This window comes from Squalius cephalus (assembly GCF_949319135.1).
Source record: "Squalius cephalus genome assembly, chromosome: 2".
Lineage (NCBI taxonomy): Eukaryota > Metazoa > Chordata > Actinopteri > Cypriniformes > Leuciscidae > Squalius > Squalius cephalus.
The window spans coordinates 28,875,136-28,997,031 of NC_137123.1; the positions used below are offsets into that span (position 1 = coordinate 28,875,136).

The following is a 121,896-nucleotide window of genomic DNA, read 5'->3' on the forward strand; positions in this document are numbered from 1 at the left end:
ACTGTGAGCTTGTACGTTTAGAGTTTAGAGGGCGGCCTTGCAGGATTATATGCATTTGAAGTTTAAGTGGCCGAGCAAAGATAGTAGTTCACGTTTAGGACAGTTTAAAATGTCTGGGAAGGTGAGACCAGAACTATCCTTTGATTTCTCCTCGTGCAGCGCAGCCTGGAAATTAACTGTATCCAAATTAATGGCCAGAATTCAATGGATGTGGCTAGATCCATGGTTTATCCTGGGCGATTGGAATCCAAAGCTCAGCGGAAACCATGCGGGGCTGACTCTGAGAGATCGATTGCTAAATTATTTTTATTTATTTTGAGTGAATACATGAGAAGCCTAAACTATTTATAACCTGATATTCACCTCTGACGCATCAATTTGATACTGTAGTCGTTGTTTGATGTTGGATGATCATCAAACAGCAAAGTACAATCTGATTTAGATGATCGTTTGTTCCTTTATCTGTTGCTGGTTCATTTATTTAGTTAAGTTCAAAAGAGACTCACTTATGGTGAAAGACAAAGAGCTTTTCATAGAATTTGCACCTTGAATTTATCCAATTGTGTTTGACAATCACTGAGGATTACTAAACTTTGCCGTGGAAACACTGATTTTTTAATCTTCATCATTTCTATGTTTATGAGTCACATAACCTGCCGATTTTGTTCGTTCTGAATCAGATTTTTTACCAATAGTGAAGTTTAATTACTTCAAAAATAAAAATACATCTCAGCTATAACTTTAAAGCTACACTGTGTCATTTTTTAAAGTTGATTCTTAGCAAAAAATCACTTTGTTCTTTCAAAATGATATGTGCCCATTAATGTGTAATTACTTCTACCAACTAATCAAGTATTCTCGTAAGCATAGAATCTGCCATTTAGAATACATACGAGCGAGTCGCTCGAATGGCGGCAGCCATGTTGCGCCTCCATCTTGAAAATACATTAGCCACAGAGGGACATACCTGGAAATTCAAGCTTCGCCTTTCGCGTTTTTACACTCAGTGGCACCGTGACGAATGCGAGGGGGAGATTACTCGCGACTGCCGGCAGATTTGAAATAATACGGCCACCGTAGGAGTTAAAACGCCCCTGGAATGGGAAGGGCTAGAAAGTAATTTTCAGTTGGTAGTCATAAACAATTTCACCGCTAGATGGGAGAAAATCCTACACAGTGTAGCTTTAAGTTCTAAGCGATTTTTTGTAGATAAATTGCAGAACAGAGTTAACGATAGGTTCTTAATTATTCTGTGTGCGAGTGCGACTATGCGTGCAATCTGCACGTAATGAGCGAGCGTGTGAATTTAAGCCACAATTAAGGAAGCATGGCGTTAATGACGGCAACTAATGTGTACAGAAACCATTTAAAACGCGTAAGCTATTGTCCATTTCTCTGTGGCAGGAATCATTGAATGGTCCGGTTTAGAGAAATACGCAGAATTAGACCGCGGATGGATATACTCGTGTTTAATTAGCTTTGATTATCTGAATGTGCTCCACAGGTGTTTAATTAGGTTTAATTATCTGAACGTGCTCCTCCCGAACTTTGTTAATAAAACATAATTTGATGGGCATGTTCATTTTGAAAGTTATGTTATTTGCATACTATTTCTGATATTTTATAATATTTACTTGGATATTTTCTCATTGTAGCCAAAATCTTCAAGATCTATTTAACACCAGCACAGAGAGTTGAGTAGGCCTTCTGCTTAATGCAAAATCATCTGGAGGTTATATACCAATTCTGTGAATGATGACATTTTAGTGCTGGCGCAACAAACTTTGAGTTGAAGACAAATTCTATAAATAAGACCATGTGGGTGAGAAGAATATCACACGTAAAGTGCCACTGAGATAATATAATGTTAAAATACTCCTTCTCTTTATGGATTTCTAACAGCTGGGCAGTAATTGAGGTCACAGTACAGTAACTGATTTTATTTAAATAGAAAGACCAGGGGTCTTGTGCAAAGTTTCTTCATTTAAAAGTTTACATAAATACAAAAAAATGTTCTTTGGCGACATTCAAAATGATCTAATTATAATTATCAAAATTAAATAAAACAAAGATTATTATATATTTTACAAGGAATAAAAAAAAAAAATCAAAAACTTTCAAATTTTCACATTTAATTAAATGTGTTACTTGCTATTTCTTTGTAATTAATTGTGAAATTTTCAAGCAATTTCTGAGAGAAAACTGTTTCTACACCAATGTTTTTTCAGTGACACAGCCTACCCATTTTACAAATTACAGCCATGAGTGTTATTCTACTGCAGATTGTCAAGAAATAATAGGAAAAAAAAGAAACAACTCACTTTAGATCAATAGATAAAAAAAGAACTGTAAGTGTGAGTAATGATGTTCTGACATGATGCTTTCATTGCACAATTTTCTCATGAATCTTTTGTTGTTGGTTCCATGATAGAGCCTTTAATTGACAAATTGAACATTTGAACTCCACAAATTACTTTTGAGGCTAGAAACAAAGCTCACAGGAATTACAAAGTTGTAAACCATATATATTGACCTTGGTGAAAGAGGATTCAGCATTATTGTTGTTTCCCTGTGCACACCAATATTACATATAAAAAGAATCAAAACAGGAGGATGGGGGAAGGGTCACGACCAAAGAGTCAAATAATAGAGTGGTCTCTGAGGAACCTGTAGGTAAACACTCGAAACATGCATCGCATTGATCGCAGCATGATGCATAGTGTGAGATTTACAGACTGGACTGTATATTACTGCTATAATAGCCATGGGCTAAAGCAACACACCCCTCTGAGTGCTGACTGTACTAAATCACTCAACTCTTTGAATTAAACCACACATCATCCATTGTTCACTTGAATACTTCTTTTCATGTCAAAGATGTGATGCTTTTTTACCTTCTATTAATTTATTCACAAATACATTAAAAATGAAAGGACTTGAAAATACCTTTTTATGATGACATATTACATGCAACAAACAAACAAAAAATTACATCATAGAGAGGGCCCCAGCAGACCGTGTCTCAAGTTCAATAATTCTCATAAAATATCACATAACATTTTACCAGGCAAGGTTAGTTCAGGTTGTAAAATGCCATATCATGTTTTCAATACGGTACGCCTATAAGTGTTTATATTCAGACTATCTTAGACAGGGCGGGCCGACAACCTCTGCGGAGAAGCCCAGTAGGTTACCTGCGTGACTCATCATATACAGAAACAGAGAAAAGTAGCTACAATGCAGTTTTGTTTAATAACCGCTAGAGCGCAAAAAATTACATTGTGTACCTATGAAATAGTAGTGTGGTATGTTTGAAATTTTTGAAACGTTTAAATATGCATTACACAGATATAATAGTTATACTGTTGAACAAAATTTCACTGTTTTTATTTGCGGAGCCAATAAGTAACTTAAGGATCCGTATTTTAACAAAGAGACCCGACTCAACAGACCTCAATCCCCCATGTTCTCCACTAATTAAAAGCTCATAATAGGTCAAACAAAGCATGTGAAATCGGAGTACGGTCAGACATGCTTCAAGGCACTAACCAGCATCCACTTACTGGGAAGTACTGGATATAAGCCAGCCTCAAGGGCCAACTGTTTTCTTCAGTCTTCTATAGAGATGGAATGTGGAAATTATGCTCATTTTAGGGTGCCATCTGTATTCAATTCTTACCCATTTATACTGATGCCAAATAAATGGAAAAAAAAATCATAAATGGCCTTGGAGTTATAATTTCACTTGCTGCACTACCACTCTACCACTCTTTTTCCATGTAAAAATATTTTCTGGGTGATTATTAATTCAGACTGCCATGTCTGGGTGTTTACTCACCTCCATGTGCTTTGAATTGACTTCACCAATTGGTGGGACCACTAGGGGGAAACACTCACAGTTGTATTTACTCGAAGTAGGGCTGTCATATGAGATCATATTATCGTGGCCAAAAGAATTCATGATAACGCTATATTGCAATATCTAGATATTTTTAATAAATAATGCTATCAGCCATTGCATTCAAAACGAACAATTACCCGTAATGGCAACTAGTTTGAAATAACTTCGTTCTGTAAACTGATGTGGCTTCTTATCACGGAATGAGGCAGAACTTATATTATTTTATAGTATTCTATTCAGTGATTCAGTGACTGTTGCAATGGTGTGTTCATTCTCTTCATGTTTAATCAGTCTCTATTTGCATTTTAGGCAGCTACAGTTAATCTGAATGTCTCTGTCCATATTAGGAATTTCCTGAAACAGCATGGGTGCTTCTCATTTCTTATATGTGCATCCTTGTTTCCTTTCCTCAGTTCCAGCTCCGCCCTCGTAGGATGCGAGGAAAGAAAATGAGGACAGAGGAATCAAAGGAAATCTTATTTGTTCATTGGAATATTCTTGATCTCTGTTGAAGATTGGTTATTTAAGAAAAAAAAAAAGAAAAAAAAAATGCAAAATGCCCTGTTTAAATATGTGAGATATAAAGTTTATTGAAACTGCTAAGGTAAAGCATAAATTAAAATTATTGTGACAGATGTGAAGGGGAGGAGAATTTATACGTGGGCCAGGTTTCTCGAAAAGAAAGACTTCCACAAAGGATACACCTGTGCATCCTCACTCAATGCTCCTCTGGAAGCTTCTTCACTCCTCGTTCCTCGCGGTGCAGTCAGAGAATTAAAATGTCCTTCAAGATGGCTTTCTTTGATTGGTGACAGGTGTCACAGACTGGAGGACAGTGGAGCAAGGAACAAGGAAGGATCAATGGACTACTTGCACCACCGAATTCTGTGACCCTAGTAGGCACTGTATTAAGATAATCCCAATCCTAATCCTAATCCTAACCCTACCATCACTACCAGGATCACAGAATTCGGTGGGTCACAGAATTCGGCACAACACCTGTAAAAGCCAGCGTTCAACGCACCTACATACATGAGAACGCAGATTATTACTACATTTTATGGCTGTCAATTGATTAAAACAATGAATCATGTTCTCTGCAATAACATACATTTTTTTGAACCTGCTGAAATGTTCCTATAAATATATTTGTCTAAAACTGTGCATTTTGAATAAAAAAATAAATATATTTCCCCACTAACCTGCAGCAGTCCAGTGCTTGTCTTCTCATTAACAGTGTTTTTCTCTTGCTGATCATATTTCATGCCTGTTGAGTTTTCATTTTTAAATGAATTTGACTGATAAAAAAGGATTGCTTATGTGCGCTGGTTCTCTTATTCCAGTCTTTTAGAATATTTGAATGAATGAATGTGCATTACGTGCCCTAAATAAATTTAACAATGTTAAATATTTAATTCATCTTAAACGCACATAGCATGGAGGAGAATGACAGTCACCTACTTTGAATATTAATTAAGAATTTTGGGCATAAACATGTAAATTGTATACAGTAAAATGATTGACATTGAAAAATGACACAATAGTAATTATAATATTTACAGTAATACAAATAAATAAAGGTTTAAATTCATTAGGTCTCACACACTTCAGCATCGCGGTCACTAGTTTAGACGAACACTGGCAACGTGTGGTGAAATAATCGCGTATGTTTAACTGCCACCAGATCATCTTGGGTTGGGTTGGATTCTGTTGAGTTTGGAAAATTCCTCACACAGTAATCATCAGAATATCTCTTCTCCTGTCTTTGAAAATGTCCAGATTTTTAAATCTTTTTGCGGACACTCATTTTAGGTGGAGTTTAGTCAACTAGGTGACTACAGCACATTGAAAATGTGTCTGAGTTGTACTATTTCAAAACGGAAGTGCGTCACGATGCTCAGTGCAAGTAGTCAATTTGAGAATTGAGAAGCACCCCATTAGTTTTATTACTCCTATCCCAGACAGCAACATTGGCCCAGATCCGGCCCACATGTGGTACGCGTGGAATCCACATGTACCAGATATGGCCCGGATCTGGGCCAATGTTGCTGTCTAGGATGAGTCTCACTTGTGGACTTTCTGTGGGAGGGCGCCCACCGGTGTCAAGTATGAATAAAACATAAATTACATGTAAGAGTTTAGCTTTCCATAATGCTCACATCACACAATTTTGGGTAAAAATAGAAGAAGAAAAGAAATACTGCTCTCTAAAGATATTTGAAGTAAACATATGATAATCCACAAGTTTTTATCCAAATGAGCTGGGCTAAAAAGCCTGATGGATGTAAATATATTTACATCCATATATAAATATATTACTGCCACCTACTGTACTTGGGATGTCAACCAGACACTGGCGCAGGATTATTTACGTGTCTTATTATCAAATGTGTATTCATTTTTAAATATCACGATTATCGTCAATACCGGTATCGCGACATCCCTAACTCAAAGAAGATGAAAATGCCAATAAAAACTCCAACTCCGACTGCAATGATAAAAGTGGAAACAACAAAAATACATATGCCAGGAGGTTGAGTATAAAAAATTATTAAAATCTGTGCTGCCCCCTGCAGTCATAGCGCATGTGTCGAACAGGCAAAGGCAGTCGAAAAATTAATTATAACCTAGGTTTAAGATTTTCTTGAAATATGTGACCACCAGTTGCTATATATGAAATAATCTTTGTGTGAAAAAAAGAAAGAAAAAAAAGAACTGCATGGTCTATTTTTATAAATTTCGTGTTCAAATAATTTTAATTACCAAGACATCTGGGCACAATTGGATTAAATGTTATGTAATATGTTTCTAAGTACACATTCAGATTTAGTGCATGAAGTATATAGTGAGGAATTTTTTTGTTGTTGTTGTTGTTTTTTTTTTTTTTGCTAGTCCATTAGAGAAACAGCATTCATTATATCTATTAACAATGATTTGTAGGTCCACTTTAGCCAATCAAGCCCTCCTTTTTCTTTTTAAAATGGTCCAAACCTGTCACTGCATCTTTCATAAGCAATGGCAGGAAATAATATTTCCGATCAGGAGAAAAAAATGCCTGCCAAAGGTCAGAATTATCTGGAGTGTTGCCTAAAACAGCACCAAACAAACCAGAATGATCTTTTAATGCCCAAACACCCATCTGGTTACTTCCTACATTGAACCAATGGCCTCTGCGTGTTAAGGGTCACATTTTTATTCTCTTAGTTCTCATTTACAAGAATCATTACAATATAGTAGATGAAAAAGTGCTGTTATTATATTCCCAACATGGGAGAAAGATTTGCTCCATTGATGAACATTTCCTGCTGACTGACCTTTAACTGGGTTCACCAGAGCCTCGAAAGCTTTAAGCTGCTTTCACATGTCACGTGACTACTGTGTGTACACATTGTCCAGGCTTTCCTTTGACAACAACAACAGGGTTATTAAACCGTCTTCCTGTGAGGCTCTTAATCCTGTCATTTATCTCAGGTGCTGGTTAGTGCAAGATCAGTAACCTCAGCTGGACTTACACAATACAGCCGACTGACCTACATTTTAGGAACAATAGGGTGTGGTGCTAATCAGTTCATTTATATATTACCACATGAAGCACACTTTTTTGGTTACTTGACAATCAAGTTTTATTGCGTAGATTGTGTAAATTCATTCTAAATAAATTTGATCCTGAACTGAAAACTGTCACTGTGACACCTGTCTTGGACTTCGTTTTGCCTTCTGTGTTTGTGCACCATGTGTTTTCTTGTTATATTTTCACCTGTTACCTGTCATCATCCTCATCAGTCATCATCACTCACCGTGTGCACCTGTTGTCACTTAGTCTCCTCATTTGTCTGTGTATATAGTCTCCCTAGTTTCAGTTCTCCTTTGTGAGTTCTACGTCTTTACTGCTTATTATGTTTGGTAAGTGTCTTGTTCATAAGTAATAAATAGAGTTTAATTGTTATCCGTCGTCTTCCTGAACATGCCTCACGCAGCCCAAGCGTGACAAAAATAGGCTATTTTGCTAAATCAAATATTTAGTTCTCAAATTGAATGCTTTAAATTTGAAATTATAATGAAACAGCATGATCACAGAGCCATTCGACATCCAGTCATATTTTTGTGACATTAAATACTGGCCAATTTTCTAATTATCAGAAAGAGTTTTATTTAACAACTATGCTTGCTTTCACACACCCAAACATTTAATTCAGTGGCAGAACCTTCCAGTACTGACAAAGGCAAAAGACAGACACAGAATAATAATAATAATAATAAAAAAATGTAAATTTAAAACTGTAATTTACATACACAAAAAACAAAGCAAATATAAATGCAAACAAATACAAAACACCATCATGGTACAGGCATGACACTTAAATAATGCAATAAACATTAGTTTCACAACATAAGATAAGACATAAAAACCTAATGTACATGACTGATAAGGAAAAAAAACTAAGAAACATTATTAAAATTAAAAATAATTCAAATTAAAAATGTGAAGTGTCACATAGGGATTTGTGAGAATGTCGTTTAGATTTTTTCACTGTAAGTTGATTTTTTCTTTTAACTTCCAAAATGGTGCATTTAACAGTATTTTACTGTAAAATTACACAGAATGTAAGGCTAGATCTATTACAATTTTTCTCCGTTTATAGTTTGGGAACTGTAAACCAATAAACAGATTTTTACTGTTTTAGAGTTAAAATAATTTTTTACTGTAAAAATAAAATAAAATAAAACATTTAAAAATGCAAATAAAAGTACAGAGAGGCACAGACACAAGATTATCTCTCTGAAAGAAATGGTACACTTGTAAATAAACAGTAACTAGGAGAGTCTGGGAAAATCTGTCTGCTGTGAATAAATCTGCAATAAAACAATCACTCACATATCAAGATTCATTTACCGTGACCATTGCTTTGTGTGCAGCACTAAAACAATATTCTGAATATTGAATGAGGCATGAATGAAAGGCTGATGATTGACTCATTTGAAGTCATCTGTTTTCCTTTGTAAGAAATTATGTGTTGCCCTTTGGGAATAGAAGAGGCAAGGCATTTTATTTGGGTTTCCAGGTAATTATTGGAATTCTACATTTACAAGTCACTTAAGAATGGTTGTTGCCTGAGGCTTTGATGTTACTTTTTAATGTTATTATAATAATGATTTAAAATAATAATTTTCAAGAAAATGAATAGCTTGTTGACACACAAGACAAAACAGAGACAGAGAAAAATAAAAGAAAAAAGTCCACTGCATATAAATCAAATCAAGATCTCAAATCGAGACCTGTTCATAGCATCCCAAGATGCTGGATCCTCAGACTCCTCATAGTCTGTAAACAGTCATTTTATAACACATCTACCAAAATAGTAAAAACAAGAAGAAATCCTCCCATGCCTCTTTAAGCCTATTATACAGTTTCACAGTCTTATTAACCTCACTGCTGCTCATTACTCTTGCATCTGTTGCTGTGTCTGCAACAGACATAATACATTGCTCATCCACATAGTCCTTTTTTTAAAGTAAAACGCTTAAGATTACAGGGTGAGCGTTTACTCTATTCACACCAGTTCTTAGTGTTTTTGTGTTTTGAGGGGGAGGAAAAATTCAAACATTTACATTTAACAAATTAAACTAAAACTTTTACAAACTACATTAAAGGCAATTTTTATTCGTTCTCAGAGTAAAACAGGAATATAGTAAAAAATGACAGGTACAGTATCCATTATATTTTGTTAGCAGTAGGGATGCACGATGTATCGGCCCCTATATTGGCCGATATATGTTCTGTTTTAATGTTATCGGCTTAATAAAAAAATGTGGTCGGTATATTAAAGCCGATAAATAATGGATTATTTCCTTCAGCTGAGACACTTCAGAAGCGCACTGTTCGCCATGATGGTTTTGAATCACTTGAAATATGATTGGAATCACTTCAAAAAAGGAAAATACAGTTAAGTGCAACATGCAGCGCAAGTCTAACATATAAGCTACATAAAATTATAATGAGAACATCATTATAATTGTGGGCTTGGGAAATGGTGAGACTTTTGTTTTTGTAATCAGCCTCTCAAAAATGATCTACAAATTTGGATTTAGATTTATTGGCCAATATATTGGTTATCGGCTTTCAAATTTAGCTCCTATATCTTGAAAGGGCCCATCATATACAGCTGCCTGCGATTGAGATATGCATTTGTCAAACAGTGCTATTATTTTTAACTGAAATTAATCCTAAAACTATTAAACATTTTTGTTAACTGAAATAAAGCTGAAATAAAATAAAAGCAAATCATTAGATGAAAAACCTAAACTAGAAACAATTAAAATTTAGAAATGTTGCTTCGGAAACTTCTAATTACTTAAACTGAAATGAAATAATGAATTAATATTTATTAAGTTAAATAGACATTTTAAAATTTAAACAATACTAGACAATAGTAGTTATACCAACAACTGAAAATGCTATTCAAAATATCAATTTATACTATATACTATATATTTTAAGTATTTCAAATACTAAAATAACACTTTTATGTTATAGCAGACATATCATAAACGTTGGAAAACTGGCAAAGTATGAAACTGTAATTTTTTTAAGGAAAGTTGTCACTTGTACAGTACAAAGAAAACTTAAATGGCAATAAACAGTTTTAAAAAGCATGTACATTACTGCCCATTATTGATTTATCAGAAAGATGTTTTCTATGAAAAGAAAGAGCCATCATTAACGTTAGAGAGGGGTTTAATGAAAGAAAAATATATCTGTAGTCTGTTGATGTCTGTCTGTCAATAATTATGTATCTATCTGTCTGTCTATACACCAGCAAAAAAGAGACAAAAATAAGAACTGCAAACTGACCTTTCATGTAGTAGACTGACCATTTCACCAGATCCAACACCACATTATTATTGTTCAAGACTAAAATGGGCTGTTGCCATGGTGTCCCACGAGCCACCGTGGAGTCAACTGGTGGGTGGATGGTGGTTCCTTGTTCCTGAAATAGCTGCTTAATTGTTTAAACAGATAACTGGTGATCTGGCGCTGTGCCACGAGCATGCCTCTCGGGTGCCCACCTGGGACGTGTGGACGGCACAAACAGTCTACACTGCTGGGAGTGAATGAGTACATCAGCTAAAACGGCACATCTTCCATTCTGCCATTCACTGGGCCAGCACGTGTTAATTGCCTTCTTTTCAGTCAGGTTGTGAGTTCATTTTAAATGGAATTAATGCTAATAAGAGGTTCAAATTAAGGGGGTTTGTGCTGGTGGGATATAATTTTTCATTTGAGCTCTTAGAAGATCAGATAATGGTGATGGTGAAAGGTTGGTTTTGTACTTGTGCTTGCTTTAAAGTGACTGCAATTGTCTTTTGGAAGGAGCAGGTCTGGTGCAGGGGGAGACTAGGGATAGAGGGGTAAAATGAGCCATGAATTAGTCACTGCATTGAATTGTGAATTATGATAAAATAGACACAAAAAGTGATTTCACGTGCTTATTGCGACGTCATCACTTTCCCTTGGCAAGAGAATCCAAACTATGGCAATTTCACTAAGTTAATACTTTAAATGGCAGACAGGGACAGCAAAGAAGTAAGACATGTTTGCATATGTTATATGTTGCTGATAAAATATCTTTGGATTCATTCGAATTCAAAGATGCCCTTGACTTATCTAACATAACTTTCAATGATTAAAGAACAAATACCATGTTCCGTCATGAAACTCTAGATGGCGCAGGCCGATGGGTCCTTACATTGTTAAAGCGTAACTCTCGCCTTTTTGTTAATCTACCTGAGGCAAACTTTCGTTTAAAAGCATAATTAGAATGGAAACGGCACTTTTAAGTTTGACCGTATTTTTGTTTTCGGTCAAATTGCCTTTTGAATGGGAGTGCTAAGGGTACGACTATGATAGCATCAAAACCGCTATTTTTAAAACACTAAGAAGGCTCGACACAACATGAAACTGTGCTCGAAGTATCACCAGGGGCTCTACACATGAACTCGAGGATTGAGAACATTGTTTGTGTACACAGAGTTTACTAAAAAGAACGATTTTGAACAACTCACTGTACTGTAGCTGTTGTTGTTTCCGTCCGCCGGCATTTTGTCAGTCAAAAATAGTCGATCTCCGAATGTGAATGAACTGACTCTGAATTTTAGTATTGTTTCTTATATGAGGATCCTTTTAGAAATACAAGATCAATATTGATTTTCACTAACGACAAAACAAATTATCGGTGAATTTATATGGAACTAAGCTTTAGGAGCTTTCCATCTTTACTCTCCTCCTGGTTGCATTCGGAGTTCGACTATTTCTGACTAAAATCTCTCAGGTTAGAGACTCTCCAGACTCCCCTACTAGTTTGCTGTTAAATTATATGCTAAAGCTAGCCGGCACGTTTATGGGATTGGTTACAAGGTAGTTTGTGACGTCAGAAACACTAGCAATTTCCACCTCCACCTTCCCCAGGTCCAACCGTATACTGTAGATCTGTTATGGCCAATTTTACATAGGCTATTTGTGCAACAGCAGCAGCATGTCTTACTTGCTCACAACAGCATGTCTGTTTATGTAGGCAGTAGCAAGCTCTTTATTTGCTCTGAAGCGGCAGCAATATCAGAAGCAGCATAGCAGATCTATTCCGCCAAGACCAAATGCATTAACCCTTAAATGCATGAATGTTTCGACCAATCATTATTACATAGTTGGGCCTTTAGCGACCCGGATCTATAGCTAACACGGATGGATCTCTACCTGTCACGATTATATAAAACTCTGCAGATATTGGAGTAACAATTGTTTAAGAATAAAATAAAGCATATTTTGTTAACTTTTGGAGCTTGTAAGCGTTCCGTTTGAGCAGATGTTTTATCATCACTGTCCTCGTCAGAGCTCATTTTTCAGTACATTCAGCATTCAGTATCAGACATTGCTACCTTGTGGAACAAAGGTGAACTGCACTTATTCAGTCATCAAAGATTAAATTATTGTTCTGCAGAAAAAAATATAATTGCACTGTTACACACCTTGGGTAGTGAGTGACCCTGTAGAAGTTTTACAAAAAATGAATGGGAAAACAGGCACTCTTTTATAATTGTATAATGTTTTTTTCTTGTTGTATTGTTTATAATGATTGAGGAATACTAGGAAGGTTGATGTCTAACTTTAAAAAATGATGAGGAGGAGGGTAGTGAATGGCGTCCCGGGTCACTAAAGACCCGAGGTATGCGTTTACAGGTTAACATTATCAAAGCCATTACCATGCTAAACTCTTCCGAGAGTTGTCATGATAGAACTTAATGCAGCGTAACATACAGTAACTCAAGAATATGGAATTTTCTTCTGTAGCATTTATACAAGAGCTAGCAATAAAATATCTGTATCAATAAAATGGTTCTGTTCACAGCCTCACTACCTACATAGGCATCATGCCAAAGAGCTGTTCACACAAAGAAAGATAACTGTACCCATAAATTAATAATTGTTCTAAGACTGTGAGAAAAGAGAAGTCCACCACACAACTACCGTATAACGGAAATTACACAGACAATATTGTTGGAAATTGGAATCGCTTTCATAATGTTTTTTTTCTTCAGCTGAAACCATTGACAGCTAATGAATTCATCCGATTTTAAAGAGCTTGAGCATTTAAAGTGGCAGACGACATCTGTTGCATGCGCTTATAATGAACAGACTGTCATTGTGCATTAGTATGTGGATGCTAATAAAAGTAATCGCTATATCTTTATAGTTAATGTTCTTAGTGTGACCGGGCCTTAACTATTGTGGAACCTATACCATTTGGGGTTGGTTTATTTATGTTTTTGAAAGGAAACATTTTGTGCTCATCATTTATATGATCAAAACAGTAATATTGTGAAATATTATTACAATTTAAAATACGTTTTTTTAAAATACGTTTTTTTCCTGTAAAGACAAATCTGAATGATCAGTATCTGAATGTCTTCAGTGTCACATGATCCTTCAGAAATCATTCTAATTTGGTGCTCAAGAAATATGTTATTATCAATGTTGAAAACAGTTTTGCTTCTAAATATTTTTGTGTAAACTGTGACTGTATTTTGTGCTCAGGATTCTTTCAAAATAACAGCATTTACATTAAATAGAAATCTTGTGTTACATTATAAATGTATTGACTATTAATTTAGTTAATTCTGTTAATTAATTGAATGCATTCTGAATAAAATATTAATTTCTTTACAAACAAAACCTTACTATTTTGCACGGTAGTGTTTATAGGCAGGATATTTTGTGGCATGCTATGATTTGACTTGCAACAGAGTTAGACATTAGCATGCTCCTATGCTAACAGCGCTAGTAAACATTAAAAATCAACATACACATAGGGTGACCACCATCAAACAAACCAAATGTGGGATGATTATAAGTTTGTGTGGGACATGTTACCAACACTAAAACATAACCTGTTATATAATGTCTATCTAACTTAATAAAAACATTTGTATTCTGCCTCTCAGCTGCTAAAAGTTATTTGTTCTTTAGTCCCTTCCAGAAAACACCATTACATCACAATGTAACATAATGTTTACATGTCATTTAAATTCAACATCACTGAGCCCAAAGGCAGCAGGCATCATGCAGATAACTATTTTTGAAACAGTTCTGACCAAGTCCAACTAAAATCCAACAAAATAAACAATGAACATATAAAATATAAAACAACATGAAATTAGATCATTGAGCAGGCAACAAGTTCATAAATTCTGTTCAATTTAAATTCTGTCAGGACAACGCTATCTCACGACCAATTCGTACGAATTCGTACGAGTGATAAAAAAGTGGCTAATTTGTACGAATTCGTACGACCTCACTCGTACGGATTTGTACGATTTGTCTAAACCCACGTGATGGGTAGGTTTAGGGGCGGGGTCAGGGGTAGGTCATTCGTATGAATTCATACGAATTGGGCAATTCGTAAAATATGTACGATTTAGCAAAAATCGTACGAATTCGTACGAGTGAGGTCGTATGAATTCGTACGAATTAGCCACCTCGTAGAATTCGTACGAATTGCCGTGAGACCAGGCTGGTCAGGACCACTACCGTCAAATACGATTGACAGTTAGCATACAGTTTGGGTTGGCGGTATGGTTCCGTTCTGGGCGAGAACTCCAATAAGCAGCAATAACCCCCCTTGGGGTAAACAGAACAGAACCAACATGAATGTTTGCAAATACATTTAATTCAAGATTTTAAAGTACAACATAATTCGAGAATTTATTCTGATTCAAAGGGGAATCAGAATGCCAAATCCTGACTGACGAGAGGAGGAGCTGGGGATGGAGGAGGGTAATTAGCTCCTGAGAAACGCGATAGCTGCTGATAATACTGAAGGAGCTTATATATGTATACGGTGATATGCGTCGTATTCCTATAGGTAAATGTGGATCAGCTGAGAGTCAGCTGATGCGAGCTTGACTAACGTGACCTACCAGAACTAACGCTACGCTTGATTTTTAATTGACCGAATTATCCATTTGTTTTCTGACAGGGAACACATGGAACGAATCACCGGTCCACATTTTGATTGACAGCCGTCACAACCACAACCTACTAGTGACCGTGCTTACCTCTTTCTTTTCAACCATTGGATAGGATTTAAAAAATGGCTGTTGTTGTATTTGTACTTCTGACGAAGCACTGTTAAATATAGGTGAAAAACTACGCCGCAAAAAGAATAAATAAAATGCTTTCTTAAAAAGGCAAAAGAACGCATGCACGTTTTCTTAATATGATAATTAAAAACCAATAGACTGATGAAAATGCGGGACATTTTCTCAATATGCGACGTGCGGGACAAGGGTTGAAAATGCACCTTTTTAATTACACTGAAGTACTTTTTATCAATACTAAATAGTTTTTTTTTTTTTTTTTTGCCATACTGGATTGACTTTTTAGACTGAACTTATCGCAATGCATTCTGGGAGTGTTGGAAAGCATTCAGGCTGTGTTTGAAAGCTAAGGCCCTGTCCCAAATGGAACCCTAAGCTCTCACGGTCTTCCTCTGAGTCCGCACTTTCGTGACGTAATGCCACTTTGACTGTCGGGAAGAAGTCTGCTGCGGAGTCAGCATCAGCGCGGGCTCGGCAAAAGTGCGCATTAAGGGCGCAAATCGACCTCGCGAGCACCCTTCTGAGACCTAAAAATGACAAATGGGACACAATGCGGTCTCACGGACTTAACGGACACGCGCACGTGGCAGCCATTGTAAGTCCACAAGACCGAAAGTGCACATGAAGTGTGCCATTTGGGACAGGGCCTTAGACAGCTGACTTGTTGCCTTGCTGCCCTTATCAGGTAATGACTTTGCAGGCAGAGTTTGCACAGGTACCTCACAAAACTGATTTCAAACAGGCTTCTGATGCAACATTATGGTTTAATGATCTACAACAAAATAGAGAGAGTGTTGGTGATAACTAAGCAAATTTTTTATTAGCTTACCACAATAGTAATTTATCACTAGAAATGACATCAAAAGTGGAAAAAGTTGGTCAAAAATGTACATTTACACAAACTGACCAACCGCAACTTTAAATTTATTCAATATTTATTTTTTAGCTCCACTGTCATGGAATCGAATGCACAGGATTGTAGGATATCATAGGCAGTGAAGGATATATCTGTATGCCTTCAAAAATCAATCAGATGAAGGTATCTCAGTAGACAGGATGGTACATGATCATTGGATTTTCGACATGCCTTGTTGCCGTATCCTTCCTACGGAGACAGCTTTTCTTTTCGCTTTCGGACGCAGTCTATATATGTTTCCTTTATGTGCCATTTAAACTATTAGCCTATGTTAAAAACAACTTCATAGCCTGTCAATCTCAGTTTGGTACACAACAGTAACAAATGTGCAGGCAAACCCATCATGTCATCTGGAGGGGGTTAACGGTGAACCTAAATATCCGGTACCAGAGCACCTTTTGATGAAGCGCATCACTCAGAGCCAGTGGATGACCTCTCCACTGTGGCCCACTGGCCCATGAAGGATGTGTCACCACAAACAACAAATTGTGATTTAATGCTTTTAATTTCCAATTCTCTGCTCTCCAGTCAATGGCTTTAGTCCCTCTTGTCTCACACAGCGAAGTTTATAAAGAGATTGCTGCAGGAAATTAAACCAGTTTTTTTTTTTTTTTTTTTTTTTTTGTAGTTGAGCATGTGCTGTTGGATTTTAAAGACAAACATTGATGGTTGGTCGAGTGAAATGTCTGTGTTATTGGCTGATTTTGAGACAAAACCCTTTCTGTTTAGATCAGGGATGTCCAATCCTGCTCCTGGAGGGTCACTGTCCTGCAGAGTTTAGCTCCAACCCCAATTAAACACCTGAACCAGATAATCAAGGTCTTACTAGGCATTCTAGAAACTTCCAGGTAGGGGTGTTGAGGCAGGCTAGAGCTAAACTCTGCAGGACAGTGGCCCTGCAGGACTGAGTTTGGACACCCCTGGTTTAGATGAACCAAGGGGTCAAAACTGGTTATCATGACCTTGTTAGCCCCTGCTGGTAGATGCTGTAGCTACACCCCCTGGTTCTAACAATCGAAAACAATTCAAAATTAGGCATAACTCATTTTATTATTAATTTTGTATATATATATTTTTAATACATTGAAATTATTAGGAATGTTGAATGCAGGGTAGGCAATTTGTTTCAGAAGCATTTTTGTTATGCTGGTTGAAAGTCTCTTTACATCCTGGTAGCAATTGGTCTAAATGTATTTATATGTATATACATGTATTGTATACATATATATATATATATCGTCTGTGGAAGGTGTAGGACCATAAAATATTCGTCCAAACATGTCATTCGGTCCTACTGTAATTTGGAAGAGATTGAAAGCAGGGATGTTATACTCAGAGCAGTTCTTGATTTGAATTTATGCGTTTCAATGGCAACACTATCAACGCCAAAATGGATCCGCAGCAGTCAGGTGGTACAAACCAGTGCTCTTTAAGTTGTTTATGTTCATTATTATTGTAATGTTATGTGCTTTGAGACATGAGGTAGTTTATTGCTGTCTCTCGTCACGTGGCACTTTGCAGACTCTGCTGTGTGCGCCGTTGTGTTCATGTGTTTTGAAGAAGGCATGGCTCTGGAGATGCTCTGAAGGGAGGGTGGGATCTCATGCTTTCAAAGCTAACTTGTTATTGCTGGCCACTCCAAAAATTTAAAAGCATATCTTTTTAGTATTAAAGACTCCTTGAGATGGAGTTCAATATGTATCCAGGTGTGCAACTAACAAATGTTAAATATTAATGTTGCCATTATGAACAAATATTAATATTTTTGAAAAAAGTATCTTATGCTCACCAATACTACATTTATTTGATAAAAATACAGTAAAAACATTAATGTGAATTACTGTTATAATTGAAAATACCTTTTTTTGTTGTTGTTTTAATGTTTTCAAATGAAGCTAATATATTCCTGTAATGGTAAAGCAGATTTTTCAGCAGTCATTACTCACACAGTCTATAGTGTTCATTATTATTAATGTTGAAAATGTCTGTGCTGCTTAATATTTTTGTAGAAACCTTGATGCATATTTTTTTTTTTTCAGGATTATTTGACGACAGTTCAAAAGAACAGCATTTATTTGCAATAGATTTTTTCTGTAACAATGTAAGTATTTACAGTCTTTTGTCATATTAAAGTTTTGATCACTTTAATATGTTCATATACATATATATAATTCTTACATTTTGCATGGTAGTGTTTTAAAAAGAAAAAGTATAAATGCCAAGAGATTTAATTTACTAGACAACATTGGAAACTATATTTGGATATTATTTTACTTATTTACATGGTAAGAAATATATAAATACAATTAAAAAAAGAGTTTGAAATGCATTTAGGTTGCAAGGGATTAACTTCGAAATTAAAGGGAGAAAAGAAGCATGCAATAACAGAGGAATTTAGTTGTGCAAAATAAAATAGTGTTTACTAATTAAGCCTAACCTACTTTTATATGCTTTCATATTTAAATAGTCAAGAGATTCATCTCTCCATATGCTTACATAATATGTTAGAAGCTTTCCTTAGCACCCTTAATTCAGCTAATATTCCTAGTAGATAACAACGGAAAAACTACAGACACTCAGACTTATAGGATGAGCAAGAAAATCTAAAACTCATATAAAGTTGAACAAAAAGTTTAGTTCGGTCTTTATATAACTTGTAGGCAGTGGAGTCGTGTGGGAACTGTGTGAGAGAAGCCTGCTTACTGTAAGGCCTCACATCGAACAGAAGGTGCCGTCTCACACTCCAGGCCATTCACACACGCTCTTTACAGTGAGGAGTGAAATATTAACAGCTCTCCCCCTCTGTAAGTAATCTAATGTGGCTGCTGGGCCACAAGGTAAGGTTCAGGGTGCGTCTGGAGAGACTGCTGTGGTGATAAACCTCATTTACATATTTGAAGGAGAAAACTAATTACACAGTTGTATAAAACTACATAATTACCATCCTCGATACAAGATGAATTATTGTAGTTACCATTTTAACTTTAATACATACTTATGGGCACTGTTTATCCTTGTGTCTGACATTGCAACGTGATCTCATGAGTATTCGAGTGTATTTTTACGTAAATTGTAGTTCTTCATTTCCTTTAACATTTAATAGCGCTTTTTACAATACACATGGTTTCAAAGCAGCTTTACAGAAAGTGTCAACATTACAATCTGATCTGTTATCAGAGATAGATTATGCATTTCAGAAATGTGCATATACTAATCACACAGTTAACTAAAAATGTATTACTTTTAACAATGTAATAATTTAAGGCAGAAATAATGAGCTCATTGAAATAATGAACACTTGTTTATTAACAAATGATTGAGAGAAAATTGTGGAGTTTCAAAAGTTATCAATTTTTATTTGTTCGCTGAAATCCAAGTTAAAATCTTTAGAATCCATACAATTGTGAGGAAAATATCCAAATTCAGGCCTGCGATCTTCATCTCCATTCTCAAAAATGACCGTAAACGTCAAATCCTGCACTCGTATGAATTAAAAAATTGCCGCCTTAAGAAGCATTACAAATTTTTTTTCCGTTGAAAATTGCTTTGGGACATGTGGTGTAGCCTATCGGTTGAAAAAACAAACAAAAAAACATGAGATGGAAGGAAAAACAAGCCAATGCTGTTGCGTTCTCTCCCCCCGAGAAACTTTACATTGCTTCGAAGAGCAAAGGTTTCTTGGGTAAAACATTTGCGAGAGAACACAAAAGCATTGACAGATATTTCAGATATCTCAAAAAATTGTCCTTCACCATGTCCCTTTAGGGGCTCTGTCCATTACATTGTATTTTGTATTATCTATAAGATAGTTGTGTTTAGGTTTGGGGTAGAGTATGGATAGGGATCTAAAAAAAATGGTCTATAAAATAGGAAAATGGCAATTATACAAATATTTATATAATATAAAATGTTTGTAAATATTTTATGCTTTTTAGCTGTAAAAATGTAATAATGTTTACGTTTTAAAGGTGACATATTATGAGAATACAAGATGTAATAGAAATCGATGGTGTCCCCAGAATGTGTCTGTGAAATTTCAGCTCAAAATACCCACCATATAATTTATTAGGCCTATAGCTTGTCAAATTTCCCCCCCTTTGGGTGTGAGCAAAAACAGGCTGTTTTTGTGTGTGTCCCTTTAAATGCAAATGAGCTGCTGCTCTCTGGCCCTGTTCAGAAGACGACGATCCTTTTTATGAGCTTCGGATACAATAACAAAACACGTGAATCTCAGTCATCCAAAATTTCCGAAATGACCAGTAGTGGAGTGCAGCCTTACGGAGAGACTCAGGAAGAGGTTACAACTTTTAGACTGCACCTGGATGTTTCTGAATGGTTAGTGGATACATTTATGTAGTTGTTGTGGAGTTACATAGATTCATTTCATCGACTTGCATGTATGTTTAACTTTTACACAAGTTGACAGTTCTCTGAGGTCTTTTTAAGACAACTGTGGCATTTCTTGGTCAAATAGCCAACGACAGAACAGTTTGCATGCTTTGCTCAAACTTTTGCCATTGCGTTAGAACTGGTTACACTGTTGTCCCTTGCGAAAACTAAATGTGAGGAAACATGGGTGGAAATGTGCATATTAAAGCAACATTAAGGAACTTTTCCTCTTCGGTTGCCCTACAGGTTGGAAGCGGAATTGTCCATTACCGCTGTTGTAAATAATTTCGCCGCCCGCAGCCTACCTTCGCACGCACGCTCGCTGTTTATCCAGCACCGGCTTTGAATGAACGATGTCCACAGACAAGGTAGAGTATGTTGCATGATTTCATGAAAGCATGACGTATTGCGACATCAGAAACAAAGAAAAACTAAATAATGACTATCGTAACGCTTGACGTAAAGCAAGTCAAATTTGTAGTTTTCTTATGTCTCATTCGAAGTACAGAAACGCGACCCGGTTTGGCAAACTTGCATAGCGCGGTTATAGCAGATATAGGGCTGCAAAGTGAATCCATAAGTGCCTTTCACCCTGTTACGACTTGATGAACCACTGAAACCATTTTGGAAACATTATTTTAAGGTAAAAAATGTTACTTAGTGTTGCTTTAAGGGGCGGTAATATTATAATAAGATCCCCTTGCTACGTCAGAAGGGGAGCGAAATCTGATCGGCTTATTTCTTGACATGCTTGCAGAGAAAGTCTTATCAAAACAAAGTTACTGGGTTGTCACTTTTCACGTTTTCTGGGTAGATGCACCGGTGACCCGATTATAGCACTTGAACATGGAAAAGGTCCGATTTTCATGATATGTTCCCTTTAAATGTTGCCAAAATGTCAATATTGTAAGTTTCAGCAACAATCCAAATGTTACGTATTAATGCCTATGTTTTAACAATGTGACCAGGCTGTACTTTTTATGTATAATGAAGTATAATTCAAGTGCAAGAACACTGTCAAATGGTTTAAACAAACAGGACATCATTTGTGTCCTGCAATCTGGCTAGCATGGATCTTTTCACATTAAAATATATATATTTTTTATTTAAGGGTAATGCTAATTTGATGAATTCAATGCACACAAACAAATAATAATAATAATAATAATAATAATAATACAAAATACCAACAATCCAAAAAAGGAAAATGGAAGGAGATGAACATGGTTGCCAGACAAATTTACACCTTGGCCACATATCACGATATCTTCAATCAAACAGAGTCCATAGACACTCAAGGACTGCAGCCAAGACTGCCACTATCCCAGATGGAGACTACTGTTATGAATAATGAGTAAAGGAAAGATGGGCTTCAGATTGCTGTTTTAAAACTTTTAAGTAAGTCACTGATTAGCACAACTCATCTTTAATGTAATATACAGGGTACAGTTCTACCTGAAGTACGAATTTGGAAACTGTGCATGGGATGTGAAAGCAAAGAGCATAGAAAGTTGAAATAGAAATCATGGTAGCCCATTAGATATATTTATTAGGTCAAACATGAATAAGTAAATGATTTAAAAGCTCAGTAAAGCCCTGAATGGTGTTATTTACAACAAGATCATAGGAAGATGGACTGTGGAAACATTTAGACTAAAGACATTTAGTAGAATTTACAAAAGGGTAGAAAGGATGGAAAAATTTGAAAAGGAGAGTGTCTAGTTTTGTGCTAGAGCCGCATGCATTTCCTCATGAAAATGAAAATGGTTTAAAACATGACAGCACTAGCGGCGAGGCTCTGGGAGAGTCTGGGTTGTCCTAGATTTACCAAATCTGACCTAGAATAGGCGTCCTCGTCTGCTCCTGGTGCATGCTTTCTGTGCAGATTGTTGTTTGTCTAGCCATCAAGCAGATCAAATCAGAATCTGTGTTCATTTAAGTGTATTATATGTCATTGTTTGTTTTCAACTATCTGCAGTATCCTTAGAAAACAGGATTTATGCTTTAGAACATAAAACAATGTTTATTTTACTCTATGTATTTTATTTTATTCTCATCTCACACATCATGGACGTTTTCTATATAATGTCTTTCTAAAAAAAAAAACATGTGATACATCTCAACGTGCAAGCAATCTGGAAACAAAATGGCTAAAAAAAAAACAAAAAAAACTCATACAGCCATATTATCTTTGCAAGCACATTTTGTAATTTATAATTAGCAATATCATCAAACCAATAATATAATTGTCGCGTTTTAGTCCAAAGATGATGAAGATGGGCAAAGGGGTTTAAATTTTTTTAATTTTACTGTTTTGACAAAGTTCTTTGTGTTTATTAAAGTCCGCGTGAACCGGAAGTTGCAAACGACTTTTCTCCAGTGTTGTGACGTATTTCCCAGTGAAACGGAATATTGAACAGAGGGCAGGGTTTTACTCTAGCGCTCCTCCTCTCCATCTCTGCTCATAACAGACTAACGGTTTGAGGGGAGTGGTTAAGCGTTGCCCAAACCAATTCCTCAAACCTACGTCATCAGAGAAGGTCCTCCAATGCAGAGGGGAGGGGCATTTTCAGATTTTGATTAAAGATTACGAAGCCAAAAAAATTTTTTGTGTGGATTGACTTGCATGGATGAATTGTTCACCACAAAACGATCAATTTAGGCAAACAAAGTAAATATGGTCAATTTTGATTTCATGTGGACTTTAAGGAGCGGTAATATTATAATAAGGTCTCACCCCAAAACGTCACATACTGACGCGTCTTGACCAAACGGCAATATACGACGAAAAGGGTACCCCTAAAACGTCCATATGAGACGAAGACATAAGCGCACCAGCAGCGCCTCTTAGCGGTACCCTAACGCATACCTAAACCTACCCATAACCCGAATAGTCACATACGGACGTTTTAGGGGTACCCTTTTCGTCGTATATTGCCGTTTGGTCAAGACGCGTCAGTATGTGACGTTTGGGGGTGAGACTGTGTTGCTTCCTACGTCAGAAGGGGAGCGAAATCTGATCGGCTTATTTTTTGACATGCTTACCAAAACAAAGTTACTGGGTTGTCACTTTTCACGTTTTCTGGGTTGGTAGATGCACTGGGGACCCGATTATAACACTTTAACATGGAAAAAGTCTGATTTCCATGATATGTCCCCTTTAAATCATTTTAGAATGTTACACAGACATAATCAAATTCAAATTCCCATTTAGTAGTAAAACTTTATCCCTCGATTTTAAAAATAGTCATGCACTTTTCAGAAAGGCTTAAAGTATATTATCAAGATCTGTTTTCAAATTAATAATTAAATAAAACTCTAATCCAAACTTACTGTCTTTTTTACTTTTTTATATATAGTATATATATTATATACAAGACAGGGACAGTCAATAAATATAAGACAGGGACAGTGCTCATTGATCAACAGAAACAAGACTGTAAATGAGCTGGAGTTATAGCCATAAAGGCCTGGACAGTCCTTAAAAGGCAACCTAAGCTTAAAAAAAACTATATTTATCACAAATATAACACTTAAAATAGAATACAATCAAGGGAAAAAACAGGATAAAGATAAACAAAACAAATATAAAAATAAAGATGACAGACAAATACCACTCCTCACACATAATTGATTGTTGACAACAGTGTAGCAAATTAGCTCTATGAAATATTAATAATCAATAATAACTGGTTATAATTGATTATGAATATTTGGATCAGTTAATATAATTAACTTACTGTCGTAAATTAACATTACAATCAATTAGCCTGTTTGTCCCGTGAACACTCAGGATTAATTGTTTATTAACTCTAAGAAATGTACATTTCCGGGGCATGGGAAATGTCTTTCTTAATTTACAGTACTACTAAGAGCAGTAGCAAAAATCTAAATGATTAGTGACTCCAGTTATGAGCTTGAGACACAGACAACTTTACGTGTGACATGAACAAGATTTTATTAACTAGTCTAAACACTTAAACTAGTCTAACATACACACACATACATGCATACAGTTTACCAAGGGAAAGAGAGCTGAAGCAGAATACAGGAAAGCAAGAAGTTATAGCATTGTTTGAAATTCAGCAGATCAACAGCCTTGAGCAAACCATCAGTTTAGTTCTAACACGCCCTTCTTTAAAAGGGGTAAGGATACTTAACGTATCAAATAATGAGACTAAGTTTGATACTTGCATATCTCGCCCATTTGATTAAACTGTCCTGATGCAATTTGTTGAGGCTCCAGTTGATCTTTGCTGATGTGGTCTTGATGAGAGAGAACCAGTGGTAGTCAGAGTATCTTTGGTGAATGGAAAGACAAGGCCACAGCCTGGCACAAGCTTGGAGGGTCCTTAGAAGCTTCTAGTTTAGCATCATCTTCACGTCCAGATCTCAGGAAGGGACTAAGAGAGAGAGCTAAGAGCTGATCAGTGACTTTAAAGCGTGAAGATGGCACAACCTCTGGAGCTGTGTGAGCCAATGAGAAGATTTCCCTTTGGAGGGAAATTTTACGACCCTTTGAACATGCAATTTGATTGGATGCTTAACACAAGAATCTTTAAGATGCTTATAATACTAATGCGTCACAAAGTTAGCAAAATGTAATGTAGATTCACAAATCGGAGACGAAGATTGGATTTTTTAGAGACCAAACATGCCACACATATGATTTTGGTTAACCATAATATTGCAAAGTCTGAAACATTAACCTAATAGAGTTTACAAGAATACAAAAGCCACACCACATAAAAGAAAATCATGAGATGGGAAAATTAGATACATGTTTACACATTCCTCAAGTGGTTATATATAGAATATATAGGATTACAGGGTTTATTTCTCCTCCTCTGCCAGAATTTAAGTGAGATTCACAGCTTCCTGGACATTCCTTTCGATCGTAAAATTCTTATCAGTTTCAGTGTGTGTCCTGTAGCAAGACACTGCGTTCTGCCAGTGTGTTTTTGGGGGAAGTTTCACAGGCATTTGTTGGGAGAGTGAGTTTGCTGGATTATTCATTAAATAAATGAATAGTTTGTGTGTGTCTGATTGGTCCAGACGCTACAACAGTATACAGACGATAAGAATTTCTCTCATCTGGCAAAGAGTTACATTCTTTCAAAGCCGTTATAAAGAAAGTGGAGTGGCTAAGTACTTTTACGAACTGGAACAATAAAGTCCCCTCTCATTCCTCTTCTGCCCTGAGTATTACTTCTTTGTAGTATTATTTACAATAATTTGCTTATTTAATTCAATTGTCACAACTCTATATTATAAAAATTCTATATTTATTTAAAATCAAACAAGTATTATTTAATCATGACAAGTACCTTATTGAGTCATTATCACAATAAGAAGTCTACTTAACAAACAAAGTAAACACGCATCCATCTGTGAGATCTGCACAATAATTTCCAACAGGGCATTCTCACTGATAGAAAACAGGTGAGAAAGGTGCTAATAATTCATCACAAACTCTTTTATCAAATCTGAAATGGCCTTGTGGGCTGGATAAAATTCCGATGAGTCTGGTGTCACCCACTTTGACACATTGAATGGCATGTTATGCAACGCTGGCTGCTAATTGCAAGTGACACTTTGGAAAATGTTTCCCGTGAAATGATTCACTCATCAGCTTTAAATATTTGGCAGACTGTCTTTGTAATCCATACCAAGCGATAAAATGAAAAGTCTTTCTAACTGTTATGAACAGTTGCTGTCTGGATTAGTAGAAATACATCTTTGTCTTTTGTCTGTCTAAAACCATATACTACTTCATCCTGGAAATGCTTGGTTGCATTTTGATATACCTGTATCTCAGTAAGATTTGATGTTCGGAGATCCTATACTTCACAGATTAACAAATTTGTCAGTATCATGGTTTAAAAAAAAATTAATAATGATCCAAGATGGTGTGTCATCAAAGGCAGCATAGCCAGTGAATACAGGAACCTGCGTTCACATCTTTGTGCCAAGAGATCTGGCTGACAAGGTCTTAAATGGCTCTAAATCCTAACACTGTGACCATTGCTTTCCTAATTGCTTTGACATGTAGTCTTTGTTTAATGAGAACTAAATCCCGGGGCAAATCATGTTTACATGTCGAGAAGGGGGAGATCTTTTTTCAATGTCTAAAATAAGCAGTTTATCTCCTGGAAAGGCATCAAAGAGTCAATTGCTCTTATTACATGCAGCAGAATAAAGATGAAAAGAAATTTGTTTCCCATAGAGATCTTTCTATTTTTATATGGAATAAACAGTTTGTTGTTATGTATTGCTGTTTGCAAATTAGTATAGGTGATTTTTTTTTTTTACAAATGTTTATTAGATTTTGATCATAAATGATAAAGTGGGAATTGTTACTTTAGGGGCTCAAAGGTTGAAGGTGATACACTCTAAAAACTGCTGGGTTGTGTTAACCCAATTTTGGGTCAAATATGGACTAACCCAACGTTGGGTTAAAAAATGCAATTTAAAAATGGACAAATTGCATTGGTTACATAAAAAATGTAAACCAACGGCTGGGTTTCTCCATTTTTAAATTGAATTTTTAACCCAACGTTGGGTTAGTCCATATTTGACCCAACATTGGGTTAACACAACCCAGCATTTTTTAGAGTGTACCATTTTTAAAAAGCTAAAGAGCAATAGAATTTGTAGTCTAGAATTCCTAGCCTGGCTTCTTATGGAAATTTTGAAGTATTATAAAAATATAACAAACAATCAATACAACACCAGACAAGGTCGTGCTGTGAGTTGACAGATTAGCCAGGTATACTCTGACATTGAAAACAGACGGTGCTGCCAACCAAATAAAGCACTGATTAATTAAAGCTATCATTGCCTAAGGAACATTATGTCTCAGTTGGCACAAAGACCCAAACAACTTATTGGAAAATTGCAGGTTTCTGCCTCTCCAGCTAAACACTGATCTGCACGAATGCTTCATCTAAATGACATCTTGCAATAAAATAAATAAATAAATAACTCCTGCATGTCTTGTTAGATGACAAAGCAGTTAGACAGTCAAACATTGTCAAAAACAATTAGGTTTGATGTCTGATTCACTCTGTGTATTTCAGAAAACATTATGTCAGGTAAGGAGCGCAAAGACAGCACACACACACACACACACACACACACACACACACACACACACACACACACACACACACACACACACACACAAAATCTGTCATATTCCATCTGTGGCTTCATTTTAGCTGATTGCTAAGTCTCAACTCATACTTTTATATTAACAGTAATGTTTCAGTTTGAGAAGTGAGGGGGCGCATTATAAACCTTATTAGCATTGCTTATACATATTATTAGGTTATGTAACTTTGCCTAGTACTTGTAACTGATTTGCTGAAAAGCAGGTGAGCCTGGCACATTAGGATTAGCGCTTACCGATCGACACACAACTGGTTGACAGAGGCTTCTGCTGGGGCTTAAAACAGTCATTTAAAGTTAATCAAAAAAATAATAATTCTGTCATCATTTATGTGCCTTCATGTTGTTCCAAACCTGTATGACTTTCTTTTTTCTGTGAAACATAAAATACTATATTTTGATAATTTTGGTTACTATTGACTTCCATTGAATGGAAAAAAGAAAAAACAGTGACATTTCTCAAAAAATATTTTATGTTGACAGAATTTTCAGTTTTGGGTGAACTGTCCCTTTAAACATCTGTCTTATGTATGCATTATTATTTTTATACTGCAGAGAACCAAAACAACGCTGTTAAAATATAACAGTTAAGGGATAGTTCACCCAAAAATTTAAAATTACCCCATGATTTACTCACCCTCAAGCCATCCTAGGTGTACATGACATTCTTCTTTCAGACGAATACAATCAGAGTTATATTAAAAAATAGCTTATAGTCCTATAGTCCTAAAATAGTCCTAGCTAATCCAAGCTTTATAATGGGAGTAAATGGTTGAAGAAAATTTGAAGCCCAAAAAAGTACATCCATCCATGATAAAAATACTCCACACGGCTCCGGGGGGATAACAATGTCCTTCTGAAGCAAAGCCATGGGTTTTTGTAAGAAAAAAAACCCCATATTTATAACTTTATAATCTAAAATAACTAGCTTCCGCCAGACGACCGTACGCATACTACACAAGTCGACTTGCGCCACAAGAGTAACCCATGACGTGTGTATGACTTACGATGTAGAAGTATAGTACGCTTAGGCGCCTCTTGCGGTTTAAACAAATAGGGCTGTGCAACAAACTGAAGCTCCTCTTCAAATTATATAGAAATCCTCCGACATTTCTCTTAAAGATTACTAATTTGTGACCAGTGTTTTGTTTTGCTCTTTCCTCTGAGCTTCCGCGTTAGTCATTATGTTGTGCATCGGGTCAAGGGTTAGTCTTTTATCGTAAATTGATGCGTCTGTCGGAAGCTAGTGATTATAGTTTCTAAAGTTTTAAATATGGGTATTTTCCTTACACAAACGCATGGCTTCACTTCAGAATGCCTTTATTAACCCCCTGGAGGCATATGGATTACTTTTATAATGGTTAAAAATAGTTAAAGAGATATAACGTAGAAGATAAAACGAAATAATTAAAGGTATAGGCAAACACTACGTAGAGAATCAGTCACACAGACAGTCAGAAAGAGAATGAAAGAAAAAGAGATAGAGAGAAAAAGAGACTGCTTTAATCCTCTCAATCCTCTCTCCCTCTCTTCTGCTTTAACATTACATCACACTCTCACTGACCCACTTTGTCTCGCAGTCTGATCACCACTGGCGGGCTCTGCATGGTTCAGCTGGGGTCAATAGCCCACTAAAGCCGCCCACACTAATCGCGTTAGTTTTAAGTTTCCGTTTTAAAGGTGTGTTTGGATGAGCTTGTCGCTGTGTGGGTGGATATTGGTTAGTGTATGTAGTGTTGTGCTGGATGAATGAGAGTATCAAGAAGAGAAAGTTACACACATGGATGTTTGTGTGGCTACATCTGGCAGTCCTGATCCAACATGGCATCTGTATTCTCAAATGCACAGAAAAAAAAAAGTGTTAAATTAGCAGGAGTCCTCGCTTTTCTACCATCATTGTGACTACATTTCACCTAGTGGTGAAAACAACAAGCTACAAATCCTCAAATACATATTTAGCTTGTAACAAAATCCTCATCACAAGTGTTTGATTCCCAGGGAATGCATGAACTAATAAAATGCAATGCAATAGACACTTTGGGAAATGCCTCTGGCATGACGATGTCTAAAGTACGTGTATCAAACGCGCCTGTGCCTTAATGCAATGCAATTCGGTTTTGAATAGGTGCATACATTAAAATGTAGGACACCAAGCCAATGTGACCATATTAAAGCAATACCACACTTCTATGATCTTCCTTTATTCTAAAAGATGTCCTAGTATTTTAGAACTAGCAATGACAGCTTGAGCCTTTCTGAGATCTTGGAATAATGGTTTGGTCATATTCAACAAATGTTCATGGGCAATATCAAGTCATTTCAAGAGATTTGAAAGATTTCCCAGCGCAGATTTCAAATCAGGTTCAGTTGGTCGATCCAATTTGCCATGTTGACCAACAGAAAACTGCTTGGTGTGACAGTAACTTCTGTGTGTGCTGTGTTTTATACGTAGCTACAATATTGACAATAGACGATTGACCCTTTCTACCTTCAAGATTTCCCATTTTTCTTTTTTTACATACAGTAGGCTATTTAAATCACAAGACAGAAAGCATACCAACATCATAAGGCACATTTACCAAAGAATAAATAAATAATGAGCAAGTTTTGAAAAGAAATGAAAAATATTCATGTAAAAATGCAAATCAGGACAGCACTAAAAAAGTAAATATTTTGACATGGAAGAGCATAAGTTTTCCAACTATTCGTATTTGAAAACTTGCAATAATTTCACAAAACATGCAGGTATAAATTAGTTTAAATTTTGTCCATTACACATGTGTGAATATGATATTTAAATTACAGACAAAAAAAACAGACAAAATTAACAAAACATATCAGGTTACTCATGTAACCATGGTTCCCTCAGAAGGGGAACTCGCACTGCATCTGAAAACACTTTGGGAAATGCCTCTGGCATGATGATGTCTGAAGTACGTGTATCAAACGTGACAATGACATTGGCCTGCAACAGCCTGTGACGTCACTCTAGTGCGACTGTGAATATAAAAGGACACCTGGAGTACATGTCATCAGCATTTTGACTGAAGCCCGAAACATGGCAGAGAGACGTAGTGTCTTGTTTCCCTTATTATGGTACCATGGTTACATACGTAACATGAGACGCTCCCTTTCGGGAACTCACACTAGCTATGACAAGCACAAAAAAGGCTCAATGGAACTAGATGCTGGAGACCAATCCCTCTCTCAGGTCAACACGGAACTGTCAGTGACACTATTCTCCATGCTCCATGCCCTATGCAAGGAAGAAACTTATTTGTTGCATAAATCACTCCTTATCGGGGAAAGCAAACAGTGCCCACCCCAAGGGCAGAGCTAGAGGTCTGGTAATGCCAGTCTCCATGACGGGCATTAACTTTAAAGGAGAACTCCGGTCAATTTTACATCATTTTTATTCATATCTTTCACATCTTCTGCAGTCAGATTCACCCGCGTTCACTCCGAAGGAATCACTCACATGACCTGTGCACTTGTAATGACACATCAAGGATGTTAAGAGGCTAAAAGCAGGTTTAAAACTTGCCCCATTGAAGTCAACAGGGTGCAAATTTTAAAAAGAGGATAACACGGTGTAGGCAACACCGATTTTTGTCGTTGTTCTCTGTATTGACAGCACTCCAAATGTACAAAAAAATGAGCTCAATGTTAAAATTGACCGGAGTTCTCCTTTAAGGGAATACTGGCAAAGATACTTTTTTTTTTTTTTTTAAACATGCTCAACACTGCCTGACTCAAAGTCAGCATCTCTTGGCCAATATTCTAAAATAGAGCCAGAGATGGGTAGCCTGGCAAGCCAGACCTACATAAAGATGTTAGGTCTGGCAACTCACCATTGGCACGGCTCAATCCGAGGGGCGGGATAAACGGTTTTTCAAATTCCCTCTGCACGCAATAGGATAGCTCTCACTCTCGCTACAACCAACCAGAGCGTTTTCCCACCAGCGGAGTTAGTTGATAGATTAAACTTTTGCTGTATCTGGTCGGCAAAACTACGAACACATCTTCCTTTTTTAAGAATGACTTAAGTGCCGTTCTTTGTTCTTTTCTCGAAGAAAAGCTTAACTCCAAGTCCTCCAGAGTCGCAGCCAAAGCCGATTCGAAAGACCGCTCTTCGCCAGCAGCAGCAGCCATTCTTTGTTTTCAAGTAGCAGGGAACATCGTCGCAACTCTGTCGTCATTATGTTAAGTCCGCCCCGCCTACTCTATACACGATGTGATTGGCCTGACTAGAGTTTGGTTTTTCCAGCTCGAAAGTCAACGGAGAGTTGCTAGACTACACTGGCTGCAAAATAAATTTTGCTGCCGCTATGGTGCGTCTAGATTTCTAGGCTAAGAGACGGGTCTAATCAAAGACAATTTACCATGTGGTCTCATAGAGGGCCGGACGCTTGATGTCACTGTCTAACTAGAACTCTGTGAGTGGAGGCCTCAGCAGAATGACTCTGTATAGCGAGAGGAGGCCAACCACACTCAACTTCAAAGACAGTTTACAAAGGCAGCCTCACAGAGGGCAGAAGACTAATGTCACTGTGTAACTAAAGCTCAGCTGAGTGGAGGCTTAAGTAGAACCACTCTCTATAGTGAGAGGAGGCCAACCACACTTCGGAGACAGTTTACAAATGCGGCCTGACAGAGGGCAGAACACTTGGTGTCACTGTCTAAGTGCTCATGTGAGCAGAGGCCTCAGCAGAATGACTCTACAAAGCGAGAGGAGGCCAACCAAACTCAACCTTAAAGACAGTTAATCAAGGCGGCCTCACAGAGGGCAGAACACCTAATGTCACTGTCTAATTAGAGCTAAGGTGAGCAGAGGCCTCAGCAGAACATCTCTCCAAAGGAAAGGAAGCCAGCCAAACTCAACCCTTAAGAACAGTTTATTAAGGAGGCCTCACAGAGGGCTGAACATTTGATGTCGCTATCTAGCTGGTGCCAAAGTGATCGGAGGCCTCAGCAGAATGACTGTCTATAGCGAGAGAAGGCCAGCCATACTCAACCTAAAAGACAGTTTACCAGGTGGCCTCATAGAGGACCGAACACTTGATGTCACTGTCTAACTAGAGCTCAGGTGAGCGGAGGCCTCAACAGAATGACTCTCTATAGAAAGAGGAGGCCAACCACACTCAACTTCAAAGACAGTTTACCAAGGTGGCCTCACAGAGGGTCGAACACTTGATGTCACTGTCTAACTGGAGCTCAGGTGAGCGGAGGACTCAGCAGAATGGTTCTCCAAAGCGAGAGGAGGCCAACCAAACTTGACCTTAAAGACAGTTTATCAAAGCGACCTCACAGAGGGCTGATCACTTGATGTCACTGCTTAACTTGAGATCAGGTAAGCGGAGGCCTCAGCAGAAATACTTTCAAAAGTGAGAAGAGGGCTGAACATTTGATGTCGCTGTCTAGCTGGAGCTCAGGTGAGTAAAGGCCTCAGCAGACTGATTCTCTATAGTGGGAGAGCCGAACAGCTCAGAGGGCGAGACTGGTGCATCGAGAAGAAACTGTTTCTCTTTAAATTTTCAAAATTGATCCACAGATGCCTCTCCGTGGCCACCATAGCACAACCAATCGCGGCAGCAGTCTGTTTGGTGGCTTAGAGAGAGAGATATATGGTATAGTGCAGCTCAGTCACCACTTCAGGAGACAGACCCTGGCCTTTAAGCAGGTCGGCCTTGTAGGTCTGCAACACTGCCACTGTGTGCAGAGCCCCATCGGCCTGACCCGCAGCCACATACGCCCTGCCATCCAGCTTTGATGTCATCTTTAATTTTTTTGATGGCAGGGTTGGAGTCTTCAACATTAATGTACCTCCCACTGAAAGATAGTTCGCAAACTTATCCTCAATGGGAGACATCGATGCATATCTGTGCTCGCACAATCCCTCCACATTCTCGTAATTTGCGTGGTGAAAGAGATGAACGTGAGCTGAATATGGTTTCTTCCAGGACCTCTCCACCTCGGAGTGGAGGTCCGGCAGAAACGGAAGACTCGCTGGAACTGAGCGGTTATGGCCAGCCAAGAAACACTCGTCTAGTCTACCGGCGAGTGGTCTGTGGCTTCTCGTGCTTCCAAGGAAGATCTAATCTCTGCGACAAGCGGGCCATAACCTCTAACAGTTCATTGTATGCAGAGCAGGCAGGCTGAGAGGGCTCCAGTAATTTGTCTTCGCCCTCAACAGCCACATCCTGCTCTTCCAAGCTCAAAGCCAACAGAGCACTATCTGCTGGATTGGATGATTCAAGGGAAAAAATGTCCTCATCCAGCAGAGCACTTGCATCAGTGGCAGAGGACTGAGAATGAGACTTACCTTGCTTGAAATCCTCAGCCAGCTTGACCTGTGAGCCAACAGGATCTCAGTCTCTTCTGTGCCTCAGCTGCAGCAGGTCCTGAACCACCGGGTGCGGCCGTCCGTCCTAAATCCCTCAAGAAAAGGGACAGGTGCTGTGTGTATCATCCGGTGTCAGAAAACGTGGACACGGGGGAAACACACTTCCCTGAAGTGCTTGTCAGAGGAGGATTCCAAAGTAAATCGCCTTCACACGCTTCAAAACAAACGGTTACCTAAAGACAAAAAGCTGATGCAAGTACTCGCAGGCCAAGGTCATTGTCGCATTTAAAACACGTACTTTAAACATCGTCATGCTGGAGGCATTCCCCAAAGTGTCTTTGAACGCAGTGCAAGTTCCCATCCGAAAGGGAATTACCATTTGTTGTTAACATTTTTCACACAAGATAAGAAAATAAAATTGTGAGATATAAACCAATTCTGATTGCAATTCTGACTTTTTTTTGCTTGCAATTCAAGATATTCAAGATATTTATTGTCATGTGCACAGTAAAAACACCACGGTTTGATCACACAATGAAATTCTTACTTTGCACGTCAACATTACACAAAATATACTTTATAAATACAGACAAAAAAAAAATACAAAAAAGTGAAAATATGCATTGTGCAACAATCAAAGTATCAGTGACGATAATGGGAAGTTAGTGTGTTGTTGTTTAGGAATCTAATGGCTTGTTTAATTGCAAGTTTCTCACAATTTTGACTTTTTCTCAGTGAAATATAAACTCACAATTAAAAAAGGTAATTGCATCTTTCTAACTCACAATTCTGACTTTTTTGCTCGCAATTACAAGTTTATATCTCGCAATTCTGACTTTTTTCTTATAATTCTGAGTTCTGAGGAAAAATTGGCAAGTGTATGTCTAGCCATGACAAAATTCTTCTCTCAAATGAGAGGTTATAACTTGCAATTCTACTTGCAATACTGCTGGAACACTGCTCGGCCAATCAGAATCTAGAACAGCAACTAATGGCTGTACAAAGATCTATAAGCTTTCCTAATGGGTCAATGCAGAGACATATGCAAAATCTTGATGATCACGCGTTTTTTGTCATCCGAATGAAATGCTACCCTGGCATCTGGAACTGGTGAGGCTGCACAGAATGTGTGCTAGGAGACACGTAGCATATTAATTTGTAATCTATTTGACACAATTTCGTCAAACATCACATTATTCTATGATAAAAGGCAGACGCTGTAATGCGCTGATGTGGAGTCAGGCCATCGCTCATATTTAGTGTTCCTACTGAATATGCATCAGAGCCGTTAATGGGATAAACACATTATTCAATACAAGTGGCTGCATGGTGTACCTAAGGTTCTTTATGTATGTAAACTGTGTGTTCATGAACATACTACTTTCACCCGTTTATGGGCTTGGGTACTTTCTTTTTTTCTCCCTTTTTGTGACCTTTGATGAAAAGGCAGAGAGACAATTGCATTTATGCTTTGTGTGCAAGAGTGTGCTAAAGTGATACTAAAAGTCTGCCTTTGGTCTTGGCCTGAGCCTCTAAATAATGAGAGTAAATCTTGGTGTTTAAAGATTGTGTGGCAAGGAAGTGGAGGTCAGATATGTGGGAGAAGAGACAAAAACAGAGAGAGAAACCTGTTGCTGATATTTGCATACTTGGTCTATCATGTTGAAGTTGTATTTGGTTTTCATCCCTTTTAATTTGTTGTTTTTAAACATATACAAATATTAAAAATACAGTTTATTTTCCAGAAATAAACATCAAAATGATATAGTGCAACCACTGAATGCCATTAAATTGAGAAAGACAAAGTACTTGTTACTCACAGAATGCCAGCATCAACTTGATGCATAATGTTTTCAGGTATAGTGATAATATTGTAATTGAATGATAATTAAAAATCAACTTGACACTGCAAAGCAAATAAATGATAGAAAAATCTTTTGTTTTGTTTTTTGTGAAAAAAGTTTGATGGTTTCTATATCTCTTGGCTCAATTTTAAAGAACCTTTTATACCAAAAAGGTTCTATATAGGAGAAATGTCTTAAATCGTCTAGCTGGTTTAGCTCCATCCCTAATCAAACCTGGTCAAAGTCTTCAGGATCATTTGAAAAATCACAGGCCAGATGAGCTGAAGCAGTTTGGAAATAACCTTTGCAGGACAGAGGTGCAGGGTTGAAGACCTAGTCTAAAATGATTGCATAATACTTTTACGTTTAACAGGTTATTATTACCTGTTTATTTCATAATTAAAATTAAAGGTACAATATGTATCAAAATATCCAAAAACCACTTGCACAGTGTTATATATTTCTTTCCATTGTGTACTTACATTATCCTAAATGTTTCCAAGAATTTGTAAATTCAGAGAAATTCACAATTTTAAAAAGTGCCCGTCCCTGTTCACTTGTCGCCTGTCAATGACGCAATATCCGTGTTATCCCTGGTTTCCGCTTGTACTGCCATAGTAACCATGGCGACAGACATGGACAACTGCATAGTGCCTAACGTCTAGCGGCATGCTGTTGTTGTTTCGTTCAAACTTTATGGACCATGGCAAGCAGACTTTGGGACAAAAGGAGAACTAAAATGAGGATCAATATCAGCGTGGCGTTTTCGAGATGCCGAGAGCTTCACGTCCACGACTAACTTGGACTTGACAGAGCTTCACGAGTCACGACTTGGCGCTCTTGTACTTTACTAGACAGGTGAGCAAATGTACAAAAACAAATCAATGTTATATTGCTCAACATGATGAAATGTTAGTCTCAAGCCTGCTAGTCTCATATAGGCAACAAACTAACACATAGAATAACATAATAACTTTCAACATACTCAAATGCTGTTTAGTATGATAGTGTAACTTTAGAACAAATGAAATAGCGCTGCATTACCTCACAAGTTTAATTAGTCTAATAAACTGACCTGTGTGAGTAGTAATTCAGCACTTGCATGTAGTTCGGTAGAATTAAATGTCCTTATTCCTTTATACATGTGGGACTCACGTGTGGTGCTGATATCTGTCTCTTATTAGCAATTGCGCCCTGCTTCATACCACAGTCATGTTAAAAACATTGATGTATTCACTCATCCATAAACATTATTAGATCCATCGGCATGACGACAAGTTCCATAATTCCGCTTATCACTGCGTCATCAACCTACGCCTTTGTTATTGTAAGAGGTTAGCGACGAAAAAAAATTACATATTGTAGCTTTACAACAAAATTAATTAATTAAAACTAAATACACAAAATGATCCAATGATAGGAACCTCTAAATGCTTCTATATATGAAGCTCCTGAAAGAACCCTTTAAGGTTCTATATAGAAAATATATACATATAGAAAACATATACATATATATATATATATATATATATATATATATATATATATATATATATATATATACACATATATAATGTAATCAGATTCCAAAAATTAACTACTAGTAATTAGATTGTATTACATTTTTAAATATTTGTAATCAGACTACAGTTACTTTTTATTTATTACATGATTACATGTTATTCTCACAATGGCTGTAAATTATGCATAATTCATTAAGTCTCCCTACTACATTTTTTTTAAAATCTTTTTTATTCCTTTCTAAATAAAATAGACTTCTAATTAGAAGGTCTTTTAGGTTTGTGGAATTGCAAACACAGACCAGCCACTTGTCACTGGGGAACTAAGGAGAAACCATGACAACCATGAATGACTAGAACTCAGACAAATGGTGAAAATAAAAACTAAGACTAGAAATTAAACAAGACAGTGAAACAGAAAATGACTGTGACATAAAAGAAAAGAAAAGCACATCCTCATGCTGTAACTATAGTCCAAACTGAGGAGGGTGGAAGGGAGGGAGGGCTCTCTGGAGGACGAGGAGCGTGCAGAGGAAGACACCAACGAGACGATGACCAGGGAGAAGACTATGATGAAAAGTCAAGTCAAGGCAGAGCTGATGACTGGGAAGCCCCAGCCTCTGTGCAGCAGAGTGGAACCACTGGAGGAGCCGAGGGGCTGAAGGGAGACAGCGGGGACAAGGCCGAGGAACTGTATGGCTTTGCCAGTGGAGGAGGGAGAGGGAGGCTGGGCGGGACCATTCACAACGAAGGAGACTTGGTGCTGGATGATGAAGAAGACTTGGAGCTGTGCTTAACCAGTAACGACTTGGAGCTCATCCAGCACATCACATAATACTTCCTCATCCAGTATTAAATCAGTCAAACTCCAGCTTGGTTTACGCACCACAGCTTTGGGAGTGTAGGCAGGGCTCCAATTCATTACATTGAACTCCACTAAAATGCCATCAACGACGGACGCTGATGCCGGCTCACACCTGGACAGACTCTGCTTTGGGCTAGGGCTCTGGGATGAAATTAGCCTCTGGCGATTGCTCTTGCTAAGTTTTTATGGTGTGCTCTGGCTCTTCCATGGCATGGCTGATGGCTGGGTGGGCTCTGGGTCTGGAGTGGAGTGGCGATGCAGATGGTGAACAGTGAATCGCACTGCACCAGCACCCACTCCACATATTCTGCGAATCTCCTTTGAGGACCATCCACGGGCAGGCGTGCCTTCGACCACTTGCTAAATACGGTGTGATAGAAAACACATAGAGAGTGGTCGGGTTGTGGGTGAGGCACGCCAGGTTGAGAAAATCTCTTGTGTGATCTTCGAGGGAGCGATCCCCCAGTTTCAGCACGAGGAAGCGGACTGCGGGAATATCCATTTTCGCAGTAAAAAGTCTTGTGTTCTGTCAGGGGTTGCGTGTGGTTAAATCCAAGTTGAGAGATGCATTACGTAGAATGAACGACAATAACATGAATGACTAGAACTCAGACAAATAGTGACAAAAAAACAGACACTGCCCACTGTACGATTTATAATAGTCCTTTACAACTGTTGCTTGTCAGACTGTATGAACAACATGATCCCCGCTGTAAGCCATGTCACACTGTGGGATCTACCCACTTCTATATATTTGTACATCAGCTGAAGTTGTTGTTGAATTATAAAAGGAACATTGTGGCAACCCTATTATTTTGATCATGACTGAATGCTTTCATTATAAGAAAATCTTAGTAGTAATAAGAAATGTATTCAATATAATATTTAGCTGATAATTTACTGCTTTTTTGTTACTCTACACATCTGTGAATCAGAAAATAAGCCAATACTCACTTTACAAGTATTTGCCCTATGATCAAACCAAACAGATCTGACAGTTTGACTTGATAACAGATGGACAATATGAATTACAGGTGACTAATAATCACTCTCCAGAAAAAATCTATGAGCTGCTGGTTCTAGAAAACTCAGCTCAGCTCTCAGCTTTTTAAAACAAGTGCTTGACCATGTAAGATTACAAGTTAAGCACTGCAGGAGGTTTGGTAACATTATAGCCTCAAAGGTCACAAATCTCTGCTTGACAGAAATCGTCTCCGCTACTGATTTAGAGGAAATAAGAAGGATGAAGCCAGAGTTTATTCAACATAATCAGATAAACACAAGGCCATGCAATTGAGGCTAGTGTGTAATTGTCATATATTGACAGGAATAAGAAGGACTGTAATTATACACATATTTTGCTGTAACTGTATATTACATACTACAGGTATTGAATATAAGTGAAATGATCACCCCTTTATCAGTATTACATAAGCACGGGGTTATTAAAGACCATTTCAATGTCACCAAATTCTAACAAAATCACAAAAACTGCACCACCTTGTGGTAGGTCTTTTTAAAAGGAGCCTTTATATTAAATCAATGCTTGGTAGAAATGAGGACCTATACAAATATTATTTTATATTCATGTACTGCTTAATTAGTTCAGACATTCATTTTGGTTCCAGGCCTGTTAAAAAGTTAGTGACTGCACATTAAGCAGATTAGATGGTCATTCCTATGCGATCATCTCAAGCCTGAAATTCACAAACACCACTTCCAAAGGACAGTCTCTAGGACTTTATCCAGTAGTTTTCAAGTGCTTTCAAGATCAGAGGACTTAACCTGCCTAAAAAGAATATGAAATGTACCTATTTTTCTGTTTATTTACATTTTTTAAAAACCTGAAAATTGCATAACTTTAACTGACCACTGGAGGATGACATGAGAGTAGGGGACCAAAACATTATTTCTTGCATACACATCCAATAATTTGTCATTTAATGCTTGATGTCCCAATACTTAGTCAATATCCAATGGTCCATATCTACAGAAGACAACATTTATAATTGCACTTATCTGCTCTTCTCCTCTAAATCTGTACACAAACAGTTTTTCCCCCTTAATTCTGCAAAATGAAAAAATGAATAAATATATATATAAAATAAGTCTGGGATTGCAGTAGCCTACATGGATTAATTAGATTATAATGATGATTAAATGAAATACCACTGAATAACATTTAGCAAGTAAGGTCATGCACTTAAATGTTTGCACATCATCCATTTGTCCTAGATGTACAGTTTAGCGCCTGCGCAATCAAACTACCTTGCCCTACTTCTGGACCAAGAGCCGTATATACCTGAGCGCATTCATCGCCCCCTCCTACTCGAGCTCTCATTGCAGTAGGAGGGTCCATGTGCACACAATGACGTCGCTACGCAAGTCTGTCTGAGTCCTCCGCTGTTTGTATTAGTCTTCAGTTGGGCGCCTTCAACAATCTAGTAGCAATGTGCACGTAAACAGAAAACTGTCGACAGGACGTTTCGGTGAAGTCGCTGTCGACCGTTGTACGCGTACAGTGCGCTGTCGTTAAGGATCTCGCGTCATGCGCGCGGCAGTGTGCGATGCGTTCAGCTGTCACAACTGAAACTAGTATGCAAGCAGTCGCAACACTGGGAATACTTCTAAACACAACTTAACGGCACTGTTTAGTGTCATTTTCTCCGTTTTGTCCATCGGATTACTAGTGGCCAGCAGTAAAGATAACTGTCAAAATTGGATGTCATAACTACGGTAAGATGTCTTAATATTATTATTATCTCACTGAAGAACAAACTGTATGAACTACTGCAAATGCAGACGCGTTCAAAAAAACTTGTCTAAAACTTGATGTTTAACTTGACAGTGCATTTCCACTTTAAAGCGATGAAAAGAAACATGCCATAAATAAACAAATAGGCCTATAATTACAACTGCATAGTAACAATGATACAGTTATCAATGTATCCTACACAAACATCCTTTGCATCAGATCGTTTGACGTTTTCTCGGCTAAACTAGATAAATCCACAACCGACTGGATTTATGCAAGTGTATACTTTTCATCAGTATCGTTTATGCTAACGCATATCAAATATCAAATCAAGCCAATATAAAATATGGTATAGCTTGTTATATCAAAGCTTAACATGATCTCTTTCGTTCCGTCGACAAGTTCTTAATGGGATATATTAGCGTATATGATTTATTTCGCGTAACGTTAACACCATCTTATTTACTGTACTTGAGCTAAAGTACAGTGCAGAGTTGAGCGAAACTGAAGTCAGACAGATGGGGCACAATAATTACCAGTGATGTTCTGGCTGGTTAGACAGTGAGAACAGCGGCGAGTAAGATGTATTCTTGTGAAAATGCATGCAAACATTCCTACTTATTTAAGCATGCTTGATTCACGTGACGTCATGTGATGAATAAACTGCATCGCAACGATATTTAGTCAGGAGTTATTTTGCAAAAGAATCAACTGCGTCACACGCATCATTCTGGAGGTCGCTAGCTTTGCAATGCAGCATGAATTATCACGCGTCTGAACTAACGCGTAAAGTTTTTATAGGCTAAACATAGAGCAAAGTTATTCATTTAAATTCTACAAAGAATGTCGCAGCAGTTTTGTGGCTACAAAGCTTATAAATAAAAGACTGACAGAGCGACGGGACCAATCCGTGAGTGGCGTGATAAACTCTTGGCGACAGTGTGTCTGCTTCTGTCCAATGGTTGCGCGCTTAAGCACGGTATCGTGGGAAGAAAGACGATAGGGGGGAAAAAACAAAACATAAACAAAGAACTACGTCAAACGTTTAAAGCAACATTGTCGTTGCCATTTGACTTTGCTTTTAAAAGTGCGATGCCTGAACTTACTGCATCTCGCTAGAGAAGAGCTAGGCTACTTATGACTGACTTGGTATGGATGGTGAAATAAGTCTGTAGGCCTGAATGACAGTTTAAACTCACAGCGGTCGGCTTTGCTTTCTCCTCTTGGTGCCTGTTGCAACAGGATGGGAAATTAACTTTTTTTGCTGAAATGTATCAGCCACTCTGTTTTTGTGCGCGCCATTGTTTTTTTTTTTTTTTTTTGGGAACATGAATAAATACACAATGCATTGAATCCTGACAGCTGTTGTCGTTTGTTTTCAGATTCAAACCAGTTCTTTTTGCATTCACTCCGTCTCTGCATTGCAAGTCTCAGTCCACTATTGCTTTTTTGGAGGCATGATTAGGATGCCAGCACCAGGACGAATTACTTAAGGGGGCATTTGGAATTGCAGAAGGTGCAAACATTTGTCTTTTCACTAACTAAATGTAACACTGCTAAAATGTACTTGTGTTGTATCGTTAACATCTGAAGGGCAAAAGGAGTCTCTTTGTTTGTAAAACATAGGCTACCAAATGTATAAATATAATACCATTCTACTTGTCTAGACATAAAATACAAAACAATAATAATATAAATAATATTAAAATCCAGAAACAAAGAATTCAAGATTCTATATTAAACTATAAATACTGTAGAAAAGATGGCTATTACCAGTAATGAGACTGCCTGAGAGTACACATGGCCGTGAACACTGTGAATAAGTGGTAGAAGTCTCAGGTTCAAATCCAGAGTAAGCATAAATACAGCAATGTCAGTGGATGTATATGGGGGGGTGTAGTAACATTTTTATTAACTTGACCTGATCTGTATGATATTATCATCCCTCCTACATGTTTTGTCTTTTAGCAGGTAAAGTACCTTTTTATGGTGCAGACAAATAGTAGCTGAAGTTAGAGGGGGCGGCAAAGTAAAGCACAGGGAATTGCTGAGAAAAAGTTACCTGATAGGTCACAATTCATATTCAATGAGAGGGGTGAGTGGATCCCATGAAACTACCTCGAATGAAGAGCGTTGCATCTGATGTCTGCGGAGGCAGTGCCAGGATCCAGCACTGCTAAAAGAGTTTCATAGTTAATTTACAGATTTACTAATTTAGTGGATTCACACAGCGTGGTGGTGAAAACATAGTAAAGCACATGGGAAATCTAAAATAAATTTGTCAAATAGAAAACATTTCAGGTTGGGGGTTGTGGTTGGGGTTGACCGTGGGTTGACAAGAGACAGCACGGCCCCCGCATTTAGGAAGAAGAGGTCAATTGCACAAAGCAGCAAAAAGTGGCCCATTTAAATCTGAGGATAGAAATTGGTCATGAAAAACAGTATATATATATATCTAAAAAAAATAATGACTGTATTAGGTGAAAAAAATAATATGATTAGGAAATGTACCATTTGACATTTTAAAAGCCAAGTGAATCCTATAAATAAATTATACATTTCTTTGTAATCACAAAATGCTAATATTTATTTATTAAAATAGGATGTCTATAATGCATTTTCCAAAAAATATTCAAACTAAACCAGTAATGATTATGTGTGCTATTTGGTTTGACAGTCTAACTAATGAGATTTCTTTGTACTAATCAAAACAGTGCCATTTTGACTGCAATGTCTAAATGTCTCTAATTTATTGGCCCATTAGGTTTATCAAATGATCCAGGTATGGAGACTAAAAGATACCAAAGTTACTCCGAAGGGGCAACTCCAGAAAACAAATGGGCACAGATGCCAAACACCATGGAGTATTGCTGTTCTGCAGAAGAGAGCTTGACAAACAGTGATGTGCTCATGGATATTGTAAACTCGAGCAATGCCCCTAATGTGCCGTCTGTGTGCAAGGACAACAACTTTAAGACTACCGAGACAACAGTGCTAAGAGTTAACCAGAATCAACCATTACCGTTTCCCTCCTTCAACAACTCCTTCCACAACCGCAAGTCAGAAACAGATTCAAAGGAGCTCTCCAAAACGGTTGCTGAGTCTATGGGCTTGTACATGAACGCTGCCAGGGAGGCAGATTTTGGCTTTTCCCAACATGGTACTGTGGGTGGGCAGGGTAGCCCAGGGAAACTGTATCCTCTTTGTGGGAAAGCAATTGAAGACAGCCAGCCCAGAACAACTGGGAGCCCAAAGATGAAAGCTCCCTCAGCTTCATTTCCACCTGGGTCCCAACAACCCAATGGTAGCCCTCAGGAGTGTGCTGTGGTCTCTGCCTCAGTGCCCTCTGGAATGGCCTCCGTTCTTTCTTGCAGCACTGATGGGTCTTGCCCCATGTCTAGTCCTACAGGACACAACATGGTGTCGTCCACTACCAGCCCCACCTACTTTGATTCTGATTGTCCGTCGCTGGCTTCTGCCAGCACCAACTTGACCCAAGGTCACCACACCAGCCCCAACACCTGTAGCCCTGTAAAATCCAGCATGGTGGGGTCACCTCCACTGGCTAGTCCACTCAGTGTTATGAAGTCTCCGGTTTCCAGCCCTCGTAGTATAGGTAGTGTGAGGTCACCACTTTCCTGTAACACCAACATGAGATCATCCGTCTCAAGTCCAACAACAAATGGAGGCAATACCTGTAACATTAGACCATCCATCTCCAGTCCGCCCACTGTTGGCAGCATGACCATGTCCAGTCCCAGGAACTCATCAAGGGGGTTCTCTGTCTCTAGCCCTCCCAGTGGATTGGGCCTAGTGCAAAATGACGTCAACAGCCCTGAGAGCCGGGAGCATGACTTCAAGGGATTCGAGTTTCCGAAGGTAGAGAACGTGGATGGGGAAATATTTAACATCGGATTGGATGCTATGGGAGTGGCCAAATACATAAAAAATGAACCTGGCACTGATTACAGGAGCATGTGCCTAGGCAGCAGCAAGAGTGCTATGCCACACTCTCCATTCGTGACTCACATTAAGACAGAGCCAAACAGAGAGGTGACTTGTTCGAACCTCCATTTTGTTGAGCCGCAGCACTCTCTGGGCTGCTTTCCATCTGCAGAGACCACATACTTGTCTTTGAGGGATAATATTGACGAATATAGTCTTTCTGGGATCTTGGGACCTCCTGTTTCTTCTCTGAATGGCAACTATGAACCTGGTGTGTTTCCTAACAATGGCCTGCCCAAGGGGATTAAACAGGAAACCAATGATGGCAGCTATTACCAAGAGAATAATAATGTGCCCACGTCGGCTATTGTTGGCGTTAATTCAGGTGGACATTCATTTCATTACCAGATCGGAGCGCAAGGAACAATGTCGTTTTCACGCCACAATTTGAGAGACCAGACGAACCCCTTGTTGAATCTAATTTCTCCAGTTACTGGATTAATGGAGACGTGGAAAACTCGCCCAGGGTTGTCACAGGGGCCTCTCTCTGCCAGGGGGGATGGCTATCCAGGCCCAGTCTGCCTTACTGAAAACATGGAAAGGTAAGACACCAGCAGGGAGTTTTTATTAGTGTTATGCAACAAGATGTTGAGGCAGTGCTTTAAAATTTTTGTCTTGTATTTTCTTGTTCTCGAAAACATTAGTTTAATCCTATCCCAAAAAAGTACCAAAGTAAAAGAAAAACATGAAACCATTTGAGAATTTAGCAAAAGTTGCAGTCTCTTTGAGACAATTTGCTAAAATTAGGCTAATTCAATGACATTTATCTGGGAGCTAACAATCAATATTACCTGACAGACAAATGGCTTGCATTTGAAACATCCTCTTTTTTCTAATGGCTTGCCACTTGTGTGATGCACTAAGTCTTCACTTAAAATTGAAGCTGATCTCAACCCAACATTACAAGGCATGTGTTCTACTAAGATCCACCATAGAAGGGAAGCAAAGTTTCCTTCTTATCAGGCTTTTTTCTGTTATTGTGAACATAAACATAAGTTATTGTGTTGTTATCAGAAGGCCCTGGCAGATATTGTGCAATGAAATATATCTTGTTATTGAGTCCAGTCATTATGCAGCAGCATCATACATAATTAATAGTAGGTCAAGTACCTTTCTCTCAAAAACAATGATAAACAAGCAGTTTTTATGAAAGGCTCTTAAACAAACAATGGGAGATATCGAAGAAGACAGAAAGTTGCTTAATTAATGATTTGAGACAAGGAACTGATTGATTTTAAGCCAGTGCTTAATGCTCAATAAAAAATAAAGCAAATAAAGCTAAACTGGATATGTAGCGTACAATGACTGATAGGGCAAAACTATGAAACTGAGATTGTGACTATTGCCATTGAATCAACCGCAACAGGCCGTGGAAAATACTCGCCAGTTACTGAAGTCATAAATGTTTGCTTACCAGACTTTATATTATCTGGTTGCATAATTTCTTTAACAAGCTTGCAAAGTGCAGGAAGCCCTAAACAGTTCTAATCTATAAAGCATATCCCATCTGACAGGCAAAACTTTTATAAGAGTCAGATGTTTGCTGAGTTAACTGAGTGATGCATTAAACCCCCTTTTCAGAATGTGTTCATTTGATGCTATTCTGAGACGAGGCAATTACAGCTAGCCGAGCTCTAGCAGTATAGCTAATGATTTTCACCCCATCCCAGATGTCCTCTGAAACAGTCAGCCAAGCACTCATTCAAAATCTTTTTTTTTTAAACCACGCTAATGATATCAGGAAATATGTAACGCTAAGTTGGCTAATGAGATACAGTAAATGTCAGTTGTCTATAAGTTTGTAGCTTTCTGTCATGTATCTTTCAGCTAAAGAGCTTTCGTTTTAAGTCTAACTTCCATAATTCATTTAAACAGGTCATTTTATAAAAGTCTGTTTACTTAAGAGTGCAGATTCAAGCTGAGCTCACCACTGTTGCACCATCTATTATGGAGCAGTCCCTTCTGACTGGCTACTAGGCTGCAGTGAATTATTTAAGTTTATGATTTACATAGCATACTGTCTTAGTGCTATTTAATTGTTAATGTATGTGTACAGGTCTTTTTTTTAGATATGAGGTTACGGGAGGTGTGGTCAAGAAAATAGATTTTTTTTTGGTAACGTTAAAATAAAGTTCAGTTAGTACATTAGGTAAGATGAACTAGAAAGAAAACCGTTTTAAAGCATTTATTAATCTAAGCTAATATTAATTAATAAATTTGTTAATTCATGTTAATTTATGTTACTTTCACAATACATTATTTTAATTTAAAACATTTAATTAATACAACTTTAAATGTAAATATTAACATGAACAAAGATTAATAAATGCTGTAAAAGTATTCTCCATTGTTATATTCTTGATAGCATAAGTAATGATGAAATAAGCATCAGCATTAAGTGTAAATGGAACAGGAATTTACATAAAAACAAACAAACAAAAAACAGGGAGGACTTTGTCTCCTCATTTCAGGACACCACTGCACGCCACTGATCAAGAGAAACCCATTTTTATTTTTTACCCAAAACCTTTACATATATTGCCTTTGAGTATAGCAACATTTCGAAATTTTCTCAATTTTTCTGCTGCCTCAATGGTTCCGTGCTGTCACCAAGTTTAAATCTATAACTACTGTAACACACCGAACAAACCATGAGTGATTGACAGAGGTGAGAGGCACTGATCTAAAACCTTCTTTTTCCATTTGTAACTGAAAGGTTAATATTCAGGTTCTAGGGGGATGTCAGTCAGGTAAGAGAAAAAAGGACTACAAATATAGATAACTAGGTATGAAAGATACAATGATACAGCGGTTTACTTTGAAGGCAACCTATATAGAGGGAGTCACATCACTGCTGACAGGATCAAAGTCACCCTCATCCTAATGAGATCCAGCTTAGCCAGAATGTCAGAGTAGATGACAGTCAGAGGTGGGATGGCTCACTGCCACGCTGGCCCCAGCTGGCCCTCAACATCATGCATTACGCCTGGTCAGTCAATATGTCTGTTTTTTTCTCTCTTTCTCTCCGTTTTACTTTTATATTCTTTTAGTCGTTCTCTAATGCTTCTTTCTGTGGATCTGTTTTTTTGTCGCCTCCTTCATAAGCCATTAGGTTCATCATAGGAGCCTTATGGAACTCACACAGATCTTTGATATCCACATTAACTATAATCCATTATTGAATCAATTACACGTTAAAAGATTCAAAAATATGTGTATATATATATAATCAACCAGAAGGGCTGAAAGAGAAAAGCAAGTGGGGAGAGAGAAATTTTTGGTGCCTTCAAGCTGTGCATGGTAGTGTAAGGGAAATCTCTTCATGCCTTTGTTTTTCTTATTCCTACACTGTAAAAAGTGCTGCCAAAACGACAACCTGCAGTGATATGTTCGTTACAACTTTTTGAACCACTCGGAATTGAATTATTGATATTGACAATCTAGCTGAAACTGACATCCCATCAAATAAAGTAGAAATAACAATTATTGATGAGTAAAATATTATAATGATGAAAACAACTACATTGTAGCTACGGCTGGTAGCTGGACGCAACCAGTGGAATGCATTTTATTAAATAATGAATGAAAGAATAAGCCGTTTGTTGTTTGAATACAATAAGGGAAATTGACAGTGAGAATTAATAGAGAGGAATGGAAATCCCCTTTAACCAAAATAATGCAATTGAGTGATGCAGCATAGCATAGGGCAGCAGGTCACACCACTAGCAATGACATATTCAGTGAATTTCAAGCTACACTTACACACACACACACACATAAAATATATAAATATATGCATTTAATAAATCAATATATGAATAATATAAAAAATATATTAATAAACAAAATTAACAAATTATATGTTCACCATGTGTGCAATTAATTATTATTATTTTTAAATGTATTTTTACTCTACAAAACTTGCTCTAGCTTATTTAGGGCATTTTGAGTGCAGAAATGCATCCATGCAGTTTTATTTCCAGCTGCAGACAAGCTGCAATTAGTTTGAAGCACAGAGACTCTATACCATATTGCGTAGTCATTCAAATAAAAGAAACACAACTAAAACTTATCAAATAATACATTGTCCATACATTGACCAGAAATAGGCTTCTATGTATTGAAAGAGCATGGTAAAAAAAAATCCTTTATACAGCAGAATTTCATATGGCCGGACTGAGTATGCCAGATGAGGTATGTTAAGGAAGCAGCAGTACAGGAGGAAGAGAGGTCTTTGGTCTGGAGTTGGGCCAACTCTTAATGTTCCTCCAGCAGATGAAAGGGCACATCCCTGTGAGAGCACTAATGAGCTCTTAATTGTATGTTCTTCTACAAAATTAATGGCCAGCATAGATTTGATAAATTTGGACGTGGCTGGATACTAATAAACCAATTAAATCCCAACCTCACAAAAGCTGCCCCTCTGCACGATGGGCTGCTGACAGGGGCAACACCTCTGTTCATTTGTGACGGTAAGCAGGAATAGAAAGAGGTGGGAAATGGAAGTGGGGAGTTTGGGGAGTATGGACAGTTTCCTCTGAGTCCTGCGCCTGAGAGAACAGCGTTGGAAACTATGTGATGCTTATTTGGGAGTAACAAATGCCTGTGGAGATGAACACTGCTTTGCAGTTCTACCCGTCTATTCAATCCCAAACCTTAAAAACGTGTCAAGTCATTACATGTTCCTCTGACTCCTAAGAAATACCACTTCAGCATCCTGTTTACTTTAATAAAAAGACTTTCAACTTTTAAAAAGGTGTAGTTCACCTTACATATTGGGATAGTTCACCCAAAAATTCAAATTCTGTGATCAACATTATGACGTTCCAAAACTGTTTGACTTTCTTTCTTCTGAGGAACATGAAGAGAAATGTCCATACAACATAAGTCTGTTTGGTTACCAACATTCTTCAAAATATATTTTTGTGTTAGGCTGAAGAAAGAAATGTAATCAGGTTTGGATTGACCTGGGTGAACTATCCCTTTAAGCATGCTATAGGGTTAATTTTAGCCTAATATCATAACAGTGGGTAAATAAAACAAATCCAGCAATGACAAAAAACAAATGCATTCACTGATACAGAAAGTGTTCGGATCTCTGCTTTGCCTGGATTTAGAGTATGATGTTTACAGACAGGTTTTATTTTATTATATCCATCAATATTATATATTTCAAATCAAATATTAGTCTCAAAGTTTGAAGTATTTTAAAAATGTAATACAAACAAGTTATGAATAATTTTTTTGCCTTCTTGCTTCTGCTTTTCTAAACAATGATAGTGTATCACAATTGATGGTGACATGTAGAAAATTAAGAGTTTGCTCTCCAATTACTTGAATTGATTTCCATTAGAATGTTGGCAATGGCGAACTAACAGTTGGGATGTTGAAAAGGCAAATTAAATTCTCTTGAACACACAAGGTTTCTTTGCACTCTATTAAAAGTGCAGCTACTGTATGCTTGGGATTCTGGGTCTGTAATGGCTGTCCTCATTTGAACTTCTTCCTTAAACAGCATTTGTTGGGCCAGATTTCTTCAAGGTAGCCGTACCTTCCCATATTACAACAGTACCAATTCTTCATTCTGATTAAAATCTCTATTATTTACTAGCATGTGGCCAAGCAACACTATAAATAATACAGCAAACCGTAAATCATCTGTATCTTTCATCCTAATTATTATTATGTGTGTATATAAGCATCTATAAATTATTGTGTAAACATTTTTTGTGAGGTTAGGGATATTAAGGCAGATGGGCCATTATATTCAGAATGACTTAAAGGAGAACTCCGGTCAATTTTAACATTGAGCTCATTTTTTTGTACATTTGGAGTGCTGTCAATACAGAGAACAACGACAAAAAACGGTGTTGCCTACACCGAGTTATTCTATTTTTAAAATTTGCACCCTGTTGACTTCAATAGGGCAAGTAGTAAGCCTGCTTTTTAGCCTCTTAACATCCTTTAAGTGTCATTACAAGTGCACAGAAAATGTGAGTGATTCCTTCCGAGTGAACACGGGTGGATCTGACTGCAGTAGATGTTAGAGATATTAATAAAAATGAAGTTAATTCAGCCAGCGCTCATACCTTTGTTTACATCCTGTTTTCGGTGGAACGCCATAGTAATCGATTGTCGAGTTCACGCGCGTGATCATTGGTAACTAAACCTATGCGCGTGAACTCGACAATCGATTACTATGGCCTTCCACCGAAAACAGGATGTAAACAAAGGTATGAGCGCTGGCTGAATTAACTTCGTTTTTATTAATATCTCTAACATCTACTGCAGTCAGATCCACCCGTGTTCACTCGGAAGGAATCACTCACATTTTCTGTGCACTTGTAATGACACTTAAAGGATGTTAAGAGGCTAAAAAGCAGGCTTACTACTTGCCCTATTGAAGTCAACAGGGTGCAAATTTTAAAAATAGAATAACTCGGTGTAGGCAACACCGATTTTTGTCGTTGTTCTCTGTATTGACAGCACTCCAAATGTACAAAAAAATGAGCTCAATGTTAAAATTGACCGGAGTTCTCCTTTAATTGAATATGTGCATTAAAGGTGCAGTGTGTGATTTCTAGTGGCATCTAGTGGTGAGGTTACAAATTGCAACCATCAAAAGTTACGGTGGCCGACAGGAAAATACGTCTTCTGAGACAGCAGAGAGTAGCCAGTTAAGCAATGAGGTTTCTTTACAAAGATAAATTAAGAAATGATGTTTACTTTATTATTCAGTAAAACGATATGTTATTGCGAATATTATTGTTACTTGTTCATCATTGTGTCAGTGTTTTATTTGCTGACTTTAGCTAGCTTCTTTGCACGAAGAACAACATAGTGGCGAAACGCGTTTGTCCATTTAGGGCCACTGTAGAAACATGTCGGCGCATTTCAATGTAAGGGGACCCGCGGTGTATGTAGATAGAAATGGCTCATTCTAAGGTAATAAAAACATAACGGTTCGTTAAGTAAGGTCTTTATACACCACTTAAAACATAGTTGTGTATATTATATTGCATTTCTCTCTACAGATTACATAATGCACCTTTAAGTAAATTCTGTAATATACATATGAATCTTTAGTTAATAAAAAATATGATCTGAGTTAAGAATTTATACACGATTGTTCCTCACAAGGATTCAGGGGAGAGTACAAACAAAATCTTTCAAGCAGAGACCCATCACAAACAATCCAAAGTGTTATTTGAATGCATTCTTTGATTCATTTGAATCAATAGCGCTGCAAAGGCAGGTCATGTGACCTCTAATACTTCTCACGGAGCGTCACAGCGCTGCTGTTTTCTGCTGTTAGCTGTGCATGACTGCACAAACAAAAGAGTAACTTGATCATTCACGTCAAATTGTAGGTTGCTTAAGTGTTGTGGGAAAGCTTAGCACTGTCAAAAGTTTGTGGATGGAAACAGGTGAATCAGGCATATAGATCAGATTGTTTGGCAAATTCGCCAGCCATTGATCAAAAAGCACTTTAATTTGTTAATTCTTCAGCCTGAGCTGTTGACAAAATAGGTCAAGCTCAGTTAAAAAGGCGAGAGCAGGAGAGCAATGACACTGTCTAGATGCATTTTACCACACTACACTCGCATAGACTGACCACACCTTTAGTATGCTTGATAAATCTTTCAAAACGGTCAACACTGTGGCATCAGACGTGACCTAGAAAGCAAACTCAGATCCCCCACCTCCCTCTGAACGCATTTGTGGGAAACAAACACAAGCTCCGTTAAGCTTTGTTGGGTCTTGAGTTGCACCCAGAAAATGAAAAGCCTTTTTGACGTGACTGGGCTGTAAGGCACTGGTTCCACAAATAAACGTTGCATGCCCTGGAGACAGCCAGTGACACACAGAACCAGCAGGTAAAAAGACACGGGGAGGTGTCAAGTGGCACTTTATAGAAAAGACACTATATCAAGTGAACACATCCACAGTGCAGTCTCAAATACAAGAGTAAACCTCAGCAGGAAGTTCAGTGGCTTCTATTACAGGAAAAGAAAAATGGTATGTGGGGTTAAATCAGCACCGTGTGAATATTTACAGGTGTTAAGCACAGCCTTATGGAAGCCTAGTCCCTTATTTTGGTTTTTAAGCCCCAGGTAAACTTCATTTTCTGTGTTTCACTCTCCCACACACGGCTGAAGTATAGGCTACTTTGGTCTTCACGCTTAAGCGAGGATTCGCGTACAGTGTGCGTAACAAAAATTTTGTTTTGTTTTGTTCAGGTCACACGTGTATTGAATTTGTTTAGCACTAATCAGTTATTTTACAAGGTGGCAACACTGGCCCTTGCAGGCTGTTGTTTCACAGTAGAAACGAAATTAAAGAGACAGAAGAACAACAACAACAACAAAATACCGGAGACTGCAACAACAAGATATGCCTGCATTGAGAAACTCTTGTGTGTGGGAGTAATGAGATAGCCGAAACTTTAGTTTAAAATAATACTATAAAATATATTTTTATCGGTCATGACTTCTGGAGAAAAATAGCACAGACACTGCTGGACAAAGATGAAACTTTCTAGAGCGCATGTTTCGACCGCCTGCGTTCGCGCACGCCATCAAATGGAGTATATTTTGAAAGGCTAGGCGCTAAACAGTAAAAACTGCATTAAACCCAATTACTTTTGGGTTTACAGTAAAACAAAAACGTAACTGGAACTTTATATGTCACAACTGCAATTTTACTTCTTGTACTGTAGCTGCAACAGTGTGAATTAATATCTCACTCTTGCAACTTTCTCTCATTTGCGGCTTTATTTCTCATTATGTAAGTAGCAATTACAAAATTATTTCTCATTTCTCATAAATTGCAACTTTATTTTTCACAGTTGGACTATTTCTAATTTTAAACAATTGTGATGATTTCTTTTAATGTAACTGTTTCGCAATTGAAAACGTATTTCTCATGATAACGACGATTTGATTTCACACAATTGCAGCTCACTGTATTCCACTATTGCACAGTTCACTATCTTATTGTACACTATTTTTTTTTTTTTGCTCTGAGGCAGAAAACTACTTCTGTGCATTTTAGAATATCATGTGAAAAGGAGTCAGGTAATAATCTATATTTTTATAACAAATCTATATGGAGAGTGAACTAAGGTGAATCATGTGATTGTACGGGGTGTGAAGTTTGCCTCAATATCTCAATAGCGACTTCTGTCCATAGCAATAGTTCTACCAGAAAGACTCGGGAGACAATAATGGAACAAAGCATACATTTATTGACAGCCCAGCAAGCAATTATTTATAAAGTTCTTTGGCGTAGGCCACGTCCGTAGTGCATAATCCGAGGGTAGCGGATCTGCATTTCCTGCTTGAAGACGAAGGCAGGGGCGCAGCCGACCCCCCGGAAGGTATAGACCTGGTATAGACCATCCTGGTGGTGGTGGGGAGGGTGGAGGTGATCGTTGCATCAGCATCTGTGAACTCAAACATGTGTAAGTACCGATCTTTTATACAGCAAGTATAAGGACATGATTGGATAGATGTGAAGGTAATAAGTGACGTAGTAATTAAGTCTCCCTGGCAGAGCTTATGCTGAAGCTTCATTTTTGAATATAACCACCTGTATGTTGAACCTCATACTCATGAGTGTATTCAGAGCCTGTGGCTATGTTGTGTTGTTTCTGAACACCTGATACGCAGCTTTGAGGCTGCCCGGGGCTGAGTATGCCGAACCCCCACATTTCACCACACTGTATTCGGGCAAGTTCACATTCTGTTTACTGCCAGCCTTTGTTTCTACTGTCATCAGTAATTTAGGGACAAGCGCTCTCTCTTTTGTGTGAGATTTGTATTTGCCTAATCAGAGAGAGAGAAACGTGTGGAGGTTTGTTTTGTCTTAAGGAAATTAAGCAGCCAGTCTCTCGTAACATTGCAAACTGGAATGTTCTAGATATAAATTCCTTGTTTGAAGAAAGAAAAGTAAGAGGATTGGAGAGCAATGCAGGAAAAAAAAGAGACCACAGTTTGTGATTTAAAAAATCTGCATGTCATTACAGCAGTTCAAAACTCCTGACCTGTCAGGGAGGGAAAGTATGTCTTTTCTGGTAATACCCTTGCTGTGGACTACATGTTCATCATGAAATGGAGTATTAATTATTGTGTTAAAATAAAAGTATATTTAATAAGCATTTAAAGAGATAGTTCACTCAAAAATGAATAACCTGTAATAATTTACTCACTGCCACATTGTTTCAGATATGTAAAAAAAAATTCTGCGGAACATGAAAAAAGGTATTTTGATGGAAATCAGTGGGGCTCAAGTCAAATCACCTTTATTTTTATAACTCTTTATACAATACTGATGGTTTCAAAGCAGCTTTACAGAAAATTATACAACAGCTGTTTCCATCCAAAGTTGTGAATTTAACTTATGTGCAAAATTGGAATATCGCACAAAACATTTGCGAATAAAGCACCATTTCCATTCAGTGCGTGAGCCAAAGAGAACAAAATCGTCATTTCCTGACAAACTGGCGCTAAATATCACTAAGAAAAATGGAAGTTGCAGCAGTAGGAAAAGCCATTGTATAATATAATTTCGTATATAATAAATTACTTGTGCTTCAGAGCACGCAGTTGAAATGTTATCTTATAAAGTTATCTTGCTTTCGAAGGCAGATGCCTGCTGTTTGGGAACGCAGTAAGACAGTTCTGGGACTGGGAGGTAATTATACTGAACCATTTTGATGACAGACTTTGCTCAGGCATTTCAGAACAACCAAAACAGCATTTCAGATGCTGTGCAACAAGATCGGTCCGCTAGTTGGACTAGTTATGCTGTCCTATCGCAAAGTCACATTTCTTTTTTGATGCACATCGAGGAATTTATTTAGTAAATGTGTTTCCATCATAAATTATGCGCATGTTTTTTTATTGGATAAAAAGTTTATCTGACTCAGTTGAGGGCATACGTTTTTTTAATGCGCATTTTGGCGTTTCCATCCACTGTTTTTTTTTTATGCAATATCCCAAAATATGCATAAAAATAGGTGGGTGGAAACATATTTGATGCAAATACAGTTCATTTCGGCTGTACAGCAGTTATAAAAGAAAATAGTGTCACTTGCTGGGTTTCCATCCAAATATGAAGCAAATCTTTTCAAAGTTTGCAAAAAACAAATAAAAAAAACACATGTGAATTAGATGCATTTCCATCAAGTTGTTCGAGCGGACGATAGTGGTTATTAGTAACCGACCAACAGTAAATGAAACACCATCTGCAGAAACAGCCGATTAGTCATGTGGGTTTAATATTCGCTCAAGTCAAAAACCACCTCAAGTGAGCGTAAAAACTTTTTTTGAGAATGAAGGAATTTTTTCCCTGAAATTTGCCATTTCCATCACTCGTTTCTGATGCGATGCTTCAAAATGCACATAAAATCAGTGCAGTCAAATCAATAATTTTGTTGAATATTAAGTGTCCCAAAAACTACATTGGGACCTATTAACTTTTATTGTATTGACAAATATATATATATATCATAAAGGTTTCGAACAACAGTAAATGCTGACAGAATATTAATTTCCGGGTGAACTATCCTTTAAAGGTAAATGATTTTAAATGAGATTAAAGTAATTTCAGAAAAACACTGTTGAATGTGGATCATACCAAGAGCCACAACACACTTGTAGCCAATCAGCAGTAGGGGGCGTGTCCACTCGTGATGTGGGAGGAGAGAAAGTGAGCAAGAGAGAGATTTGAAGAAAGAGAGATGGCAGAGAGACATTACAAAAGAGAAAAGCTCAGAGGAATATCTGAAATAAAAATAAGAGTTATGATCAGCCACAAGCTTTAGGACCCGCGTTAATAGACTAGAAAGCTTTCCAGCGCTGGAGAGACCTAAGCGGGAAGGCCTGAAAATGGACGCCGAGGTTGAGTTGTTTCTGATCCATACGGTAGAAACACTGGTTTTGCTAAGTTTCACAAAACCAATATATGCTGTTGTTGTAATGTTAGCTATTGTAACAGGTCAGTTTTGAGTGACATTGTTTGTCTGGAGCCGGTGTGCAGCTGGCGACCAACACCAAACTCTTGCTTGTGTATACTCTTGTGTCCGGTATGTTAATATTTTTTATTCTTCCTTGTCATTTGTTCGCCATCTTCGCTTTATTTTTCACGAAGCATTATTTTACTATGATAAAGAGACATTCACTCTTGCATTGTCTGTTTATTCATTTTGGGGGCGGAGCAATGAAGGGAGGGGTGTGGTTGTTTGGGTTGATTTCAAATATCAACAGTGTTTCTCAGAAATCCCTTACTGCACCTGTAATAAATGCTTGATGCATCACTGATTTTGCAGTTACTACAGTCACAAAAATATGAGAAAAATACAATTATTGTGAGGAATAATATATCACAGCGTACCATCTACTATTTAAAAAAGGATATCACTGCATCAGAAATTATTAATGCTTGTAATGGGGAAGTTTTCACTACCCAGACTGCAGTAATGACCTAGATTTCCTACTTTGTTCTGTAGAGCAATAGCAAGGCCAGTGGTGCAACTGTTGGGTCAAATCCCCACCAGTGTTCATCAGCCGAACGATAAACGATTGGGCGGTTGAGGACAAAAAGTGCTGCTTTTATGGCAATTCACAGTCCAGCCTCCCCATTAACCCACTTTATTGATGTCACAAGTCATCTGAATAAGGCTTTTTGTATTCCCACAGCCAGTGTGTTCTACTCTCCTGCACTTTGTTGCAAAGCCGTGTTTGGCAAAGCTAAAGTCTTTTGAGAAGTAGAAGGAGCTCTGTCCGAGTTGTTATTGACATGTTTCACATGCCTCAAGTGCTTCCTCCATTCCGATACCTAAAAAGTATGCGCCATGTTTTGGGAATGTGTGTCAGGGTGGTTTATGAGCACACCATTCTTAATGTCTGTTTGCCAGTAAACAGGGAAGAATGGTTGAGCTGGATCCGCCTTTAATGTACAGTACAGTAGAGACTCCAACATATCCATCCATCCATCACAAAGATGTCCATAGATATAAAACAATCCTTGTTGAGTGACAACAATTTGCCAAAGTATAGGGATAGATCACAAAAAAAAAAAAAAAAAAAGTTATTTTTCATTCCAAACCTACAGGTATTTGATTTTTTTCTTCTGTGGAGCACAAAAGTTTTTAGAAAAATACATGGGTGTCAGAAGGAGAAAAAAATGTGGGTGGGTCATCCTCCAGAATTGTTTTACTGGAGTAGATTAGGGGTGTTCCCGAAAGCCAAATACCTTATCTAAAATCTTTATGCAATAATGAGTGAAGTGAATGAGTGAGAGTAAAAATGAAATGAGCGCAAATCTGTCTATGCGTGCATCTCTCAGAAATCAGAGCTTGGCAAGAGTAATATAAACTGTTATTCAAGTTATAACAGTTAACTAAATCACTGTCAATCAGTGACTTGAATCTATAGGCTACTACATCATATGCATGTTCTACGATATGATTTTGTATATTATTGTATTTAAATGATTTAAGCATTGTACAATATGATACTCGAATGAATGGAATAAGCACAGCATGATCACAAATCAAACAAATCAAGCGTGTTAATTGCCGTCTCTGCGTGTCTCCGTCTCTCAGCAACCAAACCAGCTCTAATAGCCTATAATCAACTAAGATTCATATACATTAATAAACCATCCCGCTTTCTAAGTAAAAGAGTGTGGTATTTGTCCCACCCCTCCTCCACTGTGATTGGATGGCTGGGTAAAAAAGTGACAGTGATAAGCGCTGCGTATTACCCAAAGTTGAACATTCTTGGCGACCGGAAAAATTAGTTTAAAAACGCAGCACTCCCATTGAAAATAATTGGAAAAATATGCTAGCCTTGGGGAAAAACTCTTTGGTGGATACTCGGCCTTAGTGAAAAAACGACAAAAAGCATAAAGGTATATGATAAGCATATGAATCTTGTGCTATATTTCAAGTCTTTTGAAGACATACAATATGATAGCTTTGTGTGAGGAAGAGACTGAAATGTACGTTTTTATTCACTGACAGTCTTGCAAGATAACTGAGTTGAAGAATCAGATCAGTCTGATTCATTAATGAATCATTCAGACCGGCTTTGTGAATTGGATCTATTTTTCGTTGAAAAGATTAGACTCAAAAGAATGATATTAAAGGGATAGTTCACCCAAAAATGAAAATTCTGTCATCATTTACTCACCCTCAAGTTATTCCAAACCTGTATGAGTTTCTTTGTTCTGCTGAACACAAAGGAAGATATTTGGAAGAATGTTTTAATCAAACAGATCTCGGGTCCCCATTGACTTCCATAGTAGGAAAAAATATATACTATGGTAGTCAATGGGGACCGAGATCTGTTTGGTTACAAACATTCTTCCAAATATCTTCCTTTGTGTTCAGCAGAACAAAGAAACTCATACAGGTTTGGACTAACTTGAGGGTGAGTAAACAATGATAGAATTTTCATTTTTGGGTGAACTATCCCTTTAATCGATCAGACATTAAAATTTCTCTTATTAGCTTTCATTAACTTACCAAAAATAGCTGGATGGAGGGCAAATGTCAAAATTTTCAGTAAATTATTTAAATTCTGGTTTGTTTATCACGCAAAACTACTATACTGCTTCAGAAGACTTTGAATCATGAGTCATATAAACTATTTGTATGATACTTTTATGGCGCTTTTTGAGCTTGATAAGCCCAGTCCTGACCCATTTTCATTATATTGAAAAGAGTTGCCTAGAAATATATATTTAAATTCCCCTTGTGTAGAAGAAAGCTATATAGGCAATGCAAGTAAATAATGACAGATTTTTTTTTTTGACAAACTATTATTTTAATTAGTCTATATAAAGTAAAAACTAAAGTACTTCATGCACCTTGCCAAATGAACAAGCTCTCTTTTATCCAGACGCTCGTAAACTATATTTCATGCACATGACACAAGAACAGTTAAATGAAGCTGAGTAATATTGCATCTCATTCAGTCTTTTGGCACATTTCAATATTTCAAAACCACTGGGATTCACAGTTGCAGGTTAATTCTCAAACAGACTCAGCTGTGCACTCTTTTATGTTAGATCATCAGATAATATCCCATTTGTCTCTGCAAACCTCAGCTAGACAAACACAATCACATCCAGCATCTTCATGTTTTCTCTGTGGTGCTATAATGTTTATTAGATTTCTTTTTGTGGTTGTATTAGACATGCACTAATCAAATTTGTGCATCATCAGTGGGACACAAAGCTGCATTTCATTTTTTTTAATTGGGAAGGTGCAAAAAAGGAGCAAAGCACTGTTGTGAATTACACTTTTTATCCCACTGAGTTGGAGCAGCTGAGGTCTTAGGATCTATGACCCTGTTTGTTACTGTAAAGAAGAAAAACAGAGACTCTTTATCTTCCTTGAATATGGCATCATAAAATGTGATGCAGTATTAAGACTAAAGGTAAAAAAAAAAAAAAGAAAGTCACCTTACTAGCATGGGAGCTAAGAGCAGACATGCTGGGTCTAATCAAGTGCCTCTATATTTGCACCTGAGGCTGTTTTTAATGACTTTAACTAACTTCCTTTGTAATGAGCAAGGAAAACAGACCATCGGCAATGACACACAGGCCTGAGAAGGGGCTTCATGGATAATCAGGCTCACTCCACCTGCTATTAATGGTGTAGTGACAAGATGCCATGAAAAATATGTCTTGGAATTTGCCTTGCCCTGTCTGAATGCTGAGTCACTAGATATCGGGGAGTCGGATTTTGTCCAAGGGTTGTAGCACGCTGAGGAGTTTGGATCCCTCGGTCTCGATCCCCCCTGAGAATCATCAGCACTGGAAACGAGGGCATGTTGGAATCTTGCAGAAGGGGCTGCGGTCCCTCGGGAGCCCTTAAAAATTCTCTTTAGCACTTAACGTCGCACTTGAGACATAATAGTTGCTGCAGTTGGTGTGCTGTTTAGGCATGATCTCTTTCTCTTGCGATGTTAACTCTTTCAATGCAATTGTTGTCAAGTGTTAGTGGTGTCAAATATGCTTGGTAAGCTTTTTTTTTTTAGTCGTGTTCAGGGCACAGTGTTTTTCAACTGCAGTGAAACTGAAAACTAAGGTGATGTCTTGTTAGCAATGTATACATTTCATAATAATTTTTTTAACATTGCACAACATAATTTTCTTAATCAGTATTTCTACCTGAAAGACTCGGGAGAATTGACACTGTGACAATGAACATTTATTTAAGAGCTCAGCAAACAATCAAATTCTTTGGCGTAGGCCCCGTCCGTAACTCGCATTCTGAGGGTACGGAATCTGCATATCCTGCCTGAAGACGAAGGCAGGGGCGCAGCTCACCCCCTGCGAAGTAAGGAAGGGGGCCATCTGGTGGTGGTGGGGTGGAAGGAGGATAGGACATCCTGGCGTCTTCAGGGTAGAGGGGAGAGCCCGTCTGGAGGTGATGGGGAGGATGGAGGGGAGGACCCAGCATAGAAATGTTAGGGAGATGAAGGAAAATCCCGTCTTGGTGGTGGATGGGGAGGATGGAGGTGGTTGAAGCGACAGCATCTGCGAACTCAGACATGTGTAAGTACCACCTTTTTATACTGGCTATTAGGATATGATTGGATAGATGAGAAGGTAATACATGACGTGAACGTTTGAGTCTTCCTGGCAGAACTTTCGCTAGGCTTCATTTCTGTCTTGTTTTCAAGCAAATCTTATGAATCCTATGAATGAATGAATGATATGCTTGAACATGGCTGCAGGTTGCAGATTTTGGAGTTTTGAAGTGAAATTACTGGAATTTGGCAACATTTAATCATCTCCTCACTGGGATGGTTGCAGCATGATGCCTGTAAAGTGATATTATGGCAGCACATTAAGGTAATTGGCCTGCACTTGAGAAAAGAGGAGAAACATTTATTAGAGGTTTTCACTCTGCAATAATTTCATTACTGCCAGTGTTCTGCACTGGTCGACCATGTAGGCCTACGTATGGGAACTAAGAGATGGTGTACAGAGATGGAACATATACAAAGACACTTATGAATGTGTGTTTTATTTGCCGCATATGATAGTGATGGTTATATGGCATTGTGTATCTTCCTTTTTTTTATTAGGATGGCAATATAAAATTGATGATCTGATTTACACTGTCATCGAAATTTCCTTATTGCTCCGAAGAGATGAATAACACTCTTGAAACCTTAAAAATTAAACTCACACCATTGAAAGATTGTTGATTTATAAGGCTCTGCGAAAGTAACCTTTCGCAACTGAGAGTAGCAGAAACAAAGAGCTGAGGGAGCAGTTTAGTTTAGCCTCGGTCAGTGGATAAGATTTATGGTAGCTGTTTTAGACCAACAAATTCAGCATAATCTGTTTTCAATCATGCCATTAAAAATTTAATTTTATAGTGTAAATAGCTTAAATTTAGTGTTTACTTTAGGTAGTCCTGACTAGGGCTGTCACATTTCAGTAGTCAATCTCAATACCAGTTAAAATATAGAGGATTCTCAATACCAGTTTTTATGTAGCATCAAAAACTATAATTAAACACTCCCTTTTTTGTTTTTTAGAAAAGGTAAATATAGATACAAATATAAAAATAAATAAATATATGACAACAATGACAGGTACATTTTTTCAGTAATAGTCATTTTTAAGTAACTAATAAAAAAAAAAACACAAGCAACACTGAGCAAATAAAAACAAAAATACAAAGTGAAGTACTGTACAAGTTTGCCAGGTATTTAACAGCAGTATCTGCTGTACAGATTGAAAAAAATTACATTGCAATATTTAGTTTTTCTGCAATATACAGTATATTACGATATGAAAAAATGCAGGAATTTTCAACAGATGACTTGAATGGCTCTATTTGGGGGAAAAAAATTCTCAATCAAATAATATAGAACTATTGGGGTCATTTTGTAGGGAGGGCATTTGCATAGAAAACAAAAATAAATTTGAACTGCAATATTATAATCATTTAATATCTCATAATAATACAGTCAACCTGGTGCACATATGAGTTAACTAAACTACCATGGTTGAGGCATAGAAAGCAGTGGCAAGGTTTTTGAACCTCTATTTCCCAAATCTATGCCTATAATTGTTCTAAAATAAGAAAGGATTGTTTATTTTTTATTTTTATAATTTTTATACTGTGTGAATGTGGTGAAGGGAAGGAAATTAAATTTAGAGCACTAGCCGTGTCACAATATACATAATCATTCACAACCTGACATGGATTACTGTACATGTAAGTCATCTCTAACTAACCTGTGTGGTACAGACCTTAAATCTATTTATAGAATCAACAAGACGTTTAGCCAGGAAATAAAGAGTACAGCCAGCTATCCTTGCCTTATGTGAGCAAATCAGACTGTTCGCATTTCTCTTTAGCAACCATCTGGGCATTCAGTTCATTAAATCTGCACTAACAAGATTAGATCTAGTGCAAATGCCCAACAGACGGAACACTAGAGATGAAATGTGCCTATACTGCTGCTGTTCATCCATAGATTATGTCTATGGCTATTTTTTATAAATAATTGGAAGGAACATTTTTGTGTGTGAGTCTATCAGCAGCATTACAACAATAGTTTGGCATGAATAGAAATAGCATTGCAAAGTATATAAAATTACAACTGCTGAGTCATGCATTGATAAAGGTCAAAGTCAATGGATAATCCACTTTAACTAGTCCTTAGTAACAGGTGCTAAACTACAATCCTTACACTCACAATCATACAATTTCACTTTGTTCAAGGTGAGTCACAAAAATCCAAGAAGGCCAAAACCAAAAATGAAAATTCTGACATCATGTGCTCAGCCTTGTGTCATTTCAAAACCTTTATTTCTTCTACAGAACATAAAAGAAGATATTATGAAGAATGTTGGTACCATAGTTCCAATGAACATTCGGAAACTGCGTTGTGGTTAGAAACATAGTTTTTAGGTGAAATTACATGTGGACTTAAATAGATCATGCTTTTGGGCACAATAAGCAAGGGCACAATATGTTTCACCCCATTTAAATATCAATACATTTTAATCTTTACATTTTACCATATCAACAATAAGAGCCATTTTGAGGAGTGTGCATGTGTATGAATGCGCAAGGGAACCCGGAGTATGACGTACGAGGGAACCCGCAATGAATCAAACATCAAAAAGGGAACAAAAAAACAGTGAAGTAATACTCAGTCCGTTACAGCAGCATGCCAGAAAAAATACGTTACGGGAGTAAAGTGTACGCCAAATACTGCATGTTAATGTAATTAAAAAAAGGCTTTCTGTTGTTCATGTAAATTAACAATAGTAATATTTAATACATTGATTGCAATCTTGAATTGATTAATTAGCTGAAGTTATTACTCCACCACCTGCATGTGACGTCATTCATGACAGTCCTATATTGTCGTACTAGAGTTCAAACGACCGAGCTGTGACTGGTTTCGGCGATGCATCATACTCTGGTGGTTGAGCAGTGAGTTATTATGTCATTGTGCGGGAAACGCACCCCTGGTTTGAAATGACATGAGGGTTAGGAAAGGATGATAGAATTTTCAGTTTTGGATGAACTATCCCCGATATCAAGATGTTTCTTTTGTTTAAATTAGAGTGGATTCAAAAAGTATTCAGACTTTCCCTTAATTTTCCACATTTTGTTATGTTGCGACCTTAAGTTTAAAATGCTTTAAAAAAAAAATTTTTAATATTTTTTTTATTTACACATCACATCAAAATACACCCTGTACACAAAAGCAATGTACACACCCTGTACGCAAAAGCAATGTACACAAAAGCAATGTGTGTGTGTGTGTGTGAGAGACGGAGGCCGGCTAGTAGACGCTGTGCGAGTAAACCTCACTCCTCTGATCTCGATAGGTGCTCTAGGGACAGACGCTAGAGGCTGCAGTCTATAGCCTCCTTTAGCCTCAGACTCTCACGTCGGAGAGGCCCACACAGAGCGGGGAGAGTAGGACCTGGGTGGAGGGGTTACATTGGTACCGTGACCTGGATGGAAGTGAGGTTTTGGGGGGGGTGAGTGTAAAGGAGGCCAGCTAGTAGTCGCTGTGTGAGTAAACCTCACTCCTCTGATCTCAATCTAGCGACAGACACTGATATCTCTGCGCCCACGTAGCAGTGCTTCGCCTAAGTAGCAGTGCTTCGCCTAAATAGCTGTGCTTCGCCTGTGCTTCCCCCTAATATAGTCCCAAGTCAATATCTGCCTAGGAAATCACCTAGTGCAGGGGTCGGCAATTAACTTTGGCCGCGGGCCAATTTTTCTTTTAGCCAGTAGATGGCGGGCCAGCTACACGGAGTAGCCCTATATGGGTACAAATTAAATACTCTTAACTATTAATTATTAATTATTATACTCTTAACGTCTACATTGCATATCAATTAAATCATTTTAAACAGATCAAGTACTATTGTGTTAACATATTACAGCTATTTTAATAAAGGTGTGAATAGCAATGCCTAATTTGCTTACAGTCCGACTTTTGAACTTTATTCCTTTTTTATTATTATTATTTATTCGGGACACACACATACACACCTATGGTTTAAGGAGGTCTGCGCGGGACTGTTTTTTTTTCTCTTCTTTTCGTCCCGCTCCCACAAGGTTCAATTCAGCAATTAAAATACACTCTGTGTTCACCCGCATTATTTCCCGACCTGACGAGTCCGCAAAATTTAGATCTAGTTTCCAGAATCTCACATTCAAATGTCTCTAACAGAAATTTGAGAGATTAAGTAGCAGCCTAACAATTATAAATGCTTTGTGTTCGTGTCAACATAAAATATTATTTTAACATTGTAGGCTACTGTCAGCAGAGAAAAAAATGTCACAGAAAAAAATAATGAAATATAAATAACATAAATTAAATAGGACAAAGCCTATCACTCAAATTGTTAAGCAACATAAACGAAAACCATATTGCCCTACTGACAAATGAAGCATGCTATTTTCTGCCAACTATTTCAAACATCCTTGCAAAAAAATAATGTTGTTTATTATTTATTAACAATGGTTTCAGTACCAAACAGCCTGGTGGTCAGAATGAAGTGCGGATACGCTGTCAAAAGATGTCGGGAGTGGGCTATTGTCAGTCAGACCGCCCGCTCCGTCCAAAGTATAGGTAGGCTACAGAGTTCCGACCGCTACCGTCTTTATATTTTAAAATTGAATCCCGCGCCGCATGATTCATGCGCGTTTTACACAGTATGCGGCGGTGAAATCGCCGCGCGGCTACGGCTTTTCTCAAGTAGCCTAGTGGAAGAGTTTTGTGCAGCATTTAGTGCAAATATTTTTTATCAGGTAGGCTAATACATATTATTTATCAGTGTGTTATAGGCTACCCGAGTAAATAATAAGTAACGAATGATACACGGGGCCTATTTGTAAACCGTTATTGTAAAATAAAAATAAGCTGAAAAAAAAAAAAAAAAAAAAAAAAAAACGGACTTCCAAAATAATCCGGCGGGCCAGAAAATATTGCTGGCGGGCCAGTTTTGGCCCGCGGGCCGCCTATTGCCGACCCCTGACCTAGTGTTAATCTGCATCGCTATTTGTACTCGTTGTGAATACGCAGGCCACAAGAAGTAATTACGTGGGTTTCTTTCTTTTTTTTTAATCACTTTTACTTAGGACATGCTAGCTGGCAACAAAGGATTCCATTCATTGTGCTAAGCTAAGCTAGCGCCGACCCTGTCAAACTAAAACAATGCATGCACTGAGACAAAAATGCATTTACCCACCAATCTAAATGTATGAAAGAATGTGAATAAGCCCTATTTCAAAAAACGGTGGAGTGTTCCTTTAACCCAGTACTTTGCTGAAGTACCTGAAAAAGTAAATAAAATAAAAACCCTTTCTGCTTTCTGAATCCACTGCATATGACAGGCCTATGAAGTGATCACGATGGCCATATCACTTCAATACATAATAAGACAAAGACAAGGAGGGTCTTATTACTTTAGTCCACCTGCAGTCACTTACATACCTTGAGAGAAAAGAACCATGCACAACATTATCAATAAAAATGCTACCAGGCTCCAGATGTGCCAAGCCCACACAAATAGCTCCACAAATCACCAGTGGTGCCAGTTGTTATTTAATGTATGAAAATACAAATCTCAAATATCTTGAGACTTCATTCATTGCACTTAATTGGATTGAGTGAAGCCCACTCGTTGGCCTACATACGCATTGTTTTGTGCTTAGGACGCTTAATGCAAATGACACTGATCTGATGAGTGACATTTAAGCTCTCAAATCCATCGGGCTGTTGTGAAGGGCTTTGGGAAAAGATGGAGGGTGGGCTACAACCACAGAATGATGCTGTAGTACTTTGTCAGAGCGTTTGTTGATGAGTCAATTGTGTTTTTATCTCCATCTGTTAAACGCCTTGACTTTCTCCTTCCTCACTTGCACTGAGATTATTTTTTTTTTTAAATGATTCTTCGACAACTTAAGGAAGGAACCTTTATCCAGTCTCACTCTCTCTTTCATCTGAAGGTATTCTAGGACGAGACAATACTTATTCACTTGACCTAAAAAAAATCCACCTTACAGCAGTTTTGAAAGAAACGACACTCCTTTGGCCTTCAATAAGACATATTTAATTTCCTCTCACTCTAAGCATGAATCACAGTAAAAATGGGCTGTATGAAGATTGGCTGCTGAGAGTATTCGAAACCTATCACATGAAAGGGCTTGCCGTGTTTGTCTAGATTACTGTGTTTGAGGAGATTAGGAATAGATTAGTTGCAGCACTGAAATGACTATGAAATGAGATTATAATCTCTTATCAAGGGTATGAGCAAACTAATTAGCCAGGAAGGAGGAACGCAACAAAGTGGAATTAAACCTCGAGCCTGGAAGCCTTTTACACACTCCAAAAAATGTCCCCACAAGGTCAAGGATTTTGGATATTGACATCTTTGTGTGGACATTTTGTCCCCATAATGTAGGGTTTACCAAGACCACACACACACACCCACCTTTTTTTGAACAACCAATGGGTGCCACCATGAAGATTGCTGTTTTCCACGTCCAGTCTCATCAAAAATCATTGTAGAATCTACAAGTACACCACAAACTAGAGGCATTTGCGCTACAAGACAGAGTTAAATATGAGATCATAATCAATATGTGCTGTTCTTAATTGACACAAAACATTTTTTAAAGGAAATATTCATATAGAAGACCATTACACTTTTTACACTTATGCTGAAGAAACTAGCTTTTATTATTGCCTGTTAACTCAAAGTGTTTATGTAAGACTGTTTTATTTTGTCTTCAGTGCTGCTCTCGTGCTCACTGTATTTATGCAAAACTATACAACTCAGGAGAGTGATACTTCTGTGCAAATTTGAGGACATTTTCATTTCTGTTGGCTGATAAAATGTGAATGTAAAACATTTTCAACATACATCTAAAACAGAAATTTGGTATGAATCACATGGAAATTGTGACTGTCTTTAACATATAACATATAACTGTCTTTTTTTAAATTTCAGGTTACACAGGTTAAATACACAAGCATTCCACACTGATCCTTGTCTTCCATCTTATTCAGTTTGTTTGCAGATTATGCATGTAAACCAATTACAGAGTTGATACCTTCTTTAGTCGGCTCTCGTGAGAATCTGCACTCCTTAAGCATGCAAAGAGAAAAAGAGACGGAAGGGAATGGCCGAGAAGGAGAGAGAGAGAGGAGAACCGAAAAATGGAAACAAATAGTTTGCTTGGTTAGTTTCTATAGTTTGCCCCTACCCTAACTACATCATCACACTGCCTGTTATTCCTATGATGGCCACAAAGCAAAAAATGATTACAGGTATTTAATATATTGGAATATGATTTATCAGTGAGTTTATTTATACCAAATTAACTCAAGGCAGTTATTCCTACCATTGATTTTCACTTCAATGGAGTTTTCACCATTATTATCTGACCAAGAGTTGACCGCTAATTTTATTGTGATCTCAAATGATGCTATTGATACTTTGGGTCGGATGGGTCTAAGTAAGCAGTTTGAATGAACTATGAAAGGATTCAGAGCACTTCAGTGAGTTTAATATAAGGAAAGTGTTAAATGCAAAAATGAAAACTGGTCTGATCAAGCAACTTTAAGAAGATCTGTATGCTAGCCGTGCTATATCTAAGGACTTTGGGTTGAAAGGGGCGGCAGAGTCAAAACAGATGCAACATACACAAAACAGCAAAGCTGGAGAGAGTAGAAATTGGAGCGAATAAGTGGAACACATTTGGGAAGAAATGCTGTAGTTGCTCAACAAAAACTTTATTGGCACTTTAATGGAAATGAAAAAAAAAAATGGAAGAATCAATAGAATGTAGGTTTTAAAATAGTTCAGGCAGTGGACCCTTATTTAGATCAAATAAAATGAGAAACTGTGCACTTGGTATTATAGGTCAGCGTTTATTATATGCTGTTTATATAGAGTGCATTAGAAGGAACATCAATTAGTGTCACTTTTACTCTGTTGTAACTATTAATATGCTGCACTGAAAGATGCAATTTTAAGTCACCATGGAATCAAAATTGACCATTCTTAATTTTTTATAGAATATTGCATTATTTATTGAAAATTATTTATCTGTGTACATCATTATTTATTTATTTTTGTTTGTTTATTTATTTCATGTGCCTTATTAATCTTTAATCAAAATAATTTCCCCTCACATTTGCAACGTCATCTCTTCTCTTTTTTTTTTCCGATGATGCAACCTGTGTCAGGTTTTGGGTAGGTGGAAGTAGCGAGGACTCAAGTGCAGGAAACAAGGGCTTTTTTTATTAATAATAAAAATAAAACAAAATACAAACAAAAACTACCCCGAGGTGGAAAACAACAGACTTGACTTGACTTGACTTGACTTGACTTGACTTGACAGGGCAAATGAATCAATAATCAGGTAACAAGATGGGCGGGGCAAGACAAATTGACTGGCATAAGGAAACACATGGCAAGCCATGTGCTCACACCAAACATGACATGAACACGCAGCCAATGAGAACACTCATAAGCCACGTGTTCACACAAAACATGACAACATGAAAGCACAAGACAAAACATGACATGAAAGCACGCGGCAGATGTAAACACGAAACGCGTGCTACACAAAACACAACAACACACGCGGACAGAAGAGCGTATGGTCCGAGCGAACTCGAAACCGCACGCTCACACGACAAGACAGAGCGCACGAGAACGAGCGTAAGCTCATCCTGTGCACTCACAACAGAATACAAACATGTGGAGCATGAATGTCCGAATCCCGACACAGAACCGAAACCAAACTAGACTGACGTGCCGGGATCCAAACAACACACCCTGCACATGTAACAAGGCATACAGACAAGAGAGCGCACGGCTCGAGAACGCTCAAAGACATGACAAAACAGGAGAGTCAGAGCTCTGTCACAAAACCAAGAAATAAACTAGACAGAAGTGACAGAACCCTGACAACCTGAATCAGTAATAGCAAACCACTACGATCCAATCAGTTCCCGATGGACAAAACCAAGTCCCGCCCTACATTTTTTCTTGTTCGAGAAGCCGTTTCTCTCTAATAACAATGCGTCACAATAGGGAAGACAAGACTATCACAACTTCCGTTTCATGTCAATTTTAAGGAACTGCATAATGTTGCATTTCACATCGCAGCTCAATTCTTATATATCATTCTTGGACTGAAATTAGAAAGTCAAGGCTGTTTTTTTTCCTCCTTATTTTTTTCTGACTCTGTCTAGCCAGTTGGTTATTTATTTATGACAATAGGTACTGCAGTGGATCCTGCAGGCTGGCTTTAAGGCTGCCTGTGCACAGCCCAGTTTTAGAGAGTAGCCAAAGATCTAGTACCAGGTCATCTGCCTTTGAATTGCTGTCACATATGCTAGAGACATATCCCAGGAGACTCCCGTAGTTAGCCAAAGACAGAGATTAAGATCTGACAGCCAGTTCCGTATGCATGAGACAGACTTGAGGTTAAACCTAAAAGCTTGTCTGGAGGTGCTAAATGAAAAGAATTCCCGTCTGATCCCTGGAGACTGGCAAAGGGAGATGTGCTCCAAGGGGCAGCCTCACCTCATTGGAGGCTGGTCATTACCAGTGTGTTCTTTGGCAGGGAACCTCACAGAGAAATTGGCTGTTTTTCCTCAAGAAATGTGTTAGGTTTTCCTATAAAAGTCTGTGGGTGTGGGCAGCTCCCATGAGGCTAAATACACCAAAGATGAGTCCACAGACTGATCCTGATCCAGAAGTGATACTTCTCACCTTGTTGTACAACTACTAATTAAACAGGGGATTTCACAGTATACAAGAAGCAGCATGCAAGGAGATAACAAGAAATGTGTGGTGTTTTTGTTTTCAGACCTCATTTCGCACTGGGAATTTTCCCTTAAGGGAAAATATATAGGAAAATAATATACACCATCAAATAAAGAAACCTGTTATTGTTGTTTATGTTAGCACTTTAAATAGCTCCAAACCTTCAAAAGGTAATTACAAAGGCAATAAAAAAGAAACATAAACCACTACACCACAAGATTAAATTTTTTTTAGGGGAACTTTCTTCCTCTTTTTTTCCTTTTCCTGAAAAGGTTGGAATTTAAAAGCCTGGTGCTGGGTGTCTAGAGCAAAGCCCATGCTTTATTTTCCTCCACTCTGTTAAAACAAAGCGAGACGTACCAAAGGCCTGTCCCGGTGCCTAAATATTTATGAGAGGAGCGGATGATGCTGTGTATTTACCTTCATTGGCAGACTTGCTTTAGTATACCTCAAACAAGGAGGCACAGTGTTAGCACAGTATAGTACAACTAGGATGGAGGTCATCCCACAATCCTCCAGGATGGAAAATATGGGGAAATATTTAAAAGCCTGGAGTGTATTTGGTTGGGCTCTTCTTTGTTTGAGCTGTGTGCTCCCATGTTAGGATTCATTAAAAGTTCAGCGTGATTCAGAGTGAATATGTGGCGATGGAATCATCCTTGAAGATGGAGGGGTAGAGAGGCAATCTGCAGCTATCCCATCTCTCCCTTCTCTGTTATGTAACCGGCCCTCCTGTGGTCTCTCTGACTCAGTCTATTTGTGGTGTCTAGAGTCAGATAAGAGTGCTATTGCAACCAGAGCTTCTCCACCTATCTATCCTTCCCCTTTCTATCATGTTGACATACGACACATGTGAGTTTTGCTCAACGTTATTAGGTACAGGTACTGAGAGACTATTAAACTGTTTCAAAATGATAGAGCCTTGTTGTAAACCAACCCATCTGAGTATATTTAGCTGATCATTTACCTGTCCTATCTGATGTAGAGCAAAGGACACTAACATTACGTAACATTACTGCATTAACTTATCATGTATATGAGCTAACTGCCTCTCTTTAGTATGAACATCAGCTTAATTTCAGCCGCCATTTCAGTTGTAGTTAATATTTCTCGAAATTGATCTTAACCATTTGTATCTCTCTCTTTCTTAGACTCCTGCATGCTAAATTATTATAAGGGGTGTCGGTGTTGATTAATGAATTAAGTGAATTTCTATTAATTGCATACACAGTCCACTTAATCCATTTAGCAATTTAGTTGCCAGTCTTTCTGAAGCAGACTTAGATTGGGATGCTAAAACAGAATGTGTGTTTGCATTCCATCTGCATTATTTGCGGTTTATCGTCAAAAAAGATGTCACTGGGCGGTACCCTTTCAAAGGTACACCTTTGTACCTTATTTACCGCTAAAAGGGTGCATATCAGTACTTAAATAGTACATTTTAGTATCTTTTGAAAGGCTACTTTTGTACTTTTTTTCTGAGAGTGCATGGTTACGTAGTCCCGCACATGAAATGCTGTAGAAAAAATAGATACCGTGGCCATGAATTAAGAATTTGTTCCCACAACTAATTCATTTGTGGCAACGTTTGTTCCCTTATTTTATGTAAATCATGGCCGCATTGTACTAATTTGTTACTTCGTTTTAATTTAGTTAATTCATGGCCACAAGAAAAAAAAAATTACCCACCGCATGTCATGTGCGAGGCTCCGTACATGTTGCACCATGAACACATTTGCAAAAGTAGTTTAACTTGCATCTCAAGACCCCTTTTTGTTTTAGCTCTGTCTGCTTTTTAACGCAAGAAAATATCCTGTGTAATGCATCCTGCTCTTGTTAAGTGTGGTTTGACAAGAAACGTTGTATGTAGTAGTAGCTGGTGGGCTGTGGTTTATGCTTGTTTTCACCACAGAATAAAAAGGGTAACTACAAATTTCACTCCCAATTCTGACTTTTTTCTCATAATTTTGAGTTAGAAAAAAAGAGTCAGAATTGTGAGAAATAAACTTGGATTTGCAAGAAATAAAGTCAGAATTGCGAGATATAAACTCGGAATTGAGAGATATAAACTCGGAATTGAGAGATATAAACTCGGAATTGTGAGATATAAAGTCAGAATTACGAGATATAAACTCCGAATTACATGGTATAAAGTCAGAATTGTGAGATATAAACTCGGAATTGCGTGATTTAAAGTCAGATTTGCCAGATATAAACTCGGAATTGTGTGATAAAGTCAGATTTGCGATATCTGTCCACCCATGGTGCCGCCATTTGGTTTTCAAAAGCGATAACAGTGTAACCAGTTCTAACGCAATGGCAAAAGTTTGAGCAAAAGCATGCAAACACTTCTGTCGTTGGCCGCACAGACGAGCACAGAATACTATTTGACCAAAAAATGTCACAGCTGTCTTAGAAAGACATCAGGGAATTGTGTCAACTTGTGTAAAAGTTAAACATGATGGTCCATGCAAGTCCATGAGATTAATCAATGTAACTCCACAACAACTAAAAAATGTATCCACTAACCATTCAGAAACGTCCAGGTGCAGTTTAAAAGTTGCAACCTCTTCCCGAGTCTCCCCGTAAGGCTGCACTCCGCTTCTGGTTATTTCTGAGATTTTGGATGACTGATATTTAATGTTTTGTTATTGCCTGAGTATCCGAAGCTGGCTGTCTTCTGAACGGGGGATGGGGACCAGCAGCTCATTTGCATTTAAAGGGACACACACAAAACAGCACGTTTTTGTTCACACATCATTTTGAGCTGAAATTTCACAGACACATTCTTGGGACATCATAGATTTATATAACATCTTGTGAAAAGGGGCATAATATGTTGCCTTTAACTAGCAGATGCTGATGTCTGTATAAGCATTTAAACATGCAACCTCTCATTATAGCTCACATTTACTGCTGGCTATATGGGTGCATATTTTATAGAAATGTGCCGGAAAATGTCAACCATGTATTCACAGCAAAATCAATGTGAATGTGTCCATGTAGGTTTTGGTGCAATCTGACCTACAGAGGCATTATATGGAGTGGGGCTCAGTGAGCATGCTCAGATTTAGTGGCGCTCTGGTGCTGACATCACCTAGAAATTGCTTATCCAAGGTGACATGTCTACCCAGCAAAGGGCAGATAGTGCATTGCCGCAAATATTTCACCTTATTAAATATACATCGACAGGCTCGAGTTTTAAGGTGGTTCAAGGTTATACTGGCAGTGTAACTTGTTTTATTTTTTACAATTTTAGATTGAATGAGAGTTATGCTTCAAACAGAGAAAGAAAAACAGACAGAGAAGGAGAGAAAACGATGCACCAAAAAATAAACCAGAATCATTAATCAGAGTGAAAAAATGAGGGAGAGCAGCAAGTATGTTCCTAGAAAGCATCCAGATTCTGTCTCAGGCACATGGCTTACACGTGTCTTAGTGTGTGACGCAGAGCGTGACACATCAGGTGGAGTTGGTTTGCTGCGGGCACTGGATGGGGCATTGACCTTAGTGCCTGTCAGACTGGGTGGCATTGCTGCAAGAGGACAGATCTCCCGCTGCTATAGTTTTTTTAATGTTAATGTTAAACTTGCCACAGTAATTTCTGTTATTTTCTCCTCACTGTAAAATTGTGGTTCATGTGGTAATATATAAACCTTGGTCTTGGTGAAATCTTTTTTTTTTAAGTACTGTATTACATTTTAACAGGGGGGTTCAATGTTCAGTAGCGTTAAAAAATCTTTTAAAACAGTTGACCCTGTTGAAAGTCATAGTATAATTTGCACACTGGCTTCAACTCATTTTGTTTAAATCAAAAATTAAAATCATTAAAATCAAAGTGGTCAAAAAGTCTAATGAACTCACCACAGTCGGTGATGGACCCACTTTTATTTGAATAAAAAAATTCAGGCAGCAAGTAGACTTTAACATTTTCTAAATTCAGAAGACACTTTTAGATACCAAGGATCGCAAAATATGATTTTGAGGGACTCCTTCATAAAATACAAAGGCAGCTATATTTTTATGCATAAACACAAAACATTTATACTATGTGAGGGAAAATATTTAGAGTCACATGGTAAAGACAACTAAATAAATAGAATAATTAGCTTTTATATTTTACTAAAGCAAACTGTTAAAATATGGAAGATATTTAAGTTTTTTTTTTTTTTTACAAAACATCTAGGTTACGACTGTAACCTCTGTTTCCTGAGAACAGGGAACGAGACACTGCGTCGATGATGCTTTGGGGAATGCCCTCCACGTGAACCGGTGTATGAAAAGCTATCCAATCACGGCAATTCATATTGACCGGCGACAGCCTTTGACGTCACTACTAGTGCGACCCGGAAGTATAAAAGGGGTGCCTAGATAACATGTAATCCACTTCAGACATTGTCTGAAGAGACTGTTCATACAGTCGTAACCTAGACGTTCCCTTTCAAAAGGGAACTTACACTACGTCGATGACGCTATGGGGAACGATATACAATCCCACCATGCTGAGGGGAGTGCATGCAAATTATGGCTTGTGACAGAAACGTCAGAAATGGCAGTATTTTCACAGAAAATGCCAAGAAACACTCCCCCTTCGGGTCACATACAGTGTCAATGACATTATTCCTTATGGTCACTGCCCAAGCTATAAGCCTCAAAGTGGCCTCCGAACAACGGAAGATCCTGGATCTACACAGAGCTTCAAAGCCGTGTTGAAGCTGGGCACTCTAAAGGGACCCTAATAAGGGGGGCGCTTCCAGCTCTTGGACTGATCTAACAGGGAGGCCTTGTGAGAGTCCTTCGACCTTCCGACCAGACGTAGGGAGTTAAGTATTCAAACAGAGCGATCATCAGGTAGATTCTGGAGCACAATGCTCAATCTAATACGTACTGACCAGGCTCTGGGCTAAAATCAGGGAGGCTCCATGGGGCCTTTAGTCCATGGGACCTTTAGGCATTAAGTCCTTTGCAATGCTAAGCATCCAAATCGTTGTATAGCCGCCTTCAAGGAGGCCTGTTAAGGCCTAACTACTTGATAGCGAGGATGTTAGCAGAGCTAGCCTTCAGAGGCCTAGGTGCTCTCACATACATTTTTGTGGGCCTGGTTATACTTATTTAACATTACCAACAGGCAGTGTACTCAGCAGAAGTGCTATCAATCTTTTAAAGCAAGGAGAGTACAGTCTTACGCTACCGGAGTATTGAGGAGGCCTACTGTAAGGCCTACAGCTTCAAATGTCACAGGCGTCAGCCTGGGCAGTGCTTTGGGTCTAAGGGAGCATACTCAACCAATCTGTCTCTACTTGAACCTGGGTGGTGAAAGGTGATAACATACGAGCTATGGGTAGCAAAGTACTCTAATTAATGACCCTAACAAGGGGAGCACTATCAGCATGACCCTGAAGGATGTATCAGGGTCGAGGCCTATTATTAGACAGATTTTATATTCTCTTCTAAACCCAAGGGAATGGATGCCTCAGTAAGTGGCCAACGACATTCGACCTTATGACTTGAATAAGGGGCTCGGAAGAAAAATCCTTTTTAACTAAAGGCCTTGCTGCCAGCTACTACTTTCGATGCTGTAAAGAGCGGAGGCCTGAGCACACTGCTTCTTACTCTGTAGAGAGAAAGACCTGACAACACCCATATAAATCTGCATGGGAGGCTTTTCGCAGGTAGCCTGCTACCTATGCTGCTATCTACCCTGTTACACCACTAGCATAATGCAAAAGGCGGGCCTTGGCCAGATGACTCTTGAGTAAGAGGAGGCTAGTACTAGGAAAAACAGATTTAGAACAGACCTCTAGATTTACAGGAATTAAATCTCCTGATGGTCTAAGGAACCTACACTCAGATACTGAGAGGCTCGAGGCAAGAATGCTTAGCAGACCGCCACCTAAAATCCTAGATACTAAGCCTAAGCCAGATATCGAGGCACACGAATATTATATGTCTGAAAGTTAGTGCTATAATTTCAAAACGACTTTCTAAAGTGAGAGGAGAACTACTGCTCTAGTATAAGGTGGCTTTCAAGGTGGCCTGACGAGGGCCAACACTTGATTTTGTAGTTTTATCTGGAGCTTGACAGAGCGGTGGCCTCAGTAGAAAAAACTCCCAATAGAGAGGAAGCCATCTCACACAGAAATGTCTGTTTGATGCTCGGATGAACGGTGGCCTGACTAGAAAAATGTTTAGGATAATAAGGCCAACCTGTTCACTACCACAGATTGGTACTACCCACTATATAAGCCTGATGACTCTAAATCAGAGGAGGCCTATGGGAAGGGTATATGCATAGCCCATTTAAGTGCGATGTTTGTTTAAAAGGCAGGGCCAGAGCACTTCAGATTGTTGATGCCTCCCCAACCGCGAGATAGTTCGCAAACCTCTTGTCAATTGAAGCATCAACACATACCCGTGTTCGGTACCCCTCAAGAACTGATCGTGCTTGTGTCATCAAGTGTCAATATCTTAGACACGGATCCACACACTTCCTGAAGCATTTTTCAGAAGCCATGGTTACCTTTTAAAGTTTTCAGGTTGAAGCTTACAAACAAAACAGTCCCTGAAGACGAAAAGAGGATGACATGTTCTCTAGGCGCTCCTTTTATATTTCCGGGTCGCACTAGTAGTGACGTCATAGGCTGTCGCCGGTCAATATCGATTGCCGTGATTGGATAGCTTTTCAGACACCGGTTCACGTGGAGGGCATTCTCCATAGCGTCATCGACGCAGTGCGAGTTCCCTTTCGAAAGGGAACTATATTCAAATGTTTTTTAATAGAATAAGATAATTAAAATCATCATGTTTTCTGGCCAGTTGTTAAAAAGCAGAAATGAACAGAATTATCATTCAGTTTGGTGAAGAAAATCATTGTTAAACATATAATTTATATTTTTTGTAGTGCACACATTAACTACGTTAGCCTTTAAAATGATTTTTGTTGCAAATTGTCTTAGATGATATCATTGACTGTTTTGTAAAAAGTCCTTCGGATCCAATGAAATCTCCAATGATGTTGATTCTCCATGTAAGATTTCGGTTTCAAATGATGTTGTCCTCAAAATAATGATTATTGAACAGGATTTAATTAAACCAAAAAGGTATTTATTGTTGTTAGTAAGCAACGAGAACTATTTTGAGATTATCTGTACGTATATGCTTCAAGAGATTTCTTGTGCAGGTGTAGCATTGTTCTTTAAACCTCCATATGGTGCAGTAATCCTCCATCATGCACATACTACATCTGAAAAAGGTCATGAAACAAGGACACTGGTGGTCTAAAGTGACATGTGTGTGTGATGTTCTGATAATGTTCTTTTACGTTTTGTACCGTAATCTCAGAACCCTTTGTGCTTCGACTCAAACAATACCCCATTAGGATTTATGCATCTTGCTACAGACTGAAATTGTGTTAAATATAGACAGCAATGAGAAAAATCATAACTCATGGGACAAATATATACAAAGGGAAACTTAAATTATAGTTTTACATCTGTAGAGCTGATATTCATCTCTGCAAGACTGATATCCACACATGCTTTTATTAACTTGTGAGACCAAATCCTATTTCCAATTTTAATAATAAACCTGGTTATCAGGCACATTTTTATTTCTGGTTGTTCGCCCCAGTGGCTATATTGTATAAGTCAAGTACAGTCGAACTTGAGACTGTACACAGCCAGTTGGCTCACATGCTGCGAATTTGATGGCTTAAGTCCAATGGTGCTCCTTCTCACGGATATGTTTATGTGTGTGTGTGTGTGTCATGGTTTCACGTGCAGTAACTCTTAGCAAGGCACTGATCATTATCTATGCATGCCTTAAACACAGTTGGCAGAGGGTTGAGATATAGATAGAGCTCAATTTCGCTTCTTCTGGGTTCAATAATACAAGCTTAATCGACAGTAAATGTGGCATAATTTGGATGAAAAATGTAATGAATTAACTCGTCTTTTGACTCGTCCCTTAGCTTAAAAAAAGAAGATCTGACATTTGAGGGTTTAAAGGAATAGTGCAGCCATTTACTCACCCTAATGTCCTTCCAAACCTTTATGACTTTCTTTCTTCTGTTGAACATAAAATGATAGTAAGATATCTTGAGAAGAATCTCTGTTTTTTTTTTTTTTTTTTTTTTATTACCAACATTCTTAAAATATCTTCTTTTATGTTCCACATAAACTTTCTGCCATACAGGTTTGGAACACCATGGAGATTAAATTATGACAGAATTTAAATTGTGTCCCTTTAAAGGGGTTGTGCCATTCCGTTGTCACGGCAAAAACATTGTAAAATTGAATATAACTCTACAAAGAAAATGTTGGCAATTTTTTTTTTCCCCACACTAAAATCATGTTAACATATTTTGTTTACTTGTGGCTATACTTCTGAAAACATTTACAGACTATATAATTCCTTCACTTCTCAAGATTTTTGCTTAAAAAATAAAAATAAAATAAAAAGCAAAGAAGGAACAAATCAAAATGATTTTTGTGGTAATCAACATTTTGGCAAAGATTGAGCTGTAGATTGAGCTGAACTTGTACTGAACCCAGGATTATTTCTTTGAGTTGATAAAGCAAAAGCAGGTGACTATTCATTCATTTGTATAGGCAGAATTAAACTCTTTGAGGAGTGAACACCAAAAGCAGGTGTTAATTAGTATCTCATTGAACAGCTTGACCTGTCATGTCTGCAAAGACACATTAAGCATGTCAGATGACTCATAACTCAAGCATTCTAAAGCACATCTGTTGCTGATAAGGGCTGGTATGATATTTTGTTTCTTCTTCTTAGTAAGACTGCAAACTCAACCTCATAACTCAGTCGAAGTGTCCACTTGTTGCCCTCGAGCAAGCCTTGTTCAATGAGTGTGTCATTACAGCTGTGTGACTTTGGCCTCCGGCCGGACGGTTTACGGTGAGCACGCACAGAATGTTGCTTTGCTACACTGTCCAAATGCAGCTCTGAATCGTTTGGCCGGCTGTCAGACGACTCCAGCAGAGTCATGGCCCCGCCTGAACTCCATTGTTTATTGTTTTATAACATAAACACACAGCCAGAATGCAGTCTTCAAATGTTTCTTGAGCACCAAATCAGCATATTAGAATGATTTCTTAAGAATCATGTGACACTGAAGACTAGACTAACGGTGACTTCTGAAATTTCAGCGTTGCCATCACAGGCCCCAAACTTTTGATCAGGAGTGTACTTTATAAGCACTAAGCTTTTAATTGTCTTAACCACAAATTATTGGTAAGGAAATTAGCTGAATATAAGCAAATGCACTACCTGTACTTAAAAACCATTGCTGTCTCAGAAAAAGTTCAAAGACAGAATGAAGTTTTTGTCGCAATATGGAAAGTTGTGTGTGGCGTGATGAATCACAATGAAACATAAGTTCCATGGTGATGCTGAAAAATATAATAATAAATGTATCTCTACCACAATAAAACATGGAGGAAGAGGTGTCATTTTAGTTGCTGGTATTGGTTAGCTACTTTACTGTGAAAAGTCATTCAATGCATTGGAGTATGGAGAATATTGCAGAGTGATTTGTTTCCCACTAATAAAACGTTTTTATCTAAAGAGGAATGATCAGATGTTATTTTTCAACAAGACAATGCTCCTGCCCTAACTGCAAAGACAACCAAGAAGTGGTTTGAGAACAAGTCCATCAGACTGAGTCCAGATTTGAACCCTATAGTGAATATTTGAAGACTTCAGATGCAAAAGCCGCTCCACCTCCATCAAAAATGAGATAACGATATTGAACGCGAATGCTCTCCACACATAGGATATGTTCATCAAATACTTTCGCTTCAAACCCGCTAAATTCTAGCCTCAGCCCATTTAGAAATACCGGTTCGTTGGCAGAAACCTCTAAACACCACTTCCCTTGCCAGCAAAAGCCTCTAAGTTCAACCAACTAGAGGATGCAAATTGAATCATATAATTTCAAGATGAATGACGGCGTGCGTATGAGCCGGCTTTCAGTTGTCGAGCTGCAAGTTTTTATCCTGTTTTAGATTAAACAAGATGGAGGAGTATGGATGAACCTGTGGTAGTTTCAGTGGCAAAATGAAACATCATCAACATCATAATTCTGCCCATTCGAAAAGGCTAAAGAAAACCATTAAAGTGGCAATGACATGATTTTGCGAGTAGCATATAAACACAACAGTGTTTTTTGTGCTGCTGTAACTGACAGAAACGGACATAATCTACATTAAAGAACAGCTCTGTTACACATGACAAGGTGAGACTGTTTACTATGTCTTGTCCAAAGAGGTGAACTTAGTTTTTTTTTTTTTTGTAAAAAAGCACACATGGACTTAGCTTAATCAAATTTGTTAAATACCATTGAATTGACTAAAGTGACGTTTTTCAAAATAAGAGATTTCAAATTCTAACCTTTTCGTTGCCATTAAAGTGAAATTACTGAACCTAATCTCAAACAAACTGTGAGACATTTTTCAACTACTCATGAAATGTTTGAAGCCATTAACATTGTCCTGTCCCAAATGGCACACTTCATAAGCACTTTCGGTCTTGTGGACTTACAATGGCTGCCATGTGCGCGCGCGCGCCGATATGCGCACTTTTGTTGAGCCCACACTGTTACGAGTTCTGCAGCAGACTTCTACCCGACAGTCAAAGTGGCTTTATGTCACGAAAGTGCCATTTGGGACAGGGTCACTCTTCTTCCTGTAAAAAGCGGTCTACAAGTTTGCCCACATGGCTTAAATTTTAAAATTACTTTATCTATAGCATTTTTGCAGTATAATTTCCTGACCATTTGAGATCAAAATGGTTAAAAGACAACAAAATATTTTGCCAGTTTTGGCTTGGCCAAGTAATTCTGCTTATTTGTATCATTATTTACTATAGGAATCATTTTTGTACAGTTGTTATAGGGACATTTTTGGCATAGCTTACAGTAGAATGAAATTTAAATCCGTCTGGTTTTAATATAACAGACTATTTTTTTTATTGTTTGTGACTGACTAGTTTTAGAGGACCATCAGTGTGTCTCCTTCAGGTAAGCTAACACACTTCAGAGATTTAGCTTCCTGTTTGTCCTAGTCAACATAAACCCAGTCTGGAGGTCATTAGTGAATCAGGGCCATGAGTCTGTGCCTAAACTAGGCAACCAGAGGCAAAGAGGTGGTCACTGGATTCAGTGGAAACAGCTCATTGTGAGTTCACAAGTTCACCCATGTCACCAACACAACGGATTTGTGGCATTTTTGCACAGTTGTATGTGTACAGGCTTTCACGAAGGTCTGTTTATATCTCCAGGCTCAACATAAGCCAGATTAGTGTAAATTGTGCAGCATATCATTCCAAAGGTGCTGAAAACACGACCTCATATGGGTTTCAATGCATGAATTAGGTGCTACGGCTGGTAGAGAATCTCAGCTATTTGCTGAAAAAACCCCACTAAATATTAGAAAGATCCTAACATTTGTGTAAACCCCTATCTGAATCAGACAGAAATCTGATTATTTTAAACGTAATCATTGCTTTGTATAACACTAGTTTTATAACACTGATTATCTTTTTTTAATCTTTCTGGTGAAGTATGGAAGCCCATTTCTGCCACGAAAAAACAAAACAAAAAAACAGGCTTAGTTAAATCATAATCGTGACATAAGATACTAGGTCACAGTTAAAAAGTCAAAATTATGACAAAGTTGAAATGATGAGATAAAAAGTAATAATTATGACAATTTTTATTTTATGTCATTATGACTTTTTAGCTCAAAATTGTAGTTAGTATGCTACAAGTATGTACTACTAAGTATGTCATCATTTCAACCATTTTTTATGGTTATAATTATGATTTAACATCTCATAATTTCAACTTTTTATGTCCAAGCATGATATTTTTATTTCTTATGAAATAGGCTTTCATACAGATGAAGAAAGCTCTTTTTTATTGTCTGTTCTGTGTTTATGTACTTCGTTTTGAAACAAGAAGTTTGGAAGATACATATTGAAGGGCTAGTCTATAAAAAAAAACCTGAAAATTATTTACTTCATGTTGTTGGCTACTTGGTGGTATTAGTGGGAGGAGCATTGTGATTCTAGAGAGCATCTGATTGGATAAAACTGTCATGTAGGTTACCTTAAATCTAATGCCAGACATGGACTAAAAGGCACAAATCTTTTAAAAATATTTTTTATCTAATTCTTTTTATTTGCATATAAGATTAAAATTTGTGTGGTTGTCTTAGTTAATATACTGAACGTTGCCCATAGTGATAATAGAGATAATGACAGATAAAGTTGGCAGCAGAAAACATCATTGCATCATTGTTGATGTTTTCAGACTGTCACATCTGGTGTTGACCACTGGGGTATTATATGAGATTCTGTCTCCGTGACTCTGCTAATAGATGGCTGTTCATTCTCTGTCAGGCTTCGTCACGCCTAGGGAAATAATATTCATGCTAATGAACATCAATTGATTTAGATGAACTAGTTAGGTGAGTAACACAAGATAAACATGCCCTAAGTCATTGATCAGGACATCTCAGAACCTTTTTTTTTTGTACAGCATCTGGAAACAAGCACAAGATTAGCTCAAAGCGATCACTTTTTTTCTATTCAAATAATCCATTATAATAGTTTAATTATATGGACCACTCACTTAAGGACGCAGAACCAAATAATTACACTGTTGTGTCTGATGGGAATAAAAAGAAGACTGGATATCAGCAAAGTTGTAAAACTGAGTTCACTGAGGCTGTCTCTGCCCTAGGGAAGATAAAACATGTGGCACTGTCAACAGTCAACAATCCTTGTCTATCCAGTTCTTCTATATTCTCTTCATTTTTTTTACATGAATAAAAAGTACACAACTTAATAATTGGCGTCCAAGTGCAAATGTCAGATTCATAGTTTACTTGTTTGTCAGTCTTGCCATACCTGCAGGGCTCATGTGGACAGACTGTAATTGTAAAGGAAATGGCATGTTTCCAAATGTTTCTCCACCCAATGTCAGATCAAGTGTGCTTCATATTTTGGTGAATATTCATGCCTTGAAAATCACTTGCACTGTGCATCTGACTAACTGTAAATGAACACTGGTTTATACTGTTTGGGTTAGGAGTAATATATTATTAAATTATTACTCAAATCTTTCTGAACATCTTACACAGCACATGCATTTAAATAATCAATGTGCTATAGTAGCAATAACAGCTTCTACAGCCTTTCTGTTCTGATGAGGCACATTGAGAGAAATTCTAAGTGCAGTTCTTGAAAAAGTCTTAAGACGTTCTGAAATATTTTCTTAGAAACATCTTTTTGTTTTTCTCAAGGAGAAAATTATTGCCTTTGATGTTATCTGGTGGTTCTTGCAGAAGACTTGCTGATCAACTCAATGAAAAACACATCAAAGTCCTTTTTTTTCTGCTCTGCCTGCAGATTACCGTAATAATCATAATAAGCATGCACACTATTTTCGTTGCAGCTGGCTTGACGAGAGTTCAGCACTCTGTGTTGTGTTTTTTAATGTACCATGCATTTTAAATAGGTATGTTTTAAGAGCCTGTCTGAAGATGAAGCGGTCTGTTGCATTCATTTGTGCATGTGTGTGTGTGTGTGTGTGTGTGTGTGTGAGTGTGGCCTGGTAAACCCTACATTATGGGGACAAAATGGCAAAGATGGCAATATATACAAAATCCTTGTCCTTGTGGGGACATTCTTTGGTCACCATGAGAAAAAATGTTTTTTTGGAAATGTAAAAATGCAGAATGTTTTCTGTAATGGTAGGTTTAGTGTAAGGGGATATAATATACAGTATGTACAGTATAAAAATCATTATGTCTATTGAAAGTCCCCTTAAAACATTAAAACACAACATGTGTGTGTGTGATATCCAAAATTTAAGAGGTTATTAACCTTTTTGATCCCCCCCAAATGATCATTGTTTTTGGGGAATATAAAATAGTCCTCACTTATATTTAGAAGAAAATAGCAATTAATAAGAATTCTATTCTTAAGAATGATGTTTATGATTCACAAAGCAGTGCTATTTGCCTGCTGTAATTAATGATTTGCATAATTCATATTATATAATTCCTAATTGTGCGTGCACAAACTAGTATAGACCTACTATATATTACATTGTATTCATTTTCATTTAAAAAAAAAAATCCTAAAAGAAATCACTTGCTCTTTTGGATGCCTTAATTAGCTTCTTTTTTTCTTTTTCTTTTTGCAAGAAATCTATTTCATAATTGTTTCACAGATTCTTTTTTTCCCCACTTCTTCATAATTTACAGCTTCAACACAATTAGTGCGGCACCCATATTGGGCAACTCATTTCAGATGAAGAACATATTAATTCAGGTCATGGTATATTAAGAGAATGTAAATGCATTTTACACGCACTCACTGACGTTGCAGTTGACCCTTTGGTAGGTCCAGGTCTTAATAGCACTCTGGGGACCCATAATTCTCTGCAGGCCTCTCTGCGTAGTGCGTGGAGTGGGTGCGGTGATAATGTTTAGGCTGTCTCACTTTGGTTATGTAAGCCGTTTGTCCTCTATCCTGTTTGTTTTACCTAATCTACCTTTAGCTTTTGCCGCATTCCAAGTTTTGTTACATAAATACTCTAGACCGAAGAGGAGGTGGCTGTCTGTAAGAGCGGTCACTGTTTGCACAATGAATGGTGATCCTCTTGAAGCTGAGCAGGACTCATTTTTCTCTGGCTTTGGTTAGCATCTGTACATCTGTGTGCTGTGAAGTCTGATAACTTAACACCCACCTTAACTGATAGAGATTCAGCGTAACTATCGCTGCATGTTCTATTTCTGCCCATTGCTCTGCATAGAGCCAGGAGAAAGGCTGCTGCTTTATCGCTCTGTTGAGATTGATACGTGACAGCTCCAGCGCAGTGCATTCGAGCGGTTATATGGTTTGTTATTTTTGCATTCATGATCCATCTGTCAGTCTTCTTTCTCAACCCTGCCAGTATCTTTCTGCAGATCTCAGCTGATGCAGCAGCACGTAAGCAGCAATAAATATTCACAATCCAAATAATATAGCAAATGCCAAAACCTTGCTCTCCATTTCTTCTCGTAGTTTTCAAGTTGGGCTTGAACATGTTGAATTATTATTATGCTTATTTCCGTACATGACCGGTAAGTGGTCACTACAGTTTCAATTCACAATTACTTCCTTCCAAATAATTTAGATTGTATAATTGCACAGGGAACAATAAGTAATTCTGTATAAGGGTGTAGCATCGTAAAACAAAAAACTAAAAATCCTTCCTGTCTGTCCTTGAAACTTGGTTATTAAGTACTGTCTCTTGCACTGACATTTACATAAACTACAGTTTCTGCTGAACGAATGCAATTGGGTCATCCCTACTGTGCAGTTTATTTATATTATGAAATTTACAAATTTAAAAGATAGAAAGTGCTAGATTAATCTCTTATCATTACATCATAATTAAATTAACATGAAATAAAACTTGTTTTGAGTGGATGTTGCTATTTTTGTCGTGTCCCTTCAGGCTTTGCATTAACTATTATGCAAATATTCCAAGTATCTTTTAATGTCCCCCCATTTGTTTTATTTTGTGATCAATTGATAGGTTATTCTGCATTCCAAAAAGGCAGTTCCTAAATAATTTGTGCAAATCATTTTGTTTATATATATATATATATATATTGCACCCCTCCCTTTCCTTAAAGTGCAAAACATGGCCATATTTTTATATTTTTTATATTCAGTTTACAGTGTTCAAAAGGCATTGCATAACATGAATGACCCAATTGTCATATTAATGCAGGGCAATTTGATAATGCAATCAAAACAGGGCTTCGGAATCCTTGAGTATTTTGAGTAAACCACTCGCTTACAGAGGTATCTCTGAATATTTTTTATGAAATCTGAAGATGAAAAGGCATATCTACTGCTTTTTGCTTGTTTTTCTTGCAAAAAACCCCCCAAAAAACCTTAAACCTAAAGCTAGAAAAATTGCCATATGATCTCAATTCATGTTAAGTCTACTCTAGTTAGACTGCAATTGTACATACGATGGATGAGAAATGATAGTTGCATCTGTCCTCACTTTACCCCAGACCTTTTTTTTATTACCTTCCTTATTACCTGTCTGTTTCCAGAGAATCACTTCAAGCATTGTTTACATGCACCATCTTACATAACATATAAGACATTTTATTATTTTATAAAAAAAAAAAAATATATATTCATGTTTCGAAGAATTCTTCAAAGCATTCAACATCTAACGTAAACTCTGTTTGTCAGGTTTTCTTAATCGAGCAGGTTTTTGATAGTTATCAGCATTTGTTGTACATGTAAACTCACTCACTGACCACACAGACAAGGGTTACTTCAATAACACACAGTCACACTTGAGTAGATGGCGAAAACGGAAGTGAAGTTTGGAATCAAACTTGTCTAACTTCTTCTAAGAGAGGGGAGGCAGGTCAGGCATTCACTTCATTATCTATACCAATGAAAAATCCACCAGCTAAAGTACTTGTCATCATTAATTGGTGTTTTTCTCTTAAGCACTAAACACACACCAGCAGCAGTCTCGCAGTATGCCGGTCATAAGGGCGCTCTGTTTTATAACAATGAACACTGACCTACTTCATGCAAAAGCAGTCACCTTGTCAGCCCTTTGCTTTGTCTTTTTCTTTTTTGCTCCATGGCAAAAAACGTTTGGTGCAGAACAAGAGAAAGAGGGGCTCGCTGAACAGTTTAATAAAGCTAGACCTCTCCACATCATGCACAGCGAGCGTTGCGGTGCTGCCGGGGCGATTAGCTCACCGGGGCCTGCCAATCGACTCCCTCGCAGGAGACCCCTGCTAACCGGCTAACAAATTGAATGTGTGTTTAGATGGACGAGGGAGAATTAGATCAGCTCTCTCGACTGTGTCAGAAAGACGCTGTGAAGTTACTACCCGCACCAGGCCTTGAGAGGGGCCGTGCCTCTGAGACCCAGAGGCTTGTTAAGACTCAAGGATGTTGTCAGAATGCTAACCAGACAATTACCGTGCACTACTGATTAAAACGAGAGCACACTCATTATCAAAGTTGGGGCGGGGGGAGGTACGTGCTAAGCCTATCTTGTCGTTAACGTATTGTTAGAGCCTTACTGTTCATTTTAAATGAGCTCTGCTATGTGTGTTTTTTATGCACGCCATAGGAGTCTTTCAAAGGGTGACTTTCACCTGCTCCGCAGGGCATCCTTATAAGAGGCTCTGCCCACTCAGGCTATGTCAGGTTTCACTGGGCAATTTAATCAGATTTCTGCCAAGTCAGCCAGACTATTTGGAGTATGTGCTTCATTTTCAATGTTTCAATTTCATTTTGGAGGGCAGTGGATATAAAAATCTCTCTTTTTGAGATTCCAACATTGTCCCATTTTCTGCCACTTAATGTTGTTCAGTATTTATTTCTGTATTTTAAGACTCCAATAGGTTAGGTATAATTTGACTATTTTGAAAGCGCAATATTATATACTGTATGGGTGCAATTGTGTTAGATATTGTACAGTCAGACTTCCTGAATGATCTGGAGCAAAATTGTGAGACATACGTTATGAGTCAGTGACATATGCCGTGCCCTTTGGGTGCCCAGTAACAATGTGGGAATTACGTGATTTCTGCAGTGCTAAAATAGTTGGGCTCAAACCGCCCTGTAGAGCAGGACAAACTTAGCTCAAACCTGGGGTGTTATTTATGGGTTATTTTATTGAAATAGGCAGGTCAATGACATGGCAGTATTTATTTTTTGTCCTGGGTCTGTTCATTTATGAATTGAATCTATTAATTATAATTATGCAATTATATAATATACAGTCATTTATTGTTTATTACGGTTACTTCTACTACTAGGCTACTTGTAATAATAATAATTGAATAATTTCTGTGCAACCAACATGCAGAAAAAATACCTTGAAATTTGCAATATTTGTAATAATTAAAAATAATGATTAAGATGTCTACCCTCCCATGTATTCAGTGTCAAATAAAATGTTTATCATATCACAAGACCTTTTAGAGTTATTAAATTGAATCTTTACAATGGTATAATGGTATATTCAAATATCAAATGCTTTAAGTTGTTTTGGTTATTTCTACAGTTACCCATGAACTGCCACTGCAACACATACAACATAACTACTGCATTTCTAATCATGAGAACATTGCGTTATATCATTAATGTGGTTTGTCACTTAATGTCTCAAGTACAATTTACAGGTATCATTCTATTTTCTCTTATTTCAGTGCGTCTTTGAGACACACGTCTTCGACAGCCAAAGTGTGTCTGGTGTGTGGAGACGAGGCGTCAGGATGTCACTATGGGGTTGTTACATGTGGAAGCTGCAAAGTCTTCTTCAAAAGAGCTGTAGAAGGTAAGACTCTCATCTGTATTCTCACTTATATTTCTCTCTTGCTGTTGAGAAATGTCTTTATGTCATATTAACAGGATGAATCCTTGCTGAAAAGGCCAGTTTAAAGCAGGGTGAATTCCTGGTTGGTTTATGCATAATATTTCTAGAGATTGCAATCATTCTGGATGGCGAGATATGCGTTTTAATTCAATTATATATATATTGAATCATAATTCAATTAAATCATAATTAAATCGTAAATAATCGTATATACAGTACACACATATATATATATATATATATATATATATATATATATATTTATATATTATATCTATAAGAGATGCATTTAATTACAGATTATACATGTACTATACAACTCTTTAATAGTTCATCTAAATGAAAATAAGGATATCTGGGGGAAAAAATCCCATATAGATAAACTAATATTAACCATATACTGCTGCACAATACTTGGTAAAGTAGACCCAGGCCTGGATTTTTATCCCTCTAAATTCAGGTAACAATGTCCTATGGGATAATTCACATCTGATAAGAGGAGTAAAATAGCGTTAATGTTATCAGAAAACTTTCAGGGACTTTTCAGTTTATTAGCACCAATACATTGTTATCACAGCCTCTTCAGAAAGGTGCAAATTGCTGATTAAGCAAACAGACACATCCAAACTCCACAGAGCATATATAACAGCCAAACAAACTAGAGAGATCTTTAGAGTCTATTCAAAGAAACACCTGTGTGTACTCTAGATATTGTTGCTGAAGAAAACTTCTAAACTTTTTTAATTTGAAGTGTAAATTAAGACAGCATCCGTGGCATGCTGCCGATTACACAGACAACAACAGCTAGATGTTAATTTGAAAATAACCCTGAATATTCCATGTTTTTCATATAGTAGACAGTAATATCTTGCAGAAAATTCTGTCATCAATTACTCACCATCATGTTGTTCCAAAACCACCTTCATCTTCGAAACGCCAAAGGTATTTTTAATGAAACCTGAGATATTTCAGTCCGTCCATCGAATGGTTATGCAAACCAAAACTGTCATGCTTCAAAAAATTCATAAAGACATTGCAAAAGTAAGCCATATAAATCAAGCAGTTTAATTCTGCAATAACCAATGAGGTTTGTTCTCGTACATCAAGCAAGTACAGTTGATTATCCGCTTACCATATTTGATGTGCCCCATATTTGTATGTGTGTTAACTAATATTTTTATGTGAATAAAAATGAAATCTGTTCATCACATAAAGCGATCATGTCTCTTCAGAAGACTTCAGTTAAACTGCATGATTCATATGGATTACTTTTCCAACTTCTCTCTGAACTTTTTTACGCGTCAACATTTTGGTTGCATGGACTTTCAATGGAGGGACAGAAATTTCAGGTTTCATTAAAAATCTTGTGTTTTGAAGATTATCAAAAGTTTGAAGGGCTTGGAATGACATGAGAATCAGTAAATTAATTTTCATTTTGGGGGCGGGGCTATTCCTTTATGTCAATACATGGCTCTCTGGAATTCTTGATGGGTCAAATAGTTTTGTATAATGACCTAGTTTCACATTAGCTGTGAGACACATTTCATGTCCATTTATTTATTATTTGTAATCAGCATGAAAACTTGCTGCATGAATACAGTCATTATTGCAAAATAAACATTTCAGGGTGATACAAGACCCTTACTCTTCATGCCGTGTCTTGTTCATCCTGTCAGGGTTTATTCAGAGATAATTACCGGCTGAATGTACATTATGCTGTAACATTCACTATTACACAAATTTAGTAATTTATTAGTCAATGATAGTAATAGATGAAGTTATTAAACGTTTGAAAAGCGTGTGTTTATATCAAGCATTTTCTCATGTCATGATTGTTCCTAAGAGCCCTGAATGAGGTCACACCTCAAGGGCATTCAGAAGTGCAGCCGCTTTCCCGACACCACAGCAGAGGTAGTGCTGTGTAAGAGTGTGCGCTCCATTACCTTACCTGACCTCAGCCTAGTTACCATCTGAGAGAGAGCGAGAGAGAGAGAGAGAGAGAGAGAGTGGGGGTGGAGGGAGGAGGCAGAGAGAGAGAGAGAGAGAGAGAGAGTGGGGGTGGAGGGAGGGAGAGAGAGAGAGAGAGAGAGAGAGAGAGCGCGATTGGAAGAAGGAGAGTGAGCAGTAAGATTGGAAACAGATAAAACGTTAGACACGGTGAGGGAATAGACAGAAACAGGTCTGTTTTAAAACCTAGCCTTGCTGCCTGATGCCTAAATGGGCAGCTGCCTTCCAAGGCAGTATCCTAGCTGTTATAAGAGAAAGATTTTGAATGCTTTACATAGGCAGTAATTTAACACAAACAACGCTCCACACAAGGGAGACTCGATAGGCAATTGATTTCAGTGGAATTTGTCATTAGCATGTTGCTAAGCTAACAGCACAAGGTTTTCCAGCCCTATTCCTGGAGGCACACCAACAGTACACATTATGGATGTCTCACCTATCTGAGCCCTCCATTTCAGGTCATGGGAGTCTCTACTACTGAGCTGATGAGGTTTTTTTTTTTTTTTTTGTTAGGAATTGTTCGAAAATGTGTACTGTTGGTGTGCCTCAAAAAAACATACTCTAAATACTCAGCTAACACAAATACTGGCAAAAAAAAGAGATCTTATTTACACTGTAATTTTTAACAATTCACTTTAGTATTTAACGAGTTTATTTTGCCTCATTTGCCACAAAGTATAAACGTGATGCTTTCTAAAAGTGTGGTTACATTAGAAAACTTTTGGTGAAATTTCTGTAAAAAACAAACAAACTGTGACCGATTTTTTTTTATTGTCGCTGTGTATCAATGGTGGTAATAATGTATGAGGTCACTTTTAAACCAAGCAGTTTTTCTGTTGGTCAACACAGAGATTATGTGCATGCAATGTCAGCCTGTTCTGAAATCTTAAATCCCCTCACATGGATCACATGGATTTCTTTCGAAATGACTGGATTTCACTGGTAAAATTTAACTAACAATGTTAAATGTGACCACACCTTTAGAATTTGGCCAAAACAATGTATCTTAGGAGGCAGCATAATTAAGATGGCTACCTTTTGGAATAGCCTTCCTATTGGGAGGAAGTAGATAGACCATTTTTTTCACCCTTCACACTTTTTTGAAGTGTGAAAAGTTCTGAAGTGCTCTCTCTGGTACAAAAGAAAACCGCAAAAGGAAAATATTGCAGTCACCACTTAACAACCTCTGTTGTGTAGTTGCTGAGTTGTTCAGATAATAACTAATAGCATCATAAACACTTGTTTCTGTGGGAATAGTGTGAAGTGGCCATATGGTACTAGCTAATTCTCAACAGACTTTTATTAGGAGCTCTACAGCTGTTCAGTCTGAGCACTAAAATATTTGTTCCTTTATTATAAGAATTTGTAATTACATTTGGCACTAGGGATAGACGAGTTTCACTGTGTTGGTTTAGCTGTAGGGTTTGGGACCTCCGGCATGGAGAGGGACAACCGCTAAATGAAAGGAATCCACGTACAATGTTTATAGTGTTTTAGCTGTTCCTGGTGTTAGACGTCTTTATAAAGGCATGTTTCCAACCCTTTTTGACTGTGCTGGTGTTAGAGCTAGTACCCAATTTGGAACCATTCTGTGCATTTCCAAAACAAAAAACCTGTGCACCGAAATGCACATGCTAGTGTTAGGGGAACAGCACTCATGCACTGCTTTGAAAACTGGAAATAAAGTTTATGCTTAAGAGTTTTACTGGCCATGGACATCATGCGTATTATTGATGATCAAAAACGTTTAGAATGGATACACTTCAAGCATTTTCTACAAAATTAGGGAGGCCGATATCCTAGCAATGAAAGCAATTTTTTCAGCAAATCGGTCTATTGCATTTCAATTTAACATTTTGTATTGTGGGATGTGAAATGTGTCACAGTTGCAGTACAATGCCAATAAAACAACCACATTTATTTGAGTATAATCAAAATAATGGCATGTGAACAGATTTAAAGAGGTTTGCTAAAGTCATGTAAAATCTTAATGCGAGTACTTTCTTTTTCTACTGGTACTGCCACACCATCAAGGTTTTTAATGTTTGAGATGTCCTTCCTCGATTTAAAAAAAAAAAAAAAAAAAAAAAAGTATGAGGCGGTTTTTCTATCTACAGTTTTCCCATCAACACACTTCCTCATCACTTGTCCATTTTCAAACTCCCATGCAAACCACAGTCTGTAGCATGGCTGTGATTTCCATATGGGTTGTGCAGTGATTATTTTTCAGACAGCTCAGCAGATGCTTATTATTCAAAAGCCATCAGTGTCTTGGCATGTCATCATGTTTAATGATATTCAGTGTCAATCCTGCACAACTCACCATTTATAGGCTTATATTGAACTTGCTAGACCATTAAAGGGGGTCCCAGTGGTGGTGGGTGGACAGGCTTGAGAAACACTGTGGTAGACCATAATGAAACAAGAGACCTAATTTCAGAGGAGTTTTTGAAACTTTTCTGTGACTTTGTAATTATAATACTGATGATCTACTTCAGAGGTTTTAACATGACGTATGGGTCTATATATGACAGTTATTTGTGTATATAAGTACAAATTACCAGGATACTTCTTTGCAAGGGAAAAAAATAATAATTTCCATATAATCTAATAATTAAGTCACATTATAGTTTTCATATGTATATATATATATGAAAACTATAATGTGACTCATTTTAATATATTTCTGTTTTTCCTTCTTTTTTTTTAAATAAATGCAGAAAAAAACATAAATATTAGTACAATTTAAAATAAAATGTAATTTATTCCTCTGATGGCAAATGCTGAATTTTCAGCATCATTACTCCAGTCTTCAGTGTCACATGATCCTTCAGAAATCATTCTAATATGCTGATTTGGTGCTCAAATAACATGCTTTATTACTATCAATATTTAAAAGTTATACTGCTTAATATTTCTGGGGGAAATGTGATACATTTCAAGGTTTTTTGATAAATAGAAAATGTCAAAAGAACAGCATTTATTTGAAATAGAAGAATATACATTGTTTTATTAATCAAACTTTTGTACATTGTATATTGCAGTCACATATAAAGTCACAATTGTGAGATATCGTTTTTTTTTTTAAGCAGAAATGGCTTCCATAATTTACAGCCTAAGGATGAATTTGAAATAAGCTTTTAATGACAAAAATTGAAACTCCACAAACTGAGTTTGACAGACATACATACTGAAACATGACAGAATTCAGAGTGCTTTCACGTGACGTGCACTGTAGTGTTAACAGGTCGAACAACAATACAGTCCACTAAACAGGTCATACGTGTCATTTTTTCCTCACCTCAAATAACCCTCTGTGTTTGCCTATGCACCGCTGCTTTCAGTATCTGCCATCTCTTCCGTCTTCTGGGTGATACCTTTGTTCTTTGACATCAATGCAAAATGAGACACCCTTTGTGTTTAAGCAAATCGGATGACGGCTATCACATATTGGCATCTGTGTTTCCAACATCAATATATTTGAGGACATAGGTCATGACCCTGTATTTTTTATATGTCTGAGGTTACACAAGGCTGTTTTCCGGTCAGTTGATGACAGCTTCTTCTTACTGTTTCGATTTAGCATTGCAACCACAACTACTAATTCTGATTCTGAACAATCTTAGTTTATTAATCTGTTGTTGTTGCCCTCAAGGCAGCTCTAAGCATAATGCACAGCAAAAAAGATTCATTTCCATGTACAGTACAAATATATAACACGTTTGTCCACTGGAAATTAAAGCACTGTTTGATGTTCTACACAGATAAAGCTGTAGCTTTTCAACCTTGGACCAGATACAATTTCTAACAGGAAAGCAGAGGACTGCAAAGTGCAGGAAGTACACGTGTGGAAATAACAAATGATGAGAGGAAACTGGAAAAAAGTATTTTCATAAATGATTACAGCTGCGCTATGGTCTGTAATTTAACTCTCATGTGTCTGTTCATACAATAATCTCTCTGAAGACTGAATCTGGTCGTGCTGGAAGAACACAGAAAACAAGAGTTATTAGCTGCAGTTTACATCAAAAAAAAAAAAAAAAGAGAAACATTTAGCAGAAATAAATCAGTCTCTTACTTGAGAAATTGAAATTGATAATGCCATATACTGAAAGTGGATTCACACTGTTTAATCGGTGGAGGTCATGGAGCTGTTGGTTGCTGTAAGCTACTAAAGCAAGTGCTGCATTGGCTGGTGGATCATTTTCTTAACTCCCTTTGCTAGTCAAGCTCAGCTAAACTTTTTTCGCATCACTGACGGTTGTTAAAGGTCAGAGGTCACTGAGTCTCATTGAAAATGGCAGTCTGAACACCCCTGATTTCCTTAATGATGCAGTGAGTCACATGTTTGGAAGAGATTTGAAGTACATGGTGAAAGAACTAGACAGATGCTGATTCATTGGCCTGTGTTTTTCTATGCTACACGTTGTAGCTAACGGCTAATGTGAAAAGGGGTGGCTTATTCATCTTGGTCTAAATGTAGGTTAGATATATGACACTGTATTACCATGAGTTTTCATGGTAATGCAGTGTCACATATCTAACCTACATTTAGATCTGAAAGCTTGACGTAAGGAGAGCCACTTTGAAGGAGAAGTTAATGTGTCCAAGTTAAAGCCAGAAAGGACACGAAAGCTGGAAAACTGCAGAAAAAAAAGTTGTGAATACTGCACATGGATTTACTTTTTTAAATGTCTGCTTCATTTATAAGCTGACAGGCTAGGGTTTCCGTGCATCGCTCTATCATGAATGACGTAATTGGCTAAAAGTAGACAAGCTTGTACAGGAACCTCCATGTTAGCATTTAAATAGTAATATAATATAATAAAATAGTATTCCAAATTCAGCCTTAATATTAATTCAATTCACATTTATTTGTATAGCGCTTTTCACAATACACATCGTTTCAAAGCAGCTTTACAGAAAATGCATGTATCGACATTACAGTTTAGAGTGATCTGTTATCAGAGGTAACTGTCTAAGTTATGTATTTCAGAAATGTAATAATTTAAGGCAGAAAAAAATGATTAGAAAAATGATTATTAAACTCACTTTTGTGGCAACTAATGACATTTGGTACAATGTGTATGAGGAGTTGAATTTGTTGGAATAAAGAATCCACAACATTTCAGGCTAGAAGTGGCTAAAGAAATCAGCAGCAAAACTTTTCTCAACCTTACGTCGTTTCAAACCTGCATTCATTTCTTCTGGGGAACACACACAAAGGAGGGAAAAAAAAGAAAAAAAAGAAAAAAAGGTTGGGTTAATTCAATACAAATATCAGGGCTGCCAACTTTTGAGTTTAGCTTGGAGTGAGATTTTTTTTGGGGGGGGGGGGGGGGGGGGGGGTGTAATTGTGATTGTCAAAACATTTGGTAATTAGAATTTTATGAAGTTTAGTGACAACTTGTTACAATGTTTACATTGACTGGTAGGATACAGTTTTTATTATTGCTTGACAAAAATTTCAAGATTTCAATTCCATTCTTGTGATTTGATTCCGATTTTGATTCAATATTGATGTAACATGTAATTTGGATACATGTTTATTTTAAATTTTATTTAAAAAAATAATCTCACCTAATGCTGTAAACATAGAGGGCCCAATCTGCTGGTATTATTAAAGGTTAAAAATAACAAATTAAATTAAATATAATGCAGTTTTTGTTATAATAACAATTATTTAATGACATAAATAAAAAATATAATAAATATGTAATATAGTGCTCAGCAAAATCTCCTCTCTAGCTATTTTTTTCTATTCAGTTAACATGCTATGGTCATTAAATGGCTTTCCTGAGGTAAATGTAACGTTATGTGACATAATTGTTCTCCTGCTGTTATATTGACCTCTTTCCGTGGTTGAAAAACACTAATTGGTCGATATTATGTATACTTTCGGTAAGTTGTACTGCATCTTTAAATAAAAAATTAACAGATGAGCGGTTCACGTGCACTTGTACTGAGGCGCTCAGCAATTTTTCTGTGCGTGAGAAAATGGATGTGTGGCGTGAGAGCGTGTGAAAAGTGTCAATTGCGTGAGTCTCACGCTCAATGCGTGAGAGTTGGCAGCCCTGCAAATATAGTACATTGTGACTCACTTTAACCCTTAATAAAGCACCCAAGAATTTCAGGAAAAGTGTATGTGGCTCGCTAAACATTTTCCAATTGCTCCGATTGGTTTTGTTGAAAAACAGCCCAATATGTAAGCAATTTTAACAGTGAAAAAAAAAAAAAAAATGGTGGTAAAAAGACCACCTTTTACACTGGTGTGCAGAAACACCAGAAGCAGCAGGTGAGCATTTCCGCCACTTACTGGACTGGAGTGTGAAAAGATAATTGACGCACAGGCAATCTTATGGCGCAATGTACTGTCATTGTCTTAAATTCACCCAAACGGATAATCATTAAAATATTTCCTTTTATGTCCTGCAGAAGAAAGAAAAAAAGTTGGGTTTGGAATGATATGAGGGTAAATGATAGTAAATGATATTTTTCGGTTAACTATTCTTTTAAACTCAATTTGAATTTTAGTATTGTCTCACCAAGGAAACAGAACTTCCTAAACTAAAATCCTAAACTAAACTTTGAGAAAACAATAGCTAAACAATGACATACTACTGTGATAGACCATAATATGCACTTGCTGTGATTCTTTAAGGCAATAAACAGATCCAGATCCACAACCTACAGTGTGCTGAAACACTATTACAATACTTGACGTTCCTCTTTCGTCCTCAGGCACACAAACAGTCTCTCTGCTACCTTTGTCCATAAACACCTTTACGAACACACGTGCGCTGATACAGACACACATAGCACGATGCAGTCTATGTAAGTGCTTCTGTTGGGATAATGATTAACAGGATTTGTGGGGCAGCTGCGGAGAGTGGTCAGAGAGTCAGCCGAACAGATTTCAGGTCTGATTTGCGTCTGTATTTGGGTGGTGAGGCGGAGGAGGGCTTCGTTGTGTTTCCTGTGTCGCAGTTTACGGTTTTTTAGAGCAAGAAAAATGGGCTTATGTAAGGGGTCATGTGATTTAGCCAGAAATAGTGGCGAGGCTACAGCTGCTGTTGCTCCGTTTGCAGATCCTGGGCTTTTTTGGCAGCTTTTAGACAGACTCGCTGAGCATTTTCCCCACCACCGAAAACACTCATTGTGCCTGTCTGCAGCCACACGGTCCATAAGCGCTAAAGGAAAGTGCCCTCATGTAGGTAGCACGTCCTTCCCATGATGCACGAGTGTAAGAGGGGGTGGAATATGGGTAAGAGAATGAAAGAGAGATGTACATGGCCACAGTGCCTGGATGCGGCCCTGCGGCGCGCTGCTCCGGCCCGTGGAGCGCGTGGGTGTGCGGCGAGCCAGTGGAGCGGAATGGTGCTCTGAAACGAGAGCTGTGGCCTTGGCTGATGAAGGCAGCGCATGAGGGATTCTCAGGCTGTTACGGTCTCTGTCGTAGTATCCCGCGCCAAGACATCAGCCAACCCATGACACACTCAAAAACACTATTTGGGATGGCTCATTTGTGCTCTATGATAATAGTGAGGGGCGTAAAGTGTAGGACAGCTGTCTTCTTTTCGTCTGATACTTACATAGAGATGACCAGAATGCATCACTGTGTCCTTGTGAAGGTCCCACTTTGACTAATGCATGTAACTGACATCTTTCTTTTTTGTGTTCCATAATAAATTTAATTAAATTCATATTATATTGATGAATTATTCAAATTAACCAACAAAGCCCCCACAGAAAAACATATTTAATGTACTAAATGGGTGTTAAATTGACAGCTCATTATTCATCTGACCATGAGGGAACTAATTCTTAATTTCTGTAACAATTCCAACAGAAAAAAAAGGATACAGACATAGAGATTTTTACAGAGATCTTAAACACTTTCTATGTCTTCTTGCAGGTCAGCACAACTACCTGTGTGCTGGGAGGAATGACTGTATCATTGACAAGATTCGGCGGAAAAACTGCCCAGCCTGCAGAGTACGGAAGTGTCTACAAGCTGGGATGAATCTTGGGGGTAACTGAATTTACTTACTATGGGACTAAAATCTGTTGTGAAATGATATGAAACAATTATACCGTCACACCTGAGCTCATAAATCTTAAAATATATAAAACACATCCAAGAGATTAAAAAATATATATTATTGTGAATGTTATAATAAGAGGCACTGCCTTTGTAGTAAAGCTTTACAATGTTCCACTGAAACTTTTTTTTATTTTTTTTTTTAATAAAAGGTAAGTGACTTAAAAGAACATATTGAAAAGTACTTCACATACATCTGTGTTTTCAATATAATTGCAACACAATATGAGTGTGTACTTTGGGGAGCTGTTTAAAACTTTGATAGTGTGGTTGATTTCAAAAAGATTTTGGTTGTTGGTGTAACAAATGCTAGACAAGGGTCACACTGATTGGGGCCATCTTATTATTGGAATATTATTGAAAACTTAGGGCCACCTTATTATTAAACCCAACAAACTATGGGTTTTCCTGTGTACATCACTACGGCCATGTAAACTCCTGAAAACGACACATTGGGTAAAGATTAACTAGTGATTCCAAATTTAGAAACGGACAAAAACACAAGCACAAAGACCAGGAGAAACAAAAAGTTGTAAGTAGTCATTTGGCCAGCTCTGATCAGAGCCACGTGTCTACATGGTTGGGTTGCTAAATGTCAGTTTGTTGGGGGAAAGTTTCTTAAATAAATAAAATATGTGTGTGTCTCATATATAGTTTATCTTAAACCAGCTATCATAACTGAATAACAGAGTAAATAGCTTTAGTTCCCTAAACAAGATTTCCTGCTTCTGTCCATCTTGAAAGCAATACAAACAAATATTCACCTACCTGAAATTACATAAAGTTCCAATATAGAATGAGAATTATGGTGTTTCTTTGATGTCATTACTTGAGAGGGGTCATTCTGCTTTTTTACCTATTTGGATAGACGACAAATAACATGGGCATGAACTTTATTTAAATACAGGGTTTTCAACCAGTTTAATGACACTATATATATATATATATATTTATACCTATGGAGTTTACTGACACATTTAATATATATATTTTTTTTTTCTTATATAAGCATATGATTTGAAAAGTTGAAGTTACCAAATTTGAACATTTATTGGGACTAGCACATATGCCACCTTCAGTCTCACTTACTGATGTGATATGAAATCTGTTGGCACAGGAATCTTGCAATTAATATCAAATTGGAACACACACACAGTCAATTAACAGCATCCTGCTGAACTACATAAGAGGTCACATCTATACAGCAGGGATTTAAACTGTGATCCCTGCTATAAGATCCATCTCTACTTCAATAATTACTTCTATCAGCTCCAGCTCCTTTCAGATATGAAAAACTGCAAGAGCCCTGCTCCCAGACTACACTGGGGGTCTTTTCATTAATATCTTGTTCATTTCAAATTATTTATCTCTCTTATAAATCATTTTAAGAACCTTCGGTGTTTAACATTAATTGTAATTATTCGTAAAATGGATCAGGCTGCTGAAGCGAACAGCTTTAATAATACACGTTTGTTATTTCTCAGCACGGAAGTCGAAGAAGTTGGGAAAGATGAAAAGCATTAGCGAGGATTCTTCCCTGCAGAACTCAAAGGAAGGGCCTCCGTTTCTGACCTCCGAGAAAGAGTTGAGCTCATCCACCGCTCTCGTCCCCCACGTCCCCGCGGTAGCACCGTTTCTGTCCCCAACCGTGTGTAGCATCCTGGAGCTCATAGAGCCTGAAGTTGTGTTCGCTGGATATGACAACACACAGCCCGACACAACCGACCACCTGCTCACCAGCCTCAACCAGCTCGCCGGCAAACAGATGATCCGAGTCGTCAAGTGGGCCAAAGTACTTCCAGGTACGATTCCAAGGCAAATTTTGGTTGTTTCTCAGATTCCGTCTTTGTCTTCCGCACTTTCAGACTGGCAGGGTTATTCAAGGTGAAGTATTCGTTGAGCTGTGCTTAGAAACCATTATTACAATCCTTGACCTGTCAGGTGCTTTGGTATAGTTTAGTAAGGTGGTCATCTTCAAATTCAAAAGACAGTTTACATAAATCAAGAAGTTCTAGGTCTTGAGCCCATGCTTAATTCTTCATGCTTTTAACAAGCACTGACACTTGAGAAAAATGTAAGGGTTGACCTTTATATTCACCATTCAAAAGTTTGTTCATGCTTTTGAAAGTCTCTTATGCTCACCAAGGCTGTGATAATTTGATCAAGAATCCAGTAAAAAATATATTGTGAAATATTATTACAGTCTAAAATAACTTTTTTATTTCATTTTAAAATGTAATTATTCCTGTGATGGCAAAGCTGGCCGTTATTCCAAAATCATTCCAATACGCTGATTTGGTGCTCAAGAAACATTTCTTATTTTGATCAATGTTGAAAACATTTACTCCAGGATTCTCTGATGAATAGAAAGCTAAATGAAGATTTCATTTATTTGAAATCTTTTTATAACATCTTTACTATCACTTTTGGTCAATTTAATGCATCCTTTCTGAATAATAATAATATGAATTTATTTGTAAAAAATCTTGCTGACTCCACAAGCTTCCGAGTTAATTTTTAAAATCATGTCAAAAGTAGGTTGCCTTATCATATAGAGGAATCAAAGGTTCATTTTGTCTGTGGTAACAGTAATCGATTGAGAATCACTAGCATATGTTGCCTAAATCGCACTATATTATGCAACAAAACTCATATTAAATATTTGATAAAAATCTGTTTTTGCCTTTCCAAATTAAGTTTTCAAGGTACCTTGCTACAAGACAGTCATTTGCTGTATTGCAATTATTTGATACCAGGGTGTCTGCTTGCTATATCCGGATATATAAATAGAAGGCTGAAAACACACCAGGGCAAACTGGCTCACTGACTTTCAAAGACTTCCCAGTCAGGCTTTGGGCAGTCAGTGCATCACACGCTCAGCCAATCTACAAGTGATGACTTGCAGATGTTCATTATTAGTTATTTTTTTCTATATCCACATTGTTCTGCGATTCACATGTGATTTTAATTCACTTTAGGAGTCAAAAACAGCTGATAAGGACGAGAATTTGATGGGAAAAAATAGGGTGTATTTCAACACTTAAGTTTTGCTAATTTCATTGACAATAATTTCAGTTTATAAATGGATAATGTAAGAAAATGATCATTTATAAGAAAGGATAACACAAGGGACGCTGAGAGATTGCCTGGAACGTTACTGTAAAAAAAGAAATATTACATTGAATTTGCATATTGCAGGCAAGCCAAAAATAGTCTATGCTTCACCAATAAGTTTATACTGTAGTGTGTCCTCGTGTGGCTACAATTATAGCTTGTGGGTGACTTCACAGCTCTCAATGTGAGTCTTGGCAAGACTCCAGTCTGCTGTATTGGTAACAGTCTTTGACAACAGGACAATGAGTGGAAACCTTCAGTGATTCATGTAAATCTGATTGTGCCGAGTGCAAAACTTTTTCATTTGTGAACAAATTTCAGCAGCTCTAGAATCGACTTTACGCTGTTAAATTCTCAACAGTCACACGCATTACATTAACTAAATAAGTAAATAAGACTTTACTTGCTCTTTCCAAACATAATGTTACTATCCACATCCTCTAGGTCTTTTTTAAAAGAACAGTATGAATGTTCTATCATTATTTACTCATCTTAATATAATTTTCTGTGGAACACAACAATTACAATTTTTGAAGCAGCTTTTGCCATGTAACAAATGGGAACAAAAGCACAGGATAGTAGATTCTATTTTGTTTCTTAGAGCCTACAGTTATGGCTCAATAGATCTGCTTCAGGGCAAGTCATGCCCCCGAGTATCCCATATGTCTCTTTGCTCTGTGTTAACTTGCCCTCCCCTTCCCTCCCCCCCAGGTTTCCGCAGTCTACCCATTGAGGACCAAATCACGCTGATCCAGTATTCCTGGATGTGTCTCTCCTCCTTCTCCCTCAGCTGGAGATCCTACAAACACACCAACGCCCAAATGCTCTACTTCTCCCCTGACCTCGTCTTCAACGAGTAAGCTAACTCACACAATGCATGTTTACTTCATTTAGAGATGTTGATTTCCATAATATTCAAAATCCATCCAAACATTTTAAGTAAATGGAACCAAATTAAAAAATAAATCTTATTTTCAATAAACTACAACACACAGACAAGCATTGGCTTTAGATTAACCCTGTCTATGGAATGTGGTGCTTCAAGTTACACAAGTTAAGATAATGATACAAAATGATATAAGCATGTTCCCAGCAGGCCTACGACTGTGACCTCAAACCTGTCACTTCAATTACTCCTCTAGGAAATACATTTTCCCTATAAACGCTTCTTGATAACATTTTATCAGGGCAGAGTTAGGTCAATGGGCCACATAATCAGGACAATCGACAAGAAGTGTTGAGTGGAAAGAGTGTGATTGTGTGCTTTTCAAAGCTAAATGTCCATTTATTGAATGCAGTGTGAGAAGAGGAAAAATAGAGCACAGTGACCCCTGCAGGTAAATTGGAGAACTTCATTGTATTTGCCAAATGACTTGGGCAAAAGTTGTCTTTACTGAATTAATTGGCATGAAAACATATTAATATATGCTCAGCACCTTATGTGCGACTTCCACACATCCTGATGACAAACAGTCACGCATATTTTCTGGCACGCTGACACAGTTCTGAACGAGCTCTGTTGCTTTAAATCTTGAACAATTAGCAGTCCTTCAGCACAGCCTCCTGACATGAATCTGTTTATATATGGGATTGTGACAATAATCCAAGGGTTGTTCTCCAGGTAATTTAAGCTATGCACTGCAGGCAGTAGAGTGTAGCCCTCCACTATATTTGCAAAAAAAAAAAAAATATATGCCATATATAAACAAATTCATGGTTTGTATATACCATGCATATATATATGCAATTCATTGTTTTATTATTACATTTTAATATTTGGTTTTAAGGACATTTTGGTCGCCAAATGTCCAATGTAAAATCTAGGTCCTGAATCAAAACCAGTTGAGAAGCACTGCAGGACTTGCGCAGCAGTGCCCTTAAAAGATATTGATTGAAAACATTGTATGTCTACCTTGAAACAAAAGTTGTGACACTTTTCAGTGTCCTCTAAAAGTATGTCAAAAGGAGCCAGAAATATAAGTTCACATATGTATGGTGATCTGCTGTGTATGCACACTGCTTCCAACTTTCACACCTCTTATAATATTCATTAACATCACTTTAAATAAAAAACTCTCCATAGCAACTTAAAGAAGAAAAGCCATTTTTCTTCTGTTGTTCTCAACAAAATCGATCATTTATGTGAGAATGTGTATGGTGTAAATAAAAGGAATAATAAGAAAAGCAATTGTAACGAAACCATAAACTGAGATTCTTACAGCTGCTGAAACGAGGAACTGAACTCTTTTCTCATTCCATCTGAAAACAGAAGGTTAGAATATTAAATAAAAATCTCTCTGGACTGGAAGAATGGGAAGACAGAATCAGTTCTGGCAGACAAACCTGATCACAGAATGACTGCAGGTTAGACGGCTTCGGAAGACAGATATTGTACATGCATTCACCTAGTCAGGTATGCAGAAAGACAGACACACCTAGAGCCAAACAAACTGGCAGATCAGCAAATCTTATCAAGTAAATTATTAACCAGCCAAGAAAGTGTCAAGATGAAACCAAAAGTTGTAAGTAAAATAGATTGGGATGGATTCATTCTGCGATCTATTGAAGCCTTTGTGAACATAGTTTTCTTTATTTCAGGCCACAAAGATAGAATTCGTTACATTTATGAATTAGGAAGAGGCTTTAATCCAAAGTGACTTACATTGTGTTCAAGGTATAAAGCATTGCAATCAAACCCATGATGTTGGCATTGCTCCTCACTTCAGAAATCATTCTGATTTGCTGTTTTGGTGTTCAAGAAACATTTCGTATTATTATCCATGTTGAAAACAGCTTTTATATATTAGGTATATAACTATTTTCATAGCAATTTGACAATGAGGTTGTTTACTACAGATCCTCTCAATTTCTCTCCCAGGGAACGTATGCGGCAGTCAGCCATGTACGATCTGTGTGTGGGCATGCGGCAGGTGAGCCAGGAGTTTGTCCGTCTACAGCTAACTTACGAGGAGTTCCTTGCCATGAAGGTTCTGTTGCTGCTCAGCACAGGTGAGATTGTGTGCACAGATCTTACACGTGTGTTTCAAACAGAGCCACAACATACCGAGAGCCGGCCAACAATAGAGGGAAATAAGCAAACGCATGAATGAATGGATGTCTTCTCTCGCCACGTTTACCTTTAGTACCCGAACTGAGTACGTGGGTGTGTGAGGTAAGAGACATTTGATGGATCACATTAATTGAGACAACAAATTGTAAACAGATCTCTTTCCTTTTAGCGTGGGTGGCTGAAATAATATTTAGGCATATTCATAATTAATACTGTATAAAAAGTGTTCCATACATATTAGATATACTATAATTGACAATATATAATGAGGACATAGTAAGAGTAAGTATAATTAATCAATTCATTAATGATAATAATAATGATTATTATTACTTATATTATTGCTAATTATTATTTAATAATATAATAGATTATTAGCCTGACAAGCCAGACCCACATCAAGATGTTGGGTCTGGGAACACACCATTGGCACGGCTCAATCCGAGGGGCGGGATAAACGGTTGTCTTTCAAATTCCCTCTGAACGCAATAGGATAGCGCTTCAACCAACCAGGGGTGCGTTTCCCGAAAGCATCGTTGGCCAACTATGGTCGCAAGTTCCGTCGTTACCAATAGAGTTCAATGGACATTGCGATGAACTTGCGACCATAGTTGGCCAACGATGCTTTCGGGAAACGCACCCCAGAGCGTTTTCCCACCAGCGGAGTTAGTTGATAAATTAAACTTTTGCCGTATCCGGTCGGAAAAACTAAGAACATCTTCCTTTTTTAAGAATGGCTTCAGTGCTGTTCTTTGTTCTTTTCTCAAAGAAAAGCTTAACTCCAAGTCTTCCAGAGTCGCGGGCCAAAGCCGTTTCGAAAGACCCATCGTCTTTGTTTTCAAGTAGCAGGGAATTCGCGCGGAACCGTCACAACTCTGCCATCATCATGTTAAGCCCGCCCACCAACTCTATACACGATGTGATTGGCCTGACTAGAGTTTGATTTTTCCAGCTCGCAAGCCAACGGAGAGTTGCTAGACGACACTGGCTGCAAAATAAAATTTGCTGCCGCTATAGGGTGCGTCTAGATTTCTAGGCTAATAGATTATAATATAATATAATATACAGCCTTTTGGATGCTAGATCAGTTTAGCTCTCATATAGTGTACAAGATCAGCACACACACTCAGATCAGGTAGATTCACCCATGGCTTACAGCATATGAGGCCCCGTCCACACTACTGCGTTTTCGTTTAAAAACGGAGACCTTTTGCTACGTTTGCGCCTCCCGTCCACACTAAAACGGCAAAAACGGAGACCCAAAACGGAGAAGTTTAGAAACGCTGCCGACCCGTTTTTCGTTTTGAATCTCCGGAGGGCGTTTTAGTGAAGATGGGTCAAAACGGACGACTTTAGAAACGATGACGCAGAGGCTCACGCTCGGCTCTATGATTGGGTGTCATCAGTCATGGAGTACACAGGTAATATTCAGTACCAGTAAACTTCACCCGCTGGAACAGTTTCTTACAGTAAGAAGCTGCCGTGTCTCAGGCGCGGCTCGCGCGGTAAACGCGTGCATGCTATAATTAGAACCGACGCCTATTTTTCATGCGACACGCAAGTGTGTTGGAAGCGTTTCCAGGCAAAATAGATTAGGAAAAAAATGTTTATATGTCATTTTGACACAAATACATATTAATAAATGACATTTTGATGTTTGAAAGCCTTTTTTTTTACAGTCTATGTTTGAAAGTCTCTAGGTTTACACCTGCACGCGCATGCCCAGTGCTGGTGAATGGTCACGTGATCTGCGTTTTCAGTCGTTTTAATGTGGACGGAGATCAATTCTAATACGCAGCTAAAACGCTGGTGTGGACGGAGATCGTATTCGTTTTAATTCTCCGTTTCTAAACTAAAACGCAGTAGTGTGGACGGGGCCTGAGACTGAGGTAAAGTTTGAATTCTGATTTTAGGATCCACAACCACTTGCTGATCCCTTGGAGCCTTTCCAGAAAGCCCTGCTGTACTTAATAAAATCCAGTCAGGAGATGGGCATTGCTCCAAGAGCTGGTGTTTTTCTCTCCAAAAAGAGAGCTTCATGGAAGGAGAGAGAACGGGAGAAGTGTAGTCAGGGATGGTACATAATTGAAGAGCTGAGGGTTTTGATGGAGCAATTCTTTTAAAAAAAAGAAAAAAGCTTTCCTGATACAAAATCAACATAAAAAATAAAACTTGTGTCCTTTGCGGACTACACCCTTGATGGAGCCTATGTATGTCATTACTGTTTTAAGGGGTAATGACATATGCTGTGCTGTCCAACATGTAGGAGATCTGCTGGGAAGAGCTGTTTTGTTTTATAAATAAACTGGTATTTGAATTTCACTGGAAAATCAACCCATTACACAAATCATTGTGGATTAGAGCACATCGTTATGATCTACTTTATCCCCTTACCTGACAGGGATCACTGGTGATCCCAGATTATTTTAGTTCAAAATATGTTTGAGCTTATATATCTCAATATTAATAACAGTCTGGTTAATTTTGAGTCTTGAACTATAAACTCTCAAGGGTTGGCTTTCTAAATGTATGTGTGTTATGTTTCTATTCAGAATTACTTATGAGCAGTAACCTTTTTATTTTGGGCATTTCATGTATGCAGCACTTGCCAAAATTGGGGGTGATGAGCAAGGGGTTAAATGCAAATGTTTTGTTTCTACTAATGCTGTTGTATTGTGTACATGTTATCTTATGGTATGATTACAGCTTAATGTTTTTATTTTAATATTGCAGAATTTTAAGGAATGTTTTATTTTGGTTCTTTTTAATGTGTTATCAACCTTTTTTTTGTTATCAAGCTATTGTGTCATGCCTCGTACTGTGGGGCTCCAGGGCTGCTGTAGTTTTAGTGGAGAGAGAGAGAGAGAGAGAGAGAGAGAGAGAGAGAGAGAGAGAGAGAGAGAGAGAGAGAGAGAGAGAGAGAGGGTGAGTGAGTGAGTGAGTGAGAGAGAGAGAGAGAGAGAAAGAGAGAGAGAGTGTGAGTGAGTGAGTGAGTGAGTGAGTGAGAGAGAGAGAGAGAGAGAGAAAGAGAGAGAGAGTGTGAGTGAGTGAGTGAGTGAGTGAGAGAGAGAGACTGTTATTCCTCTTTGACCTTGGTTAAGGTTTCAGAAGCCCTGCAGGCTCTCACATGACCTTATTTGCAATGGTGGTGTTGACCTGCTAAAGAGCAAGTCACTAAACTAAATCCTCTCTTGTTTTTTGGCTCTCTCTTTTTTTTTTAATAAAGTCCAGTTAAGCTTTTTTTTTGTTTTTTGTTTTGTGGTTGACCCAGACATTAGGAAAGAAATATTCTCATAGATGCTGCTTTTGTGCAAAAAGCAATATGTCTAAAATTCAAGGTGTCATTGTGATGGTATTGTTATCAGTGTTAATTTCCTTGACTGAAGTCTTTTGTTGAGTGAATCTTACATTCTTTTTCATCAGCAATTACACCATGTACGTCAAAGTATTTGGACAGCTATTTATTTTATGTTATGTCTTTGCATTATACAACAAAATATAAAATTAAGTGTTAATTTGAAAGAGATAGGACAGGCAACCTGTTTAAGCATTTAAATGATGAAATTACAAATTTTAAGTTAAATCAATATAAGTTTAGCTCAATCGACAACAATTAATTTTTTATTTTAACAAATTAATTTAAAAATTAATATTAATAATAAAAACGTTTACAGTTAATGTGGCCAATCGTGAACCTTAAAATACTCACTTGTGTAATAGTATAATCAAGCCATAAACAATAAGCAAGTGAATATGCACATAGCTTTAGTAAGAAAAAAAAAAGCTTACTAATCTTCTGTGTAAAGACATATGCTCAATTTTAGTGTTGCCATGAAAAAAATCCAAAATATTTTTTATAATTTTGTAAGCTTTACATTTCTGTTTTTAAAACCTCAAAAAAAAAAGGCCTCATTCATTTCAATTTTAAGTGCCTCACCATTACCTTGATTTTTTTTTTTATTTAAGTAAAAAAGGGACAAATCAAAGATATTGGTTGTGGTATTCAACAAAATGCCACAAGTGTTATTGATTGACCTTAATTTTATTGTATCTCCACATCCAAATTTGTTAGCATCCGTTTTATGTTAATCTACAGAACAGTGTATTAATCAGTGTACTGACTCATCGTCGCCTCATTAACTGACTCTTCCTGTCAGATATGTCAACAAAATGACAGATTCTACTGGCAGAAGAATGTATTTCTTTTGACAAGACACCAATTAGCGTGGCGTAATCATCCCCACATTGTATTCAGTGGGGCTCTAAATGGCAGCCTGTGGCTAAAGAGGCTGGATGTGGGTCAGTGGGAGAGAAGAAAACAGGGGGAGGTGACCGTGGGTTTAACACACACCTGCTGATGAACGAAGGTGCTTTTCATTCAACACACAGGGTCGAGAGCTTGAACCATCCTGAAGGACTTCTTGTTGTAATTTGGTAATGTTAACAAAATGTGTAATCTTTTTAAGTCAAGTCAAGTCAAATCTCCTTTATTTATATAGCGCTTTTTACAATACAGATTGTATCAAAGCAGCTTCACACTGATAACATGAAAATAATACAACAAAGTTTGTTTCTAGAAGACAATTGCGTCATCGTCCACCTGAAGTAAGGCAGATCAGTAATATTGTTGAATATTAAATGTCCCCAACTAAGCAAGCCAAAAGCCAAGGCAACAGTGGCAAGGAACCAAAACTCCATCAGGTGACAGAATGGAGAAAAAAACCTTGGGAGAAACCAGGCTCAGTCGGGGGCCAGTTCTCCTCTGGCCAACGAGCGAGCAGTGTATGATTATGATTCAGGCAGCATTACAAGTCAGAAGCCAGATTGGATCAGAACATTCACAATATTTATCCAGTTGCATTTGATTGGAGGTCAGAGTCATCACGCCGGTATGGAGACGGATTTGTTGAGGTGTCCATGAGGCCTTCACAGGGCTGATGAGGCTGGTACTTCAGGGATGCGTTGTGGTCGTGTCCAGGCGCAGGTTCACCGCCTGATCTGGATACGGCCCGGATCCGGCTGATTTCAGTAAAACTCGGAATAAGCAGAAAGATGCGTTTAGCGTAGATGCCATTCTTCTTATGATGTAACGTGTACATCGGGTGTTATGGGATCGGGTACCTAATCTATGCAGCCTAATAATCATTTTAACTGATTTGAATAATAGAAATGTATAATGTTCTATATGAATGCCAGGTAAAAGAGATGCGATTTAAACTGACAGAGCGTGCCTGCTTCCCGGACAATGTTAGGGAGACTGTTCCAAAGTTTTGGTGTTAAATAGGAAAGCAGTTGATTTTGATATTCTAGGTATTATCAACTGGCCAGAATTTTAGTTAGTTCCGTGCTAAGAATTGGGAACATGTTTGTGCCTTAAGGCAACATTGAGTATTATTAAATGATGTTGGTTCTTGCATTTTAATCATTTCCATAATTATCACTACAACCTTACGGTGCTGCTAGGTAATTGCTTTTTTAGCATATACTGGTTTGTCTGCAAAAACGTATTGTTATTATCAAAATCACTTTGAGACAAACAGAAATGAAAGAATGGGGTGCAACAAATCTACTCATTTCATCAGAATAGACGTTATTTGCATGTTGTTGAAGGGTGGGTAGAAAGAGGGTGAGGACGAGCTGTTTCTTTTTCAGCTGTCCAGAAGCTGAATGTCATTTCACGTGGTTGGCTGTTGGCCATAAGTGCACTTGTTCTCTACACGATAGGAGAGAATTACTCCCTTCAACCTGAATGAGATTCTATCTCTCATCTGCCAAAAGTGAAAGTACCTTTTAGTACTTTGAGTTAATCCTGAATAACTTCACACAAGGGAACATTAATCACCTGAGAAGGTAGACTGCGAGACAGGCAGATTAGATGGAAGGATGAATAAAGAGACTGACATAGAGACAGATGCATCTTAAAGGAAATAGTGTTGTTTTACTCTCTACTAACCTAAACTCTCTAACCTAATGGTTAGAGTCGGACTGTTAACCCAAAGGTTGCGGGTTCGATTCTCAATACCGGCAGGAAATGACTGGAGCAAGGCACCTAACCCCCAAAAGCAAAAATGGCTGCCCACTGCTCCGGGTGTGTGTGTCCTCGGTTTGCAGTGTGTGTGTGTGTGTGTGTGTGTGTGTGTGTGTGTGTGTGTGTGTTCACTACTCACTGCTCCTAATGTGTGTGCACTAACTTGGATGGGTTAAATGACTTATTCAGTGGGTTACCATACTTGGCCTTCATATGTCATTTTCACTTTCATATAGCGAGTACTGGCCACTGTAACAAAGTGACATCCTTTTTTAATTGACAGTGCCCAAAGATGGTCTGAAGAACCAAGGGGCATTTGAGGAGATGCGGGTGAATTACATCAAGGAGCTCCGCCGCTCAGTTGGGAAAGCCACTAACAATTCTGGCCAGACATGGCAGCGCTTCTTCCAGCTCACCAAGCTACTGGACGCCATGCATGAAGTAAGTCGAAACACTCCTCTGTTATCGGCTAATAGATCAAAGTCATATGCAAATCTGCTCTAATTATCCAGAGTAAGTTTATTAAGCTCATTGGCTTCTCACAACGGTTCCCTTTAAAGGCACTCATACACATCTAGAAATCCTAACTATACCTCCCTAAACGAATCCCTGTCATGTAAGATTTACCTCATCTGATTTCCAGAAGGTCTGTCATAATTATGCACATTTTAATTCTAAATGACGTTCAAGCAAAGCAGTTTTAAGGTTCTTGGGGAAAAAAAAAAGATCTGTGTGAGAAAAATACTAATCAAGAGATTATATATATATATATATATATAAAAAACTAAACTAAATAATCAGCTTTTGTATTGTCATTGCACTAAAGCCACAAGAAATGAAATCATTATCCTGAAAATACTTTGTTTTAAGTTGACTATCTTTTTTCTACCCACTATTAAATGTGAGAAATGTAAGCTTTGTTTTTAAGGCTGTCATTGGAATAAAATGGGTTGTAATTAAGCTCATGATTTATGACAAGATACATTCTTTGCACTAAACTTATTTAATATCCTAAGTTGACATCCTTGGGGTCCCTGGACCTCAGTTTGAAAACCCCAGATGTAAATAAAAGGAATTTGTTTCTCGTAGTAGAAATCATCAGCTTTATTTTAATAGTGTCTGTAGTAAGTGCAGACCCCATTCTGACTAAAAAAATGACATCTAAATACATAAATCTGTTCTTACTTAAATCAAATACTTGTCCAAAAAAACTAACTAAATAAATCAGAATGAGCTGATATTTATGCATCCTCAAGAAGTGACTCAAAAATGTTTATGTGATTAGAAGCTGAAAAACATTGATGTTTAAAATATTACAGCTTTATTACAGTATATTCCACACATTTATTTTAATATTAATATTACAGATTATTAAAGAGTTATGTCAAGTGTGCATTCAAATGAAAAACTACCATCCTTCATGTTGCCACTGAGAGACGAGAGCCGCAGTTCATTTCTGAGAGCTGTTCATTTCTAATCACTTTCTGCATTGCTGCCAGCTCAACATTTTGTAATAGCACACAAAAGTACTGGAAAAGACGTTTTAAATTGCACTTGAGGGCGAAGAACACTTGACAGCAGTGTTGATTTATTAATTTGTAAGATGAAGAGAAACAAGTTCTGCCTAAAAGCGCTTTGGTCAGTTAGACGGAGCATCCATAAATGAGCTCAGCCGCTATACTGTCTTTTCTTTTCTAATACATCAATACATGTTTACCCAGACTCATGTTTCACCAGAGCATTAATGATAAGCACTGTCATCTTGAATTAAATATGACAGTTCCCTTGACTGAAGTGTCCTTTCTCTCTTTACAGCTTGTGGGGAGCCTGTTGGACTTTTGTTTCTACACTTTCCGTGAATCCCAGGCTCTAAAAGTCGAGTTTCCCGAGATGTTGGTGGAAATTATCAGTGACCAGATACCAAAGGTGGAGTCAGGCCTAACAAACACCCTCTACTTTCACAAGAAATGACTGAAAGCTTGCAAAAGGAGGGAAAAATGAAGGATCAAATGAGAGGAAAAAGAGGACTCCCAGCCCTCAGAGAGCGAAAAAGAGCAAGCCCGCTATGCACAAAAGCAAGGCGTAACGTGAGGCTTGGTTTAAAGCCATATAAGGCTTGCGTAGTGAGGGAAGGCAAAGAGTGATCTCTGTACCCGGCCAACAGAGAAGAACTCATATTTCATGTGACTGAGCGTTTCTTACCCCCAAAGACAATGCTGACAATGTTCTATATGGATATGAAGCCATATTCTTTGGTAAAGCTATAGTGCACAGTCACATGTGAATACATCACACACACACACAGTAATATGGGCCCACATACTAGACATATCCTTGACTCCCAGACCTGTCAATCTGCCAGTAAATGCCATTGCATTCTTATATAACTCTCTCAAATTTCAAGATTCAGTAACAAAACTGCTCGTTATAGCTAGTTAAGACAGAAATATCTCCACAACCGTATCACTTTCAAGAAACAGAAGATTAAATTGGGGTGTTTGCAAAGACGAAATGAGAAAGGATATAATCAAGGGCTACAATACATTAAATTAAGCTGAATTGTGACTAATTGGTGCATAAAAGTTATTGTAGAAAGAATCAAATCTAAATTTATCTGCAAAAATGGCATCAATGTATATTTTGATGACTTGAAGTGTTTACACGGAGAGACCTGGCCACGCTGATGGAGTGCTGTGGTGGCCCGATAATTGATAAGCTGAAAAATGGCAGCTCGACAAAAATGCTATTGGATAGGAGAATTTTATTTTATTTTTTACATTTGCAATACAGCAAATATTATAGCTCGTCTTGTAAAAAAAATTAAGATCACGCAGACACACATGCCACATTTTGTGTGCGAGCTAGGACTGTAGCAAATTTAGTAAATTGTACCTAAGCTGTTACTAAACCAGCTCCCTTTTGACGTTAAGGAAAACGCAGTACTAATTTACAGTTCCAGAGGAGAAAAGCATTTTATACGATTGTAAAGTTTTTGTTTCGTTTCAAAGAATCAATCCAGCTAGAAGCCATTTTCTAACAAGGTGCTTCTGTTTTCTTAACGTAAAAAGTAGACGATTTTCAGTAGCAGCACATGTACAGTTAGATACGGTATGTGATTAATCAGCTTTTTTGAAGCATACAGCTTTCATATTAGTAAACAACAATAACAGTAACCTGCTCATAAACACAATATATGTGTATCTTATGATTATAATTGTGGCTTGTAGGCATATTTTTCAAACGTTGTACATAGGAAGTTTCTGACTTAAACCACCTTGCAATTAAAACCTGGCTATTTTTGGAAAATACCAGTCGACTTGAGAGTACTTGAGTGAATTATATCTAAAAAAAGGAATTTGGACCACTGTTTCATGTTTCATAACCCCACTGTGCTACTGATGGAATCAAAAGAGGTACTGCTTGTTCTGAAATGCTGTGAGTCTGAGGACAATGAAGGTTTGTGTGCGTTTTGTGCATTTGTGTGTGTGTGTATTTGTTTTTCTGTTTCTCTCAAATTCCCTAAATCCACAAGAAAGCTTCATTTTTGAGAGGGCATTGCATTGTTGGTTTTCTCTGTGATAGGATTAGTATGATGCTATTGGCTGATTTTGATTTGCACAGACACGATAATGTGATAATTGGTATATTTGATGTTCTGCTATTGTGTTGGTTATGTAATGTGCTTTGGGTGGGGGTCAGTATGGAAGGTTTGTGAACTGGAAAGGTCCAATAACTTTTGATGTTTGCTTTTGTGACGTAGCTGGTTGGTGGTAAGCGACTGTTGGAGGACAAAAATCATAATTATAATAGTTCAAAAAGAACAAATCAATCAATCTGTGGTACCCAGGCAAACCCTATTTTCACCGACCTGTCGATACACTGTATGTTCAAAAAGTTTTTTATGGACCTCAAACTAGATGTTGCAAAGGTATTTACAGTAGTCTCTCCCCCCCAACCCCAACCAACCTTTCCCTTTTTTAAATACACAGATATATACATATAAAAGAATAGATGTTAAAAGGCTCATAGGATGTGATGTATTTTTGAGAGATTCTATTTTGCTGGACACAATATATTAGTAATTTGTCTAAAAAGAGTATATGAGATCTTTTGTAAAGTGAAATGTTTATGCATGCTTTTTGAAAAGATGTTTACAGTGTATTTAAGAAGGGAAACTTGTGCCTTTTTTCTCACAAAAGTTACCATTTTACAGTATCTATTGTAAATAAATCAGAGAATTATGATGTTGAGTTGTATGGAACATTTCTATATTAAATATTTGTCGGCCATCGGGATGTCACACATTTCCCCCTTAACAGTTACTGACTGACCGTAGTCAATCAGAATCCAGAGCAAGACCCAGAGAGCATGATGGATACACATTTTTATTTTATTTTTCACATCATTTATTTACTTTTCACAGCAAGAGAGACTTGTTTACTCCCTGAATGTCACTAACTTTAAACTTGTCATTTTGGTCTGTAGTAATGTGAACTAATTGTATGTTTTTGTGTTTTTTTACCCATCGCTTCGCATACAAATCTTAAAAACAAAAAAAACAAACAAAACAAAATACAAAAAAAAAAAACAAACAAACAAAAAAACACAACACAGTGCTCACTTCAGAGGTTAGCTAGATAATGCGGAAAGGAAAAGTACTTGTGGTTGCCAAAAAATGTTTTTCTTAGAATTTTTAAAGTAAATATATACAGAAAAATCAAACCAAGCAAGAAAACATTGAAAATTAACTCTTTAGTTTTGCACTGTTAGAAAATATTATTTTTTTCCATCTGTTTCACAAGTCATTGATGTCTTGTGAACTAGCAATGTTCTATATTATTATTATTTAAACAGTATATGAAAAATATATGGAATTTTTAAAAGAGTATACAAAAAAATTCAACATTTATGTAAGAAAAACGTAAAGACAGAACTAGGGCAGGGAGCACAACTGAACCTGAACAGCCTGATATTAATTCAGATGTCTATCAGCAACTTAAAGAGAATATAGAATGCCATGCTTGTTGCAGCATGTTTGCAATTTGCGTTACTAAATCACCAAATTATGAAGCTTGAAATACTAAAAGTTAGTGTGGATCCACTGGATGCTTTTGGGTTGCTTGTTACTTCAGCTTCAGCTACAGTCTACATAAGACATTTTAGATGTGTTTTTGGGGAGTCTAACATGTAAAACTATGCATTTGTACAAATCACATTACCACCAAGCAGCACCTTTGTGCAAAATAAGGGCAAAGCATGGTCAAGGTAACCAATATGTTGAAACAGAATAAAATGCAGCTTACTAGTGAAAACCCACAGATCTCATTTTGTGTTTGAACATTAACACTCATATGTGTTAATGGATTTTGACTTTTCTTTTTTTTTTTTGGGGGGGGGGGGATAAACCTGAATCTGTGTGCTATACATTTGTTTGAAGTGACAAAGCCATATCTCTTTTGTGACAAAAGAGCATTTCCTGTTCATATTTTGATTTTTCCCTTTTTTAAATCAGTGCTTTGTACAATATTTGTTAGCAAATCTCCTCAGTACAGAAATATTCAACGTGAGCAAAAGACAGATGCAATTAGTTCCTCTAAACTGTATATCTTGTTGCAAATCTTGCCATAACTGTGTTTGCAGAAACATCAAGGGATTCCAATAAACCTGTTAACAATTCATTTCTGTGCTCTCTTTCTTTCAGGAATTGGTGTTAATTCTACTGTGAATTTCAGTGTATGTATAACTACACAAATATATTCGATTTCGGCTTTAGAATATCTGCTAATGTTCATCAAGTAAGTTAAGTATTTCAAGTGTATTAATAAGTGTATTTGAGTTTTGATATATTTGAATCTAAGTCTATAAGTTCTACACAGTCTGGTCATCTGTTCAGGATTAACCTAAGTTTATACTTTTGCATTGCTTTTGTGATATTTTTTTTTAACTGCAACTCCCGGCGAAAATTTCAGACACAATGGATATTGTCAGAAAGTACTTTTCCAGCAGCCACTCACTAACTTCCACTGATTCAACTACTGTATGTAAATGACAATACAAATCTGCCAAAAGAATTGGCTAGTGGGGCACTAACTTATTGTGAAGTGTTTCACACGTATGTTCAGTTTGATAATATAAGAAAGAGTTTGAGCACTCCAATGTACAGGTATATACCCAAAAAGACTGAAAAAGTGGACTATTTACAAAAGGTCAATATGTGAAATGTTGTCAGGCATTTTTCTGAAACAGACAGCAGTTTTTTTTAGTTACAAACTTACTCTTGTTGACAAACTTTTTACATGGCATCTACCCCTCATGGAGCTGTGAAAGAAGTAGAGGTGTTTGCAGGTCCAGTCATGAAAGCTACAACATTAGACGGTTGTCCTGACCCTGTAGTGACAGTACTGAAACAAAAAAAAAAAAACAGGTCAAAAGATTACAGCAGAAAGATCAAAGTAAAAAGCCCATTGCTCCTGTTGCCTCCTTACCTGTGGAGACTTCCAGAAATTGTCCCGGTGTATATATATATATAAGCCGACTACGTCCAGTGATGCGAATGAATATTACTCCTACCACTGTGCAAGTGGACACCTCGCTGCTAAAATGCAGAAATTCTGAAAATCAAGCCAAAGTCATTTGAAGATTAATCCAGTCACTGAAAAAAAGCAAAAGGAAGAGACTTGCTTTCACCTGAGCCAAAGGCCAGCACAACTGACTCTTCAGTCAAGAGGAGTGCAGTATACATACAAAAACAAAGGCAACTTCCAGAAGGGTTGGTTGGCACAATGTCTGTTGTCCAGCTGCAAGTCAGCAGACAGGCATGTGATGCCTTACTAGACAGTGGCTCGCAAGTAACCATCATCTTCGAAGCCTGGTACAAATAGTATCTGTCAGAAGTTTCCATCTACCCCATCTCAGGATTGGCCATTTGGGGCTTCCAGTGATGGTAGACGTTGAATTCCCTGCCAAAATCACAGGGGCTCAGGAAACACTTTCAGTCTTAGCCTTGATCTATCCATGACCATGTAGCCCAGACCAAAAAACTGTTATTTTGGACACCAATACTAACCTTTTCAAGCGTTTATGTAGTAACTGAGAGCGAAATGACTCCTTCAGACTGTAAAAAAGAGCCAAATTCCAAATCAACACTCAGGACCCTAAATCAGATGATTTGTCAATTGGGCACCATTCAGTTTCGAAACTAACTGAATCTTCTACATATAAGACAGAGAACACATGTAAAAGATAATCCCAACTAGAGAACGGACACTTAAAGGGATGGTTCGGAGTAAAATCAACCCTTTGCACCATGACCCCGAACCAAACACCCCCCCAGAAGCCTTTTTTCCCTTGGTTGAACATTATTAAAGTTAGAGCTTATTTAGAGAAATCAGCCGGGTGGCTTAGTGCAGGCACTAATGGATCCTACGATGTATCTCGTAAACTACCCCACTAAATATGCCCAGAATGGTACCAAACTTATACAGTAGTACACATAGGTTCTGTACTCATAAAAAGAGGCATTGGAAAGTTTGTAAGATGCATCCTTATGCATCTTAGCTATCTGATTCTAGGCCCTTTCATGAGCATTCCAAGCATTTGGCTCCCACAGATATTGATGATGTTCAAAGATGCATTCAGGAGATTATGAAAGTCAGCATCATCAAGTAATCACGAAGCCCCTACGCCTCCCCTATTGTAATAGCCCGGAAGAAAAAGGGAAGCGTAAGAATGTGCACAGACTATCGCACACTTAATGCTCAAACAGTGCCTGACCAGTATACTACTCCCCACATTGACGATGCATTGGACTGTTTGTCAGGGAGTAGATGGTTTTCCGTCCTTGACCTCTGAAGTGGCAATTACCAAATAGCTCTGTCTGAAGAGGATAATGAAAAAAAAAAGTCTTTATATGCCCTTTAGGATTCTATTAGTTTGAGTGTATGCCACAGGGCATTACTGGGGTCCCTGTGACTTCCAGTGCTTGATGGAAAAAGCTGTTGGTGATATGAGTCTGCTTCAGGTCCTTGTCTGCCTGGATAACCTGATTGTCTTTGGAAAGTCGTTGGAAGAGCATGGGGAAAAACTTCTATAGGTCCTGGACAGATTCGAATAATTGGGGCTAAAATTGTCATTGGACAAGTGTAAATTCTGCCAGACCAAAGTAAAGTATGGACATATAATATCTGCTGAAGGAATTGCAACAGACCCTGACAAGGTCAAGGCAATGAGCGCCTGGCCACAGCCTACGGACCTTAAGACCTTGAGATCTTTTCTTGGCTTCTGTGGGTATTACCGTAGGTTCAAACCCAACTACGCTGCAATTGTCCAACCTCTTACTGAGCTCACAAAGGGTTATGAACCTACCCAGCGAGGTAAAAAGTTGGACAAAGATAAATCCAAAACCTACTGTACCTGAAGCCCTTCGGAGACAGATGAAACCAGTCATGCACGGTTGCCTTTCAGCAGATCATTCAGAGTCTCACTAAAACCCCAGTCCTAGCTTTTGCAGACCCCAACACATCCTACATCTTCTATGTAGATGCCCGTCTAAAAGGGCTATGGTGCTGTATTATATCAGGAGCATTCTTCCGGTCTGCAACCTACGGCAATTGCCAGTAGAAAATGAAGCAATTCAGAGCAGAGATATCCTATCCACCAGTTGGAATTTCTTGTCTTGAAATCGGGGGGCATAGATCAATTACACGATTAGGAGACAAATTCACCGCACATAGTGATAATAATTCACTTACATACATTTTTATCACTCAGTGCCACTGGACATCATCCACCTATGATTTTGATGTGCTGTACCAGCCAGGCAAGAATAATACTGATGCAGATTTGCTGTCCCGAAACCTGGTACAAGAGGACAACACAGTTCTTTGGTGAGTTTGCAAAGCATGTCTGAGACCAAAGGTCCATATGCCACTGATTTCATATTGACCTAAAGCTCAACAAATCACCTAGGAATGTGGAACAACAAGGAGCCTCACCTGAGTGCATTCCTAATGTGTATGCTTTCCCCGTTCAACTGAAATGTGACTTCTTGGAGCAGAAATCCATGGCCGAGTTGGAAAAAGCCCAAAAGAATGATGTTGTCTTGAGGAAAGTAATTGAGGAAAGCGTTGAAGAAAGGGACATGGCCTACCGATGTGAAAGTGAATTCTGAGTTGTGGCTCATGAAACGTGAGGAGAATAGGCTTATAATGAAAGGTTTGCTTTAGTGAAACAGTAAAATACCCACTGGAGATTAAGTTTCCCAGCTCATCCTGTCTATGGAACTCACAATAACATGGGTCTTCTGGCCTTAGAAAGAACCACAGATCTCTGGTAGCAGATTCTACTGGGCCAAAATGGCTTCTGAGGTTAAACAATACATCAAGAATTGTGGGGAGTGTAGTAGAGCCCTGCAT

The 121,896-nt window shown here is 37.7% G+C and overlaps 1 protein-coding gene across 2 annotated transcripts; it reads left to right on the top strand.

Annotated features, from left to right (window-relative positions):
* The first annotated feature begins 40,904 nt into the window (after positions 1-40,904).
* Positions 40,905-118,159, top strand: nr3c2 (nuclear receptor subfamily 3, group C, member 2). 2 transcript variants are annotated; one of them, XM_079862043.1, is made up of 10 exons: positions 40,934-41,336; positions 42,738-42,871; positions 44,120-45,902; positions 89,997-90,124; positions 100,086-100,202; positions 101,756-102,073; positions 104,097-104,241; positions 106,264-106,394; positions 112,767-112,924; positions 114,299-118,159. In XM_079862043.1, exons 3-10 carry the CDS (start codon positions 44,140-44,142, stop codon positions 114,452-114,454), a joined length of 2,916 nt encoding a protein of 971 aa, XP_079718169.1. In that variant the 5' UTR covers positions 40,934-41,336; positions 42,738-42,871; positions 44,120-44,139; the 3' UTR covers positions 114,455-118,159. The 2 variants fall into 2 exon arrangements, with proteins under 2 accessions (XP_079718168.1, XP_079718169.1); XM_079862042.1 differs by lacking the exon at positions 42,738-42,871 and having other exon boundaries at positions 40,905-41,336.
* Positions 118,160-121,896: the final 3,737 nt, after the last annotated feature.

Excerpts from the sequence above, each read along its gene's own strand:
- nr3c2 (XM_079862042.1), top strand. The coding sequence starts at position 44,140 with ATGGAGACTAAAAGATACCAAAGTTACTCCGAAGGGGCAACTCCAGAA. Across the intron at positions 45,903-89,996 it reads CTTACTGAAAACATGGAAAG|TGCGTCTTTGAGACACACGT; the intron begins GTAAGACACCAG and ends CTCTTATTTCAG. Across the intron at positions 106,395-112,766 it reads TCTGTTGCTGCTCAGCACAG|TGCCCAAAGATGGTCTGAAG; the intron begins GTGAGATTGTGT and ends TTTAATTGACAG.